This window comes from Rhipicephalus sanguineus, chromosome 8, assembly GCF_013339695.2.
Source record: "Rhipicephalus sanguineus isolate Rsan-2018 chromosome 8, BIME_Rsan_1.4, whole genome shotgun sequence".
Classification (NCBI taxonomy): domain Eukaryota; kingdom Metazoa; phylum Arthropoda; class Arachnida; order Ixodida; family Ixodidae; genus Rhipicephalus; species Rhipicephalus sanguineus.
Window position 1 is genome coordinate 112,801,071 of NC_051183.1, and position 112,759 is coordinate 112,913,829.

The 112,759-nt window shown below is 46.3% G+C and overlaps 2 protein-coding genes, 2 long non-coding RNA genes and 7 other non-coding genes across 11 annotated transcripts; 5 read left to right on the forward strand and 6 right to left on the reverse strand.

Moving 5' to 3' along the window:
• Positions 1-3,164: 3,164 nt before the first annotated feature.
• On the reverse strand, positions 3,165-10,980 carry LOC119403448 (uncharacterized). Its single transcript, XM_037670381.1, has 5 exons — positions 10,925-10,980; positions 10,087-10,466; positions 8,792-9,015; positions 5,988-6,277; positions 3,165-3,477 (listed from the first exon to the last, which is right to left on the reverse strand). Exons 1-5 carry the CDS (start codon positions 10,978-10,980, stop codon positions 3,165-3,167), a joined length of 1,263 nt encoding a protein of 420 aa, XP_037526309.1.
• A 12,389-nt stretch (positions 10,981-23,369) lies between these two features.
• LOC119402941 (uncharacterized) lies at positions 23,370-29,773 on the forward strand. The gene is made up of 3 exons (XR_005186011.2): positions 23,370-23,438; positions 28,148-28,201; positions 29,660-29,773. It is a non-coding gene; the product is annotated as an uncharacterized LOC119402941 (long non-coding RNA).
• A 4,227-nt stretch (positions 29,774-34,000) lies between these two features.
• Trnag-ucc (transfer RNA glycine (anticodon UCC)) lies at positions 34,001-34,072 on the reverse strand. Its single transcript has one exon. It is a non-coding gene; the product is annotated as a tRNA-Gly (tRNA).
• A 1,324-nt stretch (positions 34,073-35,396) lies between these two features.
• LOC125759715 (uncharacterized) lies at positions 35,397-82,072 on the forward strand. The gene is made up of 3 exons (XR_007417347.1): positions 35,397-35,472; positions 77,869-77,987; positions 82,027-82,072. It is a non-coding gene; the product is annotated as an uncharacterized LOC125759715 (long non-coding RNA).
• Positions 36,317-36,388, forward strand: Trnag-ucc (transfer RNA glycine (anticodon UCC)). Its single transcript has one exon. It is a non-coding gene; the product is annotated as a tRNA-Gly (tRNA).
• Trnag-ucc (transfer RNA glycine (anticodon UCC)) lies at positions 38,197-38,268 on the reverse strand. Its single transcript has one exon. It is a non-coding gene; the product is annotated as a tRNA-Gly (tRNA).
• Trnag-ucc (transfer RNA glycine (anticodon UCC)) lies at positions 46,166-46,237 on the forward strand. Its single transcript has one exon. It is a non-coding gene; the product is annotated as a tRNA-Gly (tRNA).
• Positions 52,289-52,360, forward strand: Trnag-ucc (transfer RNA glycine (anticodon UCC)). The gene has a single exon. It is a non-coding gene; the product is annotated as a tRNA-Gly (tRNA).
• On the reverse strand, positions 70,068-70,139 carry Trnag-ucc (transfer RNA glycine (anticodon UCC)). Its single transcript has one exon. It is a non-coding gene; the product is annotated as a tRNA-Gly (tRNA).
• A 2,649-nt stretch (positions 82,073-84,721) lies between the features above and the next one.
• Positions 84,722-86,629, reverse strand: LOC119403449 (uncharacterized). Its single transcript, XM_037670382.1, has one exon. It carries the CDS (start codon positions 86,627-86,629, stop codon positions 84,722-84,724), a length of 1,908 nt encoding a protein of 635 aa, XP_037526310.1.
• A 21,558-nt stretch (positions 86,630-108,187) lies between these two features.
• Positions 108,188-108,259, reverse strand: Trnag-ucc (transfer RNA glycine (anticodon UCC)). The gene has a single exon. It is a non-coding gene; the product is annotated as a tRNA-Gly (tRNA).
• Between the last annotated feature and the right edge of the window lie 4,500 nt (positions 108,260-112,759).

The following is a 112,759-nucleotide window of genomic DNA, read 5'->3' on the forward strand; positions in this document are numbered from 1 at the left end:
ATGATTTCATTCTAAATAGTCATTTGAAAGTGGAGGTCGGCGGACGCTTACGTTCCGTAACAGAATATCTGAAACCACATGATGCGTTTTACGGGTCCCACAATAATGACTCCGGCAGACGCCTATGTCTGCTTCTTTTCATACATACAATTACAAACTGTTGCAGGGAGGGGTGTTTAGGTTCTTGCATGAACGCCGACGTAAGAGACGCAACAACACTGCGCATCCTTGGGAAGAGAAAGTGCGCATGACTTTGACATGAAAGAAGCGTCTAGGGCGATGAATCCAGCAAAAGCCGTCAATAGTTGTCGACAAAGAAGGCTGCCGGGATCGGAGCACCACCTAGCAGCTAAGGTGTTGCACAAATAAGGTCAAGACCGTGGGTTCGATTCCCGTATCGGCATTCGCGTTTTGACGGGGCCGAAACGCGACAACCGCCCCTATACTTAAAAAAAGAAACGTTAAAAAACTCCACATGGTAAAAAATTTCCGAATTCCTTAACTACGGCGTGCCTGGTAATCATATCGTGGCTTTGGGAGGTACAATTCAGTTCAAGGCAATGCAGGTATCTTGCTTGCTTGGTTGTTATGTTTAAAGGATCTCACTGAGCACAAAGAAAACATATTTGCGCACACCATCACTGGAAGTCACACTGATCCTACGGCAGCTGCGTGGCTTTTCGTTACGACAAACGCAACGGCGCTGTGTCCTGCAGCTTATTAGGAGGCATAGCTAAGCACCCCAGGAGAGAGAGTAAGAGGCTCAAAGAAGAGAAAGAGCAGATAGGAGATTTCAATCAACGTTCGAAATGGGCGTTCGCAAACTTGCAATCTTGATAGACCAATCAACGAAGGCCGCGGTCGCCTCACTGCCGCCAGGCGTATGCGGCAGATTGTAGTATCGTAGAGAAGACGAAGAAGAAGAAGAACCACGGGGCAGGGCACTGGCTTATCCCAATATTTATATGCAAGAGTGGCATGTTTATGTAAGAGGAAGGTGACAAATGACGAAATATGACCAGGGAGGGTTTCTTATTGCGTTTTTTATGGCGGGGGTTATAGGGTATGAAGACCAGCTGACGCATGCGTTAACCTGTGCCAGGGCGCTACGAGTCTTCTCACTCGCTTGACATGCTTCACTTCTCGTTGGACACCTCACCATATACCGACCATCTTGTGAAATATCAGTGAAGCCTCATCAGAGAGTTCGAACCCTGACATGAATTTTGAAAATGAAATTTTTTTACTTTCCCTCTTCTCAACAGTGTTGTGAGGTAGAGCACCTGCGTGCGTGCCATTGACCGTTGTGAACTCCCTAAGGCGTCTATTGCAGTACAACTGCAAAGTATCTAAAAGGATCTGTAAAAACAATACGTACACCTTCGTAGCTGTGGAGTTTGTTATGTGGCTGATGCTGAAAATGATGAGGATGAATTATGTTGAGCTCTCGGCAATGGGTCGGCAGCTTTCAAACACCCACTCGCTACGAAATTCACATGGCGCGACACCAGGAGCAAATAAGCCTCTTCCATGCAATGTTACATCTGTTATGCGACTCCTTGCTCGGACGTGACTCTATAGGGTCTCTTTCAGAAGCAGTTTCAAGCTCTACTGTGGCTGTGTGGTAAAAGGCGCGACTGCCACGAAGAATGCTCAGGTTGATTCCCGCCAAGCCGGTTTTAATCCTTGCATCCATCGAGACTCTCGCTCCAGACAACGTTACCGCCCGACACCGCTTTTCTGCGACACTGTCTCTTTATCGCGTTAGAACATCCGCATGCGCTGTTCGCAGAATCTTGGGATGCAGACGAACTTCCGACAAGTGGTAGCAAGGCGTGTGTGCGGAGCTACTTAATGACAACCGCGACCAAGCATTCAAACCTAAGTGACGTAAGCTTGCCTTCCCCTATCTTCTCGCCAAGCGTCCCGCACGGAAGTACGTCTTCTTAAGAAGACAGTGCTGCATCTGTGCATTTTCTTCCTTGTGGTGTGTCCTTCGTCCGCGAACTTCTTAATCTGCCCACCTCGCGCGCTAGACTTCACTTGAATCTAGTTGTTGCTCTTTGTGAGCCATGGTTTATCTTGGTTTCGCGGTACATCCCCTGTCCATGTCCATTTCTTCTTGATTTCGACAAATATGTCCATAAAATCTTAGTCATGGGCACTCAGGTAGATGCACTCTAATGCTACGCAGCGCCCATCGCGCCATAGTAGAGACACGACAAGGTAAAAACTAACCACCTATAGAACCAGTCCTGGGCATATTGCACGCACAGCGCAATAGAATGTTTTGTAGGAGTCATTTGCCAGCATCATCGAGTCCTGAGGATTTTACCCCACAGCACTCCTATAAAAAGGAATGCAAGTTGTGTGGAACGCAATTTCGAACCATCGCTGTTTGTAAGTACAGCGTGATTTTAGATATAGAAATTCAATGATAACAGTGATGACGTTACTGCGGAAGCAAATTTCTTACGCATATTACACCTTTATAAAGCTAGCTACAGAAAGCGTAAACGTAAAAGCTGCTAAATGGTACATTCACAATTCGTTCGGATGATTATCTTGGTCCATACTCACAGATTGTTAAGATCCTATCATAAAAAAAGCAACTCACGATATCTTACATACTTGCTGAAAAAAGGAAAGTACCGGCAGATTAAGAAAACGTTTTTTCTTTATTTTTATTTGGCAAAATAAGTTACTTGCGCTATGGCTATGTAAACGTGAATCTTAAATTCAAGAAATAGAAAACTATTGACGGCTGTTATTGCGGAGACCGTAGGTTTGAATAATCAGGTTGCGTTCACTTAATGCAGTGCCTTAACAGCCTTCATAAAAATGGCAAATCAAAAGATAGGGTACAAACCGCGCCTTGCCACAATCTCATAGAAACAGCACCGATAGGCTTATCGAAAGACAACTCAAAATGAATTATGTCGGCGACCACTGTACAAAACACGAATATTAAGCGTAATCGAATCGTTCGCTCTAATACCAATGTATATGTTTCTAAAAGCGGCTCAACAGGAACTGAAATTGACACAAATTTCTTATACTGCAGCATTAATAAAGATGCAGCAGCTATTTTCTCCAGTAAAAATAAAATAATTGGCAGTGTGGAACTAGCAAAAGCAAGAATATGGTGCTCGCAGAAGGGCTGGTTAGTCGTGTTCAATCTGGTCCAGCGTACGGCCTTCAGTTTCAGGGATCAGGTATATAGCTGTCGTGGCGACGGCTGCCACTGTCAGGCTTAACGCCAGCAGCGGTCCCTTCTGCTGGAAAGCGGTGAGCACGTCGATGCTCGAAGTACGCAGCAGGAACGCCAAGAGCCAGCGCGACGACCACACGATGGAGGAGCCCAGCAAGCGAATCCTCGAAGGCATGAGCTCGCCGGTCAGCAACGTCGGCAGGTGCATACGCCCGTCGAGTACGCCACCACGAGCATTACGATCGAGATCGCGGCCCCCAGCTCGTCTTGCCAGATTGTTCAGTCACGGACCAGTGGCTGCACGAGTTACAAAGTGGGAATCATTTTCACCTACGTTACGGGGTACACGGTCTGGACTGTCGCATATGAGCTTTTCGCAAACGATAACATGTAGTGGCAAGCTAATAGTGACTATAATTTCTTGATTCATTTCATATCTGCCAGAATTTATTCTATATTATCTGGCCACTGAAATTAAGTCTCGTTGGATTCTCTATAAGTTTTTTTTTACTTGACGGAAACGCATAAAAACCTCGGCACTTCTGGATTTTTATGTTGAAGGCGTTCTTGAATAGGAGAGTGAGAATCTCTACCGTGCAATAATTGTTTTTTAGGCAACGATACATGGGTTTTCCTGTAGCAATGTTGCGGCGCTGCAGGGAAACGTCCAAGTAAAAATAAATCAATTTAGGCATTTACAAGAGAAGCGTTGAAGTTTTCGTGGGCAGTTAGAGAATTTGCCAACGTAGTGACACTCCTTCAATGTTATTGTTCAGAAGATGTGAGCCCTCACTCACTGTCATCTGTAGAGATGCTATCAATGTCTGTCTCTGCATATGGCGTTATCACAACCCGCATGTTCAGAAGGTATTTATAATTAATGGCACATCGGTTTGTCCTACTCAAGCACTCTAGAGCCTCTGGCGACGTAGCAGACCTTAGGTTTTTTTTTCAGAGCACTAAGTTCGAGCTCCGAACAACGAGACACGCCCTCACTTCGCCCTCGGGGCGTCATCGGGATCTGGTGTAAGTGGTTGTGCAGCTTCCGTCGTTGGCGTGGTGAAGAAGTCGGCTGCACATACTGCATCAGTTCACCGACACCTGGTGGTCTTGTTTGTTGCAACAGACGTTTTGCCAAAAATGGCTTGTCGGCCACCAATGACTGCTCGTGAGACTCGGTCACGCTTTCTCAGGATCGCACGGAAAATGAGCTCTGCATCATTATCAATCCTAGTCGGAGCTTGGTAGCGATAACCGAATGTACCACTAAGATAGTGCAAGTTTTAGACAAAAGCCACGGTAATCCTTGCATATCGATGAAGTCAGGCTCACGTGAAAGTTAGGTGGTCCAGCGGCGGAAAATGAAAAGAGTAACTGCAACCAGGAAGGCCGACGTTCCGAGCTGAGTGCGACGATTACGAGGTGCGTTAGGGTTGCGGCCAAGGTGGCGCAGGCGAGGTGAGAGAAAACCAGCACAAAGGCCAGGAACTGCGGCGATACTTCAACCACCACGTTGCTCATCACTTGAACAGCGCGCAGCAGAACATTTGGGCGCTGAGATGTCTGAAGGAGGTACAGCAATAGGCATGTCGACATCACTCTGTCGATGAGAAAGAAATAGGAGACACAGAATCAGAGAAATATGACTGGCTAAGTGTGGATTCCTATTGGTGCAGCGTTGGGTATTTGAAAATCTCGTAAAACGCTGCAGTACGAATATAACACCATTAAGGCGGTGATGGTGTGTCATTTATCGTCTACGCGCTCTGATATTACCCGTTGTGAAATAAGCATATGCAAGGTGGCATCGCAATGTGCATTTTCAAACGCGCTTAAAATGTGCAATAATATCGTAGAGGAACGCACACACGTCTGTCCATGTAGTTTCACATTGAGAAGCGCCATGGAGTAAACAAGTGAACATGACATATCAATCGAGCGTCAAAACCTATAAAAAGCTTCGTAAATTCTGATATATATGGCGTTGGTAAACGCCTCAAATGGCGCTGGTTATGGCGACTAAAAAAGAGGAAACTTCATCATGTTAAGCAGCCGAGTGCTCTCGATACCTCTCATGGGCCATGGCGGGGAAAAATACTAAGATATAATTAATGATACGTGCGTCTAGTCGATACAGCGCTCTTATTTGAATTGCAACAATGCGGAGCCCGCTCTTGATCCCAGCCTGAGAAAGCGCTTCTGAGCCGAAGGTGCAACCAATCGCTAGAGCAATCAGAGAACGGAAAAGGGATTACGTCAACGTACATTCTGCAGCAAAACGAACAAAGTACTAAAAAAGTTGACAGTTGGGTGAGTTGGTAGTGAATGATCGTTCACTGCAAAACACTAGACATGGAAGAAGAGCAGACTGAAGCGACACGAGCAGAAACTCACAACTGGCTTATCAGAACCAGTTGTGAGTTAAGTGTCGTTCTTGCTTCTAATAAACAAGTTCCGAGTTTGCGCTCGTGTCGTTTCAGTCTCCTCTTCGTCCGTGTCTAGTGTTGCGCTGTGAACGTCGAGCTGGGTACGTAGGCGCCAAAGAATCCCCCCGTGTAGCCGAGCGGCTCGCGTTCACAACACAAAGGAAGCAACAGAAGCAACTGACCGGAGCTCAGCGAGATCACCATCCACTACCCGAGGTCAAAGGCGTAAGGGCCTCAAAGCGCTGGTACCTGTAGCGCGGTGCGTTAAAAAAAATCAGCGGAATACAATCAGAGCGCTCGATTTCGACCAGCCCAAGGACCATACCATGGCACATGCAGAGGTTCTCTACCTCGTGTTACTGGGCCACAGGCGGCTGGAAGTGGCGGCTGGCTTCTGCTCCTCAGCTGCTTTTCCCTTGTGGTCGCGGAAATCGGGTGGAGGGTCGACACCGTACAGACGCATCAAGGCCGTGTCGGCGTCCAATGAAAGGTGCTTGGACATCAGCCACCGGGGATTCTCGATCACATAGCGCTGCAAAGCCAGCATGGGTACCGAGGCCATCGCGCAACCGACCGCCTGCTGCTGCCACGCGAAGCCTGCCATGGCGTACGCACACAGCATGCCCGCACTTGTCGCCACCTACATGCCGCGAAACGTCGTAAGTACTCTCAGAGCAGATTGTTTGATAAGTTTCATAGCGTATTTTCTAACTTTATATGCAGGGGACAGCAGCTCTTGAGATGGTGTTCATTCAATATTCGTGTTTAATGGCCGAATGGCATTAAAAGTGATTCATTCCGAATCCGTTTTAATGGCTGCACTTGTTTGTCATTGGAACAATAGATTATCCTGGTTGTATTTCGTTTTGAACACATCGCAAAAGTGTAATTTCCCCAGCACGATGTTACTTCCGCACTGAAAACTTTGTTTAAATGTGGACATTTTATTTTGCATCCACTCTACTGGTAGGACGCGAAATTCGACGGTTCTAGGTTCAGATCCCACCGGCGGGAATGATGTTTCAATATTTTTCGTCCACTTTAATTTATTTCGATTTACGTCGTAATAAGTACACTACAGTTAAACACAACAACTAATGTCCCATATGTTTTCATTGGCCTAATTGTCTGTTGGATTCAATTTATTGTATCCACTCTCCGAGTAACACAGCGCGTAATACTCGTCCTAGACAATATTTGGGCAGTTTGTCACTTTATAAAGTGATTGTTCAACACTGCGTTCTAGGGCTTCTCAACAAAGCAGCAACCCTGTTAAGACATTATAAATTATGCTAATGGCAAGGAGAAAAGGCTTCTACAGAAGGTGGGAGGGAGAAAAAATCATGCGTAACTACATCGCCAACGGGCAGCCTCACCTATCAAAAATAAAAAGTGCCTCACGAGTGGCCGATGACTTATTTATCATATTCGCAAAAAGAGCTCATCAACCAGCACGTAACTGCAAAATCTGACTGTTTAATCCTAGGAACACCGTGCAAAGTAATTCAGTATTAGTACGCGGCTCAAAGGGTAGACATTCAGCTAGAGTTGGCTCATTGCAGGTGGGGCATAAGAACAGTGCGAAAAACTGTACATGTGTTGCTATTGTCTGCACTTGAATTTCCTGCCCTGTTCTTGGGACCTACTTGCCTATTGAAAATATGTCTACGATATCGAATGGAGGCTTCCACCATCTATCATTATGGTAGATTACGGTGTTGAATATGGTGGTATATGGTGCATGCTGTAGGATGCTGACGTATGACGGATGCTGGAGAATAACGGAGGGCAAAACGGCTCTACAGTGTCAGAACATTTGTGCCTACCTGCCACATGTAAATATGAGTATAAAAAAAACAAGCTGTACACATAAAACGTGCCACCCTTAGATCCCCTGCACAGTACTTTACCACTACGCCACGCTGAAACACGTTTGGCCCTCTGTAAAACGGCTAGTCAACACAAGCACATTGTTCGGCTTCAGTTTCGCATGTCCCATACTCAAGACAGACGCGATCTTCATGTCCTACTAAAATTTGCATATTTATGAAACACAAACAGAATGCTGCCGCCATCGAGTGGCATGCCGGTAAGGGCAAGAGCGCTGACTTTCTTTGACAATTCATAACCCAACTAAAAAAAAAAAAGATCCCATGTGAACCGAGGAGCAGATACAGTTTACCGGCTGTTACCACCTAGTTTAATAGCCATTATTCGTTCTTTGAAAAGAGCGGCATGATCAGAGGCTTTATGTTTACTCTAACCACTTTCATTAAATACGCGCCGACAATTGAATGAGTATTACGTTGTTTTCTGGCGCAACCGACGCTACACATCGCAGTTGCGCCAGTGCACTGGTTTGTAGCTTTATCGATAGCTGCAACTACATAACAGCCTATTCACTATTATTTGCACCACATCCACTATTATTTCCATCTTATGGACCAACGACACCGGCATCCAACAGCCCAGAATTTTCTATAGGGTGCGCGTAATGGTGAGCAGGGTATCATGTCACTGCCTTCCATCATAGGTGATACTGCATTTACTTTTTCTTTTTTGGTTTGGTAGCTCAGGATAAAATGCGGAATACGTTACTGTGTAAAACTAGATTAGTCGTCGTGGCATAAAATCTTTGAAGCAAGATTTTTTTACCCTTTAATATACACTTTCGTAGTTCAGTGGGCCACCGTAATATGCAGATGCTGCGATAAGACAACGCACGAAAAAATTGAACCTCGCAAAATAGGCTAGGAGCTTCGTGCGTCGATACATCGCCTATTGTGTTTTCAGATAAAAAAAAACACATGAGTATCAATCTCTAAATGAAGGACGAGCCATCGTTCTGGACGATAAACACGTGGTGAGACGCCAGATTTTTTTGTGCGCGTGTCAAATTCTTCTCTTTTATTTTTGTCATGCATAACTGTAATGTATATAAGACTGATATTCATAGTGTCTGGGCATAAATAGGCAAGCTACGCGCACCTGTCTGTTCTTGTTGTTTTTTGCGCAGTGTGCATGGCGCTCTGAGAATGGACAATGCACCCTTAACAAGCCTACCAGCAAACGTAACTAAACTTGGCAATACTTAAATCAAATTTTTTTTTGTCCATCTCTTGAGTCTCTCTCATATTTTTGTGATGAAACAAACCTCAACGAGTCCTCCGTAGAGCGTTCTCTTGGCTGGAGGAGCGACGTCGGTGACGTAAAGGCAGACGCAGTTGGTGATGACGCCCACGCAGATGCCGATCGCCACCCGGCTGACGACCATCATGCTGACCTTGTTGGCCAACATCAAAGACACCCAGAAGCTAGTTAGGCCACCCGAACACAGCAGCAGGGTCCTTCGGTGGCCCGCAAGGTGCAGCAGAATGCCTTCATTGCCGACAAGTACAGACAAACCAACAAGAAAAAAAGTAATATAGTCGCGCCACAAATCGCTGGGCAGATGATGCACAACACGTAAAAGGCAGAATTTTCCTAGAGCTGTGTGCAGGCTATTTGCGTTTCTAGAAAAAGGAAAGTCAGGCAGAAAACGTATATCCATAATTGGCAAAGTATGTACGCATAGCGTTGGATACATTAAAGACATGTTAACTGCCAGTGCATAGCTCTTCGTTACACCCATAGCGGCAAGCATATGATGCTGAATACTGCACTAGGATACTAGTTTAACGCTTTCGGGTCTTCGAGGCCATGGGTGAATGTTAGATTCAGGGAACCTCCTGCCCTTCAGTAGGCCTTAGATCCATATTACAAGCACCCGCTGGATGTCGGGTTGGTCTGTTAGTGGAACACGAATCGCCTCACTACGACGCGATTCAACGTAACTGTCGCACCTACATCGCGGGCGTCCACTCCTGCGATAGCGCATATACGAACGTTATAAAACGCATACAGTACCGCAACACCTCGCACCGTAACAACTGATCCTCTAAGTCAGGGGTCTCGAACACGCGGCCCGCCGGCCTCATGCAGCATGCGGACCTCTCCCTAGCGGCGCTGCCCGCATATGACTGACTTCATCCAATATACATTTTCTAAATTTCTTTAGCAAGTATGTGTATGAGCTACACACACGTGACTGGTCTCAAGCAGATTTTGCGTGGGCCACCCGATGCAGCCACCATGTGTTAAACATAACCGTGGAACAAAACCTCTATGTTCAGAATAAGCGTCCTGATTTCAGACATTCTGGAGATCAGGATCCATAAGAGTCTCGAAACGTGACAGGAGTCCCCTTCAGAAATGACTCATCCATGAAGTATCAGAAATGCCTTTCAAATGGCAACGTTAGCCGACATTTCTTTCAAACATCTACATTGTGTTTACGCGTAGCGTCAGGATATGTCGCCATCACTATATGGTGAACCAGCATAACGCTAGCGCCATTGCGCATTCAGGAATACCGGACACGATGTAACTATACTGCTAGAACTTGCATACCTGAGATAAGGGCGCCAACGCTGGCACCCAGGAAGAGGCTGTCGGGGATCCAGCGGTTGTCGGGTGGCTCGGATGGTGCGTCGCGCCGGAAGCGTCGCTCGATGGAAGGCATGGCGGCTGAGCCGTAACCTAGCGCCATGCCTGCGGCCAGTGCGCCTGAGCAAGCCATCAGCAAGGCACGCACATGGTGACCACAGGGCCTGAAGCTGTCCACTTGGCTGAACGGTGTAGCGCCCTTCGCCGGATGCTTCAGCTTTCGCAGCGCATGCATGGCCGTGTTGAACGGCGGCGACGACAGCACATCCATGGAATGGCTCATCTGAGCCGACCCCAGCGCGTGCTGCCGTGGCACCAGCGAGGTGCGACTCGTATTCGATGGCCTGCAATTAAGCAACAAAAAAAACAAACAAATCGTTATCTATTTTTATGTTTCCTCGAAATCTACACTAACAATGCATTCTTCCGGAAGTTTATGTGCGCTAACTTCCTGATGATACGATAATTATTGTAGCAGAAAAATAAAGATCAAAGCATATAGGCGTGTTTACCGTGCGGGAAGTAGGGTCCTGGCTCTCCCACTTTGAGAAGTCTGGGAGGCTTACTGCGGCCGCAAGATGAATAACTTTCTACTCAAAGTATCGATAGCCTAAAAAAGAAGGTCCCTTAGAGACAATAGAGTACAGAATCCTGCAGCTGCAGCGTCCTCCAAGGCATACTTCATGCCACGCAAGCAACACAGATCGTATGGAAGACCTTTTTGCGTTCAGATGGGAAGTCTATGAGATCATAATCTGAGAGATTGCTCTCATGAAAGTGACAAATTCAGTAAAGCACTTACCCATTTGATTTCTTAAGGCAGTCCAGTTTAGCAAACAGCGCCTTGAAATTCTCCATCTCTTCTTCCGCGTGCACTTCTTAAGAGCGCGAGACTGCTTGATGATTGCAATGAGGATCACCGATAATGGCGCATACCCACGACGCTGAATGCTGAAAAGGATGCTGGTAGAAAAATATAAAGGAGGCGATGGAGATTTCGCGTAAAAATCAGAAATAAAAGACAAAGCTTTTTTAGAAACTAACTCATAATATTATTCACTCGCTTTAACGATTTTCTCATAACATGGTTCGCACAATCCACAGGAATGTCTGCGAATGCTGGACGTCAATCAGAAAGAAACAACTGTAACATCAGGCACGTAGGCAAGGGGGGGGGGGAGGCAGGGGGGCACGTGCCCCCCTAAGTTCGTCCAGCCTTCTATATTCCTGGGTAGCTTTTTTTTTGTCTTTTAGCCAAGGAACGACTTTCTTTCGAACAATGAGGCCTTGGGACCCCCCCCCTTCCCCCGAAAAGAAAAATAAATCCTGGCTACGCACCTGTGTAACATAGGCCATTACCTTTAGAAATTCGGCAAGCACATGTTATTACCGACGTAAATACTCACGAGGGGTGTCGATCACATGAAATACTTTTTGGAGAAGAGTAAAGCTGTGCAATTACCGTCAGATCGGCATCACCATGTCGTAATCGGCAATTTATCGTTCTCCTAGTTTGCCTCTGTCCGTACTACACAAAGTAATATCAACTACTTTGATAGTTTCACGTCTCAGAAGAATGACATTATTCTTATATGATATATGAAGATATGAGTTAATTGATACCGAAATAATTTCGCGCACTTGGGATTACTTAACCTGCACATGAAGTGCATGCCCGTAATGTGGCCGCCGTTGCCAGGAATCAATCTGGCAGCCTCGTGCGTTGGAGCGCAAAGCGATGACTTCTGTACGCCATCACGGCAGGTGCTGTGCTAACACATGGGAAAGCCACGTTTATTACGGAAACTTCACAACACGGGTAAAGACCGCGCAAAGAGCAATGGGACGAAATTGACGATGGTAGTAAAACGAACGAAGTAAGGCGTCGGCGTTACGACAGTGTGATGACGACGTCTGTGTGACTCGGTGACATGGGAAGATGGTGTCGATGAATCTTGACTGACGGAGACAGTATATGTCGACGACAATGGGACGACTAGGACGTGGTCACCATGATGCTATGGCCATACGCACGATGGCGACTGTTTGACGACGACTCGTTGATGCCTACTGAATGGCGTTGACCTAATTGTGACGAGGGTGTCATGCTAATGAGGACAACGTGATGTTTATATCGAATGAACGAATTCGTATGTTACGACGGCGACTTAGTACGGTCGATGGCTTGATTATGAAGATGGCTATATGGCGTTCGCATGACCGTGCCGGTGATATGACGACAACGGATCGATGGTGAGGGCACCATGACGACGGAACATTCGGATAAAAATCACAGCGCAGAAATGGAATTGAGACGGTGTAGACAAGGATGGCATGAGAGTAGACGCATAACATAAGTTCAATTAATGCGTTGAAATGGCAGCTACAGAGTGGCGGCAAAAGCACGGTTGATGAGGAATGAAAATACCCGATAGCACACGGGCCATACAGCACTACGGACCTCTTACCGAATGTGGAATAGGGTTGCAATAACTGAAGGTAGTTTTATCAAATGTGAAGCATTTCTTAGCGAGCCAGAGGCACTTGGATCTTATCTGTACTCCTACGTTTTTGTGCTCTCATGGTGGCTTCGTGAACTATGTATATACCAAACCTGGCACATGACATGGTATAATGTACCACGAACATGAATAACAGGTCAGTAAATGAATATGTTGACAAGCATGTCATCTAGTCATGAAATGTATGACAAGCTGGCATCGCGAAGTCATGTTGGTAGTTTAGTTAGACGGTGGAAACGAATGTAGTACGTGCGTTACTCTGCCCTAAATTGTCGCTTATCAATCCTTGAACACTTTGCTGTATTTAGCCGCATAATAGCAGCTCGGGTTGGTCAACTGTGTGCTAATGTTATGCAATCGTGCGTAATCTTGCCTAAGTTTCTTGTGTGGGATAATGCTTGCTAGTAGTGGCTAACGGTGGGCTCGCTCCAGATAACGTTGACTGACTCTCAGTTTGTTGTGGCTGGTGATCGTTAAGGTCGGCTTACTGTTGGATTGCAGTCGACGTTATTGGCTGACTGTCATTTAGCAAATAATCCACTGACGTCCAGTGGCTACTCTTGGTTGAGTGATGGCAAGTGCTGAATAATGCTTCCTGGTCGTTGTATATGAACTTATGCCTTTAAAAGACGGTGTTGCTTTTTAAGCATATTTCAGTAAAAACTACTCGGACACGCTTGAATAACCGTTCAAAGAAATGTTGAGGTGCACAGAATGTTCCAGTACGGGGCGCTGTTTTATGGGGCCTAAAGCGAAGGGACTTGTTGCCCGGATGATGACGATTATTTGCTAAAGACTGCGGCTTAGCTTCTTCGTAAAGTGTCAATCCTGTCTAGGCTCCAAATTATCGTCATTCTTATTGCGTTCGTAAACATAGCTTGTATTCGGAGCATTGGTGAATGCATGTTGCTTTTTCCGTTTGGTGCAGCGACCTGATTCGTAAATTTTATAGTTCATTTCAACAATAACCGTTTACAACGGAAACCTTTTACATTATCGCGCAGATTCGACTGGCTAATGGGAATTATTTTCATGGAAAAGCTGAAGGTTCGCAAAAGGTAAGCTTTGTTTTGCTAGGTATAAGCTTCACATACAATTGGTGTCAGCTGGTACTGCTTCTTGGGAAAGCCGCGGCTACAGCGCTTATTAATGGTGCCTAATGAAGGAGATATGATGTCCCAGTTGGGTAAATAAACGATGGACAGTCTTAAAAAATGAAGCCGAAGGCTGGTATAAGAGCCATGCTTGAAAATTTCCACTCTTAATTTCGTCGGTATAAATCACACACGCACACACACAAAAAGATAAAAATGAATCGGAAGTCTACACACGACACTGTTTCCAGTGGTGGCCTCTTTGTGCACCTGCGCACACGTCTGTCTCATACGACGTTGAGGAACTGGCGACCAAAGGGAAGCATGGATGCAGGTCTACTGTGGCGTACCGTTTTTATAGTGAACCTTGCCCTTAAAGCAGGGGTATGCGGTAAATTCGAATTGTGCGGGAAAAGTCCGGGTAAGCGCAACTTCTTTCTTCGAAGAAAATTCCTTCTCTGACTATTAACACGTCATAGTTACGAAGGAGAAAACGCAGCGCAGAAACATTTTTAATGCAGACACTCATTCCTACAATAGAATATTTCGCTGTCTTGTTTCTCTAAATGGATAAAATAATAATTACTTTGCAGTGACCTTAGGTACTTCAGCTATCAGTTGTCCAAGCATTAAATAAGCGACATTTTTCTAGATTACGTTCAGGTTTAGGAGGCCAAGGATGAGCAAGGAATGCATAGTGTATATGTCTTGTTTTCTTTTTAAAGAAATATGTAATCGCTGAAGTAAAGCACGAAAAGTGAAGTACAAATTGGCATAAGGGATATCATACCTCACGCCTTCGCGTTACGCAGGCGATGCTTTTATAAATGGAGTTGCTACAGTACCTTCCTCCCATCTACTTTGTTGGGTATAAAGGTGTGCTAGATAGAGTAATTAGGACAGATCTAGCGCCACAACTTACAGACATAGCGGGTGAATGTGGCGCATCTTGTGTGCTGCAGGTGTCATGCGGCGACTGGTAAATATAACTGGTCAATAATCCCCTGTGTGCCGCCTAACAGATTCCCGGAGTTGGCCAATATCCATATCTTGCGGTGAATGAGATGGGAGGAAAACATAAAGACCAACTTTTGTTGGTGCATTCACAACCAACATACATAACATGAGCAGCGGCCAAAAAACAAGATAAATTGTGGGCCTTTATTGTACTTCATGTGCAAGTAGTACGAGGATCGATTATCACGTCTGCTGCAGATAAAACGACAACACCGAGACAGTGAACACCGGCCTAGTGCAACTACACTCGCATACAACTTTAGCAGCGTGCGACATTTCCTCCTCAAACGAGGATTCATACAAGCATGCATAAATGGGTGCACAATCTAGACTGATGTCGTGAGCCTGGCGGCCGGTGACCACGACTTCGGAGAACATAGCCGAATGCATGAACACAACTATTTGTATTACGCGCGGAGGCAAACAGCAGCCGCGCTTCGGTCATCTGGGCGGGGCCTCTCCGGACTTCGTAAATTGTATCCGACTATAGTGCAGCATATTGCTTTTTTAGCGCAAAAAACGACACCACAAGAAAGAAGACGGAACACAGCGCTGTGTTCCGTCTTCTTTCTTGTGGTGTCGTTTTTTTTGCGCTAAAAAAGCAATATGGATTCTCACCAACTAGCCCGCCAACGCATTCTGTTGAACTATATAGTGCAGCACACGGCGCAGAGGCGGCATGGCGCAGGCCAGTGTGGTATGAAAGGCCAAGTTGTGAACGTGTCCATCAACGTTCAAATCACTGTGCAGTCTACCGCGACACATCGATGACGACACCGCCATCGAGGTTAGGAGTAGACTTCACTGCAACGCACAATATGAGAAAGCAAGCCTACGAAGACCAAGCTCACTCCCATCCCTTAAATTCGGCTTCACTTATAAAGACAAATGCACTGCTGGGAAACAATTTTTCTAGAGGCAATACAAGCAGCCTTCTATGAAAATATACCTCGTGAATACCTGGCGCCATTTGGCAGGCGCCGTTGTCCACGTTTAGCATATGCAACCACATTATATGTGGAGTTGCCTTCGTCGAGGCAGCGTTGGCTCCAATTGCTTCCTTGACGAAGACGAGTCCACTTTTCGAACCGTTGGCTTCAGCGACATTCCCCGTTCAACGATTTTTCATCATATTAGGAAAGATAGTCATGCAAGTTTCCATATTGGTGAAATAGAAGGATATGACGACCGAAGGATCAGGATGCCTGTTTTGCAGCTGAGCGTCGAGAGTATCACGTCTATGTCATAAACAAAATTGAAGCAGAATAGATTTTCAGCTTGTATATACCTGATTTCTCACCTTGAGCAGTACGTTGCACACAAAGGAAATAATCACGCTCGTACTCTACCAATCTTTAAGCAGACTAGAGTATTGCGAGAGCAAAGCCGTTGACGTAACTACTGAGACCACGCGTGCTACCTTCTAATGTAAATTTCCCAAGTGAAATTTTTTAACACGAAAGTGTTTTATGCCGGCGTCCACCAAGTACATCCGTTACGGATATGATGTTGATAAAATGGACGCCAACGGGTGAGAAAGAAAAAAAAAACATGAAAAAGATCCGGCGCTGCGAATCGTACCCACGTCGCTGAGGCCGCGACGGTAAGCGCCCGATGCTAAACCAACTAAGCTACCTTGGCAGAGGTTCGACACCTCACGAACGCGCCTCATATCTTTCTCAAATTATTTCTTGCACGGTGCTCTCTGTTGGCAGTGTAGGTAGGCGGGGCAGGAGCGGAGCGGCGCTGGCGGCGCCGCCGTCTGTGAGAAGTGAAAAGAAGTTATGCACGATCGACACTTACTAGCGCTTACTCCGATTCTTCGATGTGGGCGCGACAAAGACAAGGACGAAGGGAAGAAGACACACACACTGGCGCTTGTCGTCCTTGTCTTTTTCGCGCCCACATCGAAGAACCATGACAGACCAACAAGCCCGCATCGCTAGCCCTCGTCGCTTACTCCGAGATTGCTGCGTGATATCGGAGGTCATGGTTAAAGCGTCTCGATACCAGCTAGGGACACTGGCCGCGCTGGCATCGCCGAGGCACCGTAGACGCTGTTACGTTCTTTGCCTTTCGCTTCGTGTTAGCGTGCGCCGGCTCATCGGAGTAGTGCAGCTTTCACATGCACCCACGGAATTCCTCCGCCGCCGACTACTTCGATTGCTAGAGCAGCGACTAATAAAACTGCTGCAATACGCGTTGCAGAAAGGACACAATTTTGACGGGCGAATGTCGTGCCTTGGTGGAGCGAGACAGAGGCCAGCGGGACAAACGCGTTTGCGGCTCAAGCTACGAACCTTTATGAAATAGGCGTCAACATGGGTGCATCCACATCAAACGGTGCTTTAGCTGCCGAACACGAATAGACATTGTACAACCTCTCATATATCGCTAAACAATAACCACTACTTCTGGGAAGACACGTTTCACTTTCTTGTTATACCGATTGCTATGACGGAGGGAGCAGCCATGTCTTTTTTACCAGGTATCCTGACGGCATCGAAAGGCGCTGCTCTTGCCAGCAAATATATCCAAAAGTGCGGGAAAAGCATTATCTTGAACTATCCGTGGACCACGCCCAAGATGATAAAGGTGCGCTTGAACGTCTATTTTTTAACAAATCCACAGAACGCCATGGTAACAGCTGCTCTGACTTTTTTTCCATAGAATAGATAAAATTAGGTATTTCATGGGAATGTATCGAAAAGAAGCGATAAATGCAGAATTGGTTTATATACATATGGGTTTCCTTGAGAACATCTCGTTTCATTGGTTCCAAAGAGGTCGTTGCACGAAATTGGTTCGAACGGCGGTTCGAACCAACTGTAAACGTTGCAGTTGATTCGCTTTATACACATTTTGCTTTCAGTAGCGTTTAAAGGGCGTTCTTCTTTTTGCGTCTTTTGCCCGTTTTGAAAGTGAACATCCTACCGCATCTATTTCATCCATTTTTGTGGTTTGAGGTTCTAATACCTCCACTCATAGAAAACGCGCCGATGCATATAGTATAGAGCAGGATGATTCCGCTTCGGGGCGCATTCTTTCTCAGATAGGGCGAGCACATACTAATATGCCAAGCTTTATAAGACTCACATGCGGTTCACCTACGATGCCGCTAGAAATGTCTCGGCTAATGACCCTGTTCTCAACACAAATACAGTAGCTTGGCTACGAACATTGCCTACATATGTCACTGCAAGAAATGAACGAAGTAAGGGGACTAGATTGAAGAACCCGTTTTTCTACGTGCAGACGACAGATAATGAGACCAAGGAAAATATAAGGGCGTTATTTGTAGTGTTTAATTTTAGTGTTTTAAATATCTGATTCAATTTAAAGGATTTCAAGCAAACAAAAAAAATTCGAGTAGCTTGCACTATTAATGCAAGACTGGAGCAAACAGCGTAGTTGGCGGCCTTGCTCGTTCCTCTTCATTTTTCTCGTTTTTAGGGGCGAAACTTCTTAAGGCGGCACCCGTTCGTCCCTCGTAATCGTCGTCATCGTAGTAGTCCGTAACAAGTCTTACGCCTTGACCTCCAAGGTGGTGCCGGTGGGAGATTTCTCCTGTGCGTTGTTGAACAATAAAAAATTCGCAGCGTGCGCGTTAACTAAAAGCCGAATTCTTCTGTCTCTCATTCCCCATTAGCAGCCATTGGCATGTTCCAGTAGGAAACGTTAGTAGAAGTAGAAGTGTAGTGTTAGCTAAAAGCCGACTTCTTCTGTCTCTCATTCCCATTAGCAGCCATTGTTTACCTCCAAGGTAATGCCTGGTGAGATTTCTCCTGTGCGTGATTAAACAATAAAAATTTTGTTCAAAACGCCGTTGATTGATGAAATAAACCAACGAAAGACGCCAGATGTTTTGTAAAAGCAGAACGAAAGAACGCCAGATGTTTTTCTTAAAGTGTAGTAGTAGTAGTTGTATGTATCCACCTCGCCCGATCGTCAACGGGCGAGGTGGACCGGCAACGGCGCGAGGACCCTGCCGTACGAGAGTTAAATCACACTAACCCCCGTATTCAGAAACGCTCCTCGACTTGACTTGCCACCGCCTTGGACAGCGCGTTCGAAACGCGTTTGCGCTGCCTTCGCACAGCCTAAACGCAGCGCGTTCCAAACGCGTTCAAGGCGGTGGCAAGTCAAGTTCAAGTGAAGGAGCGTTTCTGAATACGGGTGTAAAAGACATACTTTGCGGGCGATACACTCTAGTGAGCTTTCAACTTTTCGTCTTAATGTACATGATAAAGAAATTATTTCTACGAAAAACGCAAGGCACACCTTGAGCAATATATTTGGTTTTGGGACGCTAAATGGAACCATGAGGCGATGCGAAGCCGGAGCACTTGCACGATCGCGTTCCGTTGGCTTTCGTTCTCGCGTCGTGGAACGCGCGTCCTGTCTTCCCTCTAGCCTTGCCTTTAATTCGCACAGGGCGAGCGGGGAATGCGGTCGCTCTTGGCGCTCTTTCGCTCGGGAGCGGACTTCTTCCTTGCATTTCACCGATCACAAGTGATAATGAAGGGACCACGTAAACCAACAGTACAATAAAAGTTTGATGTTTAATGTATACACGATGTTTCACACTCTTTATATTATGTACTGGGCGCATTTCACGGAAGAGTTTCACGGTTTACAGATGATTCCCTCCGTAGCTTCACCCCACTCATCATCATTCACCCCGTGGATATGCTGTGATTTTTTTTCTTCCCCGCTTTGTCTCTTTCTGTCTGTTCTTTTTAATCTCTTTTTAGTCTTTTTTTCGTTCTATTTGTTTCTTTCTCTCTCTACATATATATATATATATATATATATATAAACATATATATATATATATATATATATATATATATATATATATATATATATATATATATATATATATATATGCTTGTCGCTATTTCTCGCTCTTTCTGTCTCTTTTCTTTCTTCTCTTTCTCTCTCCCTTTCTTTTTTTCTTAGTCCTTTCTCTCTCTCAATATATATATATATATATTAATATATATATATATATATATATATATATATATATATATATATATATATATATATATATATATATATATATATAATAATAACTTCTTTATTTCCATCAACGATGGAGGAGACTGCGGCTAAAAGTTGCTTGAAACAAGCAACTTGACAGAGGCCCACAGCCACCTCTACAATGCAGGCAGCGATAGCACAGTTTCACAAAAGAAAAGAAAATCATATAGAACACAATATTCAGAATACAAATATATCCAAAAAATTTTACAATTTCTTACAAAACAAAAAAAAAACAGCCACAACAGCAAAAAAGAATGAAGAAAGCAATATTTTTCTCCTACTTACTATGTGAGCATGGATTGATGAAATGTTCGCGCAGTGTTCGTGCAGAAGTTATCTGCAAATCAATTTGTAATTTATGAAATGAATTTAAAAGGGTTGGTAGCGTGTATGATATTCGCTGCATAGAATAATTGCCCGCGGAGTGACCACCTTCCACTGTTCTATGTGACGAGTGCCATATGAATGAGTGTTTTTAGCAAGATTAGATAACTCATGGAAAATCTTTAAGTTTTCCTTTATTTCTCGTTTAAACGCTAGACTTAACTTATAATTGTAAAGGTTAAACACACGGATGATATTTCCTTTCAAAAATAAATCTGAGGTATGGGAATTATAGGGTACATTGAAAAGTGCTCGTAGAAACTTTTTCTGCAGTATATGAAGTCTTTCAAGATTGGTATATGTGGTCGTACCCCATACCAAAAAACAATAATATAAGGAAGAAAAAAAGAGTGCATTGTAAACAAGAAGCTTTATTTTAAAAGGTAAGATAAATCTGTGACGCGCCATCATACCGACCACACGAGATAACTTCCCTAAAACCGATTCGATGTGTACATCCCAAATCATATTTTGTGTGAAGGTAACGCCCAGTATTTTTACACTACTTACTATTTCGATTGTTTCATGTGCATAAAGGAGTGTGATGTGATCGCAGCTTATCTGCTTAGATTTCGGTCTGAAAATCACGGCGTTTGTCTTTTTTGTATTAATTTGCAGAACGTTTGCTGCTGACCATTCTTGGAGAGCCTTCAGGGCAGTGTTGGCGTTGCTCTGAAGGCTACCAAGTTCAGGTGACGAAAAAAATAGACTTGCGTCGTCAGCGTACATGACGTATTTCGCATCACTGTAGATATTTACCAGGTCATTTATGTAAACTATAAAAAGAAATGGGCCGAGAATACTGCCTCGAGGAACGCCTCTACTGATATGTTTTAAGTCTGAACGGCAATTTTCATTCTGAACGTATTGATAGCGATGATCAAGGTAAGACTTCAGGAGGTTTAAGCAGTGCCCGCGAATACCGTAAGTTTCAAGTTTTTCAAGTAATATGGAATGATGGATGCAATCAAATGCTTTAGTGAAATCAATGTAAAGGCCAAGCACAAGATTCTTGCTTTCAAATTGTGATAAAATGAATTCTTTTTGTTGTAGTAAGGCTAACTCAGTAGACAGGCGTTTCCTACTGACGTAGGAAACGCCTGTCTATATATATATATATATATATATATATATATATATATATATATATATATATATACATAACAATCAAGTGCTAACAAAGGACCCGGAAGTAAAAGTTGAAAAAAAAAATCAAGCACGTAGGAAAAATTGTTCAGTAAAGGACTGACGTTTCGGCCGCGGGACCGGCCTTCGTCGGAGTGACTCCGACGAAGGCCGGTCCCGCGGCCGAAACGTCAGTCCTTTACTGAACAATTTTTCCTACGTGCTTGATTTTTTTTCAACTATATATATATATATATATATATATATATATATATATATATATATTTATATATATATATATATATATATATATATATATATATATATATATATATCTTTCATTATTCCTCTTTCTGTCTCGGCTTATGTTTTTTTCTTTCTCTCTCCTTCTGTTTCATTGAAGGGTGGAAACTTGGGCATGTTGGTAGTACATAAGGAATGTAAGAACAGCGCAACCGACAAAGGCTGGCGAAGATAACACACAAAGCGCTGTCTGTGTGTGATTGTTAAAGGATAGCTATGTGTATGTTATCTTCGCTGGTCCTTGTATGTTAAGGCGAAAGCCTTAGATGCCTCTTCCAACGCGAAAATTGACCGTCGGCGTCCCGTGTTTGCTGCGTCGGGGACGAGTGATGCAAAAAAATCCTCACGTGATTACGTCATCACGACGTCACAAATCGTCACAATTTGCGACGTCATTATGAGGGCATCAATACGTCACTGTGACTTCTCGTGACGTAACCTTGCATGATGATGCTATCACGTGACGTCATACCTTGATCGAAGGTCGTAGGACAACTAGGTATCCGCAGACGTTAGGAAGTCTACAGACAAACTAAAGCTCTCTACTGCCGGGATCGTATTTCGTAGTGGACGGATAACTGGTTCGAAGCTCCGACGGGCGTACGTGGGATTGGCATGCCTTGAGAACGCAGCGTTGGCCGATTTAAATACTAGTCAGTAAAGCGTACATCACGTCTCTTACATGTTACACATAAACACGGTTACAGATCGCCAATGTTGTGATTTCACTGCTTCCTTCGTCACTTCTCAACCTCCTACTTTACAAATGATTGGAGGGAAATTTTTTAGTACGTCTAAGCTGCGGATGCTCCAAGCCTCACGAAAAACGCGCCTCAGTTGTACCATGACGACAAGAACAAAATCAGAGCTACCGGGGCGATTCGCGAAGTGAATCGAGCTTTTATGACTGATTTTTACATTCCTCCCAGCTCTTTCGTCTGTCGCCGCACTAGATAAGCATCGTTTGATGATCGAGGAAACAAGCACTCGCACCGCTCAACACAGCAGAAGAAGCAGCAACGCTGACAACATGGCAGAAGCTGGCCAGTGACGTCAGTAGCTCTCGTGGTCGCCTTATAGTATTTGTTAATGAGTAGGCCGATTACGTCACGGGGCCACCGAGTGCTCTTCGAAATCAAAACTGCCTTCGATCGTAACATACGAGAATATAATTAAACATTCTTCTCGCGCTGGGGAAAATGAGTTTCGTTGCCGCTATTAACGAGTCAGTAGCTATTGAGTAAGAGAAAAAACAAGGTTCACAAATTTTCTGTCACTACTCCTCTAAAACGGGTCGAAAACCACTGTTTCGTTTGCCCCCTCAGAGCTTTCAGTGCGCAATAAAAATTTGCCATGGGGTCAAATGAAGAACATTTTACGGTTTGGCTTTGTTTCTGCCCTTCTTTCCACTCTTTCAGCTTTCGTAAATTGATCCTTTACTAGAAATTATTGATTATAAGCCTGGGTATTTTAGAAATTCTGGCGCCAATATTTTTTTTTCTAGGTGTAGTTTACGTCTGCACGATAATCTGCCATGTTTTATACCATCACTTCAACTTAAAAAAACGCTGCGTTTTTTTAGAAGCCATCATCAGTGAACGCGTATTCACTGGTAAATGGCACTGTACACATAATAGTTGTCTAGAGCGAGGTTGTCCCAAAGAACTTTCATTTCTGTTATGTGCTTTCCTGTTGGATGATTCTGTACCCAGTTACCACAATATGAATACTTATTATGTTTTGGCATACATTGCAGATAGGCGAAAAAGCTTGCTTGGGAATGAATCTGTGCTACGCTCGTCATGAAGAGAAAAAACAAAAGGTGAAATATCCAAATTTCAACAAATGCTCATAGGCAAGTTTAATAGTTGTGTAAGGTGAATACCTACACTAGTTCATATTTTCTAGAATAATAGCGCGAAATATACTTATTTATTCACATTTTATTCTATGATTTCTTTGTGAGGGCCTTTGGCTTATGTGAGCACTTCCGGATCACAATTATTTCACCTGTATTGTACTGTAGCGTCCAGTACATCTGCAACAGTAATTAAACGTCTGTCGTATGGTGTCAGCGTAAGATATGTCTATTTAAAGTAAGATTTATCTATAGCAGCGTAGATATACTTGTTGCACACTGGAAGTTGTAAGGCCAGAATCCACAGATTTGCTCTGTGTACATCACAAATATGTTCATTCCAATGTACCGCACATACTACCTCTCAAAACCCGCACACCCCCAAGAGTCAGCTTCAAGCGCATTTTTGTTAATACTACTGCTTTCAATTCATGCACTGTACCACGTGCGATCTCATACTGAAATGGCCTTCCCGATGATGTCGTCTCCGAAGAGTTTTGTGAACATCTATGCACGCTCTTAACTTAATTTTCCTTTTCTTTGTTTGCTGTTATGCGCTCGTATTCTATGCGTTATTTTCGTTCAACCATGGTACAGTTGCGTTAGATTTTTCTTTTTTCCTTGTTTCCATTGTTCTACTTTGCTCAATATTAAAATGCCCTCTTACTCAATACCCGACAGGGCCTTGAAGGTGTTTCTTAAATAAATAAATAAATAAATAAATAAATAAATAAATAAATAAATAAATAAAATACTGTGGGATGAGTTCGCTCAATAGCCGTTAATAAGAAACATACTGCGTCATCAAAAGATATGGGCCATTTTTTTAGCGCGGTGGCGAGTTCTAAGGCAGCTTCCTTGCTCTCTAACCACACGCTCTCAGTTACCGACCCAATTATGACGATTCCAATCATTTTACCATTCACGCAATGTATTTTTCAGAGTGCCCTTGCCTTCAGGACAGCGGTGCGGCAGTGCGCAGTGAAGACCTCAATGATGCTGTACACTATAAAGCCAGTGAGTGGGGTTTTTTGACAATTTCTGTGCACGTATTTTAGCTCTTCCTTTAAGTTGAGTTAGGACTTCCATATAGCTCCATTCGGGGTGTGCCACAAAATATATTTCTTTTTTGCATATAGCAAGGAGGTAGCTGTGCACCTATTACAGACATGAACATTCATATTCATGCTTTCATAGGTTCGGGCTTCGTCTTCATCTCTAGGCCTTGGTCCAATGCGGCTTCACCTTTCACGCGAAGTTTGAACATGCCTATTCTGTCGTATGCGTGTTTAGAACCAAAGGTGAACGATATAGAGAGTACTGCGTACTCTAGTACGGGAGAGCTGTACGAAGCCGTCCCTTAGCGGATCACCCGACAGGTGTAGAGCAGGAACAACGCTGGTGGTGATATTAATTGTGACGCATGGTGTTTACACTGAGGACATAAAACTGCAATGATTTTTTTTAAATTCTGCATATCTGCTTGCGTGATGCGTTCGTTAGCAACATATTCACTAACGAGAAATCTCTTAGCAATTCTTCTCCGAGAGAACTAGTGCCGCCCAGAAACATCTCTGGCGTATTGTAGTGTTAAAAGTGTCGCAGCAGAGCATTGCTATTCTAACTATTGCCACTTATTGATCCAATTACCTGTTGATTGTAACAGTAAAAAAAATTCACAGCATATCCACGGGTGAATGATGAAGAGCTTGGGCGAAGCTCCTGAAGCAGTCATGGTTACACCGTGATATCATCAGTGGTTTCACCTAGCAGTAATCAAAGCGATAGCCCAGTACATCATCAAAGACGTGACAAACACTGTATATATTTATACAAGAAATTTTATTAATCGTAAGTTGTAGCTAGACGTGGCTTCCGTTCCCCCTTCATTATAACGGCTTTATGGTCGGTGAAGTTATGGATCGGTGATGGGTCGTAGTGGGATGTTTGCAAAGACGAAGTAGTGGGCAGATTGCAAAGGTGGCTTCCGTTCCCCCTTCATTATAACGGCTTTATGGGCGGTGAAGTAATGGATCGGTGATGGATCGTAGTGAGATGTTTGCAAAGACGAAGTAGTGGGCAGTTTGCAAAGGTGGTTACGCCGGACAACGGAGACGTGACAAGGTTAGATTAAGAGGAGCTTCGCCCCTAAAAGTAAAAAATAAAACTTTACGGCGACCTAGAAAACGAAAACGAATATATCCCAGTCAAATAGCGAGGCGGTTCTGCGTCAGACAATCACAGTAAGTATACAGGGTGTTTCGCGTAACTAGAACCAAATATCTACAAAAGTGGTTTACCGCGACCGAATGAAACCGATGGCGTATGGTTTACCTTCACGTGGGACTCATGGCAGCCAGAAGAGCGTCGCTAATTAAACGCAGACCTTGGGATAAGGTCGCCATCCCGCGGCATGTTAAAGAGTTATTTCATATGACGGCCAGACAAGAGGGAAACGCAACGCGCGTCGTGTCTCCTCTCTAGCCCGGCCGAGATTTTTCACGGGGCGAGTGTAAGTGGGGACCGCGGTGTTACAGCCAGGCGAGGCAGGTGCGCGTCGCAGAACCATTTTTAATATGAGTGAATGCTATGAATGAGGTCGAGGCTACGGCTAAGGTCGCCACATCGCGGTGTGTTAAGGCGTTGACAAAATTGCACTTTTTCTATTGGAAACACGCTGAATGGGACGGGCGCGTAGCAACGTCGCGTTGCAGGAGCTGATGGTGGAGTCCACGGTCATAATGCGTTACTTCCCTTTACCGCTCCCTGACGCCTACACCGCCCCCCGACCACGAGCAATGTGAGAGAAAAGTGTGAGGTATGAAAGGCGCGTTTGTAAAGCCTCCGAAGTGTACGACAGTGGCGCATAGCGTGATGCGCAGCTCTCCTCCTCCCTCTCTCCAACAGCTCAGTGGATGCGCAACTCTCCTCCTTCCCTCTCTCCAACAGCTGCGTTTTACTCTCTCCACTTCTCTCCGTCCACCTGCTTGCGCTTCTCCTGCGTTCTCGCTTCTGCTCTCGTGGCGCATGCGCTACTCTCCTCCTCTAGTTTCCTCTCCTTCAAGCGTAATATAAGCGGGTAGAGCGCTGTGCGAGTTCAGTGCAGAGCTTGCTTCGGTTGACTCCGCTTGACTCCGTTGATGCTTCCGATGAAGTGTGATGGTTCGATGAAGTGTGATGGAAGCAACAGTCCTGTCAGTTAGTTTGTTGGCGCAAGCAGCGTCAGCATCAGCCCACAAACAGCAACGCTACGCCCATCTCCTCTCCACTTTGCCTCTACCCCTCCCCTCTCCACTCCTCCTCTGAAATGTGGGCTCGACATGCCGAAATTCTCTCCTGCGCAACGCCGCGATGAGCGCCAGCGCATGCGCGTCCCCTCCCCTCTCTCTCGTCTCCTACGCTGCCCCCTCTCGCTCGCCTGTCGACCGCGTTCCCCACTCTCGCATTGTCAAGAATAACGGCCAGGCTAGAGGGAAGACACGACGCGCGTAGCGTTCCCTATTACGCGTTCCACGACGCGAGGTCGGGTAGCATGCCCAACGAACGCCAGCGGAACGCGATCGTGCAAGTGCTCCGGCTTCGCATCACCCTCATGGTCCCGTTTAGCGGGAAGATGGCGTAATTTTTTCTTCGTGTGGCATTCTGATCTGATCTGATCGTGTGCACTATCTGATCGTGTGCATTTTTTACCTCATTTCCGTGACGGAAATACGTCACTGAAGTCTTGGCGGACCCCAGCCTAAAACATTTTCGTGTTAAAAATCCACGTGGCTGCGCCGCTCATGCGCTACTCTACTACAGCGCTCTCAAACGTGCTTAAACCGAGGCAACGGAGCGCGGACTATCAGCCTATCGCTTAGGCACAATGGCGTTTCCTTGCCCTGTGCGGCCGTCAAAACAGCTGACGCATTGTGAAGCCGATGCGTACAGACGGGGCCCGCTCATTTCGCCACAGTCCACGCGTGGGTTGTTCGAGAGCGCTGCAGTACGGTAAGCCTCATCGCCTGCCCTAGCTATAGAACACTGGCGGAAAGATAAAAGAATTTGACTGTCGTTAGTATATTCAGGTGGCTTCGTGGCAGCAGTATGAGCTTGAGAAGCGGAGTTCAGCCACCGTTTCTTGTTTGCCATGGTGTTGTTTCTGTCGCAGTATATTGTGGCTTAAGATACACGATACATTATTAAATATATCGGAAATAAAATTACAGATACTCGTCTTGGGAGGACGTATTGCGATACAGGTACAATTTACTCCATGAATGTCTAAGATACTATCTGAGATACATGAATCTTCGATACTGCTCAGCAATGCTTCCTAGTGATTTGGCTTCCCATTTCATTCAGAAAAAAAGAACAACCTCTCAACTATATCTTTATACGTACTTGACCACTATGGATGTACAGTTGACTGGCAAGTACACACAGCAATTGTATACGTTGAAAAATAAGCATTACACCTCAGTTTACTTCCCCCTCCTGCGTATTATTAGCTTACATAACAATACGTTATTACTCTCAGAGGCAACAAATCACACTAGACAAGGATACAGTGGATGAATCGAGTCATCACGCGCCGAAAACACTGAAACATGTGGCATTTCTAATAGAAAGGTAAGGAGAGAAAAGAAAATCAACAGCAATTTTTGTTTTTTCGGTATTCTTCCACTTTACAGGAAATCTTTCTTTTCAAGGAGAACGAGTTCACTGATCTGATGCATAATTTCAATGTGAGCGAACCAGACATCTCTTCCTCCCTATTCTGGAATATCTTGAATTGATGATAAGATGATGTGTTAACGCACGCGGGGATAAAGAACTCTGGATACCTGCTACAGAATTAACAAATCTTGATATTTGCGACCCACATTACCCAGTGTTACCTTAACATGTGTGTTAATTTCAGTAGTCCCGCAATACTGTAGATGCCACTTCTTTCATGTCTCCAATAAAACCTGTGTTTTATGAAACATCCTGGTATCTTCTAATAGCATAACGTTTTTTCAATCTCTAATGTCAGAAACCTGTCCACGTATAGCGTTTGGCCAAAGTGTCAATTCATACTTCACTAAATAGCTAAATAAATTACATGTGGCGCGCCTACGACAAGCCTTTTACAGCCAGTCAAGCTATTTGCCCATTTGACGCACAAGGCTACAAGAAATAATTAGTTACTATATCACCCTTTCATTTATGACACTCGGAATTCTGCAAGCAGAAGAGACAGATGCAAGTGAACAAACTTTAAGTGCAGCTTATATCGTTACTACCGAAAAAGTGAGTGTTGGTTAGAAATTATTACCATTTTTCAATGTCCGTTATAGCCCAATATTTTTTTATTAGAATAAGGTGCCGTAGCAATGCGTTGCTTCAAAGCTAGGAACAGCAACATTTTGTATACGCACCTTGATGTATTGTTCCTTTTTTAAGAATGATGCTGTGCAAAACACACAGCCTGCCCAAATTCGACGGTATTTAGGATCTCAGCTATTTCATCTCTTGTAAATGCACAATAAGATGATACGAGTTCGCAATAGCCCATTCATAGTGAATTCCATCTCCTGTAATGCACATTAAGATGATACGAGTTCCCAATAGCAACATTTATTCAATTCACATACGCGAGTACAATTTTTACGCCGCAAGGTATGGCTAGTCACATCTTAATTCAAAGGCGCACGTAAAGAATTTTTTTTCGACACAATGGCATGCGCAAATTCGGGTGTAACTTGGAGCCCCGCTTGTATTGTTCCAATTTTCGTTTTGCTGGAAGCGCTCCTGAGAAGATGTGTCCATCAGGAAAAGGTGCCAAGCTACGAAGGGTGCATCAGACGGATGGGTGGTGGCGCGCCATTGAAGTGACCAATAGCGTCGGGCGAGAAATACTACACCGGTTGTGGGAATGGAGAGTACCCGTGTGCTTAGATTTAGGTGTACGAGAGGTCCATCTGCTCTGTGGCCTGGGTACTAAGGTTTAGATGCACGTTAAAGAACCCCAGGTGGCGTCACTCGTAATCATAGAGTGGTTTTGGGACGTTAAACCCCAACAACTAATATTAAAGCTGTAAAGGGGGTCAATTCAATTGGCAATGCACTTGTATCCGTAAAAAGTATTCTTTCGTCGACTTGTCATTTGCATATTGATTTCTTGTTTTAATACAGCGCACTTTTCCATATTTTTATTCCAGGCGTGTCTTCTGGGTGACATGCTTCCATTGGAAGCTTCAGTAGTACAAGGAGCCATCCGCCATTTTCTAAAGACTGTCACTTTGGTTCCGTCAAGCTAATAAAATTGATTCTTCTTGTTTTCCTAAATTTATAAAAGTAAAAAAATATCTCTTTTGAGCTTATATGTTATGTCGATGTGAAACTGAGAAATGCTACTAATCCATTTCGACAAGCTTATTTTTGTTTGCAGAAACAAATATGTCATAACCATTTGTTTGATTCTCGAATTATAGGGCACTGGCTTGAGAGCCAGATTGGGGTAAGAAAGACGACGGCCAGCTTGGACGAAGGCGGAGGTTTAGCATTCTTTATCAATAATAAAATTAGTTTAAGGCCGAAATTCGTACAAAAGGTATGTTCCCCAGAATGCGAAATTTTTTGCCTTAGACATCACCCTTGCCAGGATGCTAACCTTTCTCTCTAGTAAACGCTTACTTTCCTGTGGGCGTACAAGACACGCGAAGTTTAGAATGTGGCAAGTTCATTCATGGTTGTAAAAAAAAGTTCTGGTTGGAGATTTTAATTACCACCACACCTGTTGGGGTTTTAGAAGCAGATCCATGTGGCTAACTGATTGTGGGACTGGTCTATAGACAACAATTTATCGTGCCTCAACGCCTAGAACTCCCCACATTTGCATCCGAGATCGATCCCGCTCTGCCTTAGATTTTGCAGTTTGTAAGCTCGACAATCTCTAGCACTTCGTGGATAGCCCTGGACTGTCGCCACCACTAGTGACACCTGCCCCTAATGTTTGATATTGATTACCCCATGATACCATCATGTTTCGACGTCCGAATTTTTATAAATCATTCGAAATATAGAAATGACCTAAAAGCTGCTTTAGCATCTCTCCTCTGAAGACGAGTGATGAAACTAAAGCTATGAAATTGAGCGCAGTAATTAAAAGAACATATAAAAAAGCAAGTTTACTATTTGAATCGGTCCAAGAGGGTACCTTATAGTCCATGGTGGAATTCAGGTTTCTCACGTGATCACAGACGACGACAGGCAGCTTGGAAGCAAGCTAATTCATAATCAGTCCCCAGAAATTGGTCAGACTACAAATTCATTGCTACTGGTAATTAAACGCACGATGGCCCAAGCTAAAGAGAGTATGACAAAATACATTTCGATTTTCTTTCCAATACCTAAAGTAAAAGAGCGTTATTTCGTTATATGAGATCTCGAAAAATCCTATTGTCTACCAGTAAATACTGATTATGAAAATCTATCGTCGGAAGAATGACAAAATCTTTTAGAGTCAATTGGTAAATGTCCTAGAAAGTAGATTCTCTTCGAGCTGTGCCAGAACAACTGGCAAAAATCTACCATAACATGGTAACTTTGAAAAACGTGACACTGTCCGAAGTGTCAAACGTGATTAGATATTTACCTTCGTCTGCTCCTGGTCCTGATGGCATTACAGTGCCTATGCTAAAATTTTACACAGAGTATCACCTGACTGACGTCCTCAATTTGATAAACTATCTTCTAAAAAACGCTGGATACCGTATGACTGGAAAATAGCCAAGTAATTCCTGTACTAAAAAAGCAAGGAATAGGTTTTAACAATAGAAATATCAGACCCATCTCTCTAAGGTATAATATGATCAAGCTTATAGAGAGGGTCCTAAATGACAGGATAAATATCTGGGTGGCAGACAACGTCAATATTAAAACCAAACCAAATCGGTTTTCGTAATGAGTGTTCAATTTGGTGTGCTCATGCTGATTTAGAGAGTGGAATACGGCTTGCCCGAAAAAGAAGATATTACGCCGCTCTTGTCACACTTGACATAGCTAAAGCTTATGATAGTGTAGAGCACTCCATTTTACTGAATACACTACAGAGCTTAAATTTTCCACAATATATTATTGAGTGGGTAGCAGAAGTTCTAAAATCAAGGGAATTTTATTGTGTTAAGGATGGCTGTTGTTCATCTAAATTCAAACAGAAACGCGGAGTTCCTCAAGGGGCAGTCCTATCTCCGGTATTATTCAATGTACTGATGAGCTCTATTCCAAATGACCAGGACGTCAATGTCTACATTTATGCAGATGATGTCGCATTTTTCGTGGCAGACAGTGATATTTACTCATTACTTCAAAAATGGCAAAGGTATCTTAATACCATAGAAATTTGGCTGCAGTCGATTTCATTGTCGTTAAGCATCAGTAAAAGCGCGCTCTTGGTGTTTTCCCTAGCAGATTCAATTTCAATTTCCGTATTGTATAAGCAGGAACCCATTCCACAAGTGGATTCTTACAAATATTTGGGCATGATTTATAATGAAAGACTTCATTGGAGTCCACACATAGAATATATACCAACAAAGGTACAACGAGCGTTAGGCTTATTGCATAGGCTGAGTAACCGAAAATACGGGTTACGTAGAGACACCTTGTTAATGTTGTACAAAATTTACATGCGCCGAATATTGGAATTTGGGTGCGTATTATTTTCGGGCGGCCCTGCTAATAAAACAAAACCTTTAGTTTTATTGGAGCGTGAAGCGCTGCGAATGTGTCCGGGGCTCCCAAAGTTTGTGGCCATTAATGTAATGTATCAAAAAGCACGCCTTCCAACGCTTCTTTGTCGATTCCGCATCTTAACGGTGCAAACTTTTTTAAAATTTTACAGCTTACCGGTTAGAAGATCTGAATACGCCTTTATCAGTGACCTCGACTCCTTCTTCCTTGCCCATTGGCCACGATTTCACACACCCCAAATATTTTTTGTTCAAAAGAAACTGGACAGCATTAAGGTGGACATTAAAACGATAATTGAAACTAATGGCTCACATAGCAATAATACGATAGAATATGATGAAATCTTCCCCCCAAAATCTAAGTTCCAATCTCTCAGATTTTTGAATAACAGGCTAAAAGATTACTTGGTTCATGCAGAAACAAAAAACATAATAGCCACAGATGCTTCTGTGAATAATCAAAAGGCAGCGGTAGGAATTGCTTCCGATTTGCTTGGCTGGTCATTCTCAGTGAGGCTGCCAGATTTTACTCCTGTTTTTGAGGCTGTGCTCATGGCTATTTTGGCGTTTCGAAAACTGCCTTCAATCGAAAATAGTGTAATCATAATAACAGATTCTCATTCCGTATGTACAGCACTTAGAGCTTCTGAACATTGCCGAGCCCTAATGAATTTGCGCACATTAGTAACGCCACAGCTGAAACTCCTGAAATTATTGTGGGTACCAGGTCACTGCGGGATACCATTAAATGAATTGGCCGATTCTTTAGCCCGGGCTTCCCTAGATGGACCAATAATTTCGGTACTCCCAGAAGTAGAATACATAGCAGCGATCAGATATAGGAAATTAGCAATTTGTACAGATATGATTGAAACTATAAATAAATGGACAGAATATCTACACTTGAAATTTCCATGGAAACCTAAGTGGAGTCAGTCTAGAAAGTTTGAAGTTATTATTTCCAAATTTCCATGCCGTGTCCCCCCATTAAACTTATATTTACACAGAGCTGGTTTGGCGATATCACCCCTTTGCCCATTATGCGAAGCAACAGAATCTGTTGAACATTATTTTATATCATGCCACAACTATTCAATAATTAGGAAAAGACTTCTGGTTATTCCATTTTCGACGATTGGATTAAGTTTAACTGCAGAAAATGTTCTAAATTTCGGTGCCTCTGTTTTGGGACATTGTCATAGAGAAATCTTTGATGCTGCGTGTAATTTCATTCTAGCAACTAAACGTATTCCAACATAAGGTGTGCTTTAAGAAATACTAGAAAAATACTGGCAACATATTTATAAGATGTGATTAAAAGTAAGTCATAGAGTCAAATTTGGTCGGGTCAGGTAAACTCAGCTGTCTGGTTGGATCAAAATTGTAATTAATGTAATTATCCTCCGTAGGTTATAATACCTTTTGTAATTTGATTTCTCTTTATCTTCGCGTTTTTTTTCTACTTTAGTAATAGGGAGGTAAAAATTTATGTAGTTATCATCCATAAGATACAATAATTTTCCTTGGCCAATCCCCCAAAGTGGGTACGTGCCAATATTGAAAGGCTTCAATCAATCAATCAAATGCCGCCCAGCTGTGTAGAGAAATATAGAGAAATAGAGAAATACCTTGCCCAGTGAGCGGCCACGGGACCGTGTTTCACAGTTCCGAACATTGCGAGACTCTGAGCAAACTTTCCACGTTTTTTTTATTCCGTAACCACTGTCTGCGTTTGCTCACAAGAGAGCAAAAATATGACCATGCAGTGAAAACGTTTTTCGCGCAAATAAAAAAAATAAAAAGAAATAATGCGTCGGCCGGGAATCGAACCCGGGTCAACTGCTTGGAAGGCAGCTATGCTAACCACTATACCACCGACTTTTTTTTTCTTTATTCCCGACTTACGCATTTGAAGTCACTGGTTACATACATAAAACGCGTCGGCCACGCTTTGGCCAACACGAGATTAAAATTGTTTCATGCAGATTAACTCATCGAGCACAGAAATCCACACCGGTGTGTCAGGGAGCGTGCGAAGCACCTCTCTCAAACGCACCACGCTTTCAATAAAGTGATCACGAACAGGACGAACAACCTGGTGAACATGTTCAAATTCCGTTTTCGTTCTCCACAAGGCGTGTTACTGGGATGTGCTACAGCGCACATTAAAGAAAGAGTTGCCCCTGCTTCTTGCCGGTAGACGCATCGGAGGGCATTCCTTATGATTTATTTACACTATACCAACGACGCCCACCGATCATGTGAGAACAGCTGCGCGCTCCATTGTGTCGTAAATAACCGCCGGCGTACAGCAAGTCACGAGGAAAGAGGGAAAGGCCGTAGCCGACTCGAGTATACCGGCTCGAGTAAAGCTGTGCACGAGCCGTATTTCCGAGCCCGAGCCCGGCCCGGGGCCGCTGACTTTGTCGAAGGCACGCCCGAGCCCGACGGCAAAGGGCTGCGAGCCCGCCCGGCCCGGCCCGACGTACGAAAACACAATCCCGGGCCCGGCCCGGCTTTTTGAAGGTTCGCTGCGAAAACAAAACATCGTTTTCCGGTAATTTGGCATTTCATTGAGCATATCAAATATGATCAAACGACACACGACGAACAGTCTCTATTACAGAGATTACAAATTGTCGTGCAAAAACAGCAAGCAGTCCAACAATTCCGGCTTCAACGCCAGCAACAACGGAGTTCGCTCGCCAAAGCCGTCACGTGTATGGGGTATGCCCATGCAAGCGTCAGCTTGCACGAAGGCGATCTACGTCGGGTCGCTCGTCGCTGTCGCGTGCATTAATTTTTCACTCATATGTGATTTGGCCTTAAATCTAACGCGAACAGTCGCGTGGCGCCGTCACTAGCTCAGGTGGTGTTACTTCTCTGTTTGTCGGAGTGCAACAGAGGCAGCGCTTTACCTGCTCCCATTTTGTTTAAAGTAGCGAGTGGAAAGGAAAAGCGGTAAAGGGCGGTCGCGGAAAAGGCGCTGTATGCGTGCTGGAAAACAATTCCCGCTTGAGTCAGGCTTTGCGCCGGGCCCGAGCCCGGCCCGATAAAACTCCAAGTAGCCCGAGCCCGGCCCGGGCCCGACGTGAAAATACGTCGGCCCGCCCGAGCCCGGCTAGCGGGCCGGGTCGGACTCGGGCTTTCGGGCTACCCGGAGCCCTTGCACACCTCTAGGCTCAAGCACCTAGATCTCCCGTTGATTCTCGCATCGGAAGAAGGCCGAGTTTTGTTTGCCTCCAAAACCTGGAGCACTGCGAGTCTCGGAGGCCTTACACGTAGAACAATTTTCGCACATCAACAAACTACTAAGGCTGCCTCAGTACTCGTGCTCCTATCGCTACTAATGTGGTCATCGGTACGTACACTCAGCCTTGGAATCCATCATTTTACACCTGGTTTTATTCATGCATTCTTGTGTCCTAGTTTCGCTGTCGTTTTCCAATTTTCTAGAAGAATGTTCCACTTCCAATTAGATTAAAGTTCTTGTTTCATGTTTTTTTATTTTGGCCATCCTTCCATATCAGCCCCCTCACCTTGTTGAATGACAAAATGGGTTTTAGTCTACACCAATAATGAAATAAAATCTTGCCTCTCATCTGAAGAAAGAAAGCACTTTACGCGAGTCAAGCGCTCGGGGTGTTGCCTGCAGCGTATTTCTGCATTCTTTTTTGTAGTTCACGTTTTCTGCTAAGCACTTGCTTAGCGGAAATCGCATTCGTCCTATAATATTAAGGTTGACAAGAAGGGAACTATCAGGATCCAGATATTGCGTTCAAGCAACATCAGAAGTGCGATTTGCTTAGCATGTTCCTTTTGTATCTTGGATAAGGCAGCGCGAAATAATACAGACGGAGGTAAAGAAACACGCAGACTATCAATTAAGGAATGTATTAAAATAAAACACACACCCACACACGCACACACAAAGCCATTCTTAATAGCTGACAGCATCAGCACTGAAATTTCCTCGCACTGTATGGACGCAAACAATGAAACGGCAAAGCCATGTCGTCGCTCGGCGGCCGCCGGTCTATTGAACCCTTAGAACTGTTAAGCCTGCTCGCCGCAGTTCCTTGTTCGAAGAACAAGTGCGTTCGCAGGAGCCCACTCAAACACCTGGCGTCGGTGGTATAGTGGTTAGCATAGCTGCCTTCCAAGCAGTTGACCCGGGTTCGATTCCCGGCCGACGCAGTGTTCCATTTTTCTTTTCTATATTTTTTTTGCCGCGTGCGCCTTTGTACTGTCGCGCAAACACATAAAGATAAATTTGGGGAACTCCTGATCCGACAGTTCTCATCTTAACAAATATTCACATTCATCAAGTTATACATTCCGTTGTAACATGTAATGCAAACTTTCTTTTTTTTTCTATTTCTTTGCCTCTTGTGAAAAATCCGCCAATTGTGGGCTATCATGAAAACGCCTGTCTTTTTTTTCTTTTTACTGTATGTTTCTCAGTATCTCTGTTGTATTTCTCCGAATTTTAGCACTGCTTCGCGAACAATCTCTTGTAGTTTATGCTTTGCTGTTTTGTATGTGTGCTCAAGCAATGTGCATTTTTACTGCTCTTTCTTTGTTTACGCGAACAATACGCTGATCTTGTCGCAACCATGAGTGTTATTTTTTCATTCTTTTTCTGGGGTATTCTTGGTATTGCTTTGCCATTTCATTCCATTTGCTTCATCGTCTTTCCAGCACATTATTATTGCAGACTTTTGTCGCACTCATGTATCGGTTTCTTTTGTTTGTTTTCTTTTGTTCTGTGATGCCCACCTTACTCAATGCTCCCCATGGGGCCTGTAAGGTGCTTGTAAATATATATATATATATATATATATATATATATATATATATATATATATATATATATATATATATATATATATATATATATATATATATATATATATATATATATATATATCTTTAACTGTGCCGTGATAGCTATGGCATAAGTTGAAGTGAATTAAATAGGAGGAAAGCGCAACCATGCCGGTGGTGGGATCCGAACTCACAACCTTCGAATAACGCGTCCGATGCTCTACTAATTGAGCGACGATGACCAACACTCAATTGGCCGCGTTGGTTGGTAGGTATACATCTGTGCGCTTCATCCCTGGGAGAGTCCCCATAATCTCGGGGATTTATTTTTATGCAAAACACAAAGCTGAGACTTCGAAACGGACGAAAAAAAAAAACGCGACAGAAACGCGTGCAATGAGCCGATATTCGCCGCGCGCGCTTCACTCTGAACCGGTTTCACCTTCGCAGTGCTGCATCCTAACTACAAGCGTTACGATTTCGCTCTATGTCAAATGCAGAAGCATTTCTGAGATACGCATACAATTTTATTTTATGCACAAGACCCTGGACCGCCAAGAAAGTTCGGTTTAAAGGAACTATAACCCCTTAAGGCCCAAATGTTCATTTTCAACGTAAAGTTAGTTTTTACAATTTGTGATGCGTATATGGTAGTAGAAAAAATGAAAGAAGAAAAGTGCGCTGACGCTTATCAATCAAGAGTACTTATTGACAAAAATAATGTATCAAGTGATTGTTACTTAATAATATTTCGATTGCTTTTATAATTCATTACTTAAAAATTAGTTCGATGGCGTAGAAAAGCACCCAATAGCCAAAATTCACATTTCCTATACTGAGCTAAAATAGATGTCCTGCGTCTGCACTGTGGAAGAAGAAGCTGCCTCAGTGAATTTCGGGAACAGCGCGACAGCTTCTGTGATTTCTTCACTCACGCGTGACGTCAATTTCTTGTGTGTACCAGGTTGGCAGTATATGCAGAGCAGATGCTACAGGAATACAGGTGCTATCCGAAGAACTATTAAACCGTTCTATTAACAAGGTGGTTGCTGACTGACTTACAAATCTCATGATTCCAATTAGAATCAGTGGGCCTGAAAGGGTTATTGTCATGTACAAAAACGCATGCTCAAAAAAAGAAAATAAAATAAAAATAAGAACGATGAACAAAAGAACACTGCGTCGGCCGGGAATCGAACCCGGGTCAACTGCTTGGAAGGCAGCTATGCTAACCACTATACCACCGACGCCAGATGTTGGTGCTGGCTTCCGCGAACGCATTCGTTATTCGCACAAAGAACAGCGGCGAGCAGGCTTGACATGTGAAACGGGGTCAATGCACTGGCGGCCGCCGAACGAGACCGTGGCTTTGGCGTTTCTTTGTTTCCGTCCGTACAGTATAAGGAACATTTAATGCTGGTACTGCCAGCTATTAACGGCTGCTTTAGTGAAACATCGCATTCTGGTCTGCAAACTCAAAAACAAATACATTTTAAATAATTCATATATGTTCGAATATTTCTAACTTCTATCCCAAGAGTAGCTAATCCCGGGAACTTACGTGCTTGACTAATTGTTTAAATATGAGGCATGCCGTAACGCGGAATGCTGAACAATCTTCACCGCCTAGTGTTCTTTAACGCGTATACCTATACCTAAGATCGGCGCCGGGTGTTACAGCGGTTACGGTGCACGGCTGCTGACCTAAAAGCCACGGGTTCGTCCCCGGCCCCTGCGGTTGCATTTCAATGGAGCCCCATGCTAGGTGCCCGTTTACTTAATTTAGGCGCACGTTAAAGAACGCCAGCTGGTGGATATCTCCGGATCCCTACGGCGTGCCTTATAATCATCTCGAGGTTAATAAAGTTTGCATCATCATCATCATCATCTAAATTCGCGGTTATATCACCATGTCGCTCCTGTCGAAGTACACGATTCCAGTGAGCAAAGAATGGAATATGTCGAAGTGGCCGTTTCTACTTTTTAGAGTGAAGCTTCTACCCTGTGCCGTCGTCGTAGTCGTCGTTGTAGTAGTAGTACGCCTCATGCAGGTCACGTGAAAATAGAGGGACGTGAATAAGGAAATAAATGATCACGCTGTCAATGAAGACGATGATGATGCTTTCCTTAAAATAAATAGATTGAAATGATGATGATGATAATCGCCCAAATCATTTCCGTGCTACTGCGATGTGTATGTACAGGTCACCAGGGCCTTTGTCAAGCCGTTCTCACGGCTTTTAGCTTGACGACCTTTCAGTTTTTGCTGATAAGTAAATGAAAATTGAATTGAGTTTCGGTGCAGCATACCGGCAAGTGAAGTAGTACTTCCATTAATTTCAATAACTAGTGACTTACATTAATTGTCAAACCAAGGCAATGCACATGACAGCGTAAAAAGGTCGTTTAGGTTACAGGGAGCTCACACTTAGCAGGATTCCGGCTGAGCTGGCGCCAAATCGCGCGGCGCGAAGCGTTTGCCAAAAAGCTATTGCCCAAGTCACGTGATCTTGCTTTGCACAGTCAAGTGTAAGCGCGCGTATTTCAGTACTAGTGGCGCATTAACGGCACCACGTAACCTCGCTAGTCAGTCACATACACTCGCGCCCTCACAGCTTCTCAGTCCGACGGTTTTCACGGCGTGTAAATGGCAGATTTTTTAAGCAAACATTAGTTATGTCGACAGACAGACGCCAAGGAAACATTAGCGAGGGAGATATGTGTAATTTTATTGTGATAGCAATTACATCGATGCTCTCGGCTGATTTTTGTCGTAGACGCCGTCATGTCCCGGATATTTATATATATATATATATATATATATATATATATATATATATATATATATATATGTAAAGGCACAATCAAAACTAAAGCACAAGAAAAAACTCTGCAGTACCCGACCGCGGATTCGAACCAGCAACCCTCGCTCCCCTGCGCGCTGCGTTAGACAACTCAGCTACACGCCATGAATGCGCCGGCGAAATAACAGCGAGGTATTTATATACACCATGTACCGCTGGTGGTAAGCAAATCTCGGAGGAGCGTGGGCGTGTTTTCTATCACGCAACGCTCCTAATTTTCTTTCAATTTTTAAACTGCCCGTGAGTCGCGCACGACAAAGTGGCCCTTTTCTGTACCCACTCGTGATGTGGAAGGAAAAAAGAAAGAACACCGGGGACGCCTTGCATCAGACGCCCCCGTGTGGCTGTATACGCCGGGGGTAACTCCACGTGCCACAGTTTAAAAGAAAAAGAAATATCTATGAGCGTCTGATTCTCCATTGTCGACACTTGCAGACGCAGCGCTCCTAATTTTCTTTCATTTCGAATACTACCTTTCTAGAAAACTAGAACCTGCCCTTGAGACGTGCACGACAAAGTGGCCATTTTCTCTACCCACTCCAGATGTGGAAGGAAAATGAATTACACCATCTCCCGCTTAAGGGAACCATGCGGCAATGCAAAGCAGCGTTTCGGCGTGTCGAGCCCGCGTTTCAGAGGGAGAGTGGAGAGGGTGAAATGCGAAAGAGAAGTGATGTGGGGAGGGTAGAGAAGGAGGGTAGAGGGAATGTTGAGAGGGGAAGGGGGAGAGGAAAGTGAGTGGAGAGGGGTGGGAGAGAGGGAAATGGTGAGAGGAAACGTGTGGAGAAGGTTTGCGCATGTGCAGTTAGGGTGGTGACGCCGCACACCACCGGTTTGAACTCCGCCATAAGACGCTTCGCATCTAAAGAGACAAAGAACACCGGGCACACAGGCACACCTTGCATCAGACGCCCCCTGTGGTAGGAGACGCAGAGGGTCACTCCACGCGCCGCAGTTTAAAAGAAGAAATACCAAAGAGCGTCTAAATTCTAAATTTCCCCACTTATATTAACCGCCGGTTTCATGGCCAATCCCCGTAGTGGGTAGAAGCCAAGAAATAAGGTTCAAGCAAGCAAGCGTCTGATTCTCCATTGTCGACACTAGCAGCGTGTTGCTCAAGCACATAAGCGTAACAACTGTACCACCTGTTAGTTCACGCTTGCCCTGTGCATGCCGGTGCTTTCATTAAGGGCGTCTTTCTTTGTGCTTGAGCGGCACGTTGCAACTATCGAGCTGCTTCTGGTTCTTCGTGTGACACATCGATTTTTTGCTATCGCATTCCTTGCATTGCCCTTGCGGTGAAACTGTGATCTTTTTTAGCTGAATTATACTGAAATCAATTCAATTTTTATATCCCAGAAGAAAGATATATTATCGATAGGTTCTAGGCTGAACGCTAGCTGTTATGGACAGCTTCACTAAGTCAAATAAGCCTTTGCAAGGCTGATGGGGCGATAGCAGCTTTTACACGAGACATAACAAAAAATATCTATATGACCTTTTTTAGTCTTCCTGAGACATTCTAAGATATATTATTATTATTACCTTTTTTGAAGAGTTAGTTATGTTACACCATACGATACACTTTCCTACCTTACGAAGAAACATGCATCAGAAACACGTGGATAACAGAAAGCTAAATGAACTAATGGAAGCATGCGAATACGACGATAGCCACATTTGGAAGAAAACAACTTATCACGCAATCATTATACAAACTTCCATCGCCTTTATCAGTGTAATGTATTGCATAAAATATCGTGAAATCAGAAAGGTATTAAAACTTTTGAAATTTTTTATATATGTTTTGACGTGCACAATGTGTAAAAAAATCATGGAATGAAGTGAAAATGAAACCTTGAAACCAGAAGATTAAGAAAAAAATGTATTCCTGTGGGACTAAACAACTCGTTGAGAGCTGGAAACGAACAAGCGAAAAAGCTCTGAGCCATTGCAACACTCATGCTCGACGACATTATGCGGTCATCGTTTTCTGCTCCTACACGCTCGCTAATCTGCACGGACAGAGAAAGAACTCACAGGGTCTCTTATGCACTCACCTAAGGCGACTGAAAGGCAAAAGCCGTCTTTCTTTTTGTAGCGTTAGCTACACTTGCCTAGCCGGAGCCAATTTCGCGTGGAGCGTCATGAGCCGTGCTGCGCATGCGCGAGGATCGGTGATGTCACACAGCTGGGTCACCGGAGCTTGCATCTCACGCGCTCTCCGACACCACCGGGCACGGCTCGCCGCTGCTGGCCTCCGCGTTCAGGAGGAGTGGCGTCGTAAACACAGTGGCACCGGCGCGCGCGCAGCTATTCGCCTTCGCTGTGCAGCTGCCGTCTGACACTGCGCTGGGGCCGCTTGTTAGCGCCTCTGACTGGCGTTTGCAGGTGGGCAACGCCATGGAGAAGGAGAGCGAAAAATGCTGCTCGACGGCGCAGAAGAGCCGAGAAGCTTATCTCATCGGATTCCGAAGTAGTTGCCTGGCAATTAGCGGTTCAGCGTGCGAAGAATGAAGAAAAGAAGGCTAATAATCCTAGACAACCAGGACAGCTAAGAATAATGAGCTGAACCTTTGCTAACGCCACGTATATCCTGGCATGGCCGAGCTAAGCCACTGCAATTTTTTTCTTCTCAGTCGGTGTATTGATCCTTGCCGGCCGCCCTCTGAAAACTTTCCGCAGAAGCAACACGTTCGGTGCAGAAAGCCTTCTGCACCGAACGCGGTTTTCCACTGCCTCTAGGATCGGAAGCACCTCACCTCATTTTGCACTGCCTCCGTGATCGGCCCACCTCTTACAAAGCTGCCATGGCATCTGATGACGTCACCGTGTGACATTACGTCGCAGATGTCAATGTGACGCCATGAAGACGTCAAAATGGCGTCACAATATATTAAAAATGTGACGTAATGATTACATCATCACGTGGTGGTGATTTTTTGCATCACTCGGGTTGACGCCTCCGACACGGGACAGGTATCTGAGGCTTTCGCCTTAGAAACCTAGAGATAAGCAGTAGTTCACTAGGCACTGAGAAATCCCTACTGTTTCCCGTCGGCCTTGTTTCCCGGAACATTGAGGTGCGATATATGTGACATCAGGCTCAACGCTCTTCGTCAGCAAAGCTTTAGGGTTGGTAAGAGATAAAAGGAGTGATGTCTGGGCAAGTTGGAAATGGTTATGTATATTTGAAACGGGCGACGCAGAAACAAGCACAAAGACAATTGCGACACACCACAGAGCGCCTTCTCACAGCTAACTTTATTAGAAAGAACATTCGCTATTTAAACCGTCACCAAATATGACGTGCTATTGCATCATATGTAGCCTGTGAGTTCTTTCCCTGCCCGTACATGGCGAACGTCTAAGAGCAGAAACGATGACCGCATGATGTCGTCGATCATGAGTGTCGTAATGGATCAAAAGTTTTTCACTTGTTCGTTTCCAGCTCTGAGCGAGTTGTTTCGTGCCACAGGAATCCATTTTTAATGTGCTGGTTTTAAGGTTTTGTTTTCATTTCATTCCATGATTTTCTTATAGCTTGTGTATTTCAAGGCATACATAAAATATTTAATTTTTTTTATCAATACCTTATAATAAATACTTGATGACTTCAGGTAGTATGCGAGGGATTATTGGTCAGCTGCCTGCTCGTAAATAGATCACGTGCTACGTGACGCCATAAAGGCAGAAAGAGAGTGTTCCACACTCGCCGCCATGGCTGCGATCAGCGCTGACTAACACTCCTAAGTTTAAATCCACATATATACCCTCTAAAGTGGACGGGGAGATGACCGCCGCCGTAGCTCAGTGGTAGAGCGTCGGACGCGTTATTCGAAGGTCGCAGGTTGGGTCCCTGCCGGCGGCAAGTTATCTTTTCGTCCAATTTACTTTCTTCGCATTTATATTCTAATTACTACAAATAACGCCCCCTATACTTTCCTTGGCATTGCTTTCTGTTAGTTCTCATTAATATTGTATCTAACAAAGAAAAACGAGCCCTTAAAAGTAATCTTATTGATATTACTATATTTTATGCAATACAGAACACTGATAAAGCCGGTGGAAGTTTGTATAATAATTCTGTGATATTTTATTGTTTTTTTTTAATATTGTCACGTGGTCGTGACATCGACGAAGACAGCAGTCAGCGCGTCCGAGATGAAAACTGTTTATTTGGCCGAACTTGTGGCCGGGAAATTGAAAATCAAACTACAGCAATACACTGATAGAGGCGAACAGAGCGTCGACCGTCGATCAACTGCTGATGGTTGGGATGCGCCGTCTTTCATACATCACTCATCGAACTTTCCAGTCGTATCACTGGTTAAGATTGCACGCGTCCTGCGTGCAATCTTAACAAAGCGATCTACTACATTCGCGAAGATTCTCGAACACTGCGGTGCGGTCAGCGTCGAGCGTTGATAACTGCCCTTGCTGGTCAAACCCGAATGCATCAAAATGAAAGAAGAAGCGGGCGTGGCAATGTGGCTATCGACGTATTTCTATGCTACCTTTACTTATCCTAGCTTTCTGGTGTCCACGTGTTTCTGATGCATGTTTCTTTTAAGATACGAAAGTGTTTATTATGGTGTAACGGAGGTAACCGTTCAAAAAAAGGTAATATTAATAATATATCATATGATGTCTCAGGAAGACTAATAAAAAGTCATATAGATAGTTAGTGTTATTTCTCGTGCAAAAGTTGTTACCGTCCCATCAGCCTTGCAACGGGTTAGTTGGCTTAGTCATCTCTCCATAACAGCGAGCATTCAGCCTATAACCTCTTGAGAATTTGTACTTCTTCGGGAAAATAAAAAAAAATGATTCGATTTCATTTTAGTGGAATTCAGTTAAAACTACAGATATCTCTCGTGTTAACATTTCCTTGGCGTTTATGTGTTGTTTTTGTTATTGTTTGCGTAACAAATAAAAATCAGCCATTTACACGCCCTAGAAACCGTCGGACGGCAAAGCTGTGAGGGCGCAAGTGTATGTGATTGGGTCGCGAGGTCACGTGGCGCTAATGTGCACTAGATTTGAAATACGCGCGCTTACACTTGAGTACGCAAAGTGTGATCACGTGATTTACGGGCGCAGGCAATGGCGTTTCGGCGAACGCCTCGCGCCACGCGATTTGTCGCCAGCTCAGCCGGGGTCCTGCTAAGTGTGCGCTCCCTGTAATCTACACGATCCTTTTACGCTGTCATGTGCATTGCCTTGGTTTGACAATTAATGTAAGTCTCTAGTTAATGTAATCAATGGAAGTGCTACCCGACTTCCTGGTATTTTGAACCGAAAGTCAATTCAATTCAAATTTCATTTATTTACCAGACAAAAACTGGAAGGTCGCCAAGGCTAAAAGCCGTGAGAACGTCTCGACAAAGGCCTGGTTGACCTGTACATACACATGACAGTGATGCGGAAATTAGTTGAGTCATGATGAACTCCAACATTTTGCTCTATTTAATTTCAGGAAAGCATCATCATCGTCATAATTGCCGGCGTCATCATTTAATTTTTTCCTTATTCCCTTCCCTCTCTGGTCACGTGACCTGAGTGACGCCGGCTACTACTACAACGACGATGGCACAGGGTAGAAGATGCGCTGTAGAAAGTATGCACTTCAATATATTTTCTTTTCTCGCTGGAATCGTGTACCTCGACAGTAGCGACATGGCGATATAGCCGCGCATTTCTACACAACAATAATAATTCAGGACTTACATGGCAAAACCTCGATATGATTATAAGGCACGCCTTAAGTCTCCGGAGATATCCACCACCTGGCGTTCTTTACCGTGCACCTAAATCTAAGTACGCGGGCCTCGAGCTCCGGGCTCCATAGAAATGCAACCGCCGCTGCCGGGTACGAACTGCCGGGACTTTTAGACCAGCAGACGAGCACGGTAACCACTGTAACACCCTGCGCCGAACTTAGGTATAGGTATGCACGTTAAAGAACACAAGACGGTGAAGACTGATCGGCATTCCGCATTTCGGCGTGCCTCATTATATAATAATTGGTCAAGCGCGTAAGTTCCCGCAATTAGCTTACTCTTGTGATCAAAGTTTCAAATATTTGAACGTATACGAATAAGTTAAAAATTAATTGTTTTTCAGTTTGTAGATCTGAACACGATGTTTCACTAGAGCAACCATTTTTAATAACTAACAGCATCAGCACGGTCCATTGACCCCGTTTCACCTGTCAAGCCTGCTCGCCGCTTTTCCTTGTGCAAATAACAAATGCATTCGCGGAAGCGTAGTCGAGCATCCGGCGTCGGTGGTATAGTGGTTAGCATAGCTGCCTTCCAAGCAGTTGACCCGGGTTCGATTCCCGGCCGACGCAGTGTTTTTTTTGTCCCTCTTTTGTGAGCGTGCGCTTTTGTAATTGACATTATTAATTTCAGGCGTATAGATTCCATTTGGAATCATCAGTTTTGCACGTCAATCAGCAACCTCTTGGTGAATAGAACGGGTTAATTGTTCTTCCGCTAGCATCTGCTCTACGTATACTGCTGAGCTGGTACACAAGAAAGTGACGTCACGCGTGAACAAAGAAATCGCAGAAGTGGTCACGCTGTTTCCGCAATTCACTGCGGCAGCTTCTTCTTTCACCGTGCAGAGGCAGGGCATTTATTTTAGTTCGGTATCGGAAATATGAATTATGGCTATTGGGTGCTTTTCTATGCCACCAAACTAATTTTTAAACAAATAATTATAAAAAGTAATCGAAATAATATTAAATAACAATTACTTGCTACATTAATTTGCTCAATAATTACTCCACATTGAGAAGCGTGAGCGCAGAGTTGATCCTTTTAAACACGAAACTGTTTTATGGCGGGGTCCACCTAGACTTCAGTGACGTATTTCAGTCACGGAAATGATGCCGAAAAGTTTACACACTCCATAGAGTTTCATACAATACCCTAGAGAGGAAACTGGCGCTGCGATCGTTCAACCACCATGGGAATGATGGGAAGTACAGGCTTCGGATTGGATAGCGTTAGCTAGCGAACTGTCTACGGATCTTTTTCTACAGTTTCAGTTTCGTTCTTGGCGAGGCGTGGGTAGTTGGGTGCGTTTCAAAGCATTCAAGCAGCGCCTTTGTTGTTCAAAGAGGCTGAAGACCGCTAGATCTCTTGGTTTGCTAAGACGCTGCAGCTTTACAGGTTGTATTTGACAGTTTTAGCAAAGCGTCGTGCACTCACCGCTGCGCACAGATGTAGCGTCTCATGTCAGTGCAGCAAACTGCATCGAGTTCACGTTTGTTTGATAAGCGCGTCTTACCAAAACTCGTTCAAGTCAGCTGCAAAACGACGGCGAAGCTAAGCAGACGCACCGTCGCGCTCCTTTGACTCGACTTCACAACAAAACGAGAGATGCGTTGGAGGCAGACCACTTGAACAGACGCACCTGGCATCGCAGCAGACGATACGTTAAGTGTTTCTCACTCAATACAGTACTGTTATTTCCATAAATAGATAATGCGTACTTTCGAGACAAAAACAAGCGCGTTTCTTTTCAAGTGTTGTACAAAAATAATTCATTATTTGGTGATGCCAAATCTGGAACACGATTGCAGAGCAATGCATACCCTGGTGGTTGAATTTGTCCAGGTTTCAGTTCCATCTCACGGTCACGCAAACTTATTGCAATAAGTTTTACATACAAAAGAATGAAGCAAGTTTTAATTGGAATTAACTTCATATCACTTTGTTTTACACTCGGCAAACAAGCGTTGCGAATCTCAAGAACCTAATCCATCCGAAGCAAATCCGAAGCCTGTACTTCCCATCATTCCCATGGTGGTTGAAGCGCGTCTCAAGGAGCCCGCGTAGACACTAGCGCCAGATTCCCCTCTAGGTATTATTGTAAGAAACTGTATGACACAATCAGACGACAAAGAAAGAAAGTTCCGTCGACGGGCATCGAACCCAAGGCCGTTCGGTCCGCAAGAACAGATGCCGCGCACGCTATTGACTGCGCTACGGTCACAGACTCTGGAGGCTTTACAAACGCGCCTTTTATATTTACCACTCTCCCGGTCGGCAGGGTGGTGTTGGCCTCTGGGAGCGGTAATTTAAAATAATTCGTCATTACGGTGACCTCCGCGATTAGCACCTGCAACGCGTTACACCTTCCTCCCATTCGGCGCGTTTTAACACGATAGCGTTAGAGAGCTCGTGTCGCAGAAATTCCGGTGTCGGCGTCGCTACCGACGCTTGTGAGCGAAAAATCGAGACAGATGCAAATAAAATAAACAATAAAAATATTCGGTACAATTGAGGATCGAACCCAGGCTGTTTGTGTGGCAAGCAGATGCCCTACCACAAAGCCACGATGTTACTCGCACCTGCTTCGCTAAATAACACTACATAAATACCATGTAGTGGAAGGAGTCTCCTTCAAGCATTTTGTTCGGCAGGTGTCAGGACGAAAATGAGCCCATTTGGCGATTTGTAGACGCATTGGCGAGGCCATCACACTATGTATTTGCGCGACGAAAAAGGCCTGGATAGTGCAGCCATCACCGCTAAAAACACACACGAACATTCAAACAGCTTTAAAAATGGACAAATATGTCCATCAAGGAAGTATACCAGCCGAAAAGAGACGAACACAGGAAACGGTGAAGGAGACAGGAAAGCGGCTAGCCGCTTCCTGTCTCCTTCACCGTTTCCTGTGTTCGTCTGTTTTCGGCTGGTATAAATAATTCCTTGATGCAATGCACCAACTAGCCCAACAACGAGTTCTACTAGAAAATATGTCCATCTAGCGAAAAACATATGAAGCCAACGCCTACCTTCTAGATGAGGCGTTGATCAAGCAAACAGCAAACGCTAGATAATGTGCTGCCATCTGTGAGGAATTGTGAGAAATATTTCTCGACTCTTGCTCAGGGAAGTGCTTGAGATCGAAACCCTGTACCATTACTCTAGATACATCATGCGCCCGCACGTGTGTGTCTGTGTGCGTGTGTGTGTAACAATACACATTAATAAGTATGCACTTAGTGGTTGAAGTGGCACTAGGGGCCGGATTTCGCTATCGTGTTCGACTCTTAAAGGCGAAGCTTAAGGGTCCCCCAATTTGTTCAATAGAAGTTCAATTTTCTCAATGCCTTAACACACCGCGATGTGGCGATCTGAGCCCAAGCGTCGTAAAAGCGTCGGCCTCGCTCATAGCATAACCAAAAAATTCCCCCACCTCCCCGAAGGGATTCGTGAGGAAATGCGAATGCATTTCTTGTGCCGAGAGTAGACGGCGTAGTAATTTTAATGGCGTAAAGCTGGACCCATCGACGCGCCCAAGTATCTCCCTCTTGGGCGCCTCTTTCAACGAACGCTTTCTACGTGCGTTCGTAATCACCTCAGATATGTTTGCCACCGCCTTCAAAGCAGCACAAACGCGTTTAGAACGCGCTGTTTTCAGGCTGTGCCAAGGCAGCACAAACGCTACAAACGCGTTTCAGACGCACTGCATTGAGGCGGTGGCGCAGGGAGGAGAGAGAGAGAACGGCGAGAGAAGGAGCGGCGAAGCACTGCACCTACCCTCTCCTACACTCTCTCCACACACGCCAGTGCGCGCTCCTCCGCTCGACTCACTCTCCGCTACTCCGCCCGCACCACCTGCTCCGGTTGCTAGGGGCGAAGATAAGCGCGCGCGCCCCAGCTGTTGCTATGGGAGAGGGAGTGAGAGTGGAGAGGCGCGCGGACAACGCCGGATGCCTTACATAGCCCGACTAAGAAATGCATTCACATTTAAAATAGCTCTGCGACGCGCGCCTGCCTCACCAATTCGCTGGCTGTAACACCGCATTCCCCGCTCACTTGCTGGCCCCGAAAAATATCGCGGCCGGGCTACCGGGGTGGCACGACGCGCTTTGCGTTTCCCTGTAGTCCTGCCGTGGTGTTCAATCACATTTTGACATGCCGCGGCATGGCGACCAAGTTCTGCGTCCAATATACGACGCTCTTCTGGCTATCACACCTCGTTCTCTGATAACGCTTTCACCGTTAACTACTACAGCTATCACTAGGGTTTGTTTAATCATTTAACATGGACGTTAGTCGTCGGGATGGAGATGTAGCACCAATGATCAAAGGGTGTGCATCCACGTTAAACGGTGTTATAGCTGCCATACATCAATATACATTGTGCAAACTCTCTTATATCAATGTAAAGTAAACATTCAGTTACTTCTGTAAATGCACGCTTTACATTCGTGTTATTCCGATTCATATGACGGAGGGATGAATCATCTTTTTTTGGACTACCAAGATCATAGGCATCTAATATTGTAAAAACTAATTCTTTACATTGAAAATGAATAATCTCGGCCATAAGGGGTTAAAGGTCCTGTACAACCAAACTTTATTCGCGTGACAAGGTTCTGCGCGTAAAATGTTATTGTAAGCTTTTCTCAGTAATGCTTTTCCATGTGACAGGGAGCCAAATCATGACGCTTGTAGTTAGAACGCAGCACTGCGAAGTTTAAACCAGTTCGGGCCCCGCAACGGTGGTCTAGTGGTTATGGCTCTCGACTTCTGACACGAGGTCGCGGTATCAAATCCCGGCCGCGGCGGCTGCATTTTCGATGGAGGCGAAAATGTCTGAAGACCGTGTACTTAGATTTAGGTGCCCGTTAAAGAAACCCAGGTGGTCGAAATTTTCGGATCCCTCCACTACGGTGTCTCTCATAACCATATCGTGGTTTTGGGACGTTAAACCCCAGATAATATTATTATTATTATTGAAACCGGTTCAGGGTCAAACGCGCGCGGCAAATATCGGCTGACTGCATGCGCTTGGCTCGCGTTTTTTTTTTTTTCATCCGTTTCGCAGTCGCAGTTTTGTGTTGTCCATAAAAATAATTCGCAGAGATTGTGGGGACTCTCTCAGGCATTAAACGCATAGATATACCTGCCAAGCAAAGCGGGCGCGGGTCGAGGGAAGCGATTCGGACTTGTTGGTAGCACATCTTCAGTAAGTGTCCTTGTAGCGCACGTAAAAGACAGGGCAAGAAATATATAGGCACACAGAGACACGCAGACCGCTAACTTCCAGCCATCTTAAATTTAGGGAAACGAGGTGCACTTATACACTTGGTTCACGCTGTTCCAAATGTCGCCCGTGTTTCTAAGGCAAAGCGGCACAAAATGTTACAATTCGCTCAAGTGCTGCTAGCCGAAACAATGTATATATATGAATGTGTGTATGCGTGCGTTTTTGTGTGTCTGTGCGTATGTGTAAACATATACACATTCATATATATACACAGTTTCGGCTAGCAGAACTTAAGCGAATTGTAACATTTTGTGCCGCTATGCCTTAGAAAGACGGGCGATATTTTTTTGTAACCAATTACAGTGGCTTTGTACACAGTAGTCAATGTCTAGAAAGGACGGGCTGCTCCCACATCCGTTGCATCAATATGGACTCTACGCGTTTGAAACAAAAAGAAAAAGTTAAGTAGCTTGAGCACCCGCTTCTGCGAGGTACAAAAATGTTTGTCATCCTATAGTGCATGAACGACATATATAAAACGATCAGAAATGGTTTTTGCTTTGGTGAGGACTGCGTACAATAAATGGTACAAGGACTTTCAAATGCTTATCGCAATATACTAATCGAGTTAGTAATCATAAAAAGTATACATTTGCCATTTGTGCAATTATGTGATGAATCTACAACACAGATTCCGTTCTCACGCGGCTGCCTCACGGGCTCGCATGCCGCAAGTAGTATTATCGGAAAGCACCATTGTAGATATGCAATCGCGATCACTGTGTTAAATATTTTGCGGTATGCGCAGTAGCACAACGGGTTTTCACATCAGCTGGTGTTCCAGTGTGCTCTTTCATGATGGTATTGAATGGGCGAGATGATATGGGAGGAGTCCACTAAGCTTTATTGCTGTATGCTTAAGGACCACTCGATCTGCCATACGACAATGATCAAAATTGGGAGCGCAAAACGAATTACTCTGAATCTGCGTACAGCTTGGCGCTTGTTTTGCCTGTGCATTTCCCATGAATATGCAGTTTCACAGTTCAGTTGAGTGCGCGAATCTTCTCAAGGCGGATGCGGCACTGCACGGCATAAGAAGGGTGCGTACTGACTTGTGGAATCACGTGGCTTTCTTTGCAACTTGGACACGCAATCGCCGGCAGCACGCACTCCTCTGAAAACGCGCGAAGTCGCTTCCGCGGGTGAGTCGACGACCTTGGACGTTTTCATCGGCCCACCAGGGGTGCATCCGGCGCTGGCGTCGCGCGCGCAAGCTTCAGGTTGTCTCGTCTATGGCCTTGTTTCTCTTTCCTCGTCGCTTATTGTACGTCCGCGGCTGTTTGCGGCACAATGGAGCGCGCAGCTGTTTTTGCAGGATCGGCGGGCGTCGGTGGTATAGTGGTTAGCATAGCTGCCTTCCAAGCAGTTGACCCGGGTTCGATTCCGGGCCGACGCATTATTTTTTTTTTCGCGAAAAATGTTTTCGTTCCATGGGCATATTTTTGCTCTCTTCTGAGTACCGCAGACATTGGTAACGGAATAAAGAAAACGCGGGAAGTTGTCACTAAGTCGCGCAGTGTTTGGCACAGCGAGGCACGGTCCCGTCGCCGCTAGCTGGGCAACCTATTTCTCTATTTTCCTGCATTTATCTACAGAGCTGGCCGGCCTCCTTTGCTTCTCTTTAGCTTCCTCTTTCTTTCTCCTCCTCTTTTTTTCACTCTCCTCTCTGTTTTCTCTTTCTTTGTTTGTTTCTGCTCATTTCTCTGTCTTTCTCTTTCAGTCTTTCTTTCCTATCTTTGTCTCACTATCTCAATTTATCGCTTGCTTCCCCTTTCTTTCTATCTTTTTTTTTTCTCGTTCTTTATGTGCTATGCTTTACATTGTGCAAGCTCTCAGGCGAGGTGGTGGCACCCTCTCTTGCGCGGTGAGCGAGCCAGCCGCACGTTTCCCAAGTGTTAAATGCGAAGCATTTCTTAGCGAACCTCTGGCACTTTGAGCGTTTCTATCTACGTATCTATCTATCTATCTATCTATCTAGCCGCCTACGTCTGGGCGCTCTCATGATCGCCTCCTTAACTTGGCGTAAACCAAAATTTGCATGGGAAGGTAAGAGGATTTGACGAATATGACGGCCGGGTCATGACATGTATAACATTAAAATCTTGTCGCGTACGTCGTCAAACCCTTTCCACTAGACACGTGTGGCACATACCCGTGTACCACGGGCCGTGGTGTACGGGTATGCGCCACAGGTGATTGACAGTTTATATCTACCCAGCAACGGCAAGAACAGACATTCTTAACTTAAATGCTAGAGCGTTAAGGAAAACCAACATCGGCAGCATTGACTCAACGAATGGAAAAAATGAAAATTAGGATCCCAGCAGGAATCGAACCCAAGCATTCTGCGTGGCAATCAGGTATTCTGCCACTGAGCCACGCCAGGTCTATAAACTGGTTTGGAAAAACAGCCTACGCAGGCGTAATATCGGTGCAACGTCAAATGTGGTTGTGGTGCTGGCTATCTAATTTTACAAGAAAGCAATAAACACTACATGATACTCCTACGATGTGTACTCCTACGATACAGGCGTCATATCAGATTAGTGTCTGTAGTTCCAGTGTTCTCTGCTTTTATAGTAGTCTAATAAACATTACGTTTGTATTCCTATGATTCAGCAAGCTATATTGAAGCACTGTTCGACCCCAGAGGAATACATTAACGAATTTTACGTATGATATCCACATCACCGCACCGTAAAGTGCACTTCGTCCACCAGAACGATGAAGTGTCCTCTTAATTTCTTACGAGGCTGGGCTGTAGCCTCATGCTGACCGAGGATGATGCCAGATTGATTGGCAGCCGCTTTGTAGACTAGGCTACTTAGGCCATATGCGCCCAGGTAGTCTACGAATACGAGAAACACTATCCACTGATGTTGGTCTACGTAGCACTATCCAGGCCTACCAGCCTCGACGGCCTATACCTCACCAACGCGAAGGGTGGCTTCAGGTTCCGACATGTCGCCGGCTCTGTCGACAGACAATTTGTCGACAAAATGACCGAGGCATCCACGAATTCCAACAGCTCTACTATACCACATACTTCACTACACATGGACTCCTCGTCATCACGATCACGACCGGATCCTATAACAAGTCATGACCAGCTGCTGGTGCTCACTGATCACGGTGATGATGCCCTTGTTCAAGGACTGTCAAGAACTTCCTGCACACATGCACACGGGTTCGTGAAACGTGTGTGCGTTCTCGGGACACGTAAAAGCACTACATATCAGCTTACCGCTTCTGGTGTAGGTAATACCCACGTTGCCATTGGCAACGTTACTCAACCGTAAACAACTGTTTACATAACACAAATGCGGCTCTTCAACATATATATGTGTGCGTATAAAATTTATACAAATCTTTAGCGTCATTTTGTAACGTGTCGCTCAATAAAAATGTTACGCCACAGTCACCTACCCGCCACATGCTTCGCATAACATCGACTCCCACGGTACGTGGGATCTGCCGAATTTTTTTTAGCAATTTTATGTTAGTCATTACGGTTACTTCGTGGCTATTTTTGTTATATAATATTTTATACCCTGTTCATTTATTTTACCTTGGTTTTGAGCATTGCTAGCCTCGTTTTAGGCCAGTATTCACCACTTCAGTTTCAGCGTGATCACGCCACATTCGATCCATATCCATGGATCAGAATCATTTTTATTTCAACATCAGATTTCGAGAAATACAAATGTTGAGGGCCGTGAGCTAAAAGCCACAAAACGGCTTGAAGAGGCCCACGGTCCCTTGAACTTGGCACCAACAGAAAGCAACATGAACACGGAAGAGTAAGAAATATGCTATCGTCTTTTACCTCCGAAAACACAAAGGAAGAAAAAACTAAAAGCAATAGAATAAAATGTTACATAAAAAATACTCATACATGACCTAACGCAATCGTACATGAGAAACGCATCTTAACATAAAATGTAACAATGTTTTATTAGATTGCAGCACAGACAATGCAACCTTGCTGTAGAACATATGTGGTCACAATACGCACAAAAAATGGAAGTTAATATTGGGTAAAAAATGCAAACAATCATAACGACAAAAACGAAATATTTCTAAACGGAATGCTTGTAAGCTTCATTCTCGTGAGCAAGAAACACGTGCACACGAATTAGAATAGTTTAAATGGTATGGCAATACGTACCATATCGTTTGTTTACCATAGTTAGTTCGTGTGCGCGGAAGTTCCCATTCTTCAGTAAGGCGAGTCATGTGTCGCTTTTTATTTTCTTTTAGGCAACAAAGGTAGGGTAAGAAATTGTTCTTAGCGATACCAGCGCGACAGCATTTATATAGTGTCTTTTCGTATAGTGATGAAAGCGGAACTACGTTCAATTGAAGAAAGAATGGTCAAGTGTGACTCGTGGCGCATTCATGACAGCACGGATCGCTTTTTTGCTGAATTATGTGAAGATTTTTTATGTTCGCCAGCGTCGTAGTACCCCACACTAAGTAGCAATACCTTATATGCGATGCCAATAGGCTGGTATATATAAGCAGCTTAATATCTTTTGGCAAGTCATATTTGCATTTATTGAATATAGCGCACACCCGTAAAATTTTACCTGCAATTAGTTCCGTGTGCTTATTCTAGGACATGTGTCCTTCAAACAAAACACCGAGACACTTTACAGAAGGCACTATTTCAATAGATGAATTTTCATAGTATAAACCAGTCTGAGCGTCCATCGTGGGGTTTTAAATGCGAATGCATTTCTTAGTCGGGAGTTGTCCTGCGTCCCTGGCCGGCGAGCGCACAGGTGTTGTCTCTCCGCGCGCGCTCCTCCTCGCCCCTGGCAACAGCTGCACCGCGCCTAGCAACCGGAGCAGGTGGTGAGCGGTGGAGGGTAAGGGGGAGGAGGAGCGCGCGGGCGTGTGATGGCGCTCGTATCGCGGAGCAGCGGAGGGTAAGGGAGAGGAGGAGTGTACCCGGTGAGGGCGCTCGCATCGCGGAGCTCGCTCGGCGGAGAGAGAGCTCGGGCGCTCCTCCTCTCCGCGCTCGGATCTATATATATCATGCAGGGAGAGCGCGCTTTGGTGTCTTGATAGCGATGGAAGTCGGTGAAGTCGAATCTCTCGCGGCAACGATACCACTAGGACGAACTGTAACACAATGCGACTCGAGCATTACGTCTCTACGTGCACACTCTCGTCCCTCTTCATTAATTATTCGCACAGTCATCGAGTGCACCCAAATGCATTCGCATTTCCTCACGATCCCCTTCGGGGAGGTGCGGCTTTTTGGGTCTGCACAAAACAGCTTTTGTTTTAACATTTATTTTAAGAGAATTTTCAGCACTCCATGATGATAGTATCGATAATGTGTGATTGGCATCTTTTGTTAGATCAGCAGCATCACGTTCGGCGAAGAGTAGCGTAGTGTCGTCTGCGTATATCATAAATCGTGCGGAGTTATCAATTCTTACTATATATTTAATATACTGGCAGAACAAAAGGGGCCCTGAATACTGCCCTGCGGAACACCGGTACTTAAAGCCTTAAAGTCTGAGGTGTGATGATTAATGTGTACCTGCTGTTGGCGATGTTTTAGGTAGGAAGTGAGAAGCTCTAAAAACACCCCACGAAAAGCGTATTGACTCAACTTTCTCACCAAAGTAGAATGATTTCTGTTGTCGAGAGCCATCGAAGAGTTTTCGAATACGCCTAATGCGCACATTTCGTGCTCGAAAGACTGCAATATAATTTCTTCTGTGACAAAAGAGCACCTCCAGCAGAAAATTTTTTTCTGAATCCGAACTGCCTGTCGGTTATCATCTGATGTTTGTCAATAAAAGTAATCATTGTGTGATGAAGAAGAAGTGCACCCTGAAGAGTAATAGCAACAGATGCTTCTGTTACTGATGAGAAGGCAGGGGTGGGAAATTATTCAGCAGCACTAAATTGGTCATTTTCGCTTCATTTGCCCGACTTCACACCAATATTCCAGGCAGAATAATCGCAATTATTCTTGCTTTGCCGAAGCTCCCAGCACATATCTCTTCAGCAGTTATATTAACGGATTCCTTGTCTGTGTGTGCGGCATTAACACTGCCACAGCCGTCGAGCTGCCTAACAGAACTTTACTCATATATGCCCAATCAGGTACGGCACGTCCGGTTGATTTGGGTGCCAAGCGACACTGGACTGATATCAAATGAAGCGGCGGACACTCTGGCGGCAGCATCCCTTGAAGGACCGCTCATAAATGTTCTGAGGCTGTCCTCTAATAACACGATCGCACGATTCCGAAATTTTTGTCTGCAAGAGGAACGCACTAAATCTTCTGTCCTAAACAATACATATTTTCAGCGCCTTAGCTTTTCGTGGAATAGCACATGGTGTAGTACAAGGCAATTGGAAGTAACGTTAACTGGACTGCGATGCACAATACCGTCACAAAATTTTTATTTTCACAGGCCAGGTTTCATCCCTTCTCCTAGATGTAATTATTGTAATCAAGCAGAAACAATAGAGCACTACTTCACAGAATGTCAAAGATACCAAAACATAAGGTAAAGATTTCTTAAACCACCTTTTCAAAAACTTGGCCTTGAGCTTTCCGCATCGGTATCACTCTCCCTGGGGGCGTCGGCACTAGGGCAATGCAACAGGGGCATATATGATGCCTTATTCATTTATATTAAAGAAACAAAGAGACTGCCATGTTAATAGTATAAGTAGACATATATAATTTCATTTTCTTACCTAAATTTCCGTAACTGCTTATTTATTTAATTCTATTATTAACACTTGTTTAATTAACATTTCATTAAAAAAGGAAAAAAATCAAAATTACCCTAACATTTTTGCTTTACTTTGAATTATCTTTTTCGCATATTCCTTTTATTTTATTTTTTCACAAAGTCTACTGCCGCACGCTTCGTGGCCGATCCACATAGTGGGATGAGCTATTCCCCTAAGGAACCAACCAACCAATATCGTCAGCGCTACACAGGAGCGGCTCGTGCTGAATGTTGCTGTTCGCGCTGGATAGGCTTACGATTCTATCCTCTGTCATATTAGTTTCTCTGGTCGACGCCGTGTCTCAGCTCTTTATTGTAATTGGTGGAGGTTGCTAGGTCTTTTTACAATCCTGGAGTTGTGCAACCGGACTCTACCTGCCGCCATGACCACCGAAACTAACAGAAGCCCGCGGCTACCTGCTCCGCAGGCCACCCCATGCTCCGGCGCGGTCCGTCAGCGGGACCCTGCAATATTCAGCGGCACTGATGACGACGACGTTGACGACTGGTTCTCTACCTATGAACTCGTGAGTGTCCTCAACAAATGGGACCACACCATGAACCTGGCCACTGTCGGTATCTACCTCACCGGCATTGCTCACTTGTGGCTTCGGAACCACCAATCCGACGTTCCAACCTGGACAGCTTTCAGGACTAAATTCAGCGAAGTCTTCGGCCGTCCTGCTCTCCTAAAGCTTCGTGCTGAACAGCGCCTGCAATCGCGCTCTCAACAATCTGGCGAGAACTTTACCAGCTATATTCTATACCATATATATATATATATATATATATATATATAACTATACCAGCTATATTATCGACCAGTGCAAACGCGTCGATGCCACCATGGCCGAGGCGGACGGAATCAAGCACATCTTGAAGGGCATCGACGAGGAGGCATTTTAGATGCTGATTTCGAAGGGTCCGGGTACTGTCGCCCAAGTCATTCAGCTGTGCCAAAGCTATGACGAGCTCCGCCGGCAACGCCTCGTCACCCGCCGCCCTGTCCAACATCAGGAATCGATGTCCAGCTTAACTCACTCGCAGGATACCGTACTTCTCTCGCAGAATAAAGCTTTTATGCGCGAAGAAATTGCTCGCCAGCTCTCACTCATCCCCAACCTGCCGGAGCGAAGTACGCCGCTCAGTCCCGCACTACAATACCTCATACAGGACCAAGTGTCTGAGGTCCTTGCACCAGAGCTGCCGCCACCAGTCACCGCACCGTTGACATACGCCGAAGCAGCAGCACGACCACGACCACAGCTGTTCCGCGTGCCGCCTTCGTTGTCTACTGCTGCTTACGCCACCATGCCGCCACGACCTCCGGTCCATCGAGTCGCCAAACCTTGGCACACAGCCGACAACCGGCCAATCTGCTTTTCATGCGGTCTACCCGGACACGTTGCACGCCTGTGGCGCTGCCGACCACTACATTCGCGTGACGACCCACGCGCACCTGATTACAGCCACTCGTTCTCCTAAGCTTCATACAGTGAGTTGCACCTTCCGCGACCAAGCCTTCGACCGGCTTCTGACCGCTGTTCTCGTTCTCCTCGTCGTCGCTCGCTCTCCCCGATGCGTCTACGTTCATCTGCAACCGACATGGCAAACTAAATGGCGCAGTTCCAGAGGCAAGAACTGCGTCATCGTCGCAAAATACAAACCCTCTGCTTTCGCCGCCCAATGTTAATAATGCTGTTCTCGAAGGTGTATCTGTTCTTGCTCTCATCGATACGGGTGCCGCAATCTCTGTCATCGCCGAAAAACTGTGCCGCTCAATCCCAAAAGTGACGACCCCCTTCTACGGTCCGTTTCTTCGCACTGCCACAGCACAGCCCATTCAGCCTGTTGCGGCGTGCACTGCCAGACTCCTAATTCAAGGAGTGCCCTACACAGTCGAGTTCGGCGTAATTCCGCACTGTTCTCACGATATTGTTTTAGGTTGGGATTTTCTCTCCCGTCACCAAGCCGTCATCGATTGCGCCCGTGCAGATCGCCTTCTCTCTTGACGATGCTCTACCTGCCGATGGTCCCCTTTCCTGCGCGAAGTTGGTCATCACCGACGACATCCAGATCCCTCCGCACGCTACTGTCTTGGCACCTGTGTCATGTCCCGCTGCCTCCGACGGTATCGCGCTCTTCACGCCCTCCGCTGCTTTCGTTCATCGCCACCTCTCACCGCTCGCAACCGCTGTGCTTACCCTTCAAGGTGGTGCGACCGACGTTCCTGTGGGCAATCCATTCCCATTCCCAATTGCGTTGCTTCGAGGTGACTGTATTGGCACAATGGAGCCTTGCGAAACCATCACGTACGTTCCTGATGGTTCATCAGAGGTCAACGCCTTATTCTGTAGTCCCCTGACTGGCACATCGGCTGGCGACATTTTCAACCATGTCATCGACGACGATATAAACCCGCAGCAGTGCCGTGACCTTTTATGCCTCCTTGACAAATTTCGCTCAGCTTTCGACAGCCACAGCACTTGTCTAGGCCGAACATTAACTGTATGCCACCGTATCGACACAGGCAATCACCCACCACTACGGCAGCGACCGTACCGTGTGTCATCGACTCAACGCCGCGTCATTGATGAACAAGTAGGTCACATGCTAAAGCGCGGCGTCGTTCAACCGTCAGACAGTCCGTGGGCATCACTAGTTGTTTCAGTTAAAAAGAAGGATGGCGCGATACGCTTTTACGTAGCTTATCGTCGTCGAAACAAGATAACACGAAAGGATGTTTATCCTTTGCACCGGATAGACGACGCCTTAGACTGTTTACAAGGTGCATCCTCCCTCGACCTCCGCTCTGGTTATTGGCAAGTACCTATGGATGCAGATGATAGGCCAAAAACCGCATTTGTCACACCGGATGGCTTATACCAATTTAATGTGATGCCATTCGGCCTTTGCAATGCGCCCGCGACATTTGAGCGCATGATGGACACAGTTCTACGAGGCCTCAAATAGAACACATGCTTGTGCTACTTGGATGATGTGGTGGTATTTGCGCCTGACTTCCCCACGCACCTTCGTCGCTTGCAGCAGGTTTTACGATGTCTCACTGAAGCTGGCCTCCAACTAAACTTAAAGAAATGTCACTTTGGGGCACGCAAGCTGACAATTCTCGGACATGTCGTATCGAAGGATGACGTACTCCCTGATCCCGCTAAGCTACGTGCCGTTAAAGAGTTTCCGAGGCCTGTTTCTTTAAAAGAGTTGCGCCGTTTCATCGGCCTTTGCTCATACTTCCGCCGATTCACTCGCAATTTCGCCTCGATCATGGCACCTTTCACAGACCTGCTTCAAGGAGACCCCAATCTATCTGCGTGGTCCCCGGCGTGCGATTATGCGTTTGCGACGCTACGTCAACTACTCACCACACCACCCATACTGCGCCATTTCGATCCAAGTGCTCGCACACAAATCCACACGGATGCAAGCGGTGTCGGTCTTGGCGCATACCTCGCCCAACGAAAGCCAGGCTACCAAGCTTATGCTGTTGCTTACGCGAGTCGCACACTCACAAGAGCTGAAGCAAATTATTCAGTAACAGAAAAACAATGCCTAGCGATTATTTGGGCCATTACAAAATTTCGGCCTTACCTGTACGGTCGACCCTTCGATGTCGTTGCCGATCATCACGCACTTTGCTGGTTGTCCTCCCTCAAAGATACCTCCGGCCGCTTGGCAAGATGGGCTTTGCGGCTCCAAGAGTACGACATCCGGGTTATCTACCGTTCAGGCCAGAAGCATGCCGATGCCGACGCTCTTTCGCATTCGCCTGTTTCCACTGACGTTGCGAGTGCCTCCGTTCTGGACAGCTTAAGTTCGCCATTAGGATCCATCGACATGGCTTTGGAGCAACGAAAAGATTGGTGGATTGCGTCTTTGATGGATTACCTCTCTGATGACCTCGCACGCCCATCATCTCGAGCACTACACCGACAAGCCTATCGCTTCGTCATCGTTGATGGAATCCTTTATCGCCGCAACTACCAATCTGACGGCCGCAAATGGCTACTTGTCATAGCCAGGCAACTCCACGCCAGCATATGTGCTGCTTTCCATGCCGATCCACAGTGCGCATAGGCTGGTCTGTTTAAAACCTATGCCAGACTACGTCTTCGGTTTTATTGGCGCGGCATGTACACATTCGTACAAAAGTACATTCGATCTTGCACAGAGTGTCAACGCCACAATCCCGATCCTTGCCGCTCTTCTGGACCAATGCAGTCGTTGCCGTGCCCAATGCGACCATTTGACCGGGTTGGAATAGACCTTTACGGTTCTCTGCCATACACATCCGCCTGATATCGCTGGGTTATTGTGGCGATAGACCACCTCACGAGATATGCAGAAACAGCCGCTCTGCCAGCCGCGACGGCACGTGACGTTGCGTCTTTCCAGCTTCAACGCTTTGTTCTACGTCATGGCGCTCCTCGTGAGCTCCTGAGTGACCGAGGACGCGTCTTTCTCGCGGATGTTATTCAAGAACTTCTCGCTGAATGTCATGTGATTCACCACTGTACTACCGCGTATCACCCGCAAAGAAACGGCTTGACCGAGCGCTTCAACCGAACTCTTGGCGACGTACTTTCTATGTATGTCGCCTCTAACCACACCAACTGGGACCATATTCTTCCCTGCGTAACGCACGCCTACAATACGGCACCCAAGGCGACGACAGGCTTTTCTCCCTTCTTTTTACTCTATGGCCGAGAACCATCGTCTCCGATTGACACCATTCTTCCCTACCGACCCGACTCATCAGAGGGCACAACAGTTTCCGAAGCTGCTCGATATGCAGAAGAATGTCGGCAACTAGCCCGCTCCCTTACAACTCAAGAACATGGGTTACAGAAATTTCGACACGACGACCGACGGCCTCACAATCAGTTTTCGCCCAACTCTCTTCTTTGGCTCTGGGTGCCTCCAACTTCTGCGCCAGGTTCGAACTTCTCGAAGTTTGTCAGCAGGTACCATGGACCCTACCGCGTGCTACAGCAAAGTTCTCCCGTTAACTACCTCATCGAACCTCTCACGCCCACTACGGACCTGCGTCGCCGAGGCCGCGAAACTGTTCACGTGGATCGCCTCAAACCATACCACGAACCCCTTGTTGTTACGACACCTTAGAACGCCTAATGGGCTCCGTCTTCAGCGAGGGGGAAAATGTGATGAAGAAGTACACCCTGAAGAGCTACACAGTCATATCGTCAGCGCTACACAGGAGCGGCTCGTGCTGAACGTTGTTGCTGTTTACGCTAGCCAGGCTTACGATTCTATACTCTGTCATATTACAGTTTCTCTTGTCAACGCTGTGTCTCAGCTTTTTATTATAATTGTATTATATATTAGCTTTTACAAACCTTTAGAAAATACTGGCAGAAAGAATATTGGCCTATAATTGGAGAGTTCATTAGCGTCGCCACCTTTGTGTAAGACGATTACTATCGCCTTTTGCAATTCATCTGGGAAATGTCTATGCGAAAAAACAAGGTTAAAAACGTATTCTAATATGGGCGCTATTATGTCCAAGACGTCTTTCACCGGTCGTATCTGGAAGCCATTCGTGTTAGAAGAGTTACTGTTTTTAAGCGACCTAAAGGCATGAGTTATTTCATTTGCGCCAGTTGGAGTAAGAAATGCACTGTCTTTTAGGATGGACGACAAGCCGGGCCCCTAAAGTGCAACGCACTTAAATGAAGGAAACGTCGTATCCCAAGAGAACAACGACCGCGGTCAAGCAACCCCGCACTTGAGAAATGGCTGCCGCTGCCGGCGATAATCGAGATGGTGCTTCCGGCTAGCGCCGCATGGGGGCGCGTCGATCTGTAAAACACGCGAATAGGTAACCTATTTCAGCGTTTATAAAGCAGCAAGGGAACAGCACACATAGGGGAGGCGCTGACACTAGCTATGCCCCTGTTTCCGGCCTATCTGGCCCTGAGGAGGCTCATTCGCTAGCCCAAGGTCTCACATCACGGGCCGTAGTAATCAACCCTACTTCACTGGTTTGCACTCCTTCCACGATATTCTCTCAAGCTATCGGGGCCAACGAAGAGTATACACGACCTCAGCTCAATCTCTAACCATAGCGCAGGATGCACTGGCGACGCCTACAAACTCACACTGCTCCATATCCCTTGACATTAAACGACATATATCCAGATGAAAACTTTGTGGCAAACCAGGGGAGTTCCTACATATCCTCCTTACGTGCCCCATCCACCCTTCCTGTCTGTGGCGGATTGTTACTAGGAGGCCAACATGACAAGCACCTCTGCTTTCGATCAGCGCCGGATCATGTCATGCACCATGAGGGGGCCCGGCCTCTGCACTCTCACATTGGCAATATTCTTTGACCACCACCACTCTCTGCATTGCGCTATAAACACTGAAACTACCAGTTATTTAAGAAGACGCCATTATGCAACTATTTCAAGAAAGAAAGCGCATTTTCAAGTTAGGCGACGTCTATCCATATGTTCTGCAATAAAAGAACTGTTTCGACGTTCTTTATGTAGCAGCACGCTTCCTTTCTATATAGAAACTTTATATAAATATCTCTAATTAGATACAGGTGAAAACTGTTGATGTTCTGCGTATTTGTGTGTGCATACACCCTAACTCGCAGCCGGGACACGTTTGTAAAAGGAAACACACTCGGTAGGTTCCGAAGGGTCAGAAAAATTTCTCTTGACTGATTGTTAGTCCGGGACGGCTCACTGCTCTCCCATAGCAGAGTACATAGAGTACCCCCATTCGTCAACCATTTTTCCAAACACATCGGTTATATCGGTTAGAAGCACACTTCGGCATAATTTGGTACTTACGTGTCCATCGTCTCGAGGAGAACTTATCGCTATCCCATAGTAAAGTGCACGGTACTCTTAGCCGTCGAACATTTTTTTCTAAGCACAGAACGTCTCATTTACCTTCTTTAGAGCTTGACGCCTTTGAGAGATCTTAGTGCTCTCCCACAGTGGAGTGCATAGTAGTCAGAATCTATTGCTTTTTAACGCGAAAGCTTTAAACGCCTCATCAAACTCTAAATATGACCGTCGGCGTCCCGCGTCAGTGGCGCCGGGGACGAGTGATGCAAAAAACCGTTATTCGTGATGACGTCACAGATCAACAAAATTCGTGGTCATCTGATGACACTGTAAAGTCACGTGACGTTATGTCACATTATGACGTCATCACACAACATCGTAGCTTGGTCAAAGGTGGTCCGATCACGGAGTCAATGCAAAACCAGGTGAGATGCCGCCGATCTAGGAGGCAGTGCAAAACCACGTTAGGAGCAGAAAGCTTGCGAAGGGTGGCGGGGCAGGATTAATACGTCGACTAAGAAGAAAAAAATGGCGTTCGCCTTCGAGTCGTCCTAAGTGAATGCATAATGGACCCTGTGAGTTTTCTAGACACATAGGAGTCCATTAGGGAGAGTTTACCACTTATCTATGCAGGGTACGTAGTCCGTCTCGTCGTTCACCGTTCACCCATACGTTCACCCATCTATCGCAGTTAGCTGTTCGCCACTCAAGAGAAACTCCCACGTCTACTATGGTTAACCGTCAGGTCCCGTTATTTCTTCTACGGGGCCACGCCAATTCCACTGCAACAATGCGATGCCATCTCATTTGGAACCTCTTTTTGAATTATTGCGTCAGCTTATTGAGGCTGTCTATAAGGAACTTGTAAATGAACTGCGCGACAATCACCACATGAGGCAGAAAGAAGCAGGAGAGAGTAGGAACAAGCTCTTTCCCATCGCGTCCTCCTTTTCTCTGAAGGTTTGATTTCGTCTCACCGCAAAGTTACAAGTTTAGAATAAACCAGATACCGACAACAAAGTACTTATGTGTCTATTACGTACGGCTCATAGTATGGCCGTATTGATCGGCGATTATACTGTTAAATTTCGAAGCAGAGGTGATTGTTAAAGCGTACTTCAGAGTTGACGCACCCTCCTTTTAGCAGACCAAAGCCTTTATTCTGTAAATCAGTTGAGCCGCAGCTACGTGAATATAGGAATTAACATACTCGAGAGGCAATAGTGGCGACTCCGCCTCACAGCGGAAGCACCGTAGTGGCCTTCGTTTTAAAGCGAAAGCTCTACTCCTCCTGCCCCAGACTCCGAAAACACCTCTTTGGGAGTATTTGACCTTCCAGCTAGGCCAAGGTCAACAACGGCGAAAGACTTTCAGCGAAACGCTAATGCGGCGTGTTCGCGAAGACGAATGTCAGTTCATGGCGAGTGCTTCGTTCCACCACCGCCAGCGGTGATCGCTGCATCCTGGTTAACTGCGCGTTCGCGCCTGGAACTTCGACGGTGCCGAGCGGCGTTTGTGTGTCGTCTTGTGTTGCCACTCGTTGCATTCTTCGTCCCAGCGCGTAGTCTGAGCATGGGGACATATCGCCACCGTTGCCTCAACTAAGACACGCAACACAGTACAATTATGATTATGATTAAGAAACGGCGCAGCGAAAGGACACGCGACGCTGACAATGAAGACGCGAAGACAAGCGCCGGACTTGCAACTAATCTTATTCCCTTCGACACAAACGTTTAGACCCACACATGGTCGCATACAACAACCAAAAACACGAAGGAATAAAAATGATATCAAGTTTACCTATTCAAATACAAAACTTCTTTTTTCTGCAGGGCGAACGATCAGTTGGTGTATAGCGCTTGGTCACGGTGTCTTGCGTCATGGCAAGAGTAAGACTCGGTAGGAGGAGAGGAAGGGCTGCGTCGTGCGAACATAAGCGAGGGCGAAGCTCGGTTAAAGTTTGAACCAATGATAGGCGCACAAATATGATTGAGGATGAGTCTGAGGGAACGGAGCATCAGCCTCACTGTTTCGACATTGTCCGCGAAGTCGAGCTTGCCGCACTATTCTTACTTTCTTAGTTTTTATTGCAAAAAGAGTATGTCTGTGTTTTACCGCTTTTGTCATTTGCGGCTTAACGTTTCTGCCCACGTGCATAGGTCGTGCCTGTCCGCAATTTGACATGCGTATTCTATAAAACCTTCATATATCATGTCTATCTCGCAAAGTTGTCGTGTAGTATCTTTATCTGTATAAATCGCTACGAACTAACCATCTTTCGAATACATTCTGACAACAAAGCCTGCACGGAACTTCACAAACAAATGTTTTATGCGGGTCTCTGGCACGTGCAATTCGGCTTTGTGTTCATTCACATTTTAATAACTTTAAAACGCGGCAAGCCAACCATCAGGAAGAAAATGTTCGAACGAGCAATGTCGCTTGAGCCAACGTTTGGACAAGTAAACTTGCTTTGTTGAGGCAGCTGCCTTGCTGTATTTGTTGGCTGCTGCTACACAAGTCTATAGTGTCTAAGCATTAGCTACAGCGACATTCCCGCTCAATAAATATTTCATCTGTTTAAGCCTGCACCTTTCCCTGAATTCCTGTGTTTTTGGAAGCCGAGCTTGACGTCATTTTATTCTCCAGTCGCAAGGCAGCATTTAAAATGACAAAAGAAAGGAAAGTTGCGTCGATTCAGTGCCACGTTTTAAGTTCTTTTCAGAAATTCCGGTGAATATAATTTTCAGATTTATCTGCGTTGTGAGACAAATTTGTGCATATTCTGTGCGGGGGACCATGCAGAGAACTTGATATAGACGGGGGGCTCAGAGTGTTCCCTCTGTGAATCATTTAATGTCAGCAAATTCCATGAAACTCCAACCTAAAACATTCAACGTAAGAAGTTACGTACGAAGGTAAATTATCCTAGCTGTCGCAGTTAGAACTACAAAGTAGCAACTAGATCTCTCACATCAAAGCTCGTATTCACGAAAAAAAATTCATCTTACGCAACAATCGCTCTTAGCAGGACATTGAAGTCAATGCAGGTTGTTGTCATGTCAGTTGCGATTCTCGCTAGCCACTTGCGAACAGCGCTTCCCAAAGGCACACTTTATGAACTCCGCTCTTGTTTTTGTAGGTTCAGGGGATGGAATCGCATTGGCAATTTAGTTAACGTTAGGCCTGTAACATATTTCTTCCCATGAGTTACTTCAAGAAGTGGTGTTTGCTTGAGCCTCCTTTGAATCCAGTACAGCAGCGGCTGCTTTAGCGTAGCAAGTAGCGCTTCCTACAACGTGATTGCGCACGCTCGAATGACGTATCACACGTGCTTAAGTTTCCTTCATTTGTGCGTGCAGGCACATTGGAGAAGAAAGCGTCCGTGACTCAGTGCGACACATCGTCTACCGAGGCCAACAGCTGTGCTGCAAAGGAAGGTTCTTAAGAAACAATAGCGCAAGTACATATAGCGCTCGCGCAGCGTGAGCACACTACAGGGTTTTTTTTAGACACTCCATATTTGCAAAAATACTGTGACTTTCACGCTCTTGTCATCGTCGCAGACGGACTCTACTTCGAGGCGTTTGCCAAAGCTAAAGTGGCGTTTAGGCAATGAAATAACGCTCGTTAATTGAAATGTTATTGTTGACTTCAGTGCCCTCTTCTATATCTGAAAGTTGTAAGTTATCGCCATTTATGCCATTCCCACTTTTTTTAATGCCAAAAGTTGCACTTAGTTCGAGGTGTTCATCACCGAATTCCAAGGCCGATACCCAAACTGATCGCATCCGGCTTGCAGAAAATGAGGCCGCTATATCAAGTCAGACCGGAACATCCCGTGACAACAAAGCGACGAAATTCCATTTTTTTCGAAAATTCTCCTGCGAGAGCAGGCATTGTGTCAGGCCGTTATTTAGTTTATTTCCAGAATACACAACTGCATCAGTTCAAAGAAAAGGCATTTATCTTGCGTGCTTACTTCACGGGTGCGATTTCCTTTGCTTGAATCTGTGTGTTTTTATCTTAGGTAGGCCGAGCCACACGTATTCGTATAAAAATTTAGAGCGGCAATAAAGATACTCGTTATTATTATTATTATTCGATATCCATTTGGAAATACACAAGGACACAGAGGAAAGAGGCAGAGAGCAGGCTGACAACTGCCAACTATAGAGGCACAACGCCTGCCTACTCGTTCGGGAGGAATGAAGAGATAGAGGAAAAGGGAGGTAGGAGAGAAGAAAAAGGAAAAAAAAACATAGGAAAGCAAAGAAACAAATGAGAAACAAAACACGAAGAAAGTAAACAAAAAAATGTAAAAACACGCACAAAGCCATATAAACGGATGATAACATCCGTTTGGTTCGTGAATAAGGCAAACACACCGCACCACACCACAAGCGTTTGCTTCATTCTGGGTCCGTGTATTTGTGCTCTAATTTTTCATATGCCTATGCAGTACCAACTAGCCCACCTGGCCATTCTGTTACGATGGACTCACTCATAAGTACATTACTCTTTGCTCCTTACGCAAAATTTACATAAAGTGATAATGAGTCTCGGTTGGTGCTGGAGGACGTTATAGACAGCGGTATGTTAGTCACAGGCAGTTGGAGCGCACAAAACCAGCGAACGTTGGGCGACTTGATATTCATAACCTGCAGGTATATTCAAAGTAGCGTGGTAAAAAAAAAACATGCAAGGACCAACGAAACTCAAGCGAGGCGAGCGCTATGCTAACAATCGACGCTTATTGAAGCCACGCTACGTAAATGGAAAGAAATAACACAGTACCCTGACAGCAAGTTTTCTATATTCCCAGAGATGTACAAATCATAAATCATTCACATGAATTAATTAAACAGTGTCTCAAATATTAGTCAAGGTAATGATCGAACGAACTGCATCCAAAGGTGTATTCCTTCCCATGAAGAAGAGCTAGAATTACTGGCAGTCAATGCTCAATAATGTGCGAAGGGGACAGATTTTGAACGGAAGCGATTTTCGGAATAACGTTGAGAAGACATAAACAACACTACGCAAAAGTGGTTGAGTCGGTTCTGACATATTCTTGAAAAGGCGCGAAAAGAATACGACTAACGACGCAGGTCCGATTTTCCGTCTTTCTTTTCTGGTAGCCTTTTCGGGTCTTTTCAAGTATGTAGGCCATAAGCATAAGAATGATTGGGTTGTTGATTGAAACAGAACTGCGAATACATGCACACCAGTCATCGAGCCTTAAGCCAAGCTTGCAGCGCAGTAAAAGGACAGAAAAGTAACGTCGGCGAGTATTTATTGAGGAGCGCCAGTCAGAGCTCAGACCCGTGAATTAGCACGTGTAGAAACAAGTATTAGTGAATGGCCACCTATTTTGCTGGAAAATAGATCACAAATTTACTTTATTCAGCTTACGTTCGTAGCACAACGCCCACAAAGGAAGGTTGCCAAAAAAAGGCAGCCAGATTGCAGCGAACAAAATTTAAAAACATGCGTCGGCCGGGAATCGAACCCGGGTCAACTGCTTGGAAGGCAGCTATGCTAACCACTATACCACCGACGCCAGTCGTTCTCCCGCGCTTCCTTCTGGCTTCCTTCTGGGCTGAAAGTGATATGAGAGTGAAAACGAGGGCAGCAGCCGGGAGCCGCGTGGACCGCGCTCCACTGACGTGATCATGCGCGTGCTAGATATGGCGGATAACTCGCTGCTTTTTGTGTTGGGTATTTTAACACGAAAGTGTTTTATGCCGGGGTCCACCAAGTACATCCGTCACGGATATGACGTTGATAAAATGGACGCCAACGGGTGAGAAAGAAAGAAACCAAGAAAAAGATACCCCGCTGGGAATCGAACCCACGACGTTGCGGCCGCGACGGCAAGCGCCCGACGCTCTACCGACTAAGCCAACTCGGGAGATGCTAAGCACGGCGCGAACGCGCCTTATATCTTTCACACCTTCTCTTTCGCGGCGGGCGGAGCGGGGCGGTGCCGCCGTCTGTGAGAGGTGAAAAGAAGTAATGCTTCACGATCGACACTTACTAGCGCTTACTCCGAGATTGCACGTGATATCGGAGGTCATGGTTAAAGCGTCTCGATACCAGAGAGGTAGACTGGCCGCGCTGGCGTCGCCGAGGCACCCTTGACGCAGTTACGTTCTTTGCCTTTGGATTCGTGTTAGCGTGCGTCGGCTCATCGGAGTAGTGCAGCTTCCACGTGCACGAACGGGATTTCTCTGCCGCCGACTGCTTCAATTGCGAGAGCACCGACTAAAAAACTGCTGCAATATGCGTTGCAGAAAGGACGCGATTTCGACGGGCGAATGTCGTGCCTTGGTGGAGCGAGAGCAGCGCCTGCGAGACAGAGGCCAGCGGGACGCACGCGTTTGCGGCTCAGGCTACGAACCTCTACCTCCCGCGTTGCTGAAGTGCAGTGTGTGTTATGTATGCATGAGCACAGGCGTCGGCTACCCATTACTAGAAAGCGCACACCGTGCCGTTTCTCTCCTTAATTGACGACGCTTTGAAGAAGTGCATACCGGGTACCAATGTTGATTATGAACTTGTTGATATCATCCTTACGCGCGATTCACGATTCGCTGTGTCCAAATATATGTTCACAACGTCAGCTACCTCAACGGTTTAAACATGATCATGGGCGTTAGTCTTCGCGATAGAGACATGCTGTCAACATGGGTGCATCCACGTCAAACGGTGCTATAGCTGCCAAACACGAATAGACATTGTACAAGCTCTCATATATCATAAGCACTACTTCTGTGAAGACACGTTTCACTTTCGTGTTATACCGATTCCTATGACGGAGGGATCAGTCATGTTTTTTTGTGACAGAACCACACTATTTTGCACAGACTGCATAAACGTGTGGTTCGAGGCCATGGGCCAGCCAATATAGCAGTACTTTGCCATCTACAAACGCTGGGTGTGAACTTTAACCTTGACCTTCTCCAGAGTTCCGTCGACACGTACAGAGAACAGTTTCACCGAACATATATGAACGACGCAATCTAAATGAAGTCTGAAAGTGACAGTTTTTATTCCTGGACATGTGTGCTTCATCCTTTGTGAAAATTGTGGGCAAATGTTTGGCATTTATAACAATTGATCTGGTATTTCACACACTTAAAAGAAAGCGTGCGTTACAGTGTGTAACCGCCAAATTTTTTTAATAAGGCCTTCAGCGCAGTAGAAGTGGCTGATTCAAAGGGCGGTAAAAGTTCGCGCGCTTCTCAGTGGTATAAAATCCCCAGAAGTGTTAGTATTGAACTTCAGAAGGACGTTTTGCTGGGCGAGTTGGTAATATTCCATTATTCCAATTCCAACTGCGCTGTGTATGTTATATTCCAACTGCGCTGTGTATGTTACCACTTCACTTTGTCCGTGTTATTTTGCGCTAAGTTTAATAATGGAAGTGTTCGTATATTTTTAATTTCGAGCAGTGTGAGAAGGAAAAAATTCGGCAGATCTCACGTACCGTGGGAGTCGATGTTATGCGAAGCATGCGGCGGGTAGGTGACTGTGGCGTAACTTTTTTTACTGAGCGACACGTTACAAAATGACGCTAAAGATATGTTTAAATTTTATACGCACACATATATATATGTTCAAGAGCCGCATATGTGCCCCGAGAACGCACGCACGTTTCACGCACTCGCGTGCATGTGTGGAAGAAGTTCTTGACTGTTCTTGAACAAGGGCATAATCGCCGTGATCAGTGAGCACCAGCAGCTGGTCATGACTTGTTATAGTATCCGGTCGTGATCGTGGTGACGAGGGGTCCATGTGTAGTGAAGAATGTGGTATAGTAGAGCTGTTGGAATTCTAGGATGCCTGGGTTCCTACACCTACACCCGTTCATTACGTCAAATTTTAGCATAAAAAAGCGACACACGGCTCTTGCCTGCTTAGTGTGAACAAGGAACCCGTATGGGTCCCGAAACGTCGCTGTGTTTTTCACCTTGACTTGGTCAGTGACCGCATCTACATCCTCATGCTCGGTCATTTCGTCGACAGATTGGCTGTCGACAGAGCCGGTGACAAGTAGGAACCTGAAGCCACCCTTCGCGTTGGTGAGGTATAGGACGTCGAGGCTGGTAGGCCTGGATAGTGCTACGTGGACCAACATCAGTGGATGGTGTTCGTCGTATTCGTAGACTACCTGGGCGTATGTGGCCAACGTAGCCCAGTCTACAAAGCGGCTGTCACTCAATCTGGCATCATCCTCGGTCAGCATGAGGCCATCGCCCAGCCTCGCAAGAAATGAAGTGGACACTGCGTCGTTCTTGCGGACTAAGTGCAATTTACGGTGCGGTGATGTGGATATCATATGTAACTTTCGTTAATGTATTCCTCCGGGGTCGAGCAATGCTTCAATATAGCTTGCTGAATCATATGAATACAAACGTAATGTTTATTAGACTGCTATAAAAGCGGAGACAACACTGTAACTACAGACGTTAATCTGATATGATGCATGTGTCGTAGGAATACACATCGTAGGAGCATCATGTAGTGTTTATTGCTTTCTTGTAAAATTAGATAGCAAGCACCGCAACCATAATTGACGTTGTACCGATATTACGCCTGCGTAGGCTGTTTTTCCAAACCAGTTTATATACCTGGCATGGCTCAGTGGTAGAATACCTGATTCCCACGCAGAATGCTTGGGTTCGATTCCTGCAGGGATCCTAATTTTCATTCATTCCATTCGGTGAGTCAAAGCTGCCATTGTTGGTTTTCTTAACGCTCTAGCATTTAAGTTACCAATGTCCGTTCTCGCCGTTCCTGGGTAGATATAAACTGTCAATCACCTGTGGCGCATACGCGTACGCCGCGGCCCGTGGTAAACGGGTACGTGCAACATGTGTCTAGTGGAAAGGGTTTAACGATGTACGCAACAGGATTTTAACGTTATTCATGTCATGACCCGGCAATCATATTCGTCAAATCCTCTTACCCTCCCATGCAAATTTTGGTCTTCACCAAGTTAAGGAGGTGATCATGAGAGCACCCAGACGTAGGCGGCTAGATAGATAGATACGTAGATAGAAACGCTCAAAGTGCCAGAGGTTCGCTAAGAAATGCTTGGCATTTAAAAACTACTTACGCATCCCAGCTTAGCGTTGTCTCATAAGTAGGTTGTTGTAGTAACACAGGCGCACACTCGATGCCAACAAAGGAATGCCACTTTATTCACAGAACGCCCGCGTTTAAGTAGGTTTCCCTTTTGCCTGCGGTGGCGCTGCTGCGGCCGTTGATGTTGGCGCGTTGACACAGCACTCTTTTCTCCCCTCCCTTTTTTAATTGCAACCCCACCGATCGGGCTGCCGTCGCTATCGTGTGCTTCTCCGGAGAGGGACCGGTCGAGGGGGTTCCGTATCGGCTACGCCTGGTTCGCCGTGGTCTGGGCGTTGAGATGGGGTCGTGTTAGCTGCATCGAAAGCTGGGTTTGTTGCTCGCGGCGTTAATGGCTCTGGCGTTCTGTCTTCGACAGAGGGAGGTGGTGCAGACTCTCGCGAGGTAGGTCCCGTTGGAGTTGAGTCAATGGGCCTGGCGTTCTCACTTGAAAGTGGCCGCCGTGTTCTGGGGAGGGGTACTGTGTGGCGAATTTCCGCCTTTTCAGCGGCAGGAAACGTCGCCTCTACTATATGATCTGCGTGAACGAAACGCTCTTGATTTTCTACGTTCACGACGTTCACAGCACTGATTCGCCTGATGAAGATTCCAACCATCCATACAGCGTCACATGGTCTAGTTCCTTTCACCCGCACCCTGTCACCTTCTCTGAACTCGCGCCAGCGTGCAACCGGCGGCTGAGCTTGCCGTTGCTCGTGGTTCTCCAGGGGGTTGTGGAGCTCAGGGTGCAGCAACGTTAGCCGTGTCCTGGGAGTCCATGACAGGAACAACTCGCCCGGGGTTTTCCCAGTTCCAGCACATGGTGTGTTCCGGTAGTGGAAGAGAAACTGGTCTACGCGATGTTGAATCGATTTTGATTCGTTGTTCACCCTTCAACTGTTTTTCTAAGTTTCTCTTAACGGTCTGAACCAGGCGTTTTGTAGCTCCATTAGACGCCGGATGATAAGGTGGTGTCGTCTTGCAGCGGATTCCATTGAATGGGAGGAAAGCTGCAAATTCCGATGACACGAACTGTCGGCCGTTGTCGGTGACGACCTCTTCCAGCAGGCCAAAAGCCACAAAAATATTTCGTAGTTTCTCCGTCGTTTTGGCTGCAGTTGTAATAGACATGCAGATCACGTCTACCCATCTCGAGTAAGTATCCACAAGAACAAGCAACCAGTGAGGATTACAGTACGCAAAGTCAAGATGAAGTATCTGCCATCGTCGCGTCGGCCACTGCCACGAAGTGATAGGCAAGCGCGGCGCGGCATTCTAGGTTAACTGGCAGCTTACGCACTCCACCACAGTTTTTAACACGAAAGTGTTTTATGCCGGGGTCCACCAACTACATCCGTCATGGATATGACGTTGATAAAATGGACGCCAACGGGTGAGAAAGAAAAAAACCAAAAAAAAGATGCACCGCTGGGAACCGAACCCACGACGCTGCGGCGGCGACAGCAAGCACCCGACGCCCTACCGACTAAGCTAAGTCGGGAGATGCTAGACACGGCGCGAACGCGCCTTATATCTTTCACACATTCCCTTTCGCGGCGGGCGGAGCGGGGCGGTGCCGCCGTCTGTGAGAGGTGAAAAGAAGTAATGCTTCACGATCGACACTTACTAACGCTTACTCCGAGATTGCACGCGATATCGGAGGTCATGGTTAAAGCGTCGCGATACCAGAGAGGTAGACTGGTTCGCGCTGCCGTCGCCGAGGCACCCTTGACGAAGTTACGTTCTTTGCCTTTGGCTTCGTGTTAGCGTGCGTCGGCTCATCGGAGTAGTACAACTTCCACGTGCACCAACGGGATTTCTCCGCCGCCGACTGCTTCAATTGCGAGAGCACCGACTAACGAAATTGCTGCAATATGCGTCACAGAAAGGACGCGATTTCTACGGGCGAATGTCGTGCCTTGGTGGAGCGAGAGCAGTGAGAGCAGCGCCTGCGAGATTGAGGCCAGCGGGACGCACGCGTTTGCGGCTCAGGCTACGAACCTCTACCTCCCGTGTTGCTGAAGCGCAGTGTGTGTTATGTATGCATGAGCGCAGGTGTCGGCCACCCATTACTAGAAAGCGCACACCGTGCCGTTTCTATCCTTAATTGACGACGCTTTGAAGAAGTGCATACCGGGTACCAGTGTTGATTATGAGCTTGTTGATATCATCCTTACGCGGGATTCACGATTCGCTGTGTCCAAATATATGTTCACAGCATCAGCTACCACAACGGTTTAATCATGATCATGGGCGTTAGTCGTCGCAATAGAGACATGCCGTCAACATGGATGCATCCACGTCAAACGGTGCTATAGCTGCCAAACACGAATAGACATTGTACAAGCTCCCATGTATCACTACACAATGAGCACTACTTCTGTGAAGACACGTTTCACTTTCGTGTTATACCGATTCCTATGACGGACGGATCAGCCATGTTTTTTTCAATGTCTTCAGTTTGATTAGGCCACCAGACATGGCTTCGTGCAAGCATTTTCATGCGCGTCTCTCACAGATGCCCCTCATGCAAGAGTTTCAGTGCCAAAGCATTTCAAAGAATTTGGCACGAGCACCCGGTCGCGCCATGTGATACAGTTTTTGTCAATAGACAGCTCGTAACTTCTAGAAAAATAAGGCATAAGAGCTTTTTCTGCTACTTTAGAAGGCCAGCCGTGCTTCGTGTACAGCGATACCTTCGACAATACTCGGTCCCGGCTAGTTTCCTTGCGGATATTATCAGCCGATACAGGCAGCTCGTCTGTCAACGAAAAGAACTGGACGTAGTCACTGACGTCATTGATGTTTTTCAGTGGAATACGTGACAGCGCGTCAGCGTTAGCCATCGAGCTGCCCTTCCGGTATTGCCACGTGTAGCGATATGCTGCGAGCAAAAGCATCCATCTTTGCATTCTGGCTGCTGTTGAAATAGATACTGGTTTGTCATCTCCAAGCATACCTTTTAGAGGCAGATTATCTGATAAGACCGTAAATTCGCGGCCGACGATATATTTTTAGAAACGCTTTATTCCAAAAACAGCCAATGCTTCTTTTTCCAGCTCCAAATCATCCATTTCTGCTTTGCTCAGTGTGCGTGAAGCATATCCTATTGGCTTTTCTTGACCGTTTAGAACATGAAAAAGCACCGCTCCTACTTCGTAGGTAGATGCATCTGCCACTAATCCAAATGGCTTGGATGGATCATAGAACGTCAAAATGTTCTCGCTTGTTAGCCATTGTTTGCTTTCTTGAAAGCAGCGCTCTTCCTCAACTGACCAATGCCACTTTTCATTCTTCTTCAGTAGGTTGTACAGTGGCTTAAGCTTGGAAGGTATGTTCGGAATGAACTTCGCATGAAATGTAACCATTCTCAGATAAGCCTTGACCTCCGTCTCGTTTGTGGGAGCTGGAGCGCTTCTCACAGCCTCAACCTTTTCTCTGCAAGGGCGCACGCCAAAATTTTCTATAATGTGGCCTAAATACTTCACAGAAGGTTCAGAAAACTGGCATTTGTCCTGCTTCACTGTAACTCCATGGAGTTGAAACCTTCTAAGCACAGCACCCACTCGATTCTGGCACTCTTCGATAGATGCTCCGGCTATGAGATCGTCGTCCAAGTAACACAGGACTCCTTCCAGTCCCTTCAGCATCTCGCCCATCACAGACTAAAAAAATGCCGGGGCGCTTGAAACACCGTAAGGCTTGCGCAAACATTTGAACAAGCCAAGTTGCGTATTAATAGTAAGCAACTTCTGAGCATCTTCATGCACGGGAAGCTGCATATGCCATGGTGAAATCAAACGCAGTAAAGACTTTTCCGCCAACCAGGACTGCGAAAATGTCCTCTCCTAGCGGCAATGGGTAGTGATCAGTCTTTATGGAATGGTTTAATGTTACCTTATAGTCTCCGCACAATTTCACCTTATGGTCAGGCTTTGGCACAATGACAAGTGGTGCGGTCCTGTCGCTCTGCAGGACGGGCTGCAAGATGTCTCTTTCCTTGAGAGCGAGTATTTCCTGTTCGACGGCGTCCTTCAGTGCATAGGGAACAGGTCGAGCATTACAGAATACTGGACGAGCCTCTTCTTTCAAGATTATTTTTGTTTCATAGCCCTTAATCAAACCAACCTGTGGGCTGAAACATCACGATATTTTTGCAGGAGGAGTTTCACGGTTTGCTCTGCTTCCACGTTGAAAACGTGACCCCAGTTCAGCTTGAGCTGAGCAAGCAAGTCGCGCCACAGTAGGCACTGTTGTGTTCCCGGAACGACAACAACCGGTAAGTTTTCTTTTGACTTTGATACTCAACACGCACGTGTGCTTTCCCTGTCGTCTCGAGTGGCATGCCGCCATAACTTTTCTGCTCGGGAAGACACTTCCTCAAAGCTGGCTTCTGTGGCAATCGAGCGTATATCTGCTCATTAATAATAGATACAGCTGCACCGGTATCTATATGCATGCTCACAGGATGCCCAGCGATTTTCACCTCTACCGGATAGGGCCGCTGCATTTGCTTGTTTAACTCGATTTGAAAAAGCTGCAAGTAGTCAGTCTCGTTCTGGGCTTCGAGTGTATTAACAGCTTTGCCATGCTTCTTCCTGCACACCTTCGCTAATTGACCTATGTTTTTGCACCAGAGACATCGAGCTTTCCGGTATTTAGAGTCGCTTTTTTGGTGCTTATCGCCGCATCTATGGCAATTTTCACCATAACCGAAAACTTGCGGTGCGCTCACCTTAGGCTTTCGCTGTGGATGGTTTTTCTTGCTGACAGCGTGGATGGCTTCGTCCATTTGCGCGTTTCCCTCGTGTGGTCGGAAGCCCTTGGACTCTCTGTCAGCGAGTTCCGCGGCCTTTGCCAAGTCGCACGCTGTTTCAAGGTTCAACTCTTTTTTCAGCAGCGTCACTTGAATGGCCGGATTGCTGAGCCCCGCCACGAACCGGTCGCGAAGCGCGTCCTCAAAAAGTTTCCGAACGCGCACATGGCTTCCATTGTCGCCGTTCTACGGCGAACGCCGAAACTGACTCACTCTAGCTGGTGCCGGCGGTTAAACTTGTCAGCAATCATTTGGCTACCCGGCGCATAGTGTTCCTTCAAGACGCTGACGAGGTCTTCGAATGAATTGTCATCCGGTTTAGAGGCAACAGCAAATCCTTCAGGCTCTTGCGCGGGCGTTTCCTAGGGCAGTGACGAACGTGGAGTTCTTCAAGCTGCTGTCTTCGATTTGTGTTACTCTCCGATAATTCTCGAAACGCTCAATACACGAATTGAAGTCTTCGTTACCTCCTTCGACGTAAGAGTCAAATTCCCAAAACTTCGACATCTTGAGCCGCTCTGTAGCAAGCGAGACGCAGGACAGACGCAGGCCAGACGCACGGTGCCGAATATAGGGAACCCAAGCTCAAGTTTGCGGCGCGACGACAGCGCCGCGCCAGCCGCGCTGCGGCTCTGTCGGAAAACTCTGAACCGTCGCGCGGCCGACTCAGCGACTCAGCCCCTTTCACGGTAGCGGTAGCGCACGTGCGCTCGCGATCTTCTCTCGGTGCGGGTAACTGTGGGGCCGTCAGCTCGGTACGTTGAACCGAGAGGCTTGCTGTGCGAAGCTGCGCATTTCCACGATGGCAGAAGCGACCCCGCGGAAGCGCAAGCGTGGTCCGAAGTATTGCGGTTTAGTGGCCAGCCACAACAGTGCAGACAAGGCACACGATTCACGTGTTAAACTGTATCGGTTCCCGGGCGTGTCGCACGAGAAATAAAGGCGGCAAGCGTGGATAGCTGACAGCGCTGTCTCGCCTTCTATTTTGGCTGTCTGAGTTCATCGCTTTCGTTCGTTCCGACTACCTGAATCGGTAAGTAACGGGGCGCATGCACGCAGCGACTACAGTAATGATTACTCGCTGTCTTCTCGCATTGTTAAAGTCCAGTTACGGTTGTAGGTGAAGCAACTTTGTGTTTTGATTCCCCGTGCTCGTGAGACCTACCCGTCGTTGTTGAACGTTCACATTCGCGTTATACCGTTAGCGTTGCGCGGTTGGTTGAATTCAACTGAACTCCGCACATTGTCAGAAGTTCGGCGCCTGCATTTCACGCGTCGAGAAGGCTGCTTTATCACGCCGGAACGGACGTCTGTGCATTTTCAGCAAGCTTTGACATCGTTCTGCAGGTTTGCTTTGTTTTTGTCACTTTATTATGGTGATATATATTTAAGCCGCTAAATATAACTGGCACTTCATACATGCTTTGCAATTGCAACCTTGAATTAACCACCTTCTGACTTTGTGCGATTTTCTAGCCGCGTTCACGCAACAGGTTTTATACGCCTGTCAAGTCGGTATCATAAAAAGAGACTGCAAGCATGACGCGAGAGCCGAAGAAACGAGGCGAGCAGTTCATCTTGCTTCACAGTGGTTGAAGCTCAGCTAGCTGCCTCGCGTCTTAATCGGCGGGTGATTCTCCAGCGGCACGGAGGACTTGACTCTAACCTTCTCAGGAAGCAGTGCCATGGCCGTATAATCTTTTTTTCGCACGCCGCAAACGTTTGTTCACGAAAGTACACGGCTGCTACTGTAAGCATGCCATATGAAAACAAGAATCATATGATTCGTAGTCCACGCCGCAGAACATCGATAGCGTTTACGGCTTCATTTCGGAGTGCATGTGGACCATTATTCATCTTTATCGTGACAGAATGAGACTTACCTCGAGGTATACGTCCTACACGGTGTAATCGCGACTTGGGAAATGGATTTCGCTTTGAGTCGGGCGTGGTTGTCGTCGATCGTCTGCTCTTCACCGTTAACGTGATTGACGAGCCTTCCTCATTTTATCAAGTTCGCTTTGCGGAAGTGCCAGTCAAGCTTGAAGATCCTTTTGAAGCCGGCACTGCACGCGGTACATTGTGAGACGCCGCAAGTGCACCGCGAGAGCTCTGCACGTGCACGGAAGCGAGCGGCAACGCGGTGGCGAGAAGGGAAAACGCTCGCTGATCACGCCCCAGTTTCTCTTTTTCTGCCAGAGATGGCGCTGCCTGTCAAGAGCAGCAGCGCCGCTAAGCGTTGCTTGGGAAGCCTATAGCTAGAAATCCGCCGCCATCGCTCCGCACGGGATGTTGTAGTAACACAGACGCACACTCGATGCCAACGAAGGAATGCTGCTTTATACACAGAAGGCGCGCGTTTAAGTAGGCTTCCATTTTGCCTGTTTCTGAAAGTGACAGTTTTTATTCCTGGACATGTGTGTTTAATGCTTCGTGAAAATTGTGGGCGAATGTATGGCATGTTATAACAATTGTTTAGGTATTTCACACGCTTAAAAGAAACCGTGTGTTACAGTGTGTAACCGCCAAAATTTTTTAATAAGAGGGCCTTCAGCGCAGTGGATGTGGCTAACTCAAAGGGCGGTAAATGTTCGCGCGCTTCTCAGAGGTATAAAATCCCCAGAAGTGTTAGTATTTTTTTAATTCCGAGCATTGTGAGAGGGAAAAAGCTACTTATGCATCCCATCTTCGTGTTGCCTCATAAGTGCGTTTGTTAATTACTGCCTCGAGTATGCCGATGTCACGAATATTCTTCTTTTTCTACTATTTTAAATATTTCAGCTATCCTAATTCGCATTTTGAGTATACAATGTGCTGGAGGAAATTTACTGGTCAAGACGAATGCAGTAGCGACTCTTCGTGGCTACTCCAGTACTGGCTATAATAATTTTTATTGAGATTATTTATGGTCTGGATTGAAACAACTAAATGCAGATTACCTCTGTCGCACTAAGGTCTATCCAACCATACATAGGTACAGGAGCAGTGACATAAAATAGTAAACATAGCAAAGACTGTTGTAAACATTGGCAACAACATTAACATTTACATTAAAAAAACAATATAAAAAAGAATGCTACAATACTTCCAAAACAGAGACCACAGCGCCAACACGCTTCCTAAATTATGTGAGTGAAACGTGTAGTATGCAACAGCAATAACCTTTACCCAGAACAAAATTTCAGTTTTGCTTGGTTGAGGGGATTCACTTCTAAACCTCCTCTTTTCCATAAACAATGACTTTCACTACATAGTGGCTTCTTTTGTGTCTGCAAATACACTGCCAACACAAGGTCTAGGATACGTCTACGCAGCGACCTTCTACTCTTGCGAGTTGCTAGAGAGGCTGATTTTACTCCTTCAGCAAATAGTGATGCGAAATGACATTTTACTGAAAAGGGAAAGGAGTATGCTTGGCGTGGGTGCATAAACCGGTGCAAAATTTATTTCTCGGAAACTGTTTTCCACTTAAAGAGGTGCTGCTGACATTCCTTTGTTACAGATTCAACAGGATCAAAGGCACACGGACATGCAACCCAAAAATTAAAGTAGCTCCCATGCTTTCTACACTTGTGTGCGTTCACTGGTTTGTCAGGAAATATATACCCAGCTGAATCAATCACATTCGGCGTTACAGTGAGACGAGAAACATTTGTAAAAAAACTGTGGCAGCTTCACACTAGTGGCGACAAGCCAGAAGGAAGAAGGCAGCCGGGTGGCCTTCCTTGTATCTTTTTATTTTTAGATGCGAAGCATCTAAAGCGTCTACGAAAGGTTTTATTGAGCTGCGACGTACCGGTAGACGCGAAGGTGTTGAACAAACGCGTACCGGAGGCCTCTCTCGCTAGCCGAACGTCCTCTTCTACCCTAACCTCCCTGTTCCCCACTACACAGATGCTTATACCCAAATCACGTATGCAGTACCATTTCTCTCCGCGCAGACGAAGCCCACCGGGCGAGTCAAACAATCTCTCGAGGAACAAAGCGCTTCAAACGCACTACATGGAAAATTTCATCTTTGCAGGCCGTCGGCCATTTGAATGGAGACGCGCTACGCGGTCAGTTAAATCGCTTAGACGGTCTATGACAACATAAGGTCCCGCATAGTGCGCCAGCAGTTTTTCGCACAACCCACGTTTTCATGTTGGCGTCCACAGCAACACTAGGTCTCCGCGATTATACGTCACGTGTCGGCGTCGACGGTCAAAACGTGCCTTCGAGCGATCTTGCGAAGCAAGAGTGCGGAAATAAACAAGACGTCGGGCTTCTTCTGCACGGCAGACGATCTCGGATATACAGGGATCATGGTAGTCCAAAAACGGGAAGACGGTATCGAGGGTATGACGAGGTGGCCGAGCATAGAGAAGAAAGAACGGACTGTAACCGGTAGTTTCATGCTGTGCGGTGTTAAATGCATATGTGATGAAAGGTAGAACGCTGTCCCAGTTCTTGTGGTCTGATGCGACATACATAGATAGCATGTTCGTGAGAGTCCTGTTAGTTCGTTCTGTTAGACCATTTGTTTGGGGATGATGTGGTGTAGAGTGCCAAAACGTTGAAGCGCATACACGAAGCATCTCTTCCACCACGTCTGCAGTGAATTGTCGCCCACGATCACTGATAACAATTTTAGGAGGTCCGTGTCGTAGAACCACAAAATGGAGCATGAATAAACACACATCGGCTGCAGTTGCCGATGATATAGCAGCTGTCTCGCAGTACCTTGTTAAATGATCGGTGCATACGACTATCCACCGATTTCCATCAGAAGACCGCGGAAAGGGCCCAAGAAGGTCGATCCCAACTTGATTTAGTCGCCCTGGAGGAGCTCTTGTAGGGCGCTTGTGACGTTGACACTCGTTGCAACTAGAGACGTAGTGTTCCGTCGTCTGGCGCATTTTTGGCCAGTAAAATCTTTCTTGAAGCCGGCAAAGAGTTTTCGCCGTGCCTAAATGACCGAACGTTGGATCATAATGCATAGCTTGCAAGACGGAAACGCGGATACTCTTCGGAACCACGAGAAGATATCGTGAGCCGGTCGTAGTATAGTTCTTTCTGTACACTAGCCCGTCGCGGATGCAGAAGCGAGTCGCCGATGATTGTGACTCTGTAGCAAGGAGCTGCTGTATGGTGCCGTCCCTTTGCTGCTCAGTCTTAAAGGCATTGGTATCAGGAAATGATACGTGCAATGGTGCGATGTAGGTGTCGAAGTTGTCCGCGTCACAGTCCGTCGATGGAAGCGGTAGTCGCGAAAGACAATCTTCATCAGCGTGACGACGACCACTTTTAAAGGAAACCGTAAAGTCGTATTCCTGCAGACGGAGTGCCCAACGCGCAAGGCGAGCAGACGGGTCAGGCAGACTGACCAACCAGCAGAGAGAATGATGGTCAGTGACGATGGTAAAGTGGCGTCCGTACAGGTAGCACCGGAAGCGCTGGACTGCGAACACTACTGCGAGGCATTCATGCTCTGTGACGGTGCAGTTACGCTCGGACTTGCTGACCGAGCGACTTGCATACGCTACGACGTGTTCTTTGGTATCGAAGCGCTGAACGAAGACGGCGCCTAAACCAAAACCGCTAGCGTCTGTATGGAGTTCTGTGGGAGCCAGAGGATCGAAGTGTCGAAGAATGGGATGGGACGTCAAAAGGAACTTCAACTGAGAAAAAGCTGACGCACATTCCGAGGTCCAGTCAAACCGCACGCCTTTCTGAAGCAGGTACGTGAGCGGGTGCGCGATATTGGCAAAGCCAGGAATGAATCGACGGAAGTATGAGCAAAGGCCCAAAAAACTGCGCAGTTCTTTGACCGAGTGAGGTTGCTTGAACGCCTCCACTGCGGCCGTCTTCGCGGGAACCACAAAGTGATTCTTTAAAGATAGGAAGAGAAAAGTGCAAGGCTGTAACTGTCTCTACGAGTGAGGACACCTCAACGGCCCTGCACGGGGCGGGGGGTGGGGGGCGAAGGAGAGAGGTAGAAGGTGGAAGGGAGAAGAGAAAAAAAAAGAGTACGCATTCGGATCCCGCGAGCCGCCAGCAGCGGAAACCCGCGAGGCGGGCCGCCGCAGAGAGGAGCAGTCAAGCAGGTCGGCAAGGGCGAGAAGGATGTCAACATCACGTGACGGGCGCCCGGCTGTGCGAGGAGGGGGCGCCGCAGAAATGTAAACAAACCGTCCCGAGACGGCTTGAAACGGGCCTCAAAGGCGCGTAAATAGGTCGGCGTCGCCGAAAAAATCCAACAGCGCGTAGCACGCCTGTAGGACTTTAGAATGATGCGCGCTGGGGAACAGAAGTTCGTCCAGGCACAGGTGTGGCAAGCCCAGTCTGCTGAAGGCTCCGAACAGACGACGGCGATGATCATCGTATCCCGGGCACTGCAGCAGGATGTGGTCGATGGTCTCGTCCGCTGGGCACTGCACACACTTTGGGCTTCCGCTGCCAGAAAGCCGGAAGAGGCGTTCAGCGGTGCGGCTGCATCCGATGCGCAGACGGAGGAGAAACGCTCGCGCACGTCTATTGAGGCCAGTCCTCGGAAGTACGCGCGGAGGGTTCCCCGATGCCACTCGCGCGTCCGGATGCAGAGAGCACACGTGACGCGCGATGATGAGGCGAGCCTCGTCGCTGACACGCACGAAGGTGGTGAACGTGCGGGGATCGTGGCCCTCCTTGGCGAGGGCGTCGGCCGCCTCGTTGCCCTGTACGCCAACGTGGGATGGCACCCACTGGAAGACGAGATTGCAGCCGCTGTTTTGAATCACCGTGAACTTGCGGTAGAGGCGTTGCGCGATCAGGGCACCCCGCTCTCCACGCGCAAGTGCCAGAAGTGCGGCGCGCGAGTCACACAGGACTGCCGCCGTCGGAGGGAGAAACTTTGCCAGTATCTCGGCCGCCAGGTCAAGTGCCGCGAGCTCGGCAGTCGTAGAGGAGGCGGCGATTGGGAGCCGACATTTTCCGGCGACCTCAAGGGTGGGAGCAACGCAGGCAGCGGCTGCTGATCCCTCCATTGTCACCGATCCATCGGTGTATATGAGGACGCGACCGGAAAGTTGCCCGTCAATCACGACAGCAGTCTCTTGCTGTAGCGCACACTGTGGGGTCCGCCTCTTGCACCTCACTCCGGGAACGGTGGTTGATATCGCCAGGCCGCGGTCCCGATGTGGAGGGATGGGTAGCCAGTCGCAGTGTGGCATCTCAGGCACGAGTGCGGCGTACTCGAGAGCGTGCCGACCCATGCCGGAGTTGGGGCGAGAGAGCAGTCGGATGGCCAGCTGCTGTCCCTGCTGAGTCTGGTGCATTCGGTGAATGTGCCTCAAAGCGCCGGCCTTGGCACGCAAGGAGAGTGGGAGCTGGTTTGTCTCCGCCAAGGTGGGACCAACCGGCGAGGTACGAGGCAGCGCAAAGATGCGGCGCACGCCTCCACGGTGGACGACGTCGAGTGCTTCCCACTGTATGGGCTTGAGCCCGACGAGCTGAACACTGTACAGCGTCCTGGCCGTAGCGACCGCGTTGTACAGGCGCAGCGCCAGTACAGGGGAGCAGCCCTTGCCACCGGCGAGCACGCAGGAAGCCACGCGGGCGATGTTCCGTGAACCCTTGCGGATTTCTGCTATGGCAGGCTTCCAGCTGAGCCGATGATCGATGGTGAGGCCGAGGTACCGCACCCTGCGCTGCCAAGGGAGCTGACAGCCTCGGAGTGAAAGCTTTGCCACCTGATAGCGTGCCAGCGGATCCGGGTGGACGAGCAGTGCCTCGGTTTTTTCGGCGGAAAGCTCCAGCCCGATGCCGCTGACGAAGTAGTCCACCGCGTTGATGTACGACTGGACACTGGCGCGCACTTCACGGCCACGCGAGGTGGGCCCACACGCAAACAGCGCGATATCGTCCGCGTACATGGCAACGCGCACCTCGACGGCCGTGGCACGCGGCAGGTAGTCGGTGATGCGCGCAAGGGCAAGGTTGAACAGGAAGGGGCTCAACACGCTGCCCTGCGGCACCCCGGCATTCACCGAACGAGGCGCGCTGATCTCCCCGCCAATGCGAACGCGAAAAGTGCGGTCACTCAGGAATGCCTGAACATACCTGAGGAGGTTATCACTCACTCCCATGGCACGGAGCGCGTCCGTGATGGTTGCGTGTGGGAGCGAGTCGAAGGCACTTTTCACGTCGAGAAGAACCAGGTAGCCAGCCTCGCCACGGTGTTTCGCCTCCTCGAGAAGGCCGACAGCGTCGGCGATGCAATCAGCCGTGGCTCGATGACAGCGAAATCCGCTCTGCTCGGCCGCCAGGAAATCGAGCGCAGCAGCGATCCACCGCAACCGCCGAAGTGCATGAACAGTCGTCTGCCTTCTTTGTCCACTAAGTGTCCAAGGACGAGTGTTTGGCGCTCTCCAAAACGACATTTATTTGAGTTGAGCACCAAGCGTGCTTTGCTTAGGCAATCCAGCAAGACACCTAGGCGTGTGTTGTGCTCAGAGGAATTGCGCCCGAAAATCACAACATCGTCCAAATAACACATCCAGACTTCCCACTTTAAACCACGCAGAATGTCATTCATGAAGCGCTCAAAATGTGCAGCTGCATTGCACAGCCCGAACGGCATCGCATTAAATTCAAAAAGTCCATCTGGCGTAACAAATGCCGTTTTCTCCTTGTCTTTCTCGTGCATTGGTATCTGCCAATACCCTGACCTCAAATCAACCGACGAAAAGTAAGAGGCTGATGAAAGACAGTCTATAGCATCATCAATCCGTGGTAGTGGGCATACGTCTTTTTTGGTGATCGCGTTAAGGCGGCGGTAGTCAACACAAAATCGCCATGTTCCATCTTTCTTCTTGACTAGAATTACGGGAGCGGCCCACGGACTACATGATTCTTCAATGACATGATTCTTTAGCATCTCGCAGACCTGTTCATTGATTCATTGATCACTGCGCGTTCCGAAGGGGATACACGGTATGGTTTCTGTCGGAGAGGTCTATGGAATGCCGTGTCTATGCGGTGCTTTATACGAGAAGCAGGGAATGATGACGGAGCCTGTAGCTGCGCGTAATCGAAAACACCGGCATGTTCGCGCAGAAGACTCGGCAGTTTATTACTCGCGTTGGTGCTGAGAGACTTGTCAATCATAGCCATAATAGAGGTGTCCCTGGCGTGCAGATTATCGAAATCGGTTTTCTCCGAAAAATTGCTGCTCTCTGCAAGTATGGCAAGTGAGAATACTTGATGGTGACGAATCTTGGCGAGTTTTAGACCCTCCGGCAGTACCGTAGGTTCATCGGAGCAGTTGATCGCCCGTAAACTAGTATGCCCTTGCACAACTGACAGGGTACAGTGGGGTATTAAAACATTCTTCTTTATGCAACTGAGGTGAATAGGCTCTACGGTCGCATCAAAGGTCTCCTCGGTTGCAGGGGAACCGGGGAGAGGAACAGATTTGGCAGACAAGGGTGGCACAGTTGTGTCCATGGACACACAAAGGCTACTTTACTGACAGGGCGGGTTTTCTATAAACGCAACTGGAACATCTGAATCTACTGTCATCTCTCCTGTGTGGCAATCGACAGTGGCACCACAAAGCTTCAGAAAATCCGAGTCCCAGAATTACATCATGCGTAGTATGAAGGAGAACAGCAAACTCTGCAATAAATTTCTGACACCCCAAACTAACAGCCACAGTGTAGACACCTACAGGTTGTAATACAATCTCTGATAACTCCACGAAACGTATCAGCACGGTTCCAGGGGAACATGACTTTTGTGTCCAAGGAGGCGTTTAAACACAAGACTCATCACTGACACAGTCACCTTCCTGCGCATGCTTCGCATAACAATTCCCACGGTACGCGGGATCTGCCGATTTTTTTTTCTTAATAAGGATGTTCATGCGCTACACAGACGTGAATGGTCTCAAGTATCTTTTTTATGAGGCATCTCTTATGGACGCCATGTGCTCTCACAACAACTCTAAATTTCAAAATCGGCATCCAATTTTCAGTTATTCTGGATATCGATATCGATATGTCTCTCGCAATCTGACGCTAAATCCCTTAAAACTAATCCATATAGCTGATATCGAAAAGGCATTCTTTCAAATGGCAACGGTAGCTGTCATTTCGCTCTGACTGCCCCCCCCCCCAACTTTTTCCCCGATCCAACCTTCATCATCTCGGCCCACCGTGATCATGAAGTTTCGCGACTGTCGCCAGCTAATTGAGGTGATATTGAGAGTCCTGACTTAAGGCAAGTCGAAAGTAGATTCTGCGCGGAATTTAGTTAATTACTGACTAATTATTGAATGAAATAATTGCTGCGACTGTCAGTGCTTGTTTTCGTTGAACTTCCTCCTTGATGAGAAATTCGAATGCAGCAGACATTTAAACGGCACATTTGAAAGCATTTAGTTTATTCTTCAGTTGTTTGCTTAAAGGATAGAATAGAAACCTCATTGCTTTTTTGCAGTAATCCTTATTGTGCATGTTGCGAGTAAAGCTTTTTGAATAGGCAGCCAAACTCTCAAATAAAACCAGATAGAGTACGGAGGCTTTCCAGTTTGAGCTAAGCAACATGTGTGCTGTTTCGCTTGTCTCCATTGAGCGTACGCGTAGACCTTTCCTTCAAGCCACCCTCGCAAATTCTTTGCACTGCCTTCGCTATCGACCCAGCTTTAACGAGACGGCGATGTCATGTGGTGAAGTCATAGCAAAGTCATGATGACGATGATGACGCAATAATGTCATGCACTCACTTGATGACGATTATTTGCAGCGAAGCTGTATACCACTACGCCCCAGTGGTTTCGTTTACGTTGGTAAAAAACGCATTGGTAAAACCACGTCGCCTACAGCATCCAGCTCAGTATTCCTTTCAATAAAGAAAACCACAAAGCAAGCATCAAAACCACATGATGGACGTCCATACCCATATAAAATATAAACTAAAACTCAGGTTTGCAACAGCAGACGTCACTGCGTCATCCTGATGAAGATCGGTCTCTCGAAGCGGCGACAAATAAAGTTTTTTAGAAGCGTATACATTTTCCTTTATATATATATATATATATATATATATATATATATAAAAGGGCCCGACTCGCAAGGCATGCATTTCTGTTGGGTCGGGGCTATGGGAAGGACACGTTAATGGCGAGGACTCCTGAAGAGCAACGCGCATACGAGGAGCGGCGTCGAGAACAGAGACGACAACGTGAACTAGAGCGTGTAGCTCCTGCCACAGATGAACATCGTGTCCAGGACCCTCAGCGTAAGCGACGAAGGCACAATACTATCGACCGTTTTCAGGGCCCAGATTTTAAATTTTATAGACGTTCTTCTGCAGAGTCTGCTCTACATGTTCAACAACGTTTGCTTCAACCCACAGACTTTGGAACGTATCTAGGACGAAGGGGAGATATATAAAGACAAAGTCGGAAGGCTTATGGACGTCGACGACTGGGAGGACCCAATGCAATGTGTCATGGCTATGAGCGCGTCAAGTCTGACTGTTGTGTACGATTAAAGATGCATGGCCGATCTGCAAAATCAGACGCACTTCGTAGCCATCGCTCTTGGTGGAGGTCAGACGTCAGTCTCGTTCTTGAACGATTCTAATGCGGAAGACCATTCAAGCGACGTCGCAAAAAGTAATTGCTCTCGGTGTCGCTTACAGCTTCGCTGTCCAACCATCTCCACAGCGTGGATTGAAGCGGTCATTTTTTTCGCCGAATTAGTGCTCACGCCATCGACTGGATCTTTTCGCGTTTGGCGAGGCATTTCAGGCTTTCGTCTTGAAATCGCATTTGTATTTGAAGCCGCGTATGAGTCAACTTGTGGTGACGCCAACGTCTTCACCACATGACCGGGTATACCGATGCGGTGGCAGTTGCCATCCTATGTAAAACTTATGCTAGTAAGTTTCGGTAGTCTGTCCTGTGTCTGCGTGTTTTTGTGTATCCAAGCCAATAAATAAATAATTCATACGAGCGAATGTAATAAGTGCCACAGTGAGTTCTCAGCTGGACATCGTTACGATGATAACTCATATAGTGAATCATCGGTAATTGCGAACTAATACGAAGTCACGCTTCATTTCCGGAGCACTTATTCCTTTTATAGTGGAACCGATAACGCGAGAGCAGCAGCGACATCGGCTGTGACCAACAAATATTTGGTTTGCGCGAGGCTGAATAACCTAGCATACAAAAAAATTAATATAAAGAGGAATCCACCACCATCATTTATTTGCAAGTGTGCATGAAAATATGCTTTACAATCTCGTTAATAAATTTGTAGATATTTGATATCTCATAAATCTCACATGAGATTTATGATATCTCATAAATCTCATGTTTTTAGTATGCCGAGATGTTACAAAAGGCCTGTGCCAGCGGGGCAGAGCAATCCGACGTTCTGCTACGAGAATGGCGAGGCTGAAGAAGCAGCTGACTCCTGAAGAAGAAACGGCGCTGCCGCACGAACGACGGGAAGCTATTCGAGAACGGGTGTAACGGCCACGTGTCCGACCCGGAATACCGAACAAGGTAAGTGTGAGCTAAGCGGCGGCGAAGATCAGAAATCCAGATTTTCCGATGAGGCGTCTCGGCCACGCACGGAGAGACGCATCGGGTAGAGAGAGATTGGATTGGATTGGAACAAACTTTATTTGTGCCTGCAGTTGGGCGCTCGCGCGCCCCGACGAGGGCCTACGTCGTCTTCGGGGTTGCCGTTACTCGGCGCGGGTCTCCGCTCGCCGTTGCCGGCTCGCTGGGTCCCTGCCTTTCGAGCGCCCCGAGGACCTGCTGGACGGCCCAGAGCTGTTGATCCAGGTCGTAGCTCTTCGCGGCTTCCTCGAGCCGCGACGGGATCGTTCTTGATCTCGCTTCCTCTGGGTGTTTGATGCAGTCCCACAAGATGTGCGTGTGATCCGCCGTCTCCCTCCGGCAGACCTTGCACTTGTCGGTCGGGTATGTCTCGGGGTACATGCGATGCATCAGTCCCGGACTCGGTAGCGATCCGGTCTGGAGCTGTCTCAATAGTACCGCCTCCGCTCGACTCAACCGCGGGTGCGGGAGTGGGAAAGTCCTGCGAGCCATGCGGTAGGCTTTTGTGATGTCGTTATAGTCCGTCATGCGGTCCTTGGCTCCGAACCACGTCTGACGGTCTGTCGCCGGGGCGCGGTTAGTTAGCGCTCGCGCCGCTGCGTGTGCCCAAGCTTCGCCGATCAACAACGAAGAGCCTCCGACCCTGGCTTGCGAGACTTCGACCATTTCCGCAGTAAGGCCCGTTCACACTTGCGAAGCGAAAATTCAGAAAAGCGCCGGAACGGCCCAATTACCATGTTCGCGCTCGTCGAAAACGTTCGCGTTCGTTCTGCCCATCTCACGTGCCTCCACCACAGCTCTCGCTGCTACTTCCTACACCGTTGAAAATTGACGAGACTGGATTCCATTTTGCCCGTTTCCTGAGCTTTTTTTTTCGTACAAATTCAAATTATGTATGCAAAACATGGAAAACAGATATTTTAACCTTTTCAAGCTGTCGTAAAAAAAACGTGTCCACCAGCCGAAGCTTAAGAGGACATAGCGGCGACGGTGGATTCGCTCGACCGTGCAAAAACGGCATATGTTGGGGTACACTGACTCGCTCATGCTGCACCTTCTACGAATCGCAGTCTTCTAGGCAATCTTAATGCAAATCAGGCTCTAGAGGAGCGCGTCCTTGTAGACGCTGTGAGTTTTGTCGAGCCGGATGAATAGTTTGCGACTGCGCCGGTGCGAACCACCGCCGACTCTTTAGATGTCATTTTGAATTTCCGGCCGAATGTTTACATCACGTGCTTTGTATGGAAGTGCCAACGTTACTAGACTGAATTAGTAACCTACTCTAGTAACTTTGGGAAGTGTAGCTGGAGTACGTCTTCCCGTGAAACGGAAAGGCGTTCCGCTTTTGCGTGGCGGAAAAATCGATTTCTCACCGCTTGTTTTTGCATCACGCTCGCCGGGTGGTTTATCGGCCCCTTATAGGCGGCGAAGAAAGCCTATTTCTTCATTTTTGCCTGCGTCGATGCCTAGTGTGTAGAGAGAGATTGGCTTTTTTTACACGCCTGTAATGACTACAGCCGGAGTCCACGGAATGTTTAGGCGAGAGTTTCTTATCGATGAATAACATTACTCTGGTAAGAAAAAAAATAGCACCGCATCATTTACTGTATGGAATCACTGCAGCTGTCAAAACGTGTGAATTGTTCAACGAGTAGTTGGTGTAAAAGTCCAGTAAATACATAGGACACAGCCATAATTAACATTGATTATTTACAAGAGCATCGACAACGTGTGCACGTGTGCAGGTGCGCGTGCTGTCTTATTGACGCGTAGTAGATGCCTCGTCAACTCGCAAGAGGAAGAATCATGGTGCGCCCGCAGCTGTTCTTTCAGTAGGCATTCTAGGATAGTTTGAAAGGACCAATTTACAGGCGCACAAAAAATCATTTGCTTGCCGAATGGCTTGGGTGTTCACCGAGAAACAATTGAGAGGGCGAACCTCAAGAATCCTTAGCGGGTAGCTACACAAGCTCAAGGCGGACAACTACGGAGCCGTTTTAGGCTCCGTAGTTGTCCGCCGCCGCCGCTGCTGTCCGTAACCATTATCGCGTGAAATAGGAAAACAAAACTAAATAAGAAAAAATATCCGGGATAGAGCGAGGTTCCAACCTGGTCCCTCTGCGTGGAAGCCCAGTATTCTACCTCAGAGCCATGCCGGTGCTTGAAATTGCGTTGCAAAAAGACAATATACAGGCTTCATGTCGGGAAGGAACTACATTACCATATGTAATGAAGTGTGGTAGAAGAGTAATTTAACAACCAGGCGAAATCTGTAACCCGGCGTCACAGAATGCGAAATGTGCAACGAGTGGGTTGTTGAATGCTTCCAACCCATTACAAAGACAACTGCCATAATTCTTCATCGTCATCAGCCACAGCATCAAAAAAGTGCACATAACGCCTTACAGGTGTTTATCGAGTACCACGGTTCACCGCAGAATGACGAAAAATTGCATAGTGGGTGCTTCCCTACTTCACAAAAATTATGATGATTTGTAGCGTAGTGGGTGTTCCTCGCAAGTGCACTTCTATTGGTTGCCAAGGAAGCCCATAAGGCTCCCATGATCCATTTCCTCAGGGTCTCAATAAAGTTATTTCCCTCTCTCTCTCTCTCCCTCCGTGTCTCCGGTTAACGTATGTTATAAAGCGTGATGGGACAGTTAAATAACGACCGGCCCTTCACACAGTGTGAATTACGTAACTATGGTCGCTTAACCTCTTCAGACCCGAGGATAGAGTAGTCAAGGTGAACTCATACCAACTCTTTATTGCAAGAATTTCAGGACCACGAAACAGTTCCCAAGAGAAGCAAGAAACGAAAACTGCAATTTCCTACGACAAAGTGGCGGTACCCATAAATCAGGACTAAGCAGACTGAAAATCAAGAAAGAAATATCTCTTTAGGAGGCGAAGAATCTGGTCACATTTAGCTCATCTAACGCGGGTTTTTCAGCTGCAACCTTTATTTCGCCATGTCATCAGATACTCTAGGGCATATAGTCTGCAAAATGCCCATGCATGTGAAATCGTGCCTTATTTCGTGGTATTGAAATCACCTTGGTATCTATAGGAGCTGCAGTAGACTCGAGAATTTCAACATCCAGCGCTACTGCATTTTCGACTTCTTGCATTTGCTTCACATCTGCGTGGATCAGCGTTTCCACAACACTGTTCAAAAGCTCGAATTGCTCAAGGTGCTTTGCTGCAACATCCGTGAGCTTGCAGCTCACTGATGTTCGATTCGATCCAGGAATTTTTCACCACTAGCACCAGTAAGTAGACAAATGCCCCAATGATCGACTTCTTTGCACAGATCTTTGTCCTGTAATTGGACACGTACCTGTCCGCAAGATCCACACCGCCCAGGTTCTTCTTGTATACTTTGATGCCATGTGGCAGTGAAACACCTGCTTTGTTTTTCGCTTCCCTTCTTGTTCTCATCCTCTGTGCGTGTTCGGCCGCTTTCCGAGCAGGGTCTACTCATTAAGCAGGGTCTACATGTGTTCGTGTGGTTCAGTCTTCGTCTTCAAACTCGTGCGCAATAACGTAACAATGAATAGATACCAAGTGGCCCAAGCAAGTACCCTTATAAGGGTCTACTGTATCTATTTCCTATAGCACCACGACGTTGAACGTCTTGGCTTACTGGTGTATCATCATCATCATACTCATCATTACCATCATCATCGGCGTCATCATCATCCCTGCCGCCATCTGATCCTTCACTACCGCTGTGCAGCTCGTCGAGAATGTCGTCTTCATCAGACAAGTCAATATCGCTCTAATATAGTAGCTCTTGTATTTCCTAGTCACAGGGAACCGGCCGGCAACACTCGACCAAAATGAATGTACTTTGAAGGTAATAACCTGAAGTACCCAATTGGGTACATTTGTAAGTAGGTAGCGCTATCTCTGAGCAAAGGCATAGCAACAAGCCAGTACTTTTCAAGCGCCTTCTCTAGTCCATGGCGATCGTTGTTATTCACAAATTAACAATTTAAGCGCAGTATTTTGTGAATGAAGAAAAATTTGATCTCACCTGGTTACTTGCACGAGCTTTCCTTGCGTAAGGGTGCCATACTTGTTTTTACTACGAGGGCATAGTTGGGATTACGACGACATGTCGTGGATATTTTTTTATTCAACTCTTCCCTAGCAGCAACAGGCATTTTCGCGGAGCGGTCTTCAAATATAGGATCACAGCGCACGTCTTTCAAATGTACCCATATGGGTACCCACGGACGTAGGAGGTTAAAGCTTCCAACCCATTACAAAGGGCTCAGCCATAGTTCTTCATCGTCATCAACCGCCACATCAACAAATTGCACATAATGCCTTACAGATGGTAGCTCGCTTCTCCGCAGAATAACGAATAATGTCGTGGTGGGTGCTTCCCAACATCCCAAAAATTATGATTCATGGCGTAGTGGGTACGTTGCTAATGTACTTGTATTAGTAGCCACAAGACATTTTGTAACAGGCTCTTGAAATGGCGCTCTTCCAGCTTTCGCTGTGACTGTGCTGCGCTTTTCGCGCAGGCCTGGAGTTTTTTGTCAAGTGTTGTCGCCTTTGTGTCACCATAAACAAGAATATTTTTCACGTTCTTGTCGCATATATTTGCCTGCATATTTTTGGCACCTGAAACCTACTGATGAACCAGCGAGCTATTAGCTTCAGCTACACGCCACCCCCCCCCCCCTCCCTTTCTGCAAGCGCTAAAGAAAGTCAATAAAAGCCGAATTAAAACCAAGTTAAAGATAAGTCAAAGGAAGTTGAAGCCACCAGCTCAGTTGTTTGATCGGTCTTCGCGACGTTAAGTCTGCGAAACTTCCTTATTTCTCCGTTTCAGGTGATTGTAATGAAACACTATGTATTAGAAAACACTTGTAATAGCATCTATTGAGGAAAAATATATGACGATTTCCAATACTATTTACTCTAGTGTGAGAGAGCGGTCAATTACTTTCCTAGTGTGCCCTATCTTTAGAAAAAAAAGCCAAAAGATGCACAGAGCTGGGTAGTCTCCTATGGGAGGGCTGGCTGCAGCTGTCTCTAAGAAGAATCGCTCAAGCATACGAATTAGCCTATCTGTTTAAAAGAAATAGTGAGATACTTAGACTACCATGTACTCACTTTGTGAAAGTTGTATTCAACTGTCCACAATGATTGCCGCTGCAAGCATATGAATTCACTTCTCTGTTTAGAAAAATCGCAAGCTTGTGTAGTGCTATTCGAGACTATCATGCAGCTGTCCCTAAGAATTACTCCTGCAATATTATGAAACAACTGACCAAATTCAACTAATTATTAAACTACTTAGCGTACCGTGTAATCTGCTATGCAGAACTGCATGCAGTTGTTCCTCACAATTAGAGATACAACCATATAAATTATCTCTTTAAAAGTTAGTGGACGATCTGGAGTGTGTTGTACTTCTGCATTAAATAGCTATGTGGACCTGTTCCTAAGGAGTAACGGGCATTTTTTAGATGCGAAGTATCTTATGGTCGAGCTCAATCCGGCGGTGGTGGTGGTGGTGGTGGTGGTGGTGTGCGGCGTGACCACCTTCACTGCGCATGCGCATACCCTCTCACATACCTCCTCTCCACTCCCCCTCACCATTCCCCTTCCCCTCTACCCCTCTCTCTTTTCTCCTCTCCACTCACCCTCTCCCCTTCCCCTCTCCACTTTCCCTCTCCCATCCCCCTTTCCACTCTTCTGAAACGCGGGCTAGACATGCCGAAATTCTCTCCTGCACAACGCCGCGATGAGCTCGAGCAGAGCCGTATATTCCCTTTCTGAGCTCGAGCGCATGCGCGTCCCCTCCCCTTCTCTCTCCTCTCCTACGCTGCCCTCCTCTCGCCCGCCTGTCGACGCCGTTCCCCGCTCGCCCTGTGAGAATTAACGGCCAGGCTAGATGGAAGACACGACGCGCGTAGCGTCCCTCTTCGCGTTCCACGACACGAGGTCGGTAGCATGCCCAACGAACGCCAACGGAACGCGATCGTGCAAGTGCTCCGGCTTCGCATCGCCTCATGGTCCCCTTTAGCGGGAGATGGTGTAATTTTTGAACTCCACATGGTTACATGCAATGGGTTCCACACATTTTGATTCCACAGTAAATAGCAAATAAGATAAGTGATATTTTCTGCGTAACGGACGCAATTCGTACTTCGCTCAAAAACGTATGCACACCAAGCTATCGGGTGAAAGCCACATAAGCTTGAAATTTGATACCGCTGCTCCTTTAACGAAAACCTTTTCTTTCTGACTAAAGGCGACATGTCCGGTAACAGTAACCGATCATAAAAAACGAGAGCGAATATGAGGACGCGCTTACAAAGCCCTTATTTTAGTAAAAGAATGATGCCGTTTACGGAGCGTAGTCGTTGTAGTAAAAATACTTGTGCAGCTCTCGCTGTTTTATTCGTCTTTTCTACAGTGAAGAAGTTTTTAACTTGCACAATTGCGGTGGTACTTTAGGAAGGCAGCAAACGCGCCTGGCCGGTCGCGATGGCACTGAGGCTCTCCCTTCGCAAACAGTTGTCTCTTCGCAACCGGGGTATGCTTCTAACATGCAGGTCTCTCATAGAGGCATACAAGTTACTCTAAATTACGTACCAATTGTTCTAAAAACATAATTGCCAGGTCGTCGTGACGGTCGTAATTCGTTGCCTGCGTTAGGGTCGGAGTGATCTAAGTTTGGTAATACCTGTGCCTTGCTTTCTATGCATGTCGTTAGAGGAACTCTTTTCTATGTCGCCCGGTGCAGTTACGCTCACATGAACTACTGTTACCACTATTCAAGAAACTTCATTGTTCGACGCTTCACAATGTGAGCAGATGTTGCCGTAAATTGCTCCCCTTTTTAACGCAGCTCCACTACTGTCTAACCTGAAAAAGTGCGTACCATGGGAACCCATGGGCAGTGCGAAGGACGGACACGTGAATGATTGAGGTTAGCATCTAGGTATTCCCCGACACGAGTAGAACCGTGTTAGGGAGATTCGCAAACACGGTGCGCCACAAGCGCGCTACTCTTTGCTGCGCTTTATAGACTTCTTGCTTGCTATGGCAGATAACTGATGGTAGCGCAGGCTAGGACAAGAAAAAAAGGAAAATACATTCAACACCGCACTGTGTGGTGTCGAATGTGTCTTTCTTTCGTCCTTGTCCTTTTCCTGCGCTGCCACAAGTTATCACGCTATACAAACATGCCCAAATTGTCACCCTCGTTGTTATGACAGTTCGGATACGAATCGCTTGCAGCGAGTTTCGTCAGGTTGTTCCCCTTCAGATGAGGCGCCGGAGAAGCACAAGTTGGAGGAGCAACCGTGTGCAGTGGCGATGGGGGGGCACCCTCATCTTGCGCGGTGAGGGAGGCAGCCGCATGGTCCCGAAGTGCTTATAGCAATTTTATGTTAGTTATTACCTTTACTTCGTGGTTATTTTTGTTAATATTTTATGCCTTGTTAATTAACTTGAACGTGGTTTTGAGCATTGCTTCGCTCGTTTTAGGCCTCTATTCACCACTTCAGTTTCTAGCGTGACCTGGCCGCATTAGATCCATGGATGGACGACAAGCCGGGCCCCTAAAGTGCAACGCACTTAAATGAAGGAAACGTCCTCTCGCAAAAGAACAACGACCGCGGTCTAGCAACCCCGCACATGAGACATGGCGACCGCTGCCGGCGATATTCGAGATGGTGCTTCCGGCTAGCGCCATCTGGGGTTGCGTCGATCTGTAAAGCACGCGAATTAGTAGCCCATTTCAGCGCTTATAAAGCCGCAAGGGAACAGGACACAGAGTGCAGATGCGGACACAGAGTTGTGCACCCGTTTCCGGCCTCCCACGCCCAGAGGAGGCTCATTCCCTAGCCCATGGTTTCACATAACGCGCAGGAGTAATCAACCCTCCTCCACAGGTCTGCACTTCTTCCATGATATTGCGCCAAACTATCGGGGCCAACGAAGAGTATACACAACCCAGCTCCATCTCTAACACTAGCGTAGGATGCACACTCGAGACGCCAACAAACTCAGACTGCTCCCTATCCATTAACACTAAACACTACATACCAAGCTGCATTCCCTTCCTCGCACAAACGTCGTGGTAAACCAGGAGAGTCCCTGCATAACTCCTTACGTGCCCCATCCCCCATTCCTGGCTGTGGCTGTTTCTTACTGGGCGACGATCATGACCAGCACTTCCGCTTTCGATCAGCGCCGGATCATCTCCTGCGCCAGGAATTTGGTTGCGCAACAGGCGCTTTCCTACGCTTTGTAAGGGTGTCTCCTCAAAATGAGGGAGCAACCACGAGCCATGTAGGGTGCCCGCCCTCGGTGCTCTCACATCGGCAATGTGTTTTACCACCACCACCCTCTACGTTGCGGTATAGACACTGAAACTACCATTTATTTATAAACACGCCATGATGCAACTATTTCAAAAAAGAAAGCGCATTTTCAAGTTAGGCGACGCCTATCCATATGTTCTACAATGAAAGAACTGTTTCGACATCCTCTATGCAGTAGCACGCTTCATTTCTACATATATGGAAACTTCTTTATATATTTGTAATTACATGCAGGTGAAAACTGTTGATGTTCTGCGTGTTTGTGTGTGCGTACACCCGAACTCGTAGCCAGCACATGTTTGTAAAAGGAAACACAATCGGCTGGTTCCGAAGGGTAAGAATATTCTTGACTGATAGTTAACCCGGGACGGCTCACGGCTCTCTCATAGTAGAGTAAATACAGTACTCTAAATCGTCAACTATTTTTCCAAACACATCGGTTATATCGGTTAGAAACACACTTTGGCATAATTTGACGCATAAGTGTCCATCGTCTCGAGCAGAACTTACCGCTCTCCCATAGTAGAGTGCACGGTATTCTTAATCGTCGAACAATTTTTCTAAGCACACACCGTCTCAATTACCTTCTTCAGCGTTTGACTCTTTTGGGAGAAATTAGTTTTCTCCCACAGTGGAGCGCATAGTGCTCATAATCTATCGGTTTTTTTTAAGGCAAAAGCCTTAAATGCTTCATCAAACGCGAAATTTCGCAGTCAGCGTCCCGCGTCAGCGGCGTCGGGGACGAGTGATGCAAAAAATCATCATCACGTGATGACATGACCATATGGCGCCACAATGACGTCGCAGATAAACAAATTCGTGAAGTCACCTGACGGCACTGTGGGGTCACGCGACGTAACGTAACATGATGATGTCATTACATGATATCGCAGCTTGGTCAAAGGTGGTCCGGTCACGGAGGTAATGCAAAACCAGGTGAGATGCCGCCGATCTAGGAGGCGGAGCAAAACTACCTTAGAAGCAGAAAGATTGCGAAGGGTGGCGGAGCAGGCACAATACGTGGACTGAGAACAAAAAGACGGCATTCGCCTTCGATTGATCCTAAGTGAATGCATAATGGACCCTGTGAGTTTTTTAAACACATACGCGTCAATTAGCGAGAGTTTACCACTTATCAGTGGTAAACAACACTCGGTGACAAGCTAAGAATGAAAAGCAAACTTTACCATTTGTATTATGCGCGTCCAACTGCTGCCACCCTTTACCATGACGTAATTGTTAAGACGAACCAATAAAAAATGCAACAAGGCGCCCTTCGCGACGAGAGGCGAGGTACCGCTGCAGCGAGACCGAAATCCGTCAGTTCGTATTTTCTGTGGTATTTGTTTCTTCCAGAAGAAGCTCTTTCCTACCGTTATGCGCAGGTGCCCAGCATCATCCTCGCCGGTCGTCATTCGATGCAGTAGAACCTTGTGACTGTGCCGCGTTTCAACTGCACCGAAGCGGTGGTAGCTCGGAGTATCTTAACAACGCTTTATCGCGTTCCGTCGTTTCGGCTGCGTGAAGTTGCATTACGACATGTGTTCCCTCCATCTCTCGGATACCCCAAGCATATCGCCTGCAGATCACCACATCGGCGATTGTCGTCGCGTTCATTCGTGTGCAGTGAGGTGAAAGTGAAGTCTGTGTACGATTTACCGCCCGGGGCAAAAGCCCTGGCATTAGCGCTGCCACATGTCCGTGTGTGTGTGTGTTACTTGGAGCTGGCAACGTGGGAATCTTGGTGGTCTACTGTGATATGCGCCGTGCTCTGCACCTATATGAGCGACGTATTTGCGGACGAAGCGTGAGAGAAAAAAATATGGATGATCCCTCCGGCATAGGTATCGGAATACCACGAAAGTAAAGCGTGCCCTTACAGAAGTAACTGAATGTTTACTGTACATTGATATAAGAGAGTTTGCACAATGTATATCGATGTCTGGCAGCTATAGCACCGTTTACCGTGCATGCACCCACTTTGACGATTGGTGGTACATCTCCATCCCGGTGACTAACGTCCATGTTAAATGATTAAACAAAACCTTGTTGTAGCTGTAGTAGTTAACGGTGAAAACGTAATCAGAGAACGAGGTGTGATAGCCAGAAGAGCGTCGCATATTGGACGCAGAACTTGGTCGCCATACCGCGGCATGTTAAAATGTGATAGAACACTACGTCTTGACTAGAGGGAAACGCAAAGCGCGTCTTGCCGCCCCCGTAGCCGGGCGCGATTTTTCTCGGGGCGAGTGCGTGAGGGGGGAACGCGGTGTTACAGCCAGGTGAGGCAGGCGCGCGTCCCAGAGCTATTTTTGGTTTGCATTAGCGTGATGCTATGAGCGAGGCCGACGCTTTTACGACGCTTGCGCTAAGATCGCCACCTCACGGTGCGTTAAGGCATTGACAAAATTGAACTTCTATCGAAAATGCGCCGAATGGGACGGACGTGTAACGCGTTGCATGATGTTAATCGTAGAACCACAGTAATGACGAATCACTTTACTTTACCGCTCCCAGAGGGCAACACCACCCCGCCGACCGGGAGAGGGGTAAACATAAAAGGGGCGTTTGTAAAGCCTCTAGAGTATGTGACTGTGTCGCAGTGGATAGCGTGCCCGGCATCTGTTCTTGCGGACCGAGCCATCGTGGGTTCGATGCCCGTTGATGGAAGTTTTTTTTCTTTCATCTGATGGTGTACATTTTTTCAACGTCATTTCCGTGACGGAACTACGTCACTGAAGTCTTGGTGGACCGCGACATTAAATACTTTCGTGTTAAAAAAGCGACCAACATAACCCGTTAGCGCAACACACTGCGAGAGTAAACAAAGCTGGTGTGGAGAATATGCACGGTCTGTGCATTATAAGAAGATAATTCTGGTCAGCGTGTGTGAATATGTGACGTGTGCCTATTGGGGCAGTTGCGTCGTCTTAACGGAATTCACTTCCACCAGCCCAGAAATATGTGCTAGGTTGAAGTGCTCGTCGCGAGAGTCCCACGCTCGATGCACGAACGCCTTGCGAGGTAATCGTCTACAAACCGCGAAATGATGCGCGTTACATAATGTCGCTGCGACGCAGGAACTTTCGATTGCATGGATCGTGATCATAACTGAAGTGGCGCTGCTAAAATTATTATTGAGTGAAAAAAAATCTCTTGTTGTTAGTGGCGTTGCATCATACCTCACGATATCATATTTGGAATTCATGCTTTTGTCGAACATGCGTTTTGCTGCATGTAATACAGAGTGATAATTTCTTTAAAACAAATTACACTGGGGAACTCTCGTGAAGCTTATGGTCCGTTCAATCTTTTTAAACGCTTATCCCTTCTTTTGAAGCCTTCCCCGCTCAGTATGCTTCACGAACAAATGAGTGGGGAGATGGGGCTTGACAATGGAGGAAAGAAATGTACTTACTGTTTGTGTCCACCGGGATTATCTATATACACATTTATATGTTTTCCTTTTATTTTCTCGAGGACGCACGTGTTCTTTGTAAGTCTGAGTGTATACGCGTGGTCTTTTGGCTACTCATTGATTTTTCTATTTTCACATTTTTTATTTTCATTTTTTTGCTCTCTACCTGCTCGGAGGACGATGCTATAAAAGCTCATCGAAGCCCCGTAAATTTTGCCTTGATAAAGATCGGTCACTGATCGAAGCGTTCAGAAATAAACTGTTTTTAGAAGCGTATATCCCTTTCCTATTTGTCTTACGGCAACCGAAGACAACCCGTTCACAATCTACGTCTCTCTCTCTATCTCTCTCTCTCTACATATATATATATATTCGCACGCACGCACACGACACAAACATACATAGAGGGTAGCGCCCCCTCTTCCAGCAACAGTGCCCCCCCCCCCTGCTGTATTGACTACTGGGACGATGCAATAATAATGTACTACAAATAAAAATGTTCAATAATGTCCAATGTTCAAGGGCTGAAGGGTCGTGGCAGCGCCAGTGCAAGTTCTCAAAGCGCGAAACAATCTCACATAAAGCCTTTAGTGACCGTGTCTTTAGCCGGGTGCGTCTCCTTGGCGTGAACGTAACGGCAACACATGCAATGACCCCCACAGTTAAACACCATGTGAGCTACACGCTTTTATTTCGTTGAAACAAGATGCCAAATGAAGCCTTGGCGTTTACCTCAAACACTGTAACAAGCACGGCGACTACAGACTCAAATGTGGTATTAAGGCTAACGCAAGAGTCGAAATTCACGAAGACAATCTCAGAGTACTTCGCCATGCTTGGCTTTGAGTCACAGTTGCCATGGTTACAGCAGACAGTAAAGGAAACTGGCGGGGAAAGTTTCGTAAACAAGAAATACAAACGATGCTTGAACATGTTTAACTTAGCGCAACGACGACGTGTACACAAGAAAAGAGGAGACAAATCACAGCGCTGACTCGCAACTAAATATTTATTAGAAAATATGAACGAAAAATGGACACTTCAACCCTCACACCTATGTGACACACAAAGCCAATGAAACGGCAGGTCAGCTGACATCTTGAACAATAAAGAGCCTCACGCCAACCACGTTTACTCTCCAACACCAGAAAAGTCAAGATACAAATGACCTTATCGAATGTTATTAATGTCCCTGTTTTGTTTTATGAAATTCCTTTATTTGATTAGCGATTTCTTTATTTTAAATCTTACGTTAAATCTGGCATTTCTTGTTTTAGGTACTGCGCAGAAACGTCACCTTTGAGATGTACATTTCATCTTCGTGGACTCCTGAATAACCACGGCGGGAGGTGCGATTTAAGGAACGGATATATTGTTAAGCTGACGCTGAGCTCCGTGCATTAACGCGGGTAACGCGGGACATTGCCGTAGCATGTGCGAGAGTGAACAATAAAGTTCTGTGCAATCTGGGCATTGGGGAGTGATGTCTATGTTGTAATGGCTCAGTCGGCCCCGTGATAGGTACGATCTCGTTTGTAGCATGCGAAAGGCTTATTCAAATACAATTTTTTTTTTCTGCAGGCCGAAAGATTAGAGTCCGGCGCTTCTATCCGTGTCTTCTTCATCGTCAGTGTCGCGTGTGCTTTCCTTGCGGCGTTTGTTAATCAAGAACCCTTACCAACTCGCCGAAATATCAGTGCTACTGAAAGGGAAATGCCTGCACGTAAGTGGCCTCGTCCTTTCTCACAACAAGAAAGACCGAGTTATCTCTCCACAAACTTGGTTTTACCACGTTTGCCTCCACGTACATAAGTCGTGCCCGTCCGCAATTTTACATGTGTATTCTATAAAACCTTCATATTTCATGTCTATCTTGCATAGCTGTCGCGTATTATCTTTACTTGTATAAAAGCTACGAACTAACCATCTTTCGAATACATTCTGACGGCAAAGCCTGCATGGAACTTCACAAGCAAAGGTTTTTATGCCGATCTCTGGCGCGTGCACTTCGGCTTTGGTTTCACTCACATTTTAATAACTTCCAAAAGTGGCAAGCCAGCCACCACGAAGAAAATGTTCGAACGAGCAATGTCCCTTGAGCCAACGTTTGGACAAGTAAACTTGCCGCTGTCGAGGCAGCTGCCTTGCTGCATTCGTAGGTTGCTGCCTCGACGAAGACAAGTCCACAGTGTGTAAGCATTGGCTACTGCGACATTCCCCGCTCAGGGAATTTTTCATCTATTTAAGCCTGCATCCTCCCCTGAATCCCTGTCTTTTTGGAAGCCGAGCTTGACGCCATTTTATTCTCCAGCCGCAAGGAAGCATTCAAAAGGACAAAAGAAAGGAAAGTTCCGTCGATTCAGTGCAACGTTTTAAGTCATTTTCAGAAATTCCGGTTAATAAAATTTTACGTTTTATCTGGGTTGTGAGACAAATTGATGGATATTCTGTGCGTTGGACCAAGCAATGAACTTGATATAGACGAGGGGGCTGAGGGGGTTCCCTCGGTCAATCATTCATTATCAGTAATTTCCATGAAACTCTAACCTAAAATATTCAACGTCAGTCGTTACGCACGAATGTAAATTATCTTTGCTGTCGCAGTTAGGACTACAAAGTAGCAGCTACATACCTCGAATCAGAGCTCGTGTTAAAATATAGTCATATCATGCTAGAATTGCTCGTACGAGAACATTGAATACAATGCAGGTGGTTGCCATGTGATTAGCGATTCTGGCTACCCAGGAGCGAAGAACGTTTTCTAAAGGAAAACTTTGTGAATTCCACTCTTGTTTTTTTGGGCTCAGCGGATGGAACCGCATTCGAAAATTTAGTTAACGTTAGAGCTGTAACATATTTCTTCCCACGCATTTCTTTAGGAAATGGTGTTTGTTGGAGCTTTCTTTGAATTCGGTACAGCAGCGGCTGCTCTAGCCAAGCAAGTAGCGCTTCGCACAACACGATTGTGCTCGCTAGAATGACGTATCACACGTTCTCACGTTCCTTGATTTGTGCGTGCATGCACATTGGACGCAGGAAACTTCGATGACTCACTGTTACGCATCGTCTACTGAAGCAAACAGATGTGCTGCAAAGGAAGATCTCTTATGAAGCAATTGCGCAAGGACATGTTGCGCTCACGACGCCTGTGCACAATACAGGCTGTTTTTTTAGACAATACAGATTTAGAAAAGTACTGTGACAGTCACGCTCTTGTCGTCGTCCCACACGGACTCTACTTCGAGGTGGAAATATTTTAACAAAGGTGAAGTGAGAGTTAAGCCGTGTATTAACGAAACCTCGTTAATTGAAATTTTATTTGTTGAGTTTTGCGTCCTCTTCTATATCTGAAAGTTGTAAGCTGTCGCCATCTATACCATACCCAATTTTTTAAATGCCAAAATATGCATTTAATTTGATATGTTTATCACAGAATTCCACGGCCGATAGCCAAACTGACCGCACCCTACTTGCAGAAAATGAGGCCGCTATATTAAGTGAGACCAGAACTTCCCGTGACAATAAAGCGACGAAATTTGATTGTTTTGAAAAGTCTCCTGCGAGAGGAGACATTGCGTCAGGCCGTTATTTAGCCTATGATGATAATGCAAACTTTATTTCGGTCCAGAGAAGACGTAGGTTATTTCCAGAACATACAACTGCATCAGTTCAAAGAAAAGGCATTTACCTTGCGTGGTTCCTTCACTGATGGGATTTCTTTTGCTTGAATCTGAGTGTCGTTATCATAGGTTGGCCGAGCCACACATATTCGTATAAAATCTTACAGCGGCAATAGAGAGACGCGTTATTATCATTATTATTCGACTTCCAAGCGGAAACACACAAGGACATAGAGGAAATAGGCAGAAAGCAGGCTGACAACTGCCACCTAAAGGTGCACTACGCTTACTTACTCTTTCGGGAGGAAGGAAGAGATAGAGGAAAGGGATGTAAGAGATAAAAAAAGGAAAAAAAGATAGGAAACTAAAGAAACAAAATGACGAAGACTTGGTAAAAGCTAGAAAAAAGTAAAAAGAAATTGTTTGAACACGAACACAGGTCTACAAACGGATGACAACAACCGTTTGCGTCATGAAGAAGGCAAACACACGCCCCATCACACCACACCACAAGCGTTTGCTTCATTTCATATGCATATGCAGCACCAACTAGACCACCCGGCCATTCTGTTACGACGGATTCACTCATAAGGACATTCTTCTGTGCTCCTTACACAATATATACATGAAGTGAAGACTCTAGGATTGGGCGTGTTGGTACAACATGATTATGAGTGCAAATTAGCGCAGCCGTACATAAAGTGATAATAATGTCTCGGTAGGTGCCAGTGTACGTTACACACAACGGTATGTTAGTCCCAGGGAGTTGGAGCGCACAAAACGACCGATAGTTGGGCGAAATGGTAATAATAACCTGCAGGTATATTCGAAGTTGCGTGCTAAAAAAACAAGACATGCGAGGATCAACGAAACGCAAGCAAGGCGAGCGCTATGCTAACAACCAACGTTTATTGAAGCGACGCTTCAATAAACATTAAACACGGTACCATGACAGCGAGCTTTCTCTATTTCCCAAGGTGTACAAATCATAAACAATTCACATGAATTATTTAAAGAGTATCTCAAATAGTATTCAAGGTGAGTAATCGAAGGAACTGCATCATAATGTGTATTTCTCCCCATGAACATGAACTTGAATTAGTGCCAGTCAATCCTCAATAATGTGCGAACGGGACAGACTGTGAACGGATTGATTTTCGGACAAATGTTGAGAGGATATAAGCAGCACTACGGAAAGTTTGGGGAGTCCGTTGGGACATACTCTTGAAAAGGCCCGAAAAGAATACTACTAACGACGCAGGTCCTCTTTTCTGTCTTTCTTTTCAGGTAGCCTTTTCGGGTCTTTTCGAGTACGTAGGCCACAAGCATAAGCGTGATTGGGTGTTTGATCGAAACAGAACTGTGAAGACATGCACACCAGTTATTGAGCCTTAAGACAAGCTTCCATCGCGATAAAAAGACACAAAAGTAATGTCGGTGATTATTTATTCAGCAGCGCCAGTAGAACAGTGCGCAAGTGCCGTCCCCTGTCAGAGCTCAGACGCGGGAATTAGCACGTGGAAAATAAAAGTATTCGCGAATGTCCGCTTTCTCTTGGTGGAAAATAGATCAAAAATTTAATTTATTCAGCTTACATTAGCGGCACAACGCCCACAAAGGAAGGTTGCCAAAAAAAAAAAAGAACGGACAGCCAGATTTCAGAAAAAAAAACGTGCGTCGGCCGGGAATCGAACCCGGGTCAACTGCTTGGAAGGCAGCTATGCTAACCACTATACCACCGACGCGAGCTGTTCTCCCGCGCTTCCTTCTGGCCTTTTGTGTTTCATTGTTTGGGGGTTGAAAGCGATATGAGAGTGAAAGCGAGGGCAGCGGCCGGCCGGGATCCGCGTGGACCGGCTCCACTGACGTGACCATGCGTGTGCTACATGTGGCGGATAACTCGCTGCTTTTTGTGTTTTCTTTTTACAGAATCGCACTATTTTGTACAGACTGGACGAAGATGTGTTTCGAGTCTATGGGCCAGCCAGTATGGCGATATTCTGCCATTTACAAACGCTGTGGTGTGCCCTTCAACCTTGAGCTTCGAGACAGTTCCGTCGACACGTCACAGCACAGTTTCACGACACAATTTAAATAAAAATCTAAAGAAAGTGTTTTTGTTCCATGACATTCTATTTTCAGATGTGTACAGTGCCTGGGGAAACCTTTGGGCTAATGTTTGGTATTTATAGCAATTGTTTTGGTACTTAACACACGTGAAAGAAACCGTGTGTTAGAGTGTGTAAGCGTCAAAATGTTTTTTTCTTAAGGAGGCCCTCAGCGCCGTAGCACTGAGTGACTCAAAGGCGTTAAAAGTTCGCGCGCTTCTCAGTGGCATAAAATCCCCAGAAGTGCTAGTATATTTTCAATTTCGAGCCGTGTGAGAGAAAAGAACTACTTGCGCGTCCCAGCTTCGCGTTGCTTCATAAGTAGGTCTTTTATTTATTACCTGGATTATCATGAAGTCACGAATATTCTTCTTTTTCTAGTATTATAAACATTTCAGCTATCCAAATTCGCGTTTTGAGTATACAATGTGCTGGAGGAAGTGTGCTGGTTAAGATGAACATAGTAGAGACTCTTCCTAACTGCTCGAGTACTAACTACAATAAATTTTGTTGGGATTAGTTATGCATACACTGTCTACATTGAAACGACTAAATGCAGATTAACTCACTCTAATTAAGCTCTATTCACCCATACATAGGCACAGGAGCAGTGACATATATAATAGTAAAAATAGCAAAGACTATTGTAAACATTGGCTAAAACTATGCATCAACAGCAAAAAAAGCAAAACAATATAAAACAGGCTGCCACAATAGTTCGAAAACAGAGACAACATCGTCAACATGCTTCGTGAAATATGTAGAATGCAACCTATAGTATACAACAGCAATAACCTATTACCAGAACAAAATTTCAGTTCTACGTGGACGAAGGGCTCCAGTTATAAACCTCCTCTTTTTCATACACCATGACTTGCAATACATAGTGGCTCCTTTTGTGTCTGCAGGTGTACTGCGAACACAAGGTGAAAGAAATGTCCACGCAGCGACCATCTACCCTTGCGAATTGCTAGAGAAGCCGATTTTCCTCATTAAACAAATAGTAATGCGAAATGGCATTTTGCTGACAAGAGAAACGTGCGTAATTGACATGGGTGCATAAACCGATGCAAAATTTGTTTCTCGGGGACTGTTTTCCATTTAAGAGGTGCTACTGATATTCCTTTGTTACAGATTTAACAGGATCAAAAGCACACGGATGTGCAGCCCAAAAACAAATATAGCTCCCATGCTTTCTACACTTGTGTACGTTCACTGGTTTGTCACGAAATATATACAGAAATATACAGAAATATTATGACGAACCGCTTTATTCAGCCGTGCTCGAGCCGAACTCACATTGATGACGATATATAAAGATGACGAAGATGCACAAGCGATGATGATATGTAAAGAGGAGGAAGAGTACGTCATTCACTTTTTGCGCTCACACTAATTCCCTCGCGCGATGGAAGCGGCCGCCTGGCCGCCTGAGAGTATTATGAAATGCGTCGGGTATAAGGCTTTAAACGAGATACATGCACTATCTCTGTCCCACGGCAACGGTGATCAGATGGAGTGCTAAGAGGGCACACGCGGTAATTAAATGGGGATGTCTGTTCGACGACCGCGTACGGTCCGATAAAACGACTGGTGAACTTGTCGCATAAGCCGGGAAAGCGCAGTGGAGTCCAGAGAAGAAGTTCGTCTCCAGGGTAAAAAGTCACAACACGCCGAGACGAGTCAGAGCGAGGCTTTCGAGTTTCCTGGGAAAGGCCGGTGTTAACACGGGGCCAGGTGACGGCAGTGTGCGAGGCGAAACAAACATTGTTCAGACAAAGGAGCTGTTGAGGGTGCAGGTGCCGAAAGGAACGAGACGTCCAGAGCGAAACTCGGGCAGCGGCCATGGACGAGGAAAAATGGAGAAAAACCAGTTGTGCGTTGCGTCGCCGTATTGTAAGCGAATGTCAAGAAGGGCAGGATTGCATCCCAGTTCGTGTGGTCGGGGTGGATGTACATTGAGATCATGTCCGAGAGGATCCGATGAAAGCGTTCTGTCAATCCGTTTGTCTGCGGATGGTAACTAGAAGTTGTCTTGTGAATGGTGTTGGAGGCACGCAAAACTCGGTCAAAAATAGAAGACAGAAAGACATTGCCGCGATCGCTGAGGAGAGCGCGTGGTGCTTCATGGCGTAAAAAGATGTTGCGCAGAAAGAAATTGGCGACTTCAGTGGCAGTCGCAGATTGTAGAGAGGCTGTTTCCGCGTAGCGGGTCAGATGGTCAACGGCCGTGACAATCCAACGATTCCCATTCGATGTTGTAGGAAGAGGGCCGTACAAGTCTATTCCGACGACTTCAACAGGCAAGGTGGGACAAGGAAGTGGTTTCATTAAGCCAGCAGGAGCAGTCGTTGGTCGCTTTCGCCGTTGGCAACGTACACAGGAGGCGACATACTTGGCCACGGCTGAAGAATGGCCAGGCCAGGAGCAGCGACTTCGTATTTTGTCGTAAGTTTTATGATAGCCTAGATGACTGGCGGTTCGATGATCGTCGAAAGCTTCCAGAACCTCACGTTGGAGAGAACGTGGTACGACTGGGACCCATTTGTTTCCATCAGGGTGGTAAACATAGCGATATAAAGCACCAACGTTAAGCTTGAATTGTCTAAGTTGTAGACGGAGTCGGGCGTTTGGAGGAGGAGAAGAGCTGTTGATGCGTTCAACAATAGTGCGGCAGTAAGGGTCGACACGTTGGTGCGAAACGAGGACGGATGGGGTGCCGGATGACAGCCAACTTAGCGCTGCGACTGGAAAGGCGGTGTCGTTTTGGAGCGACGATGGTGGGTTATCTTCGCTGGGCAGAGGGCAGCGTGATAAGGCATCGGCGTCTTGGTGTTTCTTTCCAGAGCTGTAGGTGACATCAAAATCGTACTCCTGCAAGCGATGCACCCAGCGACCAAGGCGACCCGATAACTTTTTCAGTGATGAAAGCCAGCGCAGTGCGTTATGGTCGGTAACGACTGTAAAGGGGCGGCCGTGGAGATATGGGCGAAATTTTTGTACTGCCCAAACAACAGCAAGGCACTCCTGCTCGGTGATGGTGTAGTTCTTTTCTGCAACGGTAAGAGCACGACTAACGTAAGCAACGACGCGTTCGCGCGATATGTTGTCACGCTGTAGGAGAACTGCACCTAAACCATGACTGCTAGCGTCAGTGTGAATGATGGTGAGTGCGTCGGGATCGAAGTGGCACAGTGCCGGATCGGACGTAAGGGCTTGCTTTAACGCCAGGAAAGAACTCTCGCAGTCTTCGGACCAAACGAAGGGCGCGTTACTTGCGAGGAGTTGATGGAGCGGAGACGCAAGTGCTGCGAAATCCCGTATTAAGCGCCGGAAGTAAGAAGCCAACCCAAGAAAGCTGCGCAGGTCTTTTTGACGCTGTCGCCGGGGAAAGTTGAGAACGGCGGCAAGCTTCTCAGGGTCCGGCCGAATGCCTTCTTTGCTGATAAGTGGCCGAGAACCTTAATTGTCTTGCTTGCAAAGCTACATTTTTCGTATTGAGCTGTAGGCCGGCTATTGCGAGGCAGGTGAGAACTTCCTCAAGGCGTCGCAGATGTTGCGAGAACGTGGATGAAAACACTACTATGTCGTCGAGATAGCAGATACATGTTTTCCATTTCAGACCATGCAGCACGATGTCTCTCATGCGTTCGAAGGTAACGGGCGCATTACAAAGCCCAAAAGTAATCACATTAAACTCGTAGAGGCCATCTGGGGTGGAAAAGGCGGTCTTCTCTTTATCAGACTCCGACATCGGTATTTGCCAGTAGCCTGATCTGAGGTCAAGGCTAGAAAAATACTCGGTGCCGTGCGACGAATCTAGTGCGTCGTCGATCCGTGGCAGAGGACAAACATCTGTGCGCGTTATTTGTTTAGTGCACGGCAATCGGACGCAGAAACGAACTGTTCCATCTTTCTTTGTACTAGAACAACTGGGGATGACAGGGAATCGAGGAAGGACGTATGATGTTTCGACGTAGCAAGTCGAGACGTTTTCCTCGATGATCTTGCGCTCTGCGGAGGCACGTGATATGGGAGCGGGGTTGAATAAAAGGGGAGCCATCAGTCTGAATACTGTGGGGTAGCGGCGGTAGTCATGCTGAGGAGGGCGGGCGAATTCACGTCAAACAAAGAACG

Coding starts and splice junctions, on each gene's coding strand:
- LOC119403448 (XM_037670381.1), bottom strand. CDS start 10,980: ATGGAGAATTTCAAGGCGCTGTTTGCTAAACTGGACTGCCTTAAGAAA. Junction 9,016..10,086: donor CGTTGGCGCCCTTATCTCAG/GTATGCAAGTTC, acceptor TCGGCAATGAAG/GCATTCTGCTGCACCTTGCG. Junction 3,478..5,987: donor CTGTGGCCCAGTAACACGAG/GTAGAGAACCTC, acceptor CAATCTGGCAAG/ACGAGCTGGGGGCCGCGATC.
- LOC119403449 (XM_037670382.1), bottom strand. CDS start 86,629: ATGGGAGTGAGTGATAACCTCCTCAGGTATGTTCAGGCATTCCTGAGT.